Source organism: Gordionus sp. m RMFG-2023, chromosome 4, assembly GCF_954871325.1.
Source record: "Gordionus sp. m RMFG-2023 chromosome 4, tfGorSpeb1-WG-v2, whole genome shotgun sequence".
In the NCBI taxonomy this organism is placed as follows: domain Eukaryota; kingdom Metazoa; phylum Nematomorpha; class Gordioida; order Chordodea; family Parachordodidae; genus Gordionus; species Gordionus sp. m RMFG-2023.
Genome location: NC_088778.1, coordinates 22,810,556 through 22,954,734, shown reverse-complemented (window position 1 = coordinate 22,954,734; position 144,179 = coordinate 22,810,556). Strand labels below are relative to the sequence as shown.

The 144,179-nt window shown below is 26.8% G+C and overlaps 7 protein-coding genes and 1 long non-coding RNA gene across 12 annotated transcripts in view; 3 read left to right on the top strand and 5 right to left on the bottom strand.

The window, feature by feature from the left end:
* Positions 1 to 4,175: 4,175 nt before the first annotated feature.
* Positions 4,176 to 5,140, bottom strand: LOC135928300 (mpv17-like protein 2). Its single transcript, XM_065464739.1, has 5 exons — positions 4,941 to 5,140; positions 4,742 to 4,903; positions 4,622 to 4,698; positions 4,454 to 4,579; positions 4,176 to 4,408 (listed from the first exon to the last, which is right to left on the bottom strand). Exons 1-5 carry the CDS (start codon positions 5,089 to 5,091, stop codon positions 4,400 to 4,402), a joined length of 525 nt encoding a protein of 174 aa, XP_065320811.1. The 5' UTR covers positions 5,092 to 5,140; the 3' UTR covers positions 4,176 to 4,399.
* A 24,601-nt stretch (positions 5,141 to 29,741) lies between these two features.
* Positions 29,742 to 50,944, top strand: LOC135927898 (uncharacterized). Its single transcript, XM_065464143.1, has 11 exons — positions 29,742 to 30,916; positions 43,700 to 43,805; positions 44,437 to 45,420; positions 45,478 to 45,546; positions 45,597 to 45,706; positions 47,049 to 47,287; positions 47,470 to 47,608; positions 47,675 to 47,780; positions 48,955 to 49,134; positions 49,344 to 49,616; positions 49,806 to 50,944. The coding sequence occupies exons 1-11, from the start codon at positions 29,925 to 29,927 to the stop codon at positions 50,559 to 50,561; spliced, it is 3,954 nt and encodes a 1,317-aa protein (XP_065320215.1). The 5' UTR covers positions 29,742 to 29,924; the 3' UTR covers positions 50,562 to 50,944.
* Positions 50,945 to 59,813: 8,869 nt separating this feature from the next.
* LOC135928279 (uncharacterized) lies at positions 59,814 to 66,802 on the top strand. The gene is made up of 3 exons (XM_065464697.1): positions 59,814 to 61,214; positions 62,104 to 62,322; positions 66,726 to 66,802. The coding sequence occupies exons 1-3, from the start codon at positions 59,900 to 59,902 to the stop codon at positions 66,743 to 66,745; spliced, it is 1,554 nt and encodes a 517-aa protein (XP_065320769.1). The 5' UTR covers positions 59,814 to 59,899; the 3' UTR covers positions 66,746 to 66,802.
* Positions 66,803 to 74,365: 7,563 nt separating this feature from the next.
* Positions 74,366 to 76,723, bottom strand: LOC135927972 (ketohexokinase-like). 5 transcript variants are annotated; one of them, XM_065464265.1, is made up of 6 exons: positions 76,602 to 76,723; positions 76,330 to 76,446; positions 76,210 to 76,247; positions 76,025 to 76,158; positions 74,992 to 75,275; positions 74,366 to 74,836 (listed from the first exon to the last, which is right to left on the bottom strand). In XM_065464265.1, the coding sequence occupies exons 1-6, from the start codon at positions 76,685 to 76,687 to the stop codon at positions 74,410 to 74,412; spliced, it is 1,086 nt and encodes a 361-aa protein (XP_065320337.1). In that variant the 5' UTR covers positions 76,688 to 76,723; the 3' UTR covers positions 74,366 to 74,409. The 5 variants fall into 5 exon arrangements, with proteins under 5 accessions (XP_065320337.1, XP_065320336.1, XP_065320339.1 ...); XM_065464264.1 differs by having other exon boundaries at positions 76,025 to 76,247; positions 76,330 to 76,378; positions 76,418 to 76,446; XM_065464267.1 differs by having other exon boundaries at positions 76,315 to 76,446; positions 76,602 to 76,632.
* A 4,418-nt stretch (positions 76,724 to 81,141) lies between these two features.
* LOC135928481 (uncharacterized) lies at positions 81,142 to 92,309 on the bottom strand. Its single transcript, XM_065464944.1, has 7 exons — positions 92,189 to 92,309; positions 91,730 to 92,149; positions 91,542 to 91,686; positions 88,809 to 88,861; positions 88,512 to 88,733; positions 84,133 to 84,339; positions 81,142 to 81,475 (listed from the first exon to the last, which is right to left on the bottom strand). Exons 1-7 carry the CDS (start codon positions 92,285 to 92,287, stop codon positions 81,263 to 81,265), a joined length of 1,359 nt encoding a protein of 452 aa, XP_065321016.1. The 5' UTR covers positions 92,288 to 92,309; the 3' UTR covers positions 81,142 to 81,262.
* A 1,204-nt stretch (positions 92,310 to 93,513) lies between these two features.
* On the top strand, positions 93,514 to 105,176 carry LOC135928733 (uncharacterized). Its single transcript, XM_065465189.1, has 17 exons — positions 93,514 to 93,708; positions 93,750 to 93,919; positions 94,637 to 94,707; positions 94,761 to 94,875; positions 94,925 to 95,024; positions 95,490 to 95,563; positions 95,750 to 95,846; positions 96,161 to 96,294; positions 96,627 to 96,832; positions 97,094 to 97,253; positions 97,584 to 97,772; positions 99,500 to 99,654; positions 99,949 to 100,217; positions 101,449 to 101,941; positions 102,846 to 103,109; positions 103,194 to 103,646; positions 104,152 to 105,176. The coding sequence occupies exons 1-17, from the start codon at positions 93,514 to 93,516 to the stop codon at positions 104,976 to 104,978; spliced, it is 3,972 nt and encodes a 1,323-aa protein (XP_065321261.1). The 3' UTR covers positions 104,979 to 105,176.
* Positions 105,177 to 114,091: 8,915 nt separating this feature from the next.
* Positions 114,092 to 136,073, bottom strand: LOC135929114 (uncharacterized). The gene is made up of 6 exons (XM_065465623.1): positions 135,934 to 136,073; positions 131,103 to 131,889; positions 120,836 to 121,400; positions 116,395 to 116,547; positions 115,903 to 116,047; positions 114,092 to 115,685 (listed from the first exon to the last, which is right to left on the bottom strand). The coding sequence occupies exons 2-6, from the start codon at positions 131,500 to 131,502 to the stop codon at positions 115,110 to 115,112; spliced, it is 1,839 nt and encodes a 612-aa protein (XP_065321695.1). The 5' UTR covers positions 131,503 to 131,889; positions 135,934 to 136,073; the 3' UTR covers positions 114,092 to 115,109.
* A 3,130-nt stretch (positions 136,074 to 139,203) lies between these two features.
* The window catches only part of LOC135929115 (uncharacterized), a 15,636-nt gene continuing 10,660 nt past the window's right edge, over positions 139,204 to 144,179 (bottom strand). The window contains exon 3 of the long non-coding RNA XR_010572482.1: positions 139,204 to 139,425. This is a non-coding gene — a long non-coding RNA (uncharacterized LOC135929115). The remainder of the gene's footprint in view (positions 139,426 to 144,179) is intronic.

The window sequence follows — 144,179 nt, the reverse complement described above, 5'->3', positions numbered from 1 at the left end:
ATTTTTTCTTTCAAATTATTGTTTAAAATATATTCATACATTTTTGAAGGTCAGGGAGTGGGGGGAGGACTAAGTGGGATATTTTTTATTAGCTAAAAATAATATTCAGAAAAAGTGAGAAATTTCTGAAGGGGTGAGGGAATTTTCCCTTGTTTCCTCCCCTGGCTACGCCTATGGTTTTCATTAATAAAATATTATTTTTTACTTTCAAAGAAATTGCCAAAAAATTATTCACAATATAAACAGAATCTATTCGTACTTACTATGTTATATTAAAATTGTTTAAGTAATTTTATTTACGAATATACAAGAAGTTTGATAATAATTCTGAAATGACTCTTTAAGATTAACTAAATTAAATTACAAAGTTGATTAAGTTTTTGAACAATATTATTATCACAAATTTTAATATTTAATAAGATTCAAGGTAATGAATTACAAACAAGATTTATTTTAATCTTTGGTTAAGAATCCTTAAAAAATAGTCCTTTTTATTTATGATATAAAATAAAGTTAACTAACATTAATAGGTAAATCCCAACAAATTAAACTAGTTACAATGTACCTTTTCAAGATATAACTATTTAATCTTCATCAAAAAGGTAACTTGTTATTTTGACTAACTATTTTCCCCTCATATGATATTTTTTCGAGTTATATTTTTTGCCATTAATCTGAACATAGACTAAATTTGATAATATTTTAAAAATTTATTAATCTTTCCTCTTCTAAGTTAATAAAGGCCATTTTTTATAAAAATAAATTTCCTATATATTTAAAAAATCGGCCCGGACTTTATATAGCACAGCCAAGATTTTAAAATTTTAAGACTCATCAAGGCTGGAGTTTTTAAATTATACCATTATAAGGGTCATAATCTAAAAAGTAATACCTAAATATTATATTTCTATATAAATTAAAATGTGTAAATTCTTCACTAAACAAAAAAAATAGCTATTCATATTTTTATTTTAAGATAATATAATTTAATATAAAAGTTAATTGGGGGTGCCAGCCAATATCTATGGCTGCGCATGTTCTCCCCTAATGACATATCTTGACTAAGAGATTATACCCCTCCGCTTGAGATTTCTAATTGATTCGAACTCCCCGTATTAGTCCCTGATGCTTTTAGTTGCAATTTATTCATGAATTTGGGATAAATGAAGATGCTTAGCCTAGGATTAATATTTTGATCAATTTTTAGTCTCGTCCGGAATTTTGTTATCTTTGGCTGCATAAAAAAAATATAGGCAGTAAATAAATATTAAACTAAGCTTCCCATTATATGATTTTCCAGTTTATCAATGAATGTAATTTAACAGATTCAATTTTAAATTTTTTATCCCAGCCCGGATATTTTAAATGATTTTTTGGCCCATTTCGGAAGAGATCTGCCCCTGATTTATGTATAAATTCAAATTTATAGTTTATCCGTAAGCAGATATTTAGAACAACACTAAAAAGTCTTTCCACTGATGCACTGGAAGGTATTGTGGTATCATTAGCATCACTAGGAGTAGGGCCCGTAGGGGTTCAAGCTCCGTAAAAAATTTTAAATTTTTTTTTAAAATACCTAAATAGTTAGCTGAAAAATAAGTCAAAAGAATTCTGGTATTTTTTTGGTTATGAGCCCCCTGAGATTATAAAAGCTATTGACGACACTGTGTGCTATACTTTATGAAACCCTTTTAGATACGGATAATCTTCAAATATAGTAAATCCTGACAATAATCTTTTAAAAATTTTATGTTTGATCAGATCAAAAATCCCTACCCAATCTAAAGTATTTACTATTATTTTTGAAGTGGAGGTAGACATTTTGCCATTAATTGTAAGAAATAAAATTTGCCGTGTTTGTTTTAATTCTAAAGAAATTAACTTGGGGAGAATTTTAATAAATTTAATACAAAAATTAGGAGTAAACATTTTTCATAGAATATAAAAACGCAAATTTAAATTATATCTAAATACTTTAACAACTTGGGGGGTCAATTCAATAATTGTAAATGATATTAGTGTAAACAATAGAAATATCAATACGATTCCTATTTATTTTATTAAAATAATGTTATTCTTAAAAAAATTATTAAGTAACTGGCGCGTAGCCAGCGGGAGGAGGTAGAGGTTTGCAATGGCCGGGTTTTTAGCCCAGAAGCCTGCCCGTCCAATATTTTAAAAGAATTTAACCAGCCGTATTAAAATTTTTATCAGTAGAATCTTGATCTTTTTCCTGTTTGAGAAAAAATCATGACATAGGAAGACTTGATTCAAAAACAACAAACGTACATATTATTTTAAAATAATAGTTAAAAAAAATTGGATGAGGATTCTTTTGACAATGAACTAAGTTTTTTTCGTAATAAAGATTACACTTTAATTTTTAATAAATTCCTCCAATTAAAATTTTTATTTTTCCAATATAATACAACCCTCCCATCCTCTGCGCCAGTTGAACGTGTGTTTAGCACAGTGAAAGCTGTGTTGAGCACTAAGCACTCTTGTTTATCTGATTAAAATTTTAAAAATCAATTGTTGTTATAAATAAATAAAATTATTACAAAAACATCTTATCTTATAATATATTATTTTATTCATAAATTATACACAAAATAATTATTATAAAAAGATATCTTAGATAGAAAGTAAATCTGGATGTTTCCTATAAAATTTATTAATCTCGCTTAAGCGTTCCTTGGCAAAATTAAACGGATTACTTAAGATTGCAGGCCTTATTAGCCAATCCTTTTTATTTCAACGATGTTGACTCAGTGTTATTGCCAAAACAGCACACCCTTAATAAAAATTAATTACTTGTGTTTTTTAATAAAATTAGAATAAATGAAGGAATCGTTAAATTTAATCATGAAATAAGAATTAAATATAATCATAAATCAATATTATTTCACTGCTCAGAATATATATTATTTTTTGCATAATTTTATTTATATTATACATAGAGGGGGAAAATTTTTTTTTGTATATAATATTTAATTTTTTAAGTAATGAGTATCCCACTACTTTTTTAAATAACCAACAATGTGTGTTCCATATTAAACAATAACGAGCATTTGTAATGGTTCCTTATTTCAAACGTAATAAGTTTCTTTTGAAGTAACATACAGTAATACTTTAAAATGATTAACAGCTGTAACTTTTTATTGCATCAGACAATCATAAAACTGCCACCATTGCTAACCGAACTATTTTTTTGCAATAATTTTCAGAAAATGCAGCTTAAGAAGATTCAACAATGTATAAACTATCTCCTCTGCATTTTTTATTCCTGTTCAATTATATCTAGAAATTTAAAAATAGGATCATCATAAGAAGGCATTAATGCCGATGTGTAAATAGCCAACAAAGATTTATTTGATAGTGTAGTAGATTCATCTATCAGGATAGTAATTTTTAAAGAATATTATTTACAATTTTTATTTGGATTTCCTTGGAAATAAATAATCAACAAATATGATCCATATCTAAACTGTTGTACTTTTGTAAATCTATTAATGATTCAAAATCTAGAAATAGGCGATTTGATTTTGAAAAGTAAAATGTAGTATTCAATATTAACTATATTTGTTTATCAATGTGTGTAACTATTTTTAACGCATGCTCTGGTTATTAAAATAATTTGTAATATTTTAATTAGATTTTAACACATACATGACTAGTCAAAACTGATACAATGATATTGCTCTATTTCTAATGGATATTTTTTTAGGAACCATTAAGATAGGGGAGTTTTTTTGATTAAAAAAATGTACAATTACATTAATATACTATCATTTTGTTTATAAAATATTTTATAATGCTTATTTCATGCTAAAGAATATTAAAGTTTTTTTAAAAGGGGTTAAAATTCTCTAACAAATTATGCTAATTTTTTTAATTAGTAAGGGAACTGCTTGCCCCCCCCCTTGGGTACACCTCTGAGAGGATATAGGTATAATCTTAGGCATAGTAAGCATCCTTAAACATTTCTCAACCTGAAAATCAATATTTGGTGGATGTTTGAGATTCTTAATTATATCAACATGATTAATATTTAAATTTATATGGCTAAAAATTTTTAGTAATGAAATAATAAGTTTATTTTTTTAAATATAAGCTAAAAAGAATAATAAACAATAAAACAATGATAAAATTTTGGGTAATAACAATGATTTTTTATAGATTTTAAATAAGTTATTTATGAAGAGTATTATGTCTGTAATTACATGATTATTTTTCTAGCAAATAATATAAAAATAATTAAATTCATATAATAAAAATATCAAAAATAATTTCAAAATAATATATTTATATCACAAATACTATAAAACAGTTAAGTTCTATATTGCATTGAAAATTAATTTATGATCTAGTTATATTTGGAATATTAGACATGGTTGTTTCATAAAGTCTAAATTAATCAAAAGTATATAATTAAATTATCAGTTAATCTTACATGTTTTGAAAATGATAAAAATGTATCCCAAAGAAGGGTAAAAGAATTAACATACATCACCCTGTATTTTGTTGGAACATATGAAAAATTAACAACTTGTACAGGTGGCCAAAATATACAATCCATCTATATTAATATAAAAATTACTTGCATCCATATAACACTCACAAGATATATAAAGGGAAATTTCTGAACCCATTCACTATATATTGGTTCTAGTCTTTTCTTTTCTAATAAGCCCATTCCTGTTATAGAATATTAATTTTAAGTATATATAAGGATATTTACCCATAAAAAATATAAAACAAAATATAGGTGCAGCAAGGATTTGATCAGCTAATAATTTTTTTAAAATAATTTTACGACTAGTACCAGGCATCCATCTGTCTAAATTTGTGTACCATAAATGATTAAATGGACCAATACAAAATCCGACAGTAAACATTCTAGCTTATTTTAATTTAAAAAAAGATAATTAATTAATTACAAGTCCGTCTCCAATCGTGCAATTTATGAGATTTTCTCATTTCTATTCTTTGTTCAATTATATCTCCCGTTGCTAACAATATCCCGCACGACGCTGTATTAGTATAAAATAAATACTTAGAAAATAATTTAGCTTTTATATTCCGAAACATATTTTTGTCGAACTAACCGGACGATAGAATAATTGTAACCGATGTTAACGGTGTCAATCAACGTAAGTTCTGTCGTTTTCATAAATAACAATTGTACAACTGTATGCATATAAGGCTGATAATTCGAATATTATTCATTTAACATCCATATTTAATTTATTGATAAAAATTAAATTGCAACGAAATTATATATTATAACAATTCATTTAGAGTAAATCTAATTTTCGCCTTTGTAATTATAAGTACTCTAACTTTAAGGAAAGTTTGTGCTGTGATAAAAAACATATGGGCTAGCTTTTTAAAAACTAATTAGTATATTATAAATGTTTTTAAATTATTTTTATTTTTATGTGGCTAAAGAGCTTTTTACCCACTTTTGCCCGGCCATTAGGCCGAGTTTATATTAATATATTATACTTTTTTAATTGAAATTCGCAAACTCTGTACACTTATTCTGAATTTTATATTTTGTCATTTATTATGCATACAAATAATGAAAGCAAAACAATGCAAAACATTTTTAAAAATAATATCTTTTTAATATAAAATATTTTTCCGTTTATTACAATATATATTTTCGATTATGAATTTAAAAAAATTTTACATCTCAAGATTAAAAATGATAAAAAAGGTTAATTAATTCATACTATCTCAATTGATAATGAATTTTAAAACTCACAAGGCAATATAATTCTTAGCATAGGCGTGGCCTTCAGAAATTTATCACTTTGTGAATATCATTTTAAGCTAATAAAAAAATATCTCCTTTAGTCTTCAACCAACTCCATGACCCCCCAAAATGTATGTATATATCTTAAACAATAATTTGAAAGAAAGAATGTATAAACTAAAACTATATCATAATTTATACATTTTTAGAAAAAAGCAATTATATATAAAAAAAGTGAACCAAAAATGTTTTTTAAGAAATGGAATATAAGCCAAAGATAAGTCTTAAGACAAAAGTGAAATGTATTATAATAATAGATCCATAAAATTACTAAATAATATAATAAATCAATAATTTTTTTATAAAGTGAGTAATTTTAATTTATTTATCTTAATAAAAGTAAAATAAAATTATAAAACTATTGATAAAATTAAATCATAAATTTATAAAAAAAATTAAAGCACAATAAAAACAGTGGAATATTATATGTCGTAGACAGTATATAGCTAATTTTATCAATTATTATATGACAATCAAATAATTTATACCAATATAGCGAATTATATAAACTATAAAATATTGATAAGGACATCAGTAAATATCTTTTAAAGACATTGTGGGATAAATAATATGAAGATTAATTTTTAATATCATTTTTTATTTAAAATAAATAGATGGCGTTAAATAATTGAATGCAATTGTTGCTATATTTATTATCAAGAGCATTGATTAGTAAAATTTGTTAAAGTATAATGCATTATTAATAATATGTATATTTTAATAATATATAATGATTATTATTATGTTTTTATATTGGAAAAACTGTAATATATTTTCTAACTGTCAAATGTGTTTATAAAAATGGAATTTTACCTAGTATTTTTTTAACCTATTCTATATAATTGAGGAATATTAATTCCCCTCCCCCCACCCACCCTTAGTAAAATCCTGGCTACGCCTATAGCATAAAACTAACATAACGTTGTATTACTATTTTAGACAATGTTCTATAGAATGGACTAATAAATAAAAATTTGTAGGCCAAACCAAATCAATAATTCTTGAAATAGAGAATATAAACGAATAATCCAAATCATAAAACTATATTGCGGTTAGAGCTTCCTATTAGATGTCATTATGGAGGCTAGATAGGTAATTGAGAAAATTATTGTGAGATATTGAAATTCTAAAAGATTACCTTCCACTTTTAATAATATATAAATGACTAGACAGTTGACCATTATTTCTCATCTAAATTATGCAATCAAATGCTCTCAGCAGTAGAAGTAATAATCTTAAATTATAATAGCCACACAAATAATAGATGCTGGTTAATTTGCCATAACCATGACACTCATGATGGAAACTCATTTCAGATTTTATTATGGTAGATAAATTGATAAGAAGAAATAAATGCAAATATTATTGAAGCCTTGAGTTATTTACCCGGTAAGGAATCCAGGATGCTAGAATGATATGATGAAAGCAATTAAGATTTTATATATTATGACGCAGCACCTCTTGTAGATATATTATGTCTTAATAATAGTAATTTATATTAATATCAAATCAACGTATTAAAAATTTAACTCAAAAGTGTTCAAAGATGAAAGAGAAGGAAAAAAAATAACCTGCAAGGATTATATCAAATGTAGGATGATTAATAAGAAGTTTAATTTTTAATAAAATATTTTTTATACAAATAAATAGATGGCGTTAAAGAATTGATGCGAATTGTTACTTATATTTATTATCAAAATATTGATTAGTAAAGTTTATTAAAATATTAACTGTAATATATTTTATAACTTTCAAATATGTCTATAAAAGTGGCATTTTACCTAATATTTTATAACCAATCCTATATAATAGAGGATTATCAGCTATATGTTTACCTACATTTTATAAAGAAATTATTTATATAAGTTTGGACCTTGGAATTAGGAAGAGACATGGTAATTAAATTTAAAAATGGATTAGTGATTTTAAAATCGGCTAATTATAATATTAAACTTGTTAATTTTCAATTAATAAATGATTTTATATATTTAATTTGAGTTATAAAATAATTTAAATAATAAAAATTAATTAAGCTTCAACTATTAATGCTAAATTGATGTTTAGACATTATTATTGATATTCCATTTTTAACAGAATTTGATTGTGCTAGCTGACATAGCAATTTATATGTATTAATCTAATCTAATAATTAAAATAGCACACATTTAATAAAATTTTAGATAGATTTATTAATTTTTAAATAATAAAATCAAATCTATTTACAATACTTAATAGAATTTAAAAGAAATCGTCCAGGGGGCTATCAAAAAAAATTTATTTTTAGTTCAGGGGGATAGAGTCATTGACAAATTTTTTTGCTTCAGGGAGCTATTCAAATTTTCAGAGGCACAAATACCAATATTTTGAAAACCGATATAACCTTCAAGTGTTAGTGCTTACGCTTATTGTAAGATAAGAAAATTTCGATTCTTCCACAATTAGATAAAGGATAAATTCTACTCACCCGTCATTCTTGACTGGCTTTCTGCTAGTTTATATATAATTAACCTAACTAAGAGAATTTAATTTCTAAAAATCTACATCTGCTCAATTTGAATGATGTCATTATTCGATTTTCATATGGAATATTATTTTATATTTTTTCAAATTTTATTAGAGGCTGCTTGGATTTAATCAAAAAAATAAACAAAATTTAGCATTAAAAAAAATCATCAAAAAATAAAAATAGGACACCATGTGACTAAAAAAGGTATGTAAGTTTTTGAAATAAGCTGCTATTTTTTTGGAAAAAATCACTTTTTTGAATAAACATCCTGAAACAAAAGTCTATAGATACTTTTAATTATTATTTAAGATTACTACAGTTTTTGGTAATTATAATGGTTAAGTTGATAAAAAAAATAATTGAATTTATTATTAATATAGTGAAAATAGTTAGCTCAAACCGTTTTCCGAGATTTTAATTAGTATAATTATTACCAGGGACATGCAACGGAGTGTTCCGATCACTAGACGGGAACGAAACTTGGGAAAAACTATGGAACGCGAAATGAACCGAAATGGATTATCATGGCCCAATCTATATATGTTTGGTTTTCTTCTTTTAATTTCAGTTTGCTTCATTTAAAAAAATTTTTAATCAAATTTAAAATGATTTTTGTCATAAAATTAAAATTATTAAAAATGATAACTTTCAATGTATTTTCTTATTACCAATAGCCAATGTGTTGGAAGATATTTTTTTCTCAACCCTCAAATTTTTATTTCCACTAACCACACAAATATAAATGACATATTACAGAATGGAATGTCTAAATATTTAAATATAAGTTCAATCTGTATTTTAAAGAGTAATGAATAAAAAAAAACACAATAATATAAATAAAATTGGATAAAATTTTAGGAACGTATTCCGAAACATAAGGAATAGAAACGAAAAAATATCATTGTTCCATGTCCCTGATTATAATTAATATAAAATAAATAAATACATGTATTATAAAATAATATAAAAATATTTGAAATTAATTTATTTAGCTCACATTTTAATTATTAATATTCTATTAAATAGGAACAAGCCCAAATTCGATTTAACCGATTTTACGTTAATTTAGCTTGAGAATTTTTACTTTAAAATACTCTTTCACATATTTTCGAAATTCTTATATGATCTATATTTTTTGATAAACTATAATCCCCGATTGACTTATTTTATCCCTCATCAGGCGGGTAGGCTCAATCTTAAAAGTAGTTTTTTAAAACCGGGAATGTTGAAAATAATATAAACGACTAAAAAAAACTCGGAACAACGAGAAATGGTTAAAACTAGATTACAAAATTAATTTTTTTTTCACAAATTAGCCAGAGCTGAAAAAAAATCTATGTCTGGCTTGCAGGTGTCTGATATATTTCAATTATATTACTTAAATATAAATCAAATTATATAGCAGGTAAAAAAAGTTTGAATATTTGGACTCCTGATCAATCATATTGTCGGTTTGCAATTTTTCACCTTTTTTTAAAAATTTATTTTTGTATTATATAATAAATGACGGCACAAGCTCGAACCCGTCCATTGACATTTCCTGTTAGGTCCTGATGTCGTACAAGTTGTTCAACCTGGCCCATAATAATGTAATATGAAGGAAAACAGAATACATTTATCTAATTATCCGTTTTTAAAGCATTTTCAAAATTCCGGCCCGTCCTGGTCAGTGATTATATATTTAAAACAAACGTCGAATTTACCAAATTAGTTGATTTGTAAGTTTTCAAAATTATATAAAAAGAAGAAAACGTTTATAGAATTTCTTGAAGCAAGAGATGGAATAGGGATTTCTCATATATAAAATTCTGGAAATTTTACCTAATTTAAATATTTAAAAATATTAAATATTTATTTTTCAATTTAAGAGTTTAGCCGTTGATGTCGATATTCTATAATCAATGTTATTCTTTTTCTTCTTTTTTTTATTCTTAAAAATAGAGTAAAATATAAAAATCAAAAGTGATCATTACAATTTATTTTGAATGTAATAATAAGTAATAAGCTCTTTTGAAATTAATACGTCCGTTGAATAAAATTATTTAATCAAAATACATGTACATACAAAAATAATATGTAAAAATAGTTGTAAATACAGCACGCTCACCCTTAAGCGTCCTTATATTAAAAAAAATGCTACAATGAAAGTAGAGTTCTGCAAAGTTAAGCCCGGCTTGTACCCAGCCCGAGTCCGGCTCGGGCCTAATTCTATTTAAAATAATCGGGTTCGGGCCGGGCCTAACATTTTTAAAAAAAAATTGGGCCGGGTAGGGTCGGGTCGGACTTTGGAAATTTTATTAAATATATCTAAATTTATCAATTTTATATTGAATTTTTTATGTAAAATAAAAAATTTTGATTTAATTTATTGAAACTAAACTCTATATAACAAATGTCTTTTATTTTAAGTAATTATAAAAATTAATTTCTATATTTAAATAAATTCGGGCCTGGCCGAGCCGATAAATTTATTTAAAATGAATTTCGGGTTCAGGCCGGACCGGCTAAACTTTTTAAAAAAATTTAGGGTTCGGGCCAGGCTTGAAAAATTAGGCCCGATGCAGATCACTACTTGAAAGCCTAAACGAGTTTCCTTCAAATAAAGCAAATATTGAATAATTTCCTCTATGAAATTTATTTTCTTACAAAAAATATATTTGATACTATAATAATTCCAAATTTTGAATAATTTCCTCTATGAAATTTATTTTCTTACAAAAAATATATTTGATACTATAATAATTCCAAATTTTGAAATATTTATTATTTTATTTTACTTTGATGATATATTAATTCCAAATTTTGGAATTTATTTTTTAAATTTTATTTTGATATTCCCAATTTTGGGATCTTTATTATTTTATTTTACTTTGATAATATAGTAATTCCAAATATTATAGTAATAATTTTAAAATACTTATTATTTTATTTTACTTTAATAAATATCCCAATTTTAGAATATTTATTTACTTTGATAATATAGTAATTCCCAATTTTGGAATATTTTTTATTTTATTTTACCTTAAAAATATAATTCTTGGAGTATTTCTTATTTTATTTTACTATTATCCATTTTTTAATACTCATAATTTGGGTTAATAATTTATACATTTGGATATCAATACAATCTTCCTTCGATTTTGATAAGGATATCGGAAAAATAACTATTATATCTCAAAATTCTTAGATGAATTTAATTTATTCTCAATAATATCTTGTAGCAGTGATAATAAGAGGTGATGACATTGCGATATTTTCATATCACCCCAAAAAATTCAATCTTTCGTTCACGGAACCAATTTCATAATTATGCAAAAAATAAGAAGACGCTTGTAGATTTCATCGGAGAAACCAGAGTTGGATAGGAAATTCCCATATAAAAAATTATGGAAATTACATAATTTAAATTAAATATTAAAAAATATCAAATATTTTTATTATCGTCGCAGATGACGATACACTATAATTAATTTACAATGATATTATTTTTATCTTCTTTTTATTCTTTTAAAAATAAAATATATCATAAAAATTAAAAAGTGATCATTACAATATCTTTTAAATATAATAATCAATCATCTCTTCCGAAATTAATACATCTTTTAAAAAAATTATTTAATCAAAATACGAACATAAAAAAATATGTAAAAGTAAATACAACAGTAACCATAAGTTTTTAGATATTAAAATTTCAAAAATTTGAACCCTTATTCGAACTATTTCTTGTCTTTTTTTTCTTATATTTATTTTTTAAGAAAATGTTATTTGATTTATTCATCGTTATTTGAGTATTATAAAGCTATCATAATTTTTGTCTTTCCTTATTGAAAATATTTTTTTAAATTTGCCCAGAATCAAAAATTTTCTCTTCAATGTTCATAGTCGGAAAACCTCTTAAAAACAAAAAATTTCATTGGTCCCCTGAGATTCTACCTCGAATAATTTTATTGTATAAAAATTAATGATGTGTTGTATTATAATATACAACATTAAATATTACAAAATAAAATATAAGTTTTAAAATAAAATTATACATTGAAATTTTTTTTTTAAACAAGATTATCGATTGAATTTTTTTATATATTTGAGTTCGTATTAATGGTTAAAAAATAGAATTACAATTTACACAAAAAAAGGAACATAATACAAAACTTATACTATATCAATGCAAAACAAAATTTTATAATGATTAAATTTTACCTAATATGTATACTCTTTTGTAATATAAAACGAAAATAATATATATATTTTTTTCTCAATCAATAAAATTAGTGTATGTAAAGTAAAGTAACTAGTTAATTTTTTTCGAACTACAAAAGTAATTTAATATAATTATAATGATTTCCCAAATTTAAAATTAACTATTTATTAAATATAATGTTATATTTTTTCAGTGCGATTATTTCTTTAATTAAATTGTATTTTTATTTAATTTTTTTTTGATAATTTTTTAAAAAAATTGAATTACTTTTTATTTACCTAGACTTTTGTCAAAAACATGGCGCCTTCTATCCTGTTATTTAGTTTATACCAACTAAAAAGCACTATGATTTTGAAAATGGAGATATGTAACAAAAAGGATATAATAATTTATAAAATAACTTGCATAACTAAATATAACTATAAATAGATAAGTAACAATAACCAGCTTCTTTTTTAAGGATGTGGCTTGTAGCTAATGGTATCTAACAAAAAATAAAATATATAAATTTTTTTTAAAATAAACAAATAATGAATTAATGTATATTTATTTGTAGTATGCTATGACCATTCGATCAGACTTCTTAAGCATGACGCTGAGGGACCTCAGTTATAACTTATGAATGTTGATAAACAGTTACTCTCATAAGACTCACAACCACTTAAATTTTTAATGCAATTGTTTAAGAGGACCCTGGGAGAATTAGAAAACGAATTGACCATTTTCTTCACTTATTATACTTAACACTGGTTATATATTTTATTCTCATCATAAATTTTTAAGCAATAAAATGAATACAATTTTAAAACATTTCATATAATCAGTTTACTCTATCAGGAGGGGTATTCATATCATAAGGGTTGTTTGTGCATGAGAAAACTTTTTGAAGGCAATGCCCAGATTTATTTCATTATTCTTAAAAATATTTTTTGCTCCCTACACCCTAGGAACCTATCCGCTGAATGATTGCTGCTAAAAGTTACTTTTAAAAAGTTTATACTTACAAGTTGAATCCTTAGAAGTGACTAGTTGCATTTTGAAAAGGTAATTATATTTAGTTACAATTACATTTGAAAAGTAGAGAATTAAATTAAAAGTGATTTTATATACTTTTTAATATAACTCAGCCGTTAAAATATAATATTCTTACAATAAATAATAATTTTGCGTTTGGACAAATTTTAAATAAAGGATAAATAAAGTAAAATTTAAATAAAAAAAATAATTATATTGAAATTGCACCGAAAAAAATATAACACTGTCTAGCAAAACTTAATTTATTCATTTAACAAGTTCTGTAAAATCTAGAAACAAATAGCAGGGGAGTGGACGAAGCGGGCGAAGCAGCAGCATTGGACCGGCAAAATCATATTATTTTAGGAGACGCCAAATTTTACTTATTTATTTAGGACAAGTATCATAAATTATGTTGCATATTATCTAATTTAGCCATTTTACTACAAATTATTATATTATGCACAAATATCGTACTTATTAAAAAGGATGAACCGAGTTCGTTTATTTTATGATTTTTTTAAAGCTTAAGAAAATTTGGGGGTTTCACGTCGAATTTTATTTTTGCCCTGAGCTGCCAAAAGTCTAGCTGCCCTTGTATAGGGTTATTTCGTCACTGCAAATAATTTTCAAATAATATAAGAACTAATTTCAATAAAAGAATACTATTTTAAAAATTTTATTACAATAATAAATATATATACACTATTCAAGTAAAAAATATTATAAAATGCGATATGATGGAGAAAGGAATTGTAAATTAATGGATATTACAAAAATCGATAATGCTAAAATCTATATTAAAAAAATAGCACTGTGATTTTTTTTTGAAAAAATAAATAAAAATTTATATTACAAAAAAAAACCATGTTTTTTTTAGCAAAAATTTTGTAAATATAATAATTATGTTAAGTTTAAAAAAATTAAAACATTTCCAATATTATCTTATCTCAATTCTCAAATAATAACTTTTACTAAACATATGTTAATAAAATATAAAATATTAGTAAAAAGGGTTATTGTTGTATATTTGCATAAATACGAAAGAACGATGTGAAGACCCAAACAAAATTATAATACTATCATTATGAATTTTCAATATTATTATCATATAATTAGCAAATTTGTAAATAAGGTAAATTAATTTTTATTTATTAACTTTTTGAATTGATAATTTGCAATTCTTTTTCCTTTTTTTTAGGTTGGGGTCAAAACTTGTTTCAAAACTAACGCTAAGGTTATGAAAATATTACAAAATTTTAAAAAAAATGTCTTGGCCGTATTTTTTATTTTCTATTTAAAGGTTTTTAACATGTTTTTCAATATAGTTTTAAAAGTTTTCAAATTAAATAATTTTTTGTTCTTTTGGACATGGTTATATCGAAACAAAATTATTAAAAATATCGTTTTATATTTCTTGTTATGGCGAATCTCAACTTAACTAAACCATTAGTGACTTTGTAAATAGGCTTTTTTGTTTAAAAATAATTCAATATTCCGCTAGAGGAAAACTTTATATTATTTTAAAATATTTTTTAAGTTGAGCCTCATAGCCACTGGAATAGACCTCCCCTAAAAAAGGGCTCCTAAATATGGCCCCTTAATTTGTTTCTAATGGCTTATTAAAAAAAAGAACTCCAAATAAACTCATACCCCCGACCCAACACTTCTTGACTACGGGCTTATTCCGATTCTGTGAGGTGCTTACCTCGAAATAAATTTTAAATAATTTATTTTCCTAAATATTTCTAAATATATTCTTATACCAAATTTTTTTATGCGTTTCTAACCACCTTCGCTGAAATATCTTATGTTTTCAACAGTAATAAGAAAAATGGGATTAGAAACCTATTTCTAAAAATTTTGGATCAGATTCAGAAATCTTTGAAATATAAAAATACTCAAATTGGATTGACTGGACAAAAATTTTAAAATTTTTTTCTCGCATCGCGGGTAGGACCTCTTAGTAAAATTTTTTATAAAAGAAAACTTTAAATATTAGGTAAAATATCGGCTCATTGCCGTAGGTTTTATGACATACATGTTGGCATATATATCTGACTATTCAAATATTACTTAATAAAAATAAAATTAATAGTTTTTATGTGCATAATAAATGATGAAGCATTTTACCTTTCTTGGTCCATTGTTGAATGGTGATCGATCGCGGTCTAAGTCTTATCGCTTAAAAATATCTTTCAATCATTGTTACGAGGAGATTTTCATCATCCATAAACCTAATTTACCCCTATCACTCTGTCCCCATCTTATCCCCATAGTCTCCTACCAAATCAAAATAAGAAAAGGAAATATCAATCAAAACGACCTCCTTTCTTCCCCTCCATTTTTTTAAAGTGACGATATCGTCTTCATAGCTCATTCTTAACCCCCCTCCCCCCTTAATTTCGAAAACGATTTAAGTCATGACCTCCCTCCTCCCTCCCCTTGGTAAAAGTCCCTGCTGTAACTATTAAAAATATAGTTAGTGCTATATTTAAATACTGGAAAGTACATACAAGGCAAAGTATCATTTTAAATAAATCCATTCATGATTTACAATATTATTATATAAATGGATTTATTATAAAAAATAATTTGATGATGGATGGCTGTAAAGATTTAAGATAATCAAATTTTTAGTAATACAAATCTTTATTTATAAAAAGTTTGTGTGTTCAGAAAAGGAAAATAAATAACATAACCTATATGAATAGTTACCTTTGTCTGTTCTACGATAATAATATTAGACCGTTTTCTCTTTCTAAACTCAATAATATCTGATAAGATATAATAAAAATCAATTGGCATCAGAAAATACAAAAAAAAGAGGAGAAAATACTAAAAAAAATAGAGAAATCATTTAGTAATTCCAAAACATATATTCAACAACCGACGAATACTGTTGAAAATCAAGACAGAAATATAAATAACCTGTAAATTATATCATACTAAATTTTAAAATTGGCCCCTCCCATCTCCATCGAATAACATATGTGGTTAATGGATTTTCAAAATACTTAATTATAAAAATCTAACCCCTATCAATATTAAAAAATATAAAAAACAAATTTAAAAAAATACCATTTTGATATTAATAAAGCAATAGTCACAATTAATCAATATTTATTTATTTTATTTATAATTTTGTAATGGCAAAGAATATTTATTCAGCTAAATGACCTGAATAAACTAGAATAACTTCGTATAGTGGTTGACTAATCCTAATAATGCCTCTTATTAGCAAACATGGTAGATGTTTTACATCACAGCATGCTAAAATATTGGCGGCCCGGGGCAAAAATGATTCGGCCACCCTCTTTAAGGAAATCCAAACAAATTAGCCAAAAGAGAATTTAAACAAAATTAGCAACTAAAAAAAGGAGGTAACCAAATCAAAATTAGTTTTAAAAAATGTTAAATTAAAATTAGTTTAAAAAAAGGAAAATCAAATCAAAATTATCAGAAAAAGGAAATTTGATAGCAGAAAAAGGGTATCCTTAATCTACTCAATAGCCAAAATTTGTTGGCCCTTAAATAGTCTAATTTTGCTCCCCCCCCGCCACGTTTGCACTGGCCTGACTTACGGATTACATTAATTCTACCCTCCCAGACATTCTAAAAAACAATTCTTCTTTTAACATTTTTTTTCTAAAAACCCGTAATAAAATATTTTTTATTTGTTGGCAGATGCCAAATTGAGTTCCTAATTGATATAAAATTTAGCTCCTTAATTTAAAATTTATTATATTTGTAATTTAAATCAGTTTGTTGCAATTATATTTGCTCTTCAAAACATTCGTGAAGATCTTTATGATAAACTTACCTCATTCATCTTTATAATATAATTAGCGATAATCAAAGAATGACAGGTGAATTAGAAATTTCCCCTTTATTTGATGAGCTATATTTTGATGAATTATATCTAGTTATAGGTATAGAGATATCGCGTTAAACAAATTATTTAGATGAATGCATGGGCTGGTATCTTTTTTTCTTTCTTTCAACAACCAATAGCGGGCGGGTTCGGGTTAAAACCTACCCATTGCAGACCTCCAATATAGTCTCTTAATTGTAATACATCATTTGATATTTAAAAATGAGATTCATGGTAGTAGTAGATAAATTAATTAAATCAAACTATTTCAAAAGTTTATAAGGTCTTGAATTAAGACTTTTACCCCCCCCCCCCCTTAATAACTAATAATTGTAGACATTCAAAAGGGCTCATCAAAGGCGTATCTAGGATTCTCCTGTAGGTGGGGGCGAAACCCTATTAGGCGAGTTTTTTCGCAATTAATTTTTGGCTGACCTTTGGCTATATTATATTTTTATAAAAATAATTTTGGGTTATCACTTATTTTTTTAAATTTTCTATTGATTTTGAATTAAAGTCGTTATTGTAAAATATTATCAAATTTTACTAATTTTTCTTTCAAATTTTTCTTTACAGTGATATGTAAATATTTTTTGGGGAGGGGGGGGGGTGTATAGGCTGGAAATTTGTATTAAAATGATATTTAACGAGAACAGGCAAATTTGCTAGGAGGGACCCCCCCCCCCCCACCCATGGTTAGACGTCTGGCACTCATAATCTAAAATTCATTATAAAAATCAATATCATTTTTAGACAACTTTACTTTAAGATTTGTCATTTTGAACATTTTTAAGGGTGCTCTCCAAATCTTTGACGGGTGTGCTACCAATGCCCCCTCCCTAGTGACCCCCTAGTTGCTTTTCAAGAGACCATAATTTAAAAAATGGTGAGAACGGGGTAAAATAGATATTCTAAGATGGGACCTGAAAAATTCGAAAAGGGAAAATATTTACCGAAAAAACTGTTGATTTAAAAAAATTTTTTTAAAAAAAGAATAAATTATAAAATTGAAATTTCGATAGAACCGGCCCGACATTTTACAAGGTCGGGCAAATCTTATTTCTTTTTAAAAATAATTGAATAAATTTTTCCAGATGTGTCGAAAAATTGTAGAAAAATTTTATTTTGAAATTTTCTAATTTTTCAAAAGTTTGAAAAAAAATAATTTTAAAAAGTTTTTATCTCCTTAAAGAATATGAGATTTAAAATATTCTCGAACCTTTCGAATAAGTTTTAAGTTTTGGACACACTAATATAACTAGGGATGTGATATAATCAAATAATCATGATTTTTATCATATTTTATAAATATATTTTTTCCTCTGTTTCATTATCATAATTGTGTTTTGTTTTTGGTACGTTCATTTTCAATAATATAATAATAGCTCAACATAATGTTCATTGGAAAGAAATTAATTTATTGACTGAAATGTATTTAAAGTATTTAATAATAACTGAAATAGCGGATAGGATTAAAGGTTAAAGAGATATATGATAACCAACTTCGTCTTCTAATTTTAATTCCAAATATAAATATCTTAAGAAATAATTTAATGAAATATATTAATAATTTCGCAACATAATGCAACGTGTAATATGGAAGAAATTATATTTCAATCTTCAAAAACAGCATTTAAAATGCTCACAAGATATTTACTCAGTAAAAATTTGTTAAACATTGATTATGGAAGGATTAAAAATATAGTAAGTTAAAAATTTGACCTTTGTTGGGCGCACATCCCAAGTCCAATTTTCTATAAAGTAATTGAAAAGGGACCAATATTCATATGGGCGAATATATATGTATATCTAGTGAGTTTATTAAAGTAATTGAAGATATATGAAACACAAAAAGTAACATTATAAAATGCAATGAAGAAAGTCTATATATATACACTATGAGAATTAAATATCCAATTATCGAATGCATTGGGTCTGCATCTCATGGACTTAATTTGCCTTTAAAGGATTTAGCAAATAAAATAATTGCCAATTTAAATTTTAGTAGCAAAAGTTCAAATTAATAAAATTCTTTCTTTTACACATTTAAGGAAAAACAACTACTTAAAGATAAAAATACAATTGTTTCCTTAAGGTTGCCTAGCCCACCCTCTTTGACATTATAGTCATGATAATTAATAGTCTGTTAAAAAATAAAGATATTTTACGGCAATACTCCTGATTTTTATAGAGATAAAAGACTTAATCTTTTTGATAATGAAGTAAATGATCTTGTACATCAATACAATTTTATAAAGTAATTTCTACACAAATAGAGGAAGTCGAAGCGGTCAAATCAAACTTAGACGTTCCTCAAGCATTTATTCATATCAGGGATATCTTTTACGGAACGAAAAAATAAATAATTTCTAAAAAAAAATCGGAAATTTTTTTGTTTCCGGGACATACATACCCTGCTCATATATTTGAACCGAGATATTGCGGATTTAATTTTAAAGACAATGAAGCTCTTGATAAAGGATTGGATGTTATAAACCGATTCTGAATACCTAGCTTTAGATGTTGCGAGATAAATACAAATTGGTCGATTTTGGAGATCTGGAAAACGAAGATAACAAATTAAATAATTGAAATTATATCATACTTATTTAAATAACATATTAATAGTTTATATATTTTTGATAAAACATGAAAAAAATCAATATTGACTTATTAAATAATTTTTTAAAGGAAATTTTCCGGTTTTCCCTTGTTTCCCTATTTTCCCGTTTTTACTAAAATTTCCCGGTAAAGAATAAATAAACCTAAATTTTAAAATAATTTAAATGAAGGAGGAAGGAATCAATTAGACATAAGGTGATGTGTCATAATATAGTAAAATACGCTTGTAAGTGTAGAATTATTATTTTTATATCAAAATCATTATTTAGAACAGCTATTTGGAAATATCAAAAAGAAAAACCAAGAGCTAGAAACCTATAACATAGCCTTCTTTTTTCAGTCTGCCTTAAATAGATTTTTTTAAATTTCCTGAAAAGTTTCGGCGCAGGTAACTGAAATTTGTATTGTTAATAAAATGATGTATTATACATGTCGTATTGGGATATGGAGTCCATTGGATTTCGGAATCTTTCTATTATATCATTTATCAAGAACAGTTTGTAAATTTGGAAAGTTTGATTTGACCGAAAATGTATTTCCAGCATATGTGGAATATATCCTGTAAATTTTAGACAATTTATGCCATTAAAGCCTGTGTTTTATTTATATGAAAAATCTATATATAGGATAAATTTAAGGGTAGTTCAAAAATTAACGGCAAAATTCTGATATTCGCAATGTTAGCATTTCTACTTACTCGAATACATTTCCGGTCATATCAGATATTTGTAAGATAAAATTCGTCCTCAGTAATTGAATAAAAATTCAGAGATTAGGAATCCTCACGAATTCCATATCCCAATACTATATATACATCAGTATATAAAAAAATTAAGGCATTTTGAATAATTTAAAATATCATATTGTCCATCCCATTATTTTTCTTTAATGGACTTAATTATTTTTTTCAAATTCTTCACATATTGATGTGTTTATTTCAATTCCAGATATTTAAATTGTTATAAAATAATTAATTAATTTTTTTTTCATTCGAAAGAATAGATATTGAAAAAATATATTTTACCATCCTAATTTTCTTGCCATCTTGAGAAAATGCTCGTAGTGCCCATGCTTCAAACCGGCATTGGTTGATAATATTATATAATTAGAAACCTTAGATAAATCATTTTAAAAAATTTAATAAAACATAATTATGGGGATATAAAAATTTTCGCACTAATTACCCACTTAAATTATATGTCTTCTTCAAACCCTTTATATTATTAATTAAATATATATAATGATTATCGATCTTTGCTCATTTGAAATTTAATTGTAATTAGTCTTTATAAGGGAAAGTAAATTAGGAAACATTTTATTCGGTTTCATCCATAAAACTTTCAAAATGATCAGAAAGATTTCCCCTCGTTTTTTTTACCTTTGTCAGGAAAAAATTTATACTAATAAGTTCACTCTTACACATCGACAGAATTTCCATAGTCAAAATGTTATTGAATTATAAAAATATTTTAAAAAAATTTTGAAAGCATGATATGGGCTACATGTAATGTTTTTAAATGCTACTTCAAATACTAAAGTAGGTCTGTCTGACTACTTTTAAAAATAATCACGTAAATGTTATATATATTTTTGCGGGATGTGTTATTTTTTCAATTTTAAATCATTTTTTGAGCACATTTTTTTAAATTTAAAAATCTGATTTTGCCGGAAATGTATTCCATCATGTTTGGAATAGCTGCCCTATGAATTTCAGACAATTTTGACATGAATTTTTGAACTTATTATAATTTATTTTCGTTTTTCCATAGATTTTTTATATAAATTATAAATAACTCAATAGTTAAGGGCAAAATTGTGTATAATTCATAATCCTGCATTCACAGTTAGCTCGAATTCGCGGCGAAGTATACAAAAATGATTGTAAAATTATTATATTCAAATCATATTTTGTGTTGTTAAACTGCTTGATTTTTAAAAACGGCTAACCCAATATTTGCCAAAACGATCATGCAAGCCTATAGATTTTACATATAGAAGGTAGAAAGATTCGGACATCTATTAACAAAATCTTGTGGATTTCTTAATTTTTTTTTGGTTAAAATATTGGATTAGCCATTTTTAAAAATCGAGCCTAACAACATTAGGTATAGGCTTACGAGACGGCCTTACGCCATGTAGGATCTTAAGTAAGTCTTGATCAGTTTGAGCTTCGAGAAGCTGCGCCTCGCCGATGCGACGGTAATTGAAATTTTTAGAATAATCCTCAAATAATGGATAAATTTAGCACAGTACTTTATTAAGTCTTATAGTGAAAATATAGCGCAAGATTTCTAAAGGACTTTTTAATGGTATGCTTACACAATATATTTATAAAGTTTTTAGTTAATAATTCTAATACATTAATACCAACGAATTTTAATCCGATAAAAAAATATTTAATTGATTACAATATTATTTTAGCTCGGTTTCAGGCTCATCCAATGCAGGTATATTTAATAAAACCCCAAAATTATCTTTGAAAGGTTTTAACTGCTGAAAACGTTCTTCCACAAAATCTTCGCTTGATCGATACCTTAAAAAACTCATCATATCAATGTTTCATTATCAATATCGATTATTTCTCGCATTTCAGATGTGCATGATGTACCTTTTTAAGGTGTTTTAAAAGAGTCTCTTTTTGAGAATTAATAAATTCAGCTTCTCTCTTCCTTCTCTAGTTTCACCTAAATCAAATTGTTTCCTATTCCCATTTTTCAACTCTTTATAGCCTATGAAATAAAAGTCATATGGCAGTTACTAAAATAGTATATTATTTTTTATTTTTAATCTAATTTGTATATTTTTAAGGGTCTGAAACTAGTAATATAATATATATTAGATTAAACATATAAAAGTCAAATCTAAAGCTTATTTACAATAACTAAATTTAGATGAGGGCAATTTAAAATATCCCCATATAAAGTTTATATATTAAATGAAGATTCTGGTGTTAACATTTTTTTATCTTAAAGGAAAACTAATCATAATATCCAAAGTGTGACCCTGGACTATTTTAAATACCAGACTTTTAAAAATTAATAAAATATAATAGCTCTCAGAGACCTGCAGGCGCCCGTCCCGGCCCAGGTACACGGGCAGGGCTGTATTTTAATTTTTTAAATATACCTGAGCCAGATTTTAAAAAATACCCGGCTAAAAAAATTTTTTTAAAAAAATACTCATTTTAAATCGTCGTTATTAGCTATAAAAATAAAAAGTAAATGTAATATATTTTAAAAAATGGGAAATTTTTTTAAAAAAAATCCAGGAAATCCAGGTCGGGAGGGGCTATGCAAATGGTACCTCTGCAGGTCTCAGATAGTTCTATCTAAATTTTATAAATCCATTACATATAGAAACAGTAAATCAAAAATTTTGTTTTTTAACAGACAAGCCTGCTTTTTTTTTAAAAAAAAAATCGTAGGATAAACAATTTATAAATTTTTTTTCGATTTTGGTAAAGAAACTATGCAATTTTACCATTATGGGCCTCTTGTACAAAATAATTATAATTTGATTAGATCTTTAATCTGGGTTCCGCCAAATATGGCTTTTTTTACTTTGATTATTTTAGTGGTAAATGTTAATTTCTTTCAAAATAATGAATAAATTTGCATTTTTTCCATAAAATTATATAAAAAACAAAACTTTTCGGCCTTTAACATCGTCAAATTTAGGCGGCTCTGGTAGCTACCATTTCGTCCATGCCAAAAGCACGGGCCTAAAGGTTCTAAGGTATACAAATATGTCCATTATCATAATCAAACACTAACTACGATCACAATATTTAATTCCGAATATTTCGACGAGAAATTTTATTTTAACCTAGCCTCTAAAAAAAAAGAAGAAGAATCTAAGGATTCAATTAATAATTCGAATGAATACAAAACACAAACCAAATTTAGACGCTGTTTGGTTTGTATTATATTGAAACAATTGCTGGATATTCAAGCTAAAAAATGATTTCATTAATCTTCAAAGAATATCAATAAAATTCAAATGATTTTATCGAAATCGTTTATATAATTAAAATTTATAAATGCGGAAATGGAGGAAAGAAAAAATAATAACTATTAAAATTAAAAAAAAATATATAAAGCTAATATTAATTTGCCAATGATTTTTTAAAAAAAACATTATGTTTTTGTGACAAAAACAGTTTTAATTAAAGTTACATTGCATTTTAATTTTTTTGGTTTAAGTTTAAAAATCACATTTTTTACTAAGCCAATTTTACCATTTTAAAGAATTCATTTTAGTTTTTAAGATAGTAAATCGATATCGAATTATAATATATTTTTAAGTGCTAACAAAAATAATGAGATGATAAAGAAAATATATAATTCAAAATATAATTACAGAAATACGAATCAAATCAAATATTTGTATTATTCGTATTTTCAAATCGAATAATTGTAAAACATTATTGATTTGATATCGAATATTCGATTCGGTATTTAAATTCTTTTAAAAATATTTTCCAAAATAAAAAAATGGATTATTAAAGTTTAAAAAAGTTATTTATCAATAATAATTAAGAATAATTTCAAATATATCTGATTAACTGAATATTTATGAATAATTTTGAACATTTACAAGTATTTTCGAGTATTTACGAATAATTTTGAACATTTACAAATATTTTCAAATATTAACGAGTAATTTCCAATATTTACAAAAAACCGATTTGAGATAGGTTCTAAATCGTAAAACAAAAATCGCTAAAAATTGGGAATCTTGTTTATATCTCCTAGAAAATTTTTAAAGTAAATTTGAAATAAATATTAATAGATGCTAGGGAAATAAACACTTGTATTTAAATTGAGATTTTAAAAAATTGCTAAAAATGGAGGAAATATCATCCATATTCCCAATTTTATTCTTATATTTTTAGCATTTTTTTTGAAAAACTCAATTAAATAGAAGTGCGTATTTCCCTAATATCGATTAATATTAATTTTAAATTTACTTTAAAAATTTTCTAGGAGATATAAGCAAAATTTCCAATTTTTAACGAGTTTTAGCGATTTACAACGGGAACCGATATTTTACACACACTGTAATTTATTTTCGGCAAATTCAGTTTTTCAAATTTAAAAACGTGCTCACAATTATTTTACATTTTTCACCTTATAATAATTTATTTTTTGGGGGTTTTTTTTAAATGTAAAAAAATCTGATTTTTTTATATATATCAGAATCTTTTAATTTTTTTAAATAAACCAGGCCGGGCCTGAAAATTTTTTCTAAAAAAAATATCCGGGGCGGTTCGGGCATATATTTTAAAACCAAATATTTGAAATTATTCATTAATAGCTATAAAAATCAAAAAATAATTATTTTAAAAAATATCCGGGCCAGGCCTGAAAATTTTTTTTAAAAAAAAGCCGGCCCCGTGCCTGAAAATATAAAACCTGGACCGGGCCGGGCCAAAAAATATTTTTAAAAAAAATATCCGGGCAGGGCCGTACAAATGGTGCCTCTGCAGGTCTCTGATAAATATATTCTATTTCAGTAGATATAAAATACATACCCTATAAATTTCAGACATTAAAATATATTACACATGTCTGGTTATGTGCATTGCCAATAATATATATATACCTCATCTTTTGGAAATATAGAGGAGGTAAGAGTCAACGTATATATAATGTGGTAATAAAAAGGGATAAAGGATATGCCCACAAATCCAAGAAGAATCTATCGATGTTCCTTGAATAAAACTGCGGGATTAGTCTTTTCGGGGGTATATAAAAATAGTAAATGAATATCACCGGATACTATATAGCTATTAGGAGATCTTGCTGAATATGTTGTATTCTTTTTGAAAGAAAAGAGTATTGATTTACAACATTCCTTACAAAATCATTTTGTTTATTAAGGCTATATCTTTAGTTGTAATTAGTGATCTACATCGGGCCTAATTTTTCAAACCGGGCTCGGCCCTTTAAAAAAATTTGTTCAATCCGGCCCGATCTCAAACTAAATTTTTTTAATTTGTCCCGAAAAGCCCGATCTGAAATAAAAATAAAATTTAATTGTCCGCCTGGCCCGGTTCAAATTTATTTAAATATAGAAAAATTTAATTTAATTTTTTAAAATATTCTACAAATAAAAAATATTAGCGCCTTGTTTTTGTAAGAATTAAAAAATATATCAATTTATTTGACAAATGTAATGATGTCATATTTAAAAATTTAAGGCCGACCTGAATTTTTTTAAAAAAATCCGAAATTATTTTTTTTAAAATAGACATGGCTTTTTATAAAATATTTAAAATTGAATATATTAATTGGTCGATAACTATGTTATCCTCTATTCCAAGAAAATTGGAGATATAGACGCGTGTCATAAGGTTGGGAGTCCATAATTTTAAATTTTCCCAAGGTACCGTGCTAAACTAATTGAAGTATGGCGTGGGATTATTTCGATAACAGTTAATAAGATTTTTTTACTAATATCATAATGATTCTGATTCAATTTCAAGGATTCATTACTATCTACCCCCCCCCCCCTCCCCCCTCAATAAGCTCATGTCGCGGAGACCTCTTATTTCTGATGGGTGACTTGATGACATATTTTAAAAAATAGTCATTTAAAGACTTCAGTTTAAAAATAATTTTCCAATTAATATTCAAATATGATAATATATTTGTTTAATATAGAATAGTATAAATAATTTTTATAATCATAATATAACATTATCAACTGCATACGAAAGGATAGCATAATATAATATATTGCTTTAATGATATTTATAATGATATTTTATTAAATAGCATTATATCATTAAAGTTTATTTGTAAAAAATTGAATAAAAGATATAATGGTAATTAAAATCCATTCTCTTTATTGAAAATTTAACGGTTTTATAAGTCATTTATAGTAAAACAAAACGGTGGAATTTAGCTAGTTTTCTATGATAGACAATTACATGGAAATAGATATTCGCATATATTTTTTGTAAGGAAAATAAAAAAATATAACGCCTAACACATCTGGAATAACCAAAAAAAATTTAAATCGCACCCCTTACCAATTGACTTTATAAATTCCTTTTTATTGGAAAAACATTAAAGGGGATGGGTATTGAAGGAGGAAAAATTTTGCTGTTTTAAAGTCGATATTTAATAATGTATCAATTATAAGGACTGGTTTTGATTTATTATTTTTAGAGTTGAACCAGTATTTTTTTCCTATTTCAACTATTCAGACTGAACATATGATATGATCTTGAATAGTTTCTTCTGCACCTTTAAAGTTGTTGATATAGTTTCATTAGCATGGAATCATTCTAGCCTTCTTAAATGCTGAGATTTATAACTATGCGCCTTGATATTTCCTTCCCACAAACGAAGACAACCTAAATAAATTAACAAATATTTTTTATAGTTATAATCCAAATATTACAAACTATATTATTTTTAAAAAACGTTACATAATGCAACGCAAATTTTTATAACTAATTTTTAGTCATGGAAAATCGTGAAATATAAAAATCATGAAATCCCTAAAAAAAAATTTTTAATTTACTACCCGCAGAAACAATTAATTTGTTTTCGAAATTTTACGTTATCTCATTATCCGATTATTTTCTAAAATTTCTCACTATCACCACTCGGAAAGTTTATAAACAGATGCATTTCTCTAGTACAAATAAAGGCCTAAAATTTTCTAAAATAAAATATGGCCGGAACCCGGACCTTAAAAATATATGAAGAATTCTATAAAAATACAAAATAAAACGATCATTCGTATTTCACACTGATTAGGACAAATCAATTAATGATTTTTTATTTAATATAAATTTTTGAAAATACATAAAAAATTTGGGGTGGGCAGTTCGGGATTAGCAAAAAAATTATCCAGGGCTCATAAGCCTATTTCAATAAATTTTTATTCCGTTTGTATAATATAAGAAACTTTTAAAATATAATTTTATTGATTTCTTGAAACGAAAAAGAAAATGATTATAATTCAAATATTTAAAAAAAATTTTTTCTACTAATATAAAAAAATTTTCTATATCATATCAGCCCTGCCCTTTACTTAATTAATAAATTATGGATAATTTAATTTCCGGCTTTATAATTTTCTATAACGGAATCTAAAATTCAACGGATTTTTTTAAATTTATATTTTTCAATGGCGTCATGAATTTTTTTTTAAAAATATTTATTTACTCATTTATTTATTAAGAGAGGTAGGGTAGGGAGAGGGGGTGGGGAAGGGTGGTGATTTTTGTTACTTTCTAATGTTATCAGGGTTTATTATTCAACCCAAAACTAAAAATTTTAAATTTAGCATGTTAAAAGTTGATCAAGAATCTCACAAAAATAAAATTTAGGCTACATATTTCTGAAAAATACATTCTTGGTTAAAATATAGAGTTCACCATTTTTAAAAATCGGCATAAATCGAGCTGTTTACAATACTATTTATGACTAAACAAAGTTAAAGTCTTAATAATTAATTTTTTAATTGTTCTGCCTCAGAGGAGATATGAGAAATATTATTCTTTTATTATTAAATATAAACTTGATAATTTACTTATTTTTGCTATATTAAGTTTAAATAAAGTTATAATTTATAAAAAGTAAATGCCCCCATTGATAGTAAATGATTTTATAAATAATTTGATTCATAAAAATAGTCTACATAAAGCATATGTAGATTTTTCAAGGAAAGCGGAAATTCAAATTTTGGGAATATTTTTTAAAAAAAATAGTTGTAATAAACACTAGGCAAGTAAAATAATTACAACTTTGCCGAGTGTCTGGCCTAGTATGAATGAAAATGGTAAAATTAAGATCTGTCCAAATGACCTCGAGAGAATGTCTGTTCATGTCGGACAAGGGGCTCAAATTTATAATGAAATTAGATAATTAATATATTATTTTTTCTTGTTTTTATCATAAACCCATAATTTTGTATAATTATTATATTTTATCTATATTTATTTCAATCATTTACTGATAGGTGAGGCAAAAGATGAGCAATATGCATAGGATTACAACTTGACCTAAAGTTTTGCACAAAGTAAAATGTGGAAGAAATAGATACGTGCAAGCGGAATACATAAATTGTTTATTAAACTTCGCAAATAATGCTCGATTCACCCGAAAAGTTATTAATAACAATTATGTTAGTATTTTTTTTGATGGAAGACGTTTCGAATCACAAAATATATGACACATTTGTAATCACACCTAAGAACATCCTAAAGACTCAAAAATTAACCTCAACATCTCAAAATCCCGATGATTATTTTCATGTCGATAAAATAAGAATGATCAATAAAACTAAAACTCTTCGAATCAATAAAAGATTCTTCGAAATTAGAAAAAAACGCTCAATACACAGTGATACTTTTCAGAGTTTCGGCTCAGACAGAATTTTGGCACCCGATTTGCATTTAATAGAGGCCATGTTTTTATCTGGAGCCTACCTCAAAGCTATGACAATATATTCTGATTATTTAGCTCGTTCCCGGCGACAACATTCAGCAAACTGCACATCCTTATCCGTTCTTAAATATCAAAATTTAAGGAAACAGTTGAAACTATCCATCCTCGACAATATAATTATTTCTAATCGTTACGTCGATAATAAAAGATTTTATGATTTAAGCCTCTACGCCGATTTTTATCCATCTGCAAAAATTACAATAACCGCCAGTCATATCATAAGCGATTATATCCTTCAAAGCATACATGGTAATTTTTCTACACACAAATCAAATACCGGCAAGATAATTGATTTGAGATCTCGTGAAGAAAATAGACGAGTATTTAATTCCATTATCAGAGGAATAGTTGCCAGCGATGACGCCATATTCGGTTGCACATTAGCTTTTCCTGGTGGAGATCTCCCGTTGATTAATCGTATGAATAATCTAACCTCAAATATCGATAGTCTTAAACAAGTCTCGATGACAAATTGGGCTCCAGCAGCTTTTAAAAAAAGGAAAAGAGTAAATAATGGTAAACCCAATCACGCTATAATATCTCTGGATTTGGCTAAATATTACGATTTCACATCTCGAGGTATAGGCAGAGCCGAATGGTTTTGGTCTTGGTTTGGCGAGGATATACCCAGCGATAGAATATTCGAACAATCAGACTCTCTCAAAATCAAACGGGAAAATAGAGCATCTGATACCCTCAACAGACACGTTAAAAAATACAAACTTAAAAAAATTAAACACGCTAAGGGACTTAGCCTTCCACCTAAATCAAACTACAATGAGGTGATTCACACATCTCATGATAACAATCTTTATCATAATCAAAATCGCAGAAGGCATTCAATCAAATCTCACGTTGATCACATATCCCCTACACTAAAAAATGACAATATGGACATCGATTCTCACTGGGAATATCATTATAAAGGCTTCCAATCATTGGACGGAGCATTCGAACCTGATTTAGACAACGTTTCTGAAAATCATAATTACTTTGACAATCATATACAAAGTCATATCCCCGGAGATGATGAATATTCGAATATATTAGATCAAAAAAATTTGCTAGTCCCAGGTTTCAGACAGATCAACCTTGAAACCCCGAATAACCATCTAAAACGCGATCAAACTACAGCATTGCGCAAGGATAAATTTAATGATGAAACTAGGAACAAATATCATCTGGGTGAAGGTAGGTGGAGCCACCCATTTATCGATTGCAAGTTGGGAAAGATATGGCTTGTAGCTTACAGTGTTCCTATATATCTACCTGATATGCAATCGAAGTCGGAGGATAATCAATATTATGTTAGGGGTGTTTCTTCTTTTCTATCCTTTCTAAACGCGAAAAAGATCAAAGAGATGCCATATCTATGGTTGCCTAATGGTGTACAACAGACAGGAACTCTGGTGTAAGTATTTATTTGAAGTTTTTTTAGTCATATAGACTCCTTCTTTTTCAAAATCATGACATATTTTAAAGGGGCATATGTTTTTATGTTTTTAAAAAAGTCATATGATTTTCAAAAAGAACATCCTATCTATCACTTAAAAAAAGCGATATTAACAATTCAATATGATTTTTTTAATAAAAAAATCACTATTTTATGCAAAGTTATAATTAAATTTTTCAAATATATACATTTATTATATTGGTAAAAGTCACTTAAAACTTTTATATATATATATTTTTTTTTTAAAGTTCTATCCTATTTTATTTATCTCTAGCAGTTAATTTAATATAGAAGTTACCGAACTGTTTAAATTAACTCAAACTATTAAGGGCATCATGTCAATATTTTTAAACAAAACTTTAAATTGAAATGTATCAATCTTAATCAAGAAAAAAATTTAAAATTAAAATTGATAGTAGATATTCAAAAAATGGAAAAATCAAGTGTCAACAGATTGTATATTTTTAATTTTCGTTTCCATGTGTAAACTAGAAATGTTGGATTTGGTGCTCTCATATAAAATTTAAAATTCTCAGCATTTTTTGGTTTCTTCATTTTGGACATTAGTAAAAGCTGTCATTTTATCCATTGAAATTTTTAGCTTTTATCATTTAGGCATGATAAAAGTCGAATTTTAATGTATAAAATTTTTTTTTGCTAGGATAGAAAATATTTTTAGATGATACTCAAATTAGATTTAGGAACTCGTCGCCTTTGTTTCTTTGCACAGAAAAGTCAATTATATATGTTTAATTTGCTAGACACCGTCAAAAAATAATTGGAGAAGGAATTAATCTGATGATTAATGTTGATATACTAAAAATTTTATTTCATATTTTTTTAAAATTCATTATTCGGCCAAATTAATAATTTTATATTTGCAAAATCCCAGCAAATAATTATTGATTTCAAGCTTGAAAAAAGACATTAGTATTTTTGTTAAAAGTAGAATTCTCAGATTTTTTGAAATATACAAAATTGCTCTTATATTAAAAATGATCAAATAATATAGGGAAAATTCTAAGGCATCTTGTGAAACAAGCTTATAGCTAGAGAAATAAATATAAACATATATTATTTGTATAGATATGATTGTGAAATCTGGATTGACCATATAGAGAAAAAAAAATATAAGTATTATTTATAGGAAGATTACTAAATGGTTATAAATACAACCTAAAAAAAGGAGTGTCATTTCTAAATCTAAATTAACAAAAATATATTAAGGATATTATATAAAATTGATAGAAGGGTTCTATCACAAATAACCTATGTTTCTATTTTAAATAAATTTAGAGTATTTACTGATAATTTTATTTTATCTCTCTTATTAAATTTCATATAATAATATAATTAAATCTAAGTAAATACCCCAGAAGCAAAAGGGATCAGTTCATAGAAAATTTAAAGAGTATTTTTATTTTTACCCTCGCCCATTTTCTTAGGCTGTTTAAAACCCTAAGAAAAGAAATCCCAAATTATTAACGGAAAACGGATCCAAATAAAAATCAGTGTTTAAAAAAGGAAATCACAAAAAAAGTCAACGCACCAGAACCAATTGGTAGCTCCAGTCTCATTTTGGCTCCTATCCTGTTTATACTGGCCACGGCCAATCACATTTTAAAACATTTAAACTCCTGATTGGGAATCGAAATATCTTGCTACTAATAACCAGAATCTTCTTGACCCTGATTTATTTACGATTAATAAAATGTGTTTAAGGATCAACAAAATAAATATATAAACCAATCAATACAATCAAAAAATGCTTCAAAATCGTAACTTCAAAAAAATTATAAAAGTGACATTTTTTTTATATAAAATTTTGGTTTTGTGGTAAATCTTATACTGTATGTTTTAGTTATTATTAACGATTTTTTTTAATATCATTTTTGTTTTATCATTTATACAGTAAAATTTAAAAATATTTTATGGTCATCAAGGCCAAAAAACAAGTTTTTTCTTGTGGATATGTTTTTTAAAAGTATTATAATAATGAGGATTCGGTTCAACCTAAAAAAAATAGTAAAATTTTTGAAACGTATAAATTATTATTTGTTTTGTCAATCAATCACTAATAAAAGAAATCTATATTATGATATTTCATATACTTTTTTTTATATATCCTTTCAGATATTAAGGAACTTAGTAAATTATCTTAAATGCATTTTTATTTGAAATTAGTATTTATAGTAAGTTTGGAAAAAAATGTATACGAGAAAGGGAGGAGGCTTGTATTCTAACCACTAACCTTATTGTAAAAGTTGTTTTAGTGGCGTTTGGATCTAAATAATATTTAAATTCCGCATAAGTTTAAAATAACAACTACAACCATCCTACCACTTAAACTACACATAGACCAATAAAACTGTAAATAAAATTTAAAATAAATAATTAGTTTATTGAAAAATATATGAAAATTTAAATATATCTGTCTCTAGATGATCTTACTCCGGATAGGTTGATCGGAATCAGGATCCCTCATTTAAATATCCCAAAATATTTTTATTATGGAGAACTTTTTAATTTAATTTTTGAAATTGCTATTTTTATTTTTATAAAGTTATTTCATGTTTACTAAAAGAATCTAAGGAAATTTAGAATACCTACTTTTCGGGTAAAATCGTTAAATTTAAAAAACGCTTTAAAAATTAGCACAATCATTTGTTGAACGCGTTTTTCAAATTTTAAAATCTAATTTTTGCCGAAGAATGTATAAGTAGATTATACCTAATAAATTTAAGATAATTTGATCATGGATCTTTGAGTCGTTTTTAATTTATATATTAACTGGCAATGAATTTATTTAACTTTAGATATTAATCAGGCAATACGGGGATTGACTAAGATATCCTTCGGGAAAAACACTTATTACCTTTTTACCCACATTGCTATTAATAGGGTTGGGCAAGTTACTCGAAAGAATTAACGGTTACGTTACCGCTATTTTGAACATGTAAAGGTTATAAAAACACGTTATTACATAGAGAATAAATCAATCAAAAAATGTGATAAAGAATTAAATTTATTCATTTCTTGTAGCGTCTAAAATATAAAAAAAAATAGAGTATTTAAACATAAACTAGTTTAGTCATATTTGTCTAATTTAAAATTAGAAAACAAAGATAATTATTTTAAAGATCTCCAAATGTGGAAATAAAAAAATTTATTTTTACCGGTTGTTGTAAACTAATTTAATGTGTAATAAAGTCAAATTCAAAGTGACAATGATTTTAAATGAAACTTTAGATAATCTGTAGTATTAAATTTTTCTTCTTCCCCTATTAAAAATTTCCCCTAGAACTCACTACAAAATCAATAATTCTTGAAGAAGAAAATATATACGAATCTAATCTAATAATTAAAATAACACTCATTTAATAAAAATTTAGATGGTCTTATTAATTTTAAATAATAAAATTAAATCTATATATTACTTATAATAGAATTGTAAAAGAAATCGTTCAGGGGGCTATCAACTATCGAGTCTTCCTTTCTTAAATGCATTTTCAATAGTTGCTAGGGTTTAAAAAAATAAAAAACAAAATCATTTAAATACATACCACAACGAAAAGATCTGAAGATGAAGAAATTCTAGAGAAGTGAATAGACGCTTTCTAATGGATACCTTGCTTTCAGTTAACATCAGACATTCCATTTTAAATATTTAAAAAATATTTTTTTGTTCAAAATTATTATAAAAAATTATTCAAATAACGAAAAACATACGTTACATTACACAAATAAACATACACTATCAGAATGAGAGAATTACAAGAGCATTACCTTATGTAATGCTTTGTTAAGTTAAACTATCTGTAATTTTTCACCCAACCCTTGGCCTGTAGCATCCGCCGATATGTTACATTTTTGAAGAAAACATTTTTTTTAATGGCCATATGTAATAATATTGTTCTCGCTAGAATTCATTACAGCCGATCGGTATATTATGGTAAAGATCAATTGTTATAATCTTGATTTTAATTTGTTGGCCACTATATTTTTTTTAAATAGAAAGAATATATTTTTTTAAGATAAAATATAACGTTTATACATCATTAATTTTTCTTACTTTTAATTACGACGTTTATGTTTAATTATTTTTTTTCTATGTCTACTTGGTAATTGAGTTTTATATTCAAAAAACCCCTAATTATTCACTTTAACATATGTTTTTTTTGTAATAAAATAACGTTCTATCACTTTTTGGCTCAATGTTTTAAATGATAGTTTTTCCATTATGTTTTTAATTAAAAGATATTTCTGAGATGATTATTTAGAAAATTAAACAGGAAGTTTTATCGATTTAAAAGATATGAAAGCAAATTTTAAGCTGGATATCAATATAAATGTATTATGAAAACATAAAATACCTATTCATATTTACCAGAGTTATTAAAAGATAGTTAATGGATCTAGATACAGGTATATCATATAGAAACGTATCAAGATACAGATATAATTTATACTTTATACAAGGTATACTTTTGTTCTTGAACAGAAACTCTTATTATGAGAGCACAAAATATGTAAACAATATTTTTATATTTTGTTGTCATTCAAGTCGAACACCAAATAAAATAATAAGAATAAAATGTCAAAACCCCTATTTTTTTTCGTTCTTTCAAACAAATTCTCATTATAAACGAGCATTATTTAAAAAATTTTTTTTACATTAAACTTATAATTTATTTATTAAAAGTCAGGGGATTATCTATAAAATTATTTTAAGAAATTCTAAATAAATTTATTTGCTTAAAATAATCTTGTGCATCAATGGTATTGTTTTTTATCATTAATGGGCGCGATATTCCTATACATGATAAATATATCCTTCACAATTTTGAGCTGATATCTATAGATTTAAATGGGGGGAGAAGGGGGGGGATAATAATATTTAATGAATATTTATATATTTTTTAATAAGTTTTACTATTTTTTTTATATATTTAATTAAATTATATGCCTATATGAAATAAAATGAATTTTGCATTAAAATATTTTTATCTTTATATAAAAAAGCGTTAAATAAAAGTATATCATAATGTATTTTAAAAATATCTAAAACAGATTTAGATACCTCTAAAATAGTAATATATCGATATAGATATAGATACTTTTTATAAGAGTGTATCTAGATACAGATATCACATTTTTATATCTAGATATTTTAACAACTCTGATATCTACCATGTTTTAAATTCAACCCCCAACCCCATCCCCTCCCTCCATATCTAAGCCACTGATTAATTCTTTTTAAAATTACACAAATAAAATAATTTTGCAAAATTCCGTTTTGGGAACCTGAAATTTTTATAAAATCCTTTTAATAATTTATAGTATCCAAATCTCTTTAAAATTAATAGTATTATAAATGTTTTATTTTATTTTTCTCCACTAAGATACATTTATCATTTTGTATAGCCTCAAACAAAAAATTCTAACCTTAATAAATTAAATCATTTTTCCATTCAAAAAAAAATTTGTATTTCATGATGGTATAATTTTGGTTTAATATCAATTTCCAAATTTCGTTTATCATCATTTTTACATTATATGAAGAGTTATCTAATGGTCATTCATACCAATTTGTGAACTGTTTGATATTTAATAATATATTTATTTATTTGATTTATTATTCCAAAATCTACGGGGTTGCTAGCTACGTGCTAAAAAGGCGTTTTTATGAAATTTATTATTTAGGCGTTCTTAGAAGGAAAAAAACGTCTTGAATTTTAAATCTCGATTTTCCACCATCAGAATTCAAAAACATAAAAATTTTTCATTTTATTAGTTTTTTTTTATAATAGTCTCTACTAATATGAATCGGGTTGAATTGAAATATTTAGATGAATCATTTTAAAAAAATCGAAATTAATCTTGTTTTGAAATTTTTACAATATTCTAGAATTATTTATTATTTTTATATTTTAGACATGTTATTATTTTTATATTTAAAAAAGGTATTACTGCTTTTCGATAAAGTTTCAAAAGTTTGTGGATCTAATTTTCTAGTAAACATTACTTCAAAAAATAAACGCAAAAAGGAATACACTTTACTTGTTACCTTGTAAAAAAGGGTTCCACGTCTTTATAGAGAAACCATTATAGAGAATGTATTTTATAGAGAAACATTTATAGAGAAAACAATTACAGAGAATGCATTTATAGAGAATTGTTTTTTAGAGAATGTAGTTTATAGAGAATGTTTTATAGAGAATGTTTTATATAGATAATTTTTATAGAGAATTAATTTATAGAGAATGATTTTATAGAGAATGCCGTTTATAGAGAATGGTTTTATAGAGAATGTCGATTATAGAGAATGATTTTAAAGAGAATTATTTTATAGAGAAGGTCCTTAATAGAGAATGACTTCAAAGAGAATGATTTTATAGAGAATGTTGTTTATAGAGAATGATTTTAAAAAGAATTACTTTTATAGAGAATTATTTTGTAGAGAATTACATTGTAGAGAATTATTTTGTAGAGAATTACATTGTAGAGAATTATTTTATAGAAAATTATTTTCTAGATCTTGATTTTATAGAGAATATTATATATGGGCCAATTATAGAGTTCAAAAAATTTATGCGGGATTTGAAAAATATATCAAAATTAACATTTTAATAATACAATTCAGTTTATTTGTTGTATTTTTTCGATGACTTTATTTGTTTCAACAATGGTTTTTTGTAAAATCTTTTTAGATCATATCAAGGTTTATGATTATTAACTCAGCTAAACCAAACCTGAAACGATTTGTTAAATATGTATTAACCGTTATTAAAGAGAATCTAAACTGAACCAACCATTTTTAAAATTTTTATATATTGCATTATATGTCAGCTACCTAAATTAGCCTATAGAAGGGTTCTTAACTCTACCCTTATGAATATAATATGACGGACGAGAATCTTGATTTTAATTTTAATTAAGAAAAGGTTTTAACCAGTTGTTTGGGTAAAAAATATGTCAAATTCCCGTTCGTTCTGCGTTTCGGAACACGTTTCTAAATATAATTTTCTTTCTATTTTATTATACAAATTTTATTCATAAATCTTTTTAATATAGTTAACTAAGAATTCATTAATCTCTAACATTTAGATGTATGCGATGACTTTAATATATTGAGTGTCAAAAAGTGCCGATCTCTATTTGGGGTTCCACATATTTATAGAGAAACCAATATTTTTGATTTAATAGAAGCACCATAATTTTGTCCTTCCTAAAAAACCAAAACCGTAAATTGAAGATTTCTATATAAGATATTATAGCGAATGCATTACCGAATGCATTATCGCGAATGTATTATAGCAAACGCATTATCGCGAATGCATTATAGCGAGTATAATACAGCGAAAATATTATAGCGAATGCATTATCGCGAATGTTTTAGCGCGAATGCATTATCGCAAATGTATTATCGCGAATTCATTGTCGCGAATGCATTATCTCAAATGAATTACATCAGTTGCGATATCGGGAATGGAGTTTGATGAAAACTACAATTTTATATTTATCGGCCTTTAGACAGACTTAGTTGAACCTGGAAATTAAGTTAAAGTCGGGCTTGGGTCTAAAAATTTTTTTTTTAAAATAGGGTTAAGGCTTTTGATTTTTTTTGACTCAAAAAATATAAAAAAGATTCTAAGCAATAAAATAAATTTCTCTAAAGATTAGGGTAAAGGAATTAAATTTTTATATTAATTGATTGTTTAATATACGTTTAGATATATTTTTCAATTAAATTTGGGACAGGACAGGCTAAGGCCTAAAATTTAAAATTATGGCTAGGCTCCTAAAAATAAAGATTTTGGATGGAGCTTTGGCCGAAATAAATAAAATTTGCAAGGCACTAAGAAAAATTTTTTTATTTAATTAAAACGAGCCAAACAGATAATTAGACTTCGGATTTATATTATTCTTTGACAAAGCATGCTTTAATTAGTGAGGGATTTAGTATGGACTTGATAAGCATTTTTTGATAATAAATTTATATAAAGTTCTCTTATTGTTTAATCAAAAAGACAAGGTCAAAGCTTATCACAACAAGACATAAAACAATGTTCGGCATCATATGTAGATTGTCGAATTGAATTGCTATCCATCTCAGTACTTAATTCGTGTAATCTTTGATGATGAAATTGCCACTATTGTGACTTAGGAATTGGGGAAAAATAGATTATTGATTTCCTTAAATTGATTCTTGCTAAGTTCTTGCTTCCTGACGAGTCTTTTTTCTAATTATGTGATCAAAGACAAAATTATATAAAATGGATTAGAAATATTATAAATATAAGTAGAGCTAAAATTGAATGAATTGAACATGCCTCATATATTATTAAAAAATAACTTAGCTATTTTTAACACAAATTATAGTATATTTCCATTTCAGTTCAGTTGCTATATTTTATTAATCTGATGAATGTCATAAATTTTATTAGAGTGGCGATAATAGTGATTGGACGTTACTATCATCGCTGAAGATGAGAAAATTTAATGGAATAAAATATTTATTGTGAGTTGTACTTCAAGGAGTAGATACAACCCTAAAAAATCGAAAGGTGGAAAATATCTCTTTTTTACATTTTCTATGCCTTTATATTTTTTTAAATGTGTATTCTTCAAGACTAAAAGAGGTTTAGAAAGATTTAAAATAAAAGTTTTAAAAGCAAGCATTGACGGATATTAAAATTAATTAAACAAGCTGTAGCGAACTTATCATTTATGATTCCACTTTTTACAGTAGAAAGCAAGGCTCTATAAAAAATATATAAGAGAAAAGTAAGATAACTGTCTCAGAGGAAGCGTAGATAATGAAAATCCTTATGTTATGCTGGAAATAAAAATATTGTTTTAATCATGAAATTTTTTTATTAAGAAACACCCACCCCTCCTCCCAACAGAAAAGTTTGAATAAATAATTAGCCATAATGATACGAAAAAATTTAAATATTAATGATAATTATATTTGCTTATAACCAGATCCATAGACCGACTACCAATAATAAAAAGACGCTTAACCATTCAAACAATGTTAAACAGGACCTTTTACCACAGGGGAAGGGGTTATAACTCATGATTGGCATTGAAATTAAAATGGGTAGTTTGTATTTGGAATTCCGTTGTTCTAATTTTGATGTGGTATAGGAAATGAGGAGAGTGGGGGAAGAAGGGGGTAGTATTATAATATATGATGAAAAATCTTTTGGTAATTAGGTATTTGAAATAACTTCTAAGTGTAAAAGAGTTAGTAAAATATTGTGCAATCTGCTGCAAATATCAAGCTTCGATATTTTCTAAAGAAAGACATTACAATGCGATGGAAATCAGTGTATATCATGATACAAAGCTTCTTTTATAATCATATGATGAAATACAAGCTTGTCTGTGAACCAACCATATTTAAACAAATTGGTATCAATAAATATAATCCCTATATGTAAATAAAAAATTTCTTATAAATATTAAAAGTCTGATCTTCGGAATGTTTAACAAGTTCAAAAAACCTATAAAAAACATTTTAAACTTTTTGATTCACCTTTCTCTACACTTCTAAGGAGTTTAGGCTTGTAATAAGAAATTTTTATTTTACTAAAATCAATTTAGAGAAAAAAGTGTATTATTTTAAATTTAATCGATGTATAATTTTTAGGTAAGGGTTTGAACTATCATTTTGTATTTTGTAAATTCAGATACAATTATTTTCGGACCTATGACTATTTTGACAGAAATTGATCCAACCACCCCCTGGTCTTCCCTGCCTCCCTGTGAATATTAGACAGTGCTCTAATGATCTTTTAACTAAACTTAATATTGGTAAGGCGATAGTTTGATGGGTATTGTTTTATTTTTTGTTATTATTTGCATTTAAAATCATTAACTGAGTGCCTTTTATTAAATTTAAAAATCTGATTTTGCCAGAAATGCACCTGAATAAGTGTAGAATACCCACCCTAAATGTTGCGAAATCGGTTAATCTTAGGCAATTCTAAAACGGTTAGCCAAGTTTTTAGGTTAAAAAATCGGCTAAGCATAATTAGGCTTAGCATAAAAATAGGCGAAAACTAATTATTCAAAAATTAGGCATCGGCTAAGGAGCTCGATTAATCGCCCGTCATATATCGTTACATAATAAATATATAAAATAATTTTAATAAAGGCTAGGCTTAGTGTTGCATAACGCTGATGGGCGATTAGCCTAGCTCCCAGTCCCTACATTTTGTCTAATTAGTTTTAGGCGATTTTTCGGTTAAGCCAAATTATGTTTAGCTGATTTTAAGGCTACTAACACTACTTATAAATTTCAGATTAATGTAAATTAAAATTTCTTCAGAGGTTCAATATAAGATCTTCTGAAATTTATAGGGTGGCTATTCTACACATATTCTAATGCATTTTCGGCAAAATCAGATTTAAAATTTAATAAAACGCGCTCAATTTATGATTTAAAATGAAAAAATAGAACAAAATAAAATTATTAAATACAAAAATATTTTGGCGCAATCGTATGAAATTCCCAGGGTAGATTCTCTTTGGAATTGGTAAAATCAGATTTATTAGGGAAATTATAAAAGCGCACTATAAATCAGAAACCTACACGCCCGACCTTAAACTCGGGCCGTATTTTAATTTTTTTAAATACACATGCCGGGTCAAAAAAAGCTTTTTTTAAAAAACTCAAGCCGGGCCATTTATTTTAAAACCAAACATTTTAAATCACCATTATTATCTAGGCAAATTAAAAATAGATAATATATTTTTAAAAAATCGGGGCCTAACCAAGCAGATTAAAATAATGCACAAAGCAACTAAATATTGATAAAATTTTCTAAAACAATTGGGGTAAGGCTGGCTTTGTTGCTAATAGTTTTTTTTTAAAATGGCTACTCTACTAGTTAAAGCAAAGCACTAATAGAAACTGATAAAGAAGGAAATATTTTCATAATTTTAACATTACTACTTCTAATTGTTCAGCGTATTTTTAAAAAAAATAACAACAGGAAACTTAAAAATATTATCATAATTATTCATAAGCAATACAAATCAGGAACGTGAATAATTTTTTTTAAGATTATTTTTTCCCTTTTTTTATCCAAGGGTTCCGAGAATTTATATGACGGCATCTGGCTTGTTTTTTTGAGAAAATTTATTTCTAAAATAATACTTAATTCATTTTCTATAAAATCATTCTCTATAAAATTCTATAAAATTATTCTCTATAAAATCCTTCTCTATAAAATAATTCTCTCTCAAACAATTCTTTGTAAAATATTCTCTATAAAACAATTCTCTGTAAAATATTCTCTATAAAATCATTCTCTATAAACGACATTCTATATAATTGTTTTCTCTTTAAAAGTTTCTCTATAAAATTCTCTATAAAATCATTCTCTATAAACGAGATTCTCTACAAAATCATTCTCTATAAATGAGATTCTCTATAAACGACATTCTCTATAATTGTTTTCTCTTTAAAAGTTTCTCTATAAAATAAATTCTCTATAAAATCATTCTCTATAAACGAGATTCTCTACAAAATCATTTTCTATAAATGAGATTCTCTATAAACGACATTCTCTATAATTGTTTTCTCTTTAAAAGTTTCTCTATAAAATAAATTCTCTATAAAATCATTCTCTATAAACGATATTCTTTATAAACGACATTCTCTACAATTGTTTTCTCTATAAAAGTTTCTCTATATTTGCATTCTCTATAAAAGATTCTCTGTAAAGACGGGATACCGTAAAAAAGGAACTTACATAAAAAATTCTCTAAATATTATAAACAAATTTTCTTTTTATTTATTTTTATCCCATAGATAATAAAAATAAAATTATTTAAAAATGATATATTATAAGATATGATCTTTTTGTAACATTTTTTTTTATTTTTAACAACAATAATTTTCAAAATTTTGATCAGATTAAAAAGAGCGCTTAGTGCTAAACACACGTTCAACTGGCACAGAGGATGATGGGAAGGTTGCATTATATTTAATATAAAAAATTGAGGAAATTTATTAAAAATATTTAAAGGATGATCTATATGTTCAAAAACTCTTATTAGATCATTTTCACAGAATGTTTATTCAGATCCTCATCAATTTTTTAAATATTTTTATCAGAATTTAACCTGGATTAATATTTTTACCTAAATATCGTTTTAGATTTGACCTGCTGGACATCGAGGTTGAAATATTTGAATTGGCACAATCTACACTTACAAAGTGTAGACCTAGTGCCCTTAATTTTATTTATTAGTGTAAATTATGTTTCATATTGAGGCCAGGGCAAAGAAGAATAAGTACTGTTGACATATTCTTTATAAATAAATTATATTGGTAGAAAATGTAAATCAACATACCTCAATTTATTCAATATTAATTAGATTAACAATCTCGACTGTATAAAATTCTACAACAAAAATGTAATAAATAAAATAGAAATGAGGACTTTGATGGTTGATCTGAATTAAAAACTCGGTTTAAATTATTTATAAAATTTAAAAAAAATAAAATGCTTTTTTCTATACTTTCTAGGAAAACATTTAAAGTTAACGAGTAACGTTTTGCATTAACGTTACTCGAAAAAAATAAAGGCATTAGTTTTTACCTTTTGAAAAAAGTAATAAATGCCATTCCTTTAGCACTAGATTTTTTTTGATATTGGACACAATTTTTCCTGATTTGAAAATTATAATTATAAAAGTATTATTTAAACATTTCAATTTAAGAGGTGTGATTGCTGTAATGATGGACTTAAGGTATCTCGATGCTAATCAATGTGATAATGGAACTGGCTTATTTGCGAAAACCCATCTATGTGATAGTTCGACCCAGGTTTGAATTTATACTTAATTGATTATATAATATAAATATAATATAATATAATATATAATATAATATAATATAATATAATATAATATAATATAATATAATATAATATAATATAATATAATATAATATAATATAATATATAATATAATATAATATAATATAATATAATATAATATAATATAATGTAGTATAATATAATATAATATAATATAATATAATATAATATAATATAATATAATATAATATAATATAATATAATATAATATAATATAATATAATATAATTATAATATAATATAATATAATATAATGTAGTATAATAAAATAAATATAATATAAATTGGAAACTGTAGGAATGGGAACAATTATTCCGGGAAATTTCACTGAATCCAAAAAATGACCAATTTAATTTAATTTACATATTTATAAACATAATATTTATAATGGATATTTGTTTTTCTTTCTTTAACCAGTTTGATTCTCATAACAATTTGTTACTGATTTTAAGGATATTATTATGTTTAAGTCATCAAAATTATAAATATTCTTTTTTTCCTGGTCCCTGCATAAAAGTTATTATTATATAAATAATAATTTATTTTAAATATATATATATACACCAATCAAAAATATAGTGCGTTCCAATTATTAAGAAGGGCTTTACATACGGTAACTACGAATGCAAATGTAAAAACGCTTTCAATTTACATTCAGCTAAAGATTTTTCGTATGGGAGAGATATAGATAGATTCAACAATATGAATGAAAAACAAGCATTCAGGCATAAATTCAACAGATTACTAAATTACGGCCGGTCCAGTCTTAGAAAACCCCCTAAGATATTACAATCGATCGAGGAGAATGCTGATTCATATCCAGAGATTAGAAAAGGGGTACTAGAATTTATCGCTGACAATTATTCTTCTGAATTTGAGGCATTAAAGGGTTACGAAAACTTGTCATTTAATGATAGCCATGAAACATCGCCGTTTCCACAAATCAATAACTTCAAAGATATCAAATCAACAATTCGCAAAGCTAAAATGATTGATTACACGAAGGAATATTACTCCCTCATCCCTAAATCGTACTACGAGAGGGATTTCAATGGTATCGTAATAGAAAAAAGTTTTATAAGGGACTTTGAAACGATTTTACAAAACATTAACACTTTCATTAATAACCAGAGCAAGCCAGCCCTTAGTCTGTCCTCGTTACCCTCCGACAAATATTACCGTTATCTATTTAATATTACAAATCTACTCAAATATTTATATAGAGACATAGAATTCGGGCAAACTCATTTGTCGCCCGTTCAACTGTATGACCCTGTTAGAGATACCAGTATAATGGTAAATTTAACACATATCACCCAAAATTTGGAATTAGGAGGAATGTTTCCTTCTCAATCACTGACAAATAATTCATCACGACAAGAAATAAAATCCATTTACAAGTGCTTCTCCTGCGGTGATATGAAATGCCTTAGATGCCCTGGGATAGCTTGCTTTGCCAAATACAGGATTGGTTTGAGAGGGCCCCCCTTAGCTATACAAAGCTTTTGCATGACTTTGGTTTTGGCTATGATAATTCTGATATTTTGGACCCGTAAAATAAAGGTATATCCTTTCTTTCTTTCTTAAATTAAATTATATTCACTTTAAATGAATATTTAGATTATTAGTTTCGCAATGTGGACTTTGTTGGAGATCATATTGCTAGGAGCCTTTATACTGTATTCCACAGTTAATAAATTATGCCTTTAAACATACATTTATATGAAATTGATTTTTAGATTATAATTGATTATTTCAAACCAACTACAATTTTGTGCTTCATAGGACCTTGGTTTCGAGAAGTAGGTTTCGGCTTGTTATATGGTGCTATCATTTTAAAACTTTACAAGTTTATTTTATATAATTAAATATTTTATTTTACATTATCGCTCTTCAACAGTTTTAAAAAAAAATCAACTTCAAACATATTGTAAATGAATGTGCACGTCTTACACTGCATTTCTAGTCACTCGACTATTTTTTCATGAATTTTTACAAATTACGATTTTTTTTTAAAAAAAACATTTTAATTTAATTCATTACCCTTGTATCCCCTGCCAATTCAATAGGTCCTTTCTTAGATGAATATAGTTACGTCTCTCGCTCATTTTATTTAGTGGTGCTGAAAGTTATTTTTAAAAAAGTTTCAAGTGTGCTCAGTGTTTAAATTAACTTTTATCTAGTGAGCACTCTTCCCTGTATAAATAAACGTCACATTAATTTTGATTTTTTAAACTTCTATCTGGTGCAGCAAATGCAAAGTAATGCTTTCTCTCTCTATTTCTTTTCATATTTTTCTAAATGGCTCTTCATAAATTAATTATATTTTATTGTTTTCGTGATTTTCCTTTTTATGTACATTAAAAAATAAGGCGTTAAACTAAGATATAATTATATATTGTATCATGGGCGGTCATTGACCAGAAGAGCATATGCCCCCTCCCCTGAAAAACGCCTCGCGATTTTCTAATATCATTGCAATTTCATTTTAATAATTATACTAATTCATCTTTCCAATTATTAAAAGTTCATAAAATATTTGGTTTTAATTACGACATAATAAAAATATCTAGGCTTTCAACTTAAGAGTTTTACTTATTTTCATATTATATTATCAACACAGAATATGTTTTAGTAATAAACTTAAACAATGCATTTATGATAGCCTTGTTCAAAAAATATACATCCCCCCCCCCATCTCCAACCACCTCGAAAAAGTCTCTGGGCGCCTATGCTTTCTATATTGTTTTTAGAGTAAAAAAAGGGGGGGGGGGTAAAATAAAATATAATTAAAAAATATCCGATTTATAAAAGTAACAAAATGAATATAACACATCCCTGCAAAAATATATTTCAGCTATATATAATAAAGTTGGTAATTAAATGTTGGTGATCGTTATTATTTTATTCCGGGACCTAAAGGTTTAATATTTTGAATTTGGCTTAGTTGGCGTCGTTTACTTTCCAATGTGAGGAGGCCCAAAGTAGAAATTTTTATCGAAAATTGAAAAATTATCAGGAGGTTATCCAAAGTTTTTAGGAGATCGAAAAAATTGAAAAATTACCAGGAGGTTATCCAAAGTTTTTAGGATGCTTGTGTTCCCTAGCGACTATCCTGGTTTGAATCTCTATAATATATATTCAAAAATTCTGGGGTATATTAATAATCTAATACTGTATATCGTATTTAGATTATACGTAGACTTTCAATCTCGCAAAGCTCATCGCATTCATATAAGGGACAAGGATCTCTTGAAGTATCTTATGGGAATTATCATAGTTATTATAGGATATATGGCCGCCTGGACATTCGTAAATTTGGATCGAATTTCAGAAGAAGGAGGCAGTATGTTAGAAGTTGGCATAACGAAGAACAATTTGATATATTACGTCTGTAAATCTCTATGGTGGGATTACGTTATTGAAATAGGTCAGTGAAAATTGATAATGGTATGTTTAATATAGGTAAAGTAATTAATTTAAAAAATTATTTTTTAAACTTATAAAATTGACAACCTTGTGACAACTATAATCACATCATTTTAGTTAGCCTATTTTCTAATATTTAATATCTTTTTATAAAATAATATTTATTTTTAATATTGTTTATAGGAGAGTTCCTATTTCTTATCTTTGGATTATATTACAGCTGGAAAATAAGAAGCGTTAGATCACATTTAAGCGAAGTATGGGCTCTCAAAACGTCTTTGTGTATTGAAGCCTTCGTATCAGTCATCATGAATCTTTTGAAGTTTACAATAATATTTGATATATATTTTACTATTAGTATAAACTTATATTTTTGGAAATTTTTTAGACATTTAACAGTTCTCAACACACATTCCGATTATATTTTCCTCATGTTCTTTTTTCGAATCCAATGTACCGTCACAATTGTTCTTCTATTGATATTTTTCCCAAAAGTAAATATTATTATTTTATTTTGCATTATAATATATAAAGTTATGACAAGTTTGACCCGTAGTTCCCCCCCCCCCTTGTGCTTTTTATAGTTTTGTCGGAAGACTTTATTTATAATTGGATTTATAAAATCCATTCTTCGAAAATAAATAATATGTCGTCAATGTTACTAGCAATGTCCATAATTAAAGTCCTACAGATCCAGCCTATCAGCCCGGCCAACACCATCAACAAAATATTATTCTTCCTTTTTTTGCCTGATTTAATGTACTAAAATAGAATTAATTATAAAAAATCGCATGGGAGGGGGAATACTATTCATTATTAATTTCATTATAATATTTTATAAGAAATATAATAAAATAGATAAAAATTATCAACTTATTTCTGAATATTTTCATATTTAATACCTAACGTTGAAATAGAAAAATAAACATTTTGAACCTTAAGATTTCTTCCCTCTAAGCCCTTTTTAAAAATTCGGGCCACCCGCAGGGTCTGGGTCTAGAAATATTTACCACTGGGCCATGTTAAATTTATATTTTTCAGATCTCTATCCCTAATTAGGCAATGAAAAATACACCTTAATCAATTTTTTTATCGTCAGTATATAAAAAATAACTCAAAAGTTCTGGGTTAAATTGTCTGAAATTTATAGAATTGATATTATACATCTCGAATATATTTGTTGCAAAATATTTTTGGAAATGTAAAAAAAAACACGCTCAATAAAATATTATAATATTTTGTAATTTCGAAGCATTTATATAGCTCATTTTTCTTTTTATTAATTTTTTTTGACATATTTGTATTTCCAGATAATATGTATAACGTTGGCGCATTTATTTACCCTGGTTAAATAGTTATACCATAATATTTTAAATCTTTAATTGAAAATTTTGGCCCCTTTGTTTATTTATCAATTGTAGACATAGTCCGCCAAAGTTTTTATTATTTAATTATAAAACAAAATTTTTATCAAATATAAATCTCTCCCAAATATTCTTGATTTTACAGGGGTTTTAAATGAAAAAAAAAACTATATTATATTCAAAAATATAAAGATAAAGATTTGCCCAACTTCCTTCATTTGTTGCATAAATATATTTATTATAATTTGATATACTAAAATTACCATATCCTATTAATTTTCTTGGTTTTTAAAAAAAATATAAGATTTGGAGGCTTATGAATCTAAAAAGTCACGGAGACCGTAGATCAAGGGGGATCTCAGGTGCAGAAGCGTTAGACCACATAACACCTGAAGGAATTAAATTGAGAGATAATTTAACATCAAATGGAGATTTGGATTTTAATGATATCAGTTTAACAGATATGGATCCTGAAGAAATAAGAGTTTATTTTATATATATTTTTTTCAATTCCTCTATTACCCTATAACATACTAAACTTAAAATAAGTAACATAATTTAGGGGTTTTGAGCATGCTCCTCTCCCCTACTGATGCCATTGTCTAGCTAAATTTTATTATTACTTTATCAAAATTATTAGCGGAATAATCAATTAATCATCTCAAACCTTTATTTTCTAATTTAAAAAAAAAGAGTGAATTAAAGCGTGTCTACATGCAACTCCAAATGCTTAAAAACAAAAATTTACGCAAGGACAATCCTCACATATCCAAAAGACGAGGTGGGCGTAAGGCCGCTCATTCTAGGCGGTTTTCATTGCAAGCCTTCCATCATCACAATCCCTCGACGCAATTAAATACGCATAATAACGAAAATAAACCTGGTGAAAATTATATTAAATCTTCATTTACTGGCTCAAAATACGCAAAAAACAAATCGATATTAGCTTCTAACCCACAACAAGATGTAATATTATTCTATTCTTATATAATATATGAATTGGTTATACTTTGATTATCAAATTGTATATATTTGAAAGGAATTTAAAGAATATATTTCTTTTAATAGCCAAATTTCATAAATCTTTATGACCTAAAAGAATATACACCAAAATTATATATATATACTATGCATCATTTTTTATTTAAATTGAAGGCTTTATTATCTTATCATGATACTGCAACCTCTTCTTTGGCCCATTTCAACCGTAATAAATCATCGCCACCTCTCTGCTTCAACAAAATCAATGAAGAAAACGAAGATATACTAGAAGGACTAGGGGATAATGACCAACAATCGAAACAGGTATCAACTACAAAGGCTCTCCCTCACAAACCAGAAAAGTTTTCTTCGCTTTACAAGTTGGTATTACCATCTGCTTCTCAATCGAAGACCAACTCCTTAAAAATTCCGCTTTCCTCAACTTTTGACGAGCTATCATCAACCGCCATTAACGAAGACGCTAATACCACGACAACTACCACAACCAATAACACAACCACATCTAACTCCAACATTCATGCCACTTCCTCGTCCAGCCCTAATAACAACCATATATTGGAGGTTAGTAATAGCACAGACAAAAAGAAGGGTAGTGTTAAGTTCAAGTTTAAGGACAGAAATTCCGATGATAAACATTGTGGATCTATTCCACACAAGAAATCTCTCAGTATACGAGCTTACGAAAGAGCTAAAATGGGCATTTTGTCTGGTATAATTAAGAAGAACTACGGTGATAATTTTTCTTCCTTTAACAATTTGGACAATAATGCTAGGATCAAAAAGGGTTACAAGACAAAATGTAAACACAATAATAAGCGCCGTTCTAAGAACACTAGCCTATCAGAAACATTTCAGAGTAATAATAGTGATATGTCGAAAACTCCAGAATCTTCAATAAATAGCGGATAATAGTTAAAGAAGGGAGCATTATCAACACAACGCTCAGTCCTATGAGTATATTGACAATAATATAATGGATAGTATGACCGTGTGGATTATAAATTGTTATTCAGTAAATCCTCTGCGATTGTTTTCAAAACATTCATAAAACTCTTACAAACAACCAACATATTATATACTTGATATCGTATCTCTGGAAATATTCTATAAAGCGTAGGCATATACAAAATATCAATCTATTCACATCGCATTTATAATAATTTTATTTTGATAGTATATTTCAAATTTTGCCAAATAATTACCAGGTTTCAATTTTTGAATTAGCCATGTTTATTGTATACCTGAAGTAATATTATCTAAAATATTTTTATAATCAACGTGTTTAAGCTGTTTATCGAAACCTTCAAGGATGGAAAATATGCAAAAATTTTAAATATACGAATTTGTAATGGAACATGGTTACCCCTCTTGTCATTTTAATTTGTATATTTATATATTTTTTTATTTTATAACATTAATGATTACACTATCTATGTCCCCTCACAAAGCAATAAACTTCTTTTTTAAATAAAATATATTTATTGTTATTACTATTCCCATTCATTGCTTTAATTCAAAAACTAGTATTAATCGAATAGTGCATTATTCGTATTCGATTCGATTCGTTTAATATTTTTCATATAAATAACGAAATTTGCCATTAGTAATATGCGATCAAACAAAATTAAAATGCCTATTAATCCAAATGCTAAGCCAATTTTTAAGGCCAAGAATTTTTCTCATTATTTATTCTTTATAAGACATGCAATTTTTTGACAGCAAATTAATTCTAATTAAGAAAATCCTAGCAGTTGATATATACTTTGTTAATGATATATCAATAAGTATATATTAGAAATGACAAATGATTAAATTTTATTAAAAAACATATAATATTCCGATTAAGCTATGAATTAAAACAAATTATGATTAATTTATCGAAACGGATAATTTACCATCGTATACGTTACTATTCGATTTGTTTTTGATGGGCCCATATTAACTCCTGATTGTTTATTTCTAGAATTATTAATTTCTTTATTGTGAATTTATGATTATGGGGCTCAGTCTCTAATATATATACACATTTGCACATTATACCTAAAACAAATTATTCGTTATTCGATTATTTTATCCGATTTGACATATTTTAAGACGAATAACAAAGTTTTAAATGGTAATCCATTTTTCTAATTTTTGAAATTTATTTATAAAGAATTTATTTTTTGAATCGAATATTCGACGAATCAAATCTAATAATGATTTATTATTTTATTAATACGAATATGAAATTATTTGATTCATATGAACAATAATACAATTATTCGATTCGTACTTTTGCAATTATAGTGTACATAGTGAGTTTTACATCATCATTATAATATTAAAATTCTTCACAACTCCTAGTAAGTTAATTATTTCCTCCAAACTCAGTTTTTAATCATATTTCCAAGCATTGTATATGGTATTACATATTAAAAAAAAGATGGAAGGAGGCACGATATAAAACTATCAAAAAATTTTTATATCACAATTATTCATTACGTAGTTTACAGTTTCTCAAAATAATTCCAATCAATTTGTTTTAAGAAAAATTTTTATATTCACTTTTATTAAATCTAGCATTGATTTTCTAGATGATACATTGTGAATGTCAATAAATAAAAGTACAAAAGTTTTGAATAATAAATCTTTCAGATTATTTTTTTAAATATAATGGTTTCACAGCCCTCACCCCTCCCGTAAACCAGGCTTAGCAAAAATTTAAAAAAAAGGGTAGAAGTTGCTGAAACTTTATCCAGAAAATGATTAATAATATTTTTTATAAGTAGTTTCAAATTAAGATCATCCCCCTCAAAGAGAATGGGTACGAGTTAAAACCCACTTATTGCATACATCTAGCGTAACTTACTTTAACTTTATACCTCAATATTTTAGACATCTACCCCTTCCCCCATCTGTCTCGGATAATTATACCCTTTGAGCCTTCTATTTTTTTTTCAACATCATACTCCAAATAATGAATTTATTTCATAGACCTTCCCCTTTAAATTTAATATTCCTTTTATGTATTTTTCATAATATCCTCTCAATCTTTGAAATTATTATACAGTCATCCACATTGTCTTTATCTTTGAGCATTGGGATTTATTTCAATTATCGTATATTACCCCCCCCCCCCTTCCTTCACCTAGAAAGATGATTAGATGAAAGGCTCTTTACCAAAATACCATAGGTCCACCTCCATCATTTTTCATTTAGAAATATTTCAGAGTAAAAAGCCCATTGCTCTAATATATTTCCTATTTTGAAAATACCAATTGGTATCCATTCTTCTTATTCTTTTCCCCGAAGCCATAGATTTTATTTCTTGAGATTTCGCAATCATAATACAATTTTCGTTTTCTCAGTCATTCAAGCTTTTATATAGATTATCATAAAACGGCCACTCCTATTCTTGCGTTTTGCTCTATAGGGCTTAGCAACGAAGGGGGGGGGGTAGGCTATTCTAATCTGCTTATTCACCCTAAAAATGATCAAAAATAATAGAAATACTTCATTTCCGACTGATATGCAATTTCTAATCAAAATATCCAAAAATATAGTCCCCCCCCCAAAAAAAAAATATCTAATTACGGCTTTGTTGCTCCATCCTATATTCATTACCTTTACCCTTCCATTCTACTCTTCTCAACTTTCCGCACACTTTAGCTCTAATTATTCTGACGTATTCTAAAATCTTCAATACATCATACTTGGTTTTCAGTCATTCCGATTCAATCCTTTTTTGACTTTTTCCGGACTTTATCAAATCTGAGTTGGATTATCAAACGATAATTTGAGACATTGCATGAGATTATCTTCATTAAATTGTTCACTGTCGTTGTAAAAGAAAAAAAATATAGAGGTGGCTTATTCATAAAATCATAAAGCTATTTTATTGAAAAAAAACCTGCAGATGTACCATCTGCACGGTCCGGATTTCTTATTCAAAAATTTTTTTCGGCCCGGCTTTTATATTTTCAGGCCGGGCATGGAGTTAATAATGGTCATTTAAAATATTTGGTTTTATAATATAAAGTCCAGCCCGCCCGGGTATTTTTATTTAAAAAATTTTTATGCCTTTTTTATACATTGCCCGACCATATTTAAAAAAAATTAAAATACGTCCTGGCCCGTGTACTCAGGCCAGATTGGGCTTAGGCCGGGTCTGCAAGTCTCTGAAAGTAAATCAAGGTAACGTTTTTGTTTTTTTAACTCGTATTTCTTTTTAACATTTCTTACAAAGAGAAAGAGTGAAAAGAAAGATAAAATTTAATTATACTCTTATAGAAAAAAAATAATTGAATTATAATTTTTTTTTTATTATTTACCACCATGTTAAAAATAAAATATTTGTTTTTAACTTTTCGTTTAAAAAAAAAATCATTTTTATTTGTTTTATTATGTTAGTTTAAATTTTTAAAATTTATCAAAATTTACTTTTCTTCTTCTTAAAATATTATAAAAGTTATTAAACATTCCATTTTAAATAGTAGAATAAAATATCTTTGTAAAAAAATTTTTTTTATTGTTTCATTTTTCCAAAAATATAAATAGAAGTCGTTATAGAGTAGTTGTATTATTATTAAAATTATCCATTAAAAAATAAAATCTTGTAAGATGTAAAAAATTGGAAGCTTTTAATCAGAGTCCTCTAGATCTCCTTAACACTAATGACGATGAACCCCTTCCCCCACCTCCCCCTTCCCCAATGTCTAAAACAGGGCTGTGTTCAAGGTCGGGTCCAGTGAAAATGCATGAAACAGATTGGGGTTCAGATTCTGGAGTCCAGAAAAATGAGGGCATAAAATTTAGTTAAAATATAAAGAAACGTCAGTTTTTTTGAAAATTTATTTTATTATTAAATATTAATATATTTGAATTTTAATAATTTTATTGTAGCGAAATGATATCTTCCAAAATACCATCCTTGAGAGAATGAAAAAAAACAAGTCTTAATCTCTAAATTTTAAATAAGGGTTTGAGTTCGGGTTCATTAAAATCTCGAGGATTCAGGTTCTCAGCCCTGGGTCTAAATTATAAAATAATTCATTTAGAAAATGAATACGACTAAGCTAAGAGACTACCATCTTGTCGTATTCCCCCTTGATATTTCATGACGCATTTGATTCCCCCCCCCTTATCGTGCTAGAGGGACCACTTTTTTCGAAAAGAAGTATATTATTTTATTACTCATACAATTAAAAAAAAACAAAATTTTTATATTCCCAATTAGAGGTGGGCGCGGGCCTAATTTACGGTGGTAATAAAAAAATATCACGCCCATTCACGCTAAACACTAAAAAATTTTCGACCCTACCCGCCCGCTCACGACAAGCAATATTTTGATTCACGCCCGAAAATTCACGGTGTTTTTAAATTTTTCAAAACTATTGCTATAATTATACCCTTTTTTAAATTCATTCTATTTATTTCTCTAATTTCATAATCCATATTAATAACAAAAAATAAATACAATCTATAAATCGAAATTTATTTGGAAAAAGAAGAATGTCCATCTTTTTTTATTTCAATTGTGCACGCCTTTCCTCTAGTAAGAGATTGGAACCTTTCACTAGAAGCCGAACTTGCAGCTGACAAAATTTTACTCGATAATTTTCTCAAAAATGGAAATGAATATTCCTGCTTCCAAAACTTCAAAATATTGTCTTGTTATTTATCTTATATGAATCTTATAAATTCATCCTCACAGCTTTAATGGGTGACGTTGATGCTTCATCAGAATCATCTAGAAATATACGGTCTTTTATGAGTGTAGGATGAATTAGGAAAGTGATAGTTGGTATTGATCATTTAGTATATACGGTTTTTTTTATGATTAGGATAAGTTAGGAAAGTTATAAATGGTAGTTGGCATCGACTTATGCATATCATCTAATTTTATATCATTTAGCATTTTTAAGATTGTTTTATATATATCATTTTCTTCTTTTATTAAAAACTTAAGTCTTTTGAAATTCGGATCTAGAATTAAGCCTACTATAGTGGCTGCATAATAATCTTTTAAATGAAATCTTGTTCTGTATTTTAAGGTTCTGATTATTATTGTATCACGTTCAGAAGGTTAACAAAATTTTATTAATTTTTGTTTCCATAGACAAACTTTATTTATTGTGGGACGATAATCTGCTCTCAGATTATCCGAGCATTCTTTAAATATTTATAAAAATTTATCTAACTCGCGTATGATGCTGATATCAATTGTGGCTAATCTATTTAATTCTTGCTTGCTAAACAAGTACACCTGTATTTCAGAAATGATTTTAAGAAATTCTGTATCATGATATATACAGAGTTCCATCTGGTTATTCTCGCTATTACATATTGTTTAAGGGTGTGGCTTAGTTTGCTATTAGCTGTGTTTGAAATATTGTACTATTTTTTTTACACCATTTATATTTAAGGTTATTTCAGTTAAACAATTGTCAAAAATATAATGCATAATATTATTTAGTATATGGCATGTACATGCTAGCGTTTCGTCATCTTTGAATGCATTTATAAGATTTGCTCCGTTATCACTCACAACTATACATTTATTTAAGTAATTTTCTACTTCTGTATATTCTCCTAAAATTGAATTGACTACACTTTTAATTTTGACGTTTTTTTCATTCATTGCTCTTGTGGCCAAAACAAATGTTTTCAATTAAAATCCTTAATGATAAAATGTCCTATAATGGTTAAAAAACTTAGATTTTTATAGTCATCCGTCTAAATATCAGTGATTATGGACAATGATCATGCTTTTAATCTTAAATTTTATTTCATGGTATATTTTTGGACCTATAGTATTCATGAGAGTTTTCCGGTTCACAACTTTTATATTTTGTTATCCATATGTAACACCAACAATTATCTCTTGGCCTAGCTTGTAAAATCCTTCACTTTCTGTTGCATTTAAAGATTGAAGATCTTTACAAATAAAATATAACTGACTTTTCTGTAAAAAGTTTAAGCAAAATTTAGCATAAGGTTTCGCGATAAAAAACACCAAAACATAAAAAGAAAATAGAACTAACAAAATGATACCGGATGTTGTTTATAAAATGCGGAAGATTATTAGTTTTTATTCTTTTTTAAAAAAGAACTAATAAAATAAGAAAATATATAATGTAATTATAAAATTGCAAATTTAATTATAAAATTGCAATTTATAATTATAAAATTGCAAATTTATATTTATAAAAAACAATTTTAAAAATTAAGATTTCCGTGATTCACGGGAAATTTATGTTCACGCCCGATCACGCCCGGGGAAAATTTTGGGAAGGCCCGTCACGCCCAGTCACACCTTCCGCGCCCACCTCTATTCCCAATCTAGGCGACCTGTCAAATATTTTAGAATAGTTGATCTTTTATTCGTCATTTTATTCATCGACGCTTAGATCCGGGGTAGTGAATTAGCTTAAATAGCTATAGAAAATTTGGACGCAGCTTAATCTGTCCTCAGACATTGGGCACCTTGACTTATAAAAATTTAAGAAGTATTTTCCACAAGGCAAAAAAATATTTTTTTTAAAAAAAGGTTTTTTGAATATAAGGAGTTCCCATAAGAGATCTTCAAAAGGCCCGACCCGTGCCGGGCCTATTTTTCTAAAATAAATTGGGTTCGGGTTGAGTCGGGCATAATATTTTTGAAAAAATTGGGCCGGGGCGGGTTGGGCCTAGGAATTTTAAAAAAATATATCTAAATTTATCAATTTTATGCTGAATTTTTTATGTAAAATAAAAATGAATTTTTTATGTAAAATAAAAATATTTGATTTTATTTATAAAAACTAGACACCATATAACATATAACTTTTATTTTGAGTAATTTAAAAATTAATTTTTATATTTAAATAAATTCGCGCCGTAAAATATTTTAGAAAAAATTTCGGTTTCGTGCTAAACCTTTTTAAAAAAATTTCCGGCCGGGCTTGAAAAATTATGCAGATCACTAGCTCCCATTACTAAATGAACCTATGATAGATGATATGTATACAAATATAATTTTTGACCAAATTTGAAATAATTAAACTGAAAGATGAAACATAAATATAATTTTTTTATAAATTTTAAGAATTTATATTATCAATTTAGTAAATTAAAATTAACATGCTTAAAAAAATTCCCCATTTTTTTCATGGGAAGAGGGGTTAAACCTTTAAATCCCCTCCCCCTTCCCCCATGCTTACGCCATTTTATATAATTGGTGTATGTCATATATCTTTCTTTGACAAAAAAAATGCAAAAAGAAATTTGATGCTTATAATTTTTCTTGTAATTTTGTAAAAAATATATATAGATATATTTAAATAAAATATATTTAGGTTTAAAAAATAAATGATAATCTCCAAGTTTAAATATTGAAGGGCTTTTATCCGGCCTCAACAACGCTTTCCATATCAGGAAACCGCCTCTTAACAGGCGCGTTAATGAAGCGGAAAATTAAAACGGACGTCAAATTAAGGTACCTCGTAAGGGTTCTTCGGATTAGTCTAGTTTTCTCATCTTTACCCTGTATCAAGGAGTTCACCATTATCATCGATCTTTCAAATAAAAATAAAAATAAATTATTTAAAATGTTTGAAATCTAGAGTTAAATATTAAATAATCTTGGCATTTTTATATATACTAAAAATTGAAATGCAAAAATAGTTTCGAAGTGATTGACAGATTTAAAAAAAACGTTTTTATATATTATATTTTTGATATTTATTGGTATATCAAGATAATCGTCAACAAAGGATATAAATATAATGTTAAGGCTATCATGTATCCTATGCTTTTAGAAGTCGGGTGGTGTTAACTAGAGATAATAATCCTATTTTGCAAACGAATTCAGATTATAGAATTATTTTTTAAAAAAAACGATATATATGGTCGGGTCAATTGTCAAGTTAAGATGGGAAATCATGGTGTAATTATAATATTAAGATAATAAAGACAGGAATGAAGAAATAAAAAGATTTAATAAATTGTTTTATTATCCTTTTTACCCGCAATATATCTCCGATCTCCTCTAGATTATGAAATTATTCCTAAAAACTCATTTTTGATTACTTTTTGCTATTTTCAGTAATTAATTAAACATTTGTTTTATTTTAAATAATTTCATAAACCCGAGTCCAACTCGATTTAAATAAAAATAATCCTCACCCGATTTCGGGTAGATTTACAGGACTCCAATTTTATTTCCTCCGGTAGTGAATGACCAAAGAATAAACCTGCATGTTAGTTTATTATGTTGCACATTTGGATTTCACCATAAAAATAGAAAAACTAATATTAAGAACCAGAAGAATAAAAATTACAATTTAAAAAAATAATGATTAATGGAATGATTTGATTATTTGTATTTTTTTTAAAAAAAGATAAAATTAAGTACATATAATTTTTTATTTTTAAATTAGTTTATAATAAATAATATCATTTAAAAATTAAAATTTATATGGTAGCATTTGAAGGAACATTTTAATTTTTGGAGGGGGTGAGTATTTTAAAATTTAATTTAAATTATTATAAAAAAAGTATTTATCATTGTTTGATCTATCATAAAAAAACATAGTAGATTAATTTTTGTTAATTATACATTCAAGGTAAATTATGAGAATTTTTTTTCTTTTCTATCCATAACATAATCAATTAAAACCATTTATAACAAAATTCTTTTTTGGTAACATGGCATATAACATTGATTTCGATTATGATATCTCAGATTTTAAATAAATAAAACATTTGATAAGAAATTCAAAATTGTGATTTTTGTTTTAATATAATAATAGACTTAAAGACCATTAAAAAAAATTTTAAAAGTTAGAAAATATATTTCATTTATAAAAATAAGATTTTTATGGTTCATTTCCATAATAAAAAAAAATTGATATTTAATAATTATTAAATTTATTAAATACTTAATAGCTAATCCATAAAAATAAAAATTTAAGAAAAATGAAAGAAAGAAAGAATTGCGATAGAAGTTAATTTCAAAAACAATGACTAAATTCCATTATTATAAATAATTTTTACTATTATGAAAAAATAACAATTTATCATAAAAAAATTTTTAAAATTATTTCCATATCTTATCTATTAGTTAGCTATTATATCATATATTTTTTATGAAATATATAAATGTGTTAATTATCAAAACACAATTTTTATAGAAATTTCTGGTGGAAAATTTAACACTTTCTAATATATATTATTTTTTATTGCGCCATTAAAATATCGTTTTATAAGACCATGTTAAAAACTCTATGATGGCTGAGGCAAGAAAATATGACTTTAATTATGAAATAGGGGGAGATAAATTGATTAAAAAGACAATAAATAACAATGAAGGCGACATTAATTTACCGATACATTTAGCTCGAATAACCAAAGAACAGTGTAAAAAATTATATGAGCAACACCCGTTAAATAGTGCAAAGAGGACTTCTCCAATTCACGATAACAAAAAAAATTTCCAATATTTCCCTTACTCAAAATACAATAACATCAGTAGTCGTTATAGCGGCTTGAGCCCCAACGATACCTACCTGAGAAACTTTTGGAAAAAATATTATTTAGATTATCAAAGTTTTAGCAGAAATTATTTTCCCGTGTACAATTATCAAAACGTGCCCGAAATGAAAGAAGAAAATAATTTTATTAATACTATAAAATCTTCAAATTTTTTATTTTACCCGACAAAAGATGAAACTATTACCCGGAAACTAACCTCTAAAACTAACAAATATAATAAGTGCTACGTCGATAACATTTCTATCGGAAATGTTAAAGATTACTCTCCGCAAAAGAAAGTAAGAGCCCCTAAATGCGCGAGATGCAGAAATCACGGCCAAATTTCCTTGCTAAAAGGTCACAAAAGGTATTGCAAATGGAAGGACTGCGAGTGTAACAATTGTTTGTTGGTGGCTGAACGACAGAGGGTAATGGCCGCTCAAGTGGCTCACAGGAGGCAACAGCAATTGGAAGAGTCGAGGAAAAGGGATGAGAAATGCGAGTCATTTTGTAACATCAATCATATTGACGGTGATGAAAGTTCGCTTGCGTTTTTGCCATCAATGCAACAGGGAATAAATAATAAACTAGACGATAACAATGAATTATATTCTAATAATTTTAATGTTGGTTTGGCTCTGACTGATCGCATAAATGAGTACGATATATCATATAAAAAATATGACAGACATTTTATTACACAATTAGATTTCCCGAAATATTTGAGTTTAAGTAATGACAATCCTACCGAAAATATTGTTCGATGCAGTAAAAATGACAATAAATTATTTCACAGTCGTTCTCAAGCTAATTTGATATTTACTCATAATGAGGAGGACAGTAATTCGCTGATTCTATCTTCACCGATTCTTGCAAAAGATGACAAAATCATAGATGAGAACGACGAATATAATGCGATTGCGCTAAGGGATAGAACAATAGGAACCCGTAATAAAACGATTATAGTTGAAAGCAAGGACAAAGCATGCAAATCTATGAACCTATCTTTGCCAATATCTAGTTTTATTCCACGTAAGAGCTATGGGCAAAATACATCAGAAATAAAAGGTACAAATATATTTAAGGTGTTTAATATTAAACATCCCCGCAGCCAAGAACTTCCCCTCCCAAAAATAATGTTTTAATTCTAATTGCCTATTAAAATAAATAACCTCTCAATAAATATTTACCGTCAAAAATAAAATGTAGTCCGCACTCATCAATTGAAGCCTACTAATTAAACTTTAATTAAAATAATTTTGCTAGAAAAATAAGTTATAAACTTTTTTACCAACGGGGTAATAATTAAGTTTAAAACAAAATATTCATGGAGAAATAAAAATTTGTGATTTTTTCTCTTTTGTCAAAGTTAGGCCTATCGGTAAACCCTTTAATAAAATTTTGACAAACAGGTTGGGGTTTTCGATTCTTAATTGACATTATATATGTTATCGTCAGTGTTTTTTCCGGCAATGTGTTAATTTTTCAACTTTAAATCAGAGCGCAAAAATTTGATTAGTCTCATATTTGGAATACATACCATATAAATTTCAACCAATTTCGCCATGAACTTTTGGAATTAATATAATTTATTTTTTATATAAATTATAAATGGCCTAAAGGTTAACAGCAAATTATCTATAATTCATAAGTTAGGTATTCTAAACATGCTGAAATACATTTCAGGAAATATCCGACTTTTAAATTTAAAAAAAAATGCCCTCAAAAGAAGCTTTAAAATTGAAAAAGTAACACACTTCATGAAGAAACAAAAAATGATTTGACATTTATTTTACAGCTTTAAAAATGGATGCTTTTTCAAAAAAAAAATTGTTTTATTATATATTTTTTGGCAGATTAGACATTTTATTTCATTGTAGTAAATTAATCGTGCAAATCTATTTCAATACTTTTCGATCTAGTATAAGTATATATTAATTTATCAAAAATAACATAGAAAATAACTATGAAAATTATTATGTCAATCAGAACAAAATTGAAAATTTGTTAAGCAATAATAACAAAAATGGTAATGTTATTAAATCAACGAACGAAGACGAGAAATTGATCGAAATGATAGGACCTATATCGCCTGATTCCTTTCGAAGCATAGTTAAAGCTTTACTCAAATGCTGTGATCAAGATATTGACATGGCATATTCTAAATACCTTCAAGGTTTTTTTAAATATTTTATTTCTCTCATGTCTTTCAAGCATAGGAAGGTCGGGGATAAGTACATTTAAAAATTTTCTCTTTCAGGAAAACGTTTTTTTGAACCTGCTTAAAAATCAAAGAATGACTTTTAAAATAAAATGAAAGATAAGAAGTAGAGATACCACTACTCACTTATAAAGTCATTTGTTGAATGGCAAAAATGCAATTAATAAAAAATATTGCTACACAGAAGAACCCCGAGATAATAAACCGTTTTTTTAGTGGAAAGACTTTATAATTTTTTGAACCGTAGCCGAATCTTTATGCCCAATCGTTAAACGGAGGTAACTCAATCTTTATTTTTGTTCTGAACCGTTTAAAATCGTTTTGTTTTATAAGACCATAATATTTTGATAACTCACACATTACTTTTTTATGGAAAGTTTTTATTAATTTTAAAATGGTAATTTTTGGCTAATCTAATATTTTGTTACAATTATTTTATTAAAAATTTTTTTAATAAATAAATAATATAAAACTTGAAAAAACCTTTATAATTTTTTTAAGACCTTAACCGAATCGAATCTTTATAATTTTAAACTGAACAATAACCGATGCAGATCCTTTATACATAACGACTCGGGTCCATGCTTACATATGATTAGATCTATGCCTAGACATTTTGTGGCCATGGTGCACAAATTTTTATGGCGACCTTTTTCTTAATTTCTTTCTATATTAAAAAATTGATATTTGAATAATAAATTATCCTCTTTATTTAGGGATGGACTGGTGATGCTTATGCATCTTCGGTATAAATTTTGTCGTCATTTTTATGGGGGTAGTGACTAAAGCTCGGCAATCAACCTACTTAGGTTGGGTCCGGTTATTTTAATTAGTTTTATTTCGGGTTGGGTTAGGAAATTATCTTATAAGCTAAGTCGGGTTGGATACGGTTTAGAAATATTTTTGGGAATAATTTTCCGGTCAGGCTTGGAAAAAATTAGTCTCTAGTAAGAAGGATTCGCATCCATGCCCCATTTTGCCCTGCTTTGATACTCCATTTAAAAAATATATAAGGACACAGATGAGTGCAGTTAAAAATTTACTCGTTTTTTTTGTAACTGTAAATAATAGTATCTCCTAAATTTATAGTAAAGTATTGACCAGTCCTTGATCAAAGTAAATCTTTAATACTAAAAAAGGATAAATTTCTTGTAATTTGTTGATAAAAAGTGATTTTTTAATCTACGCAATATATAATCTTACTATGCCATTGCTATTTACTATGCGAAAGATATAAGATTTCTATATACTCTATTGGAATTTTTGAATTATGCCATTTTTCTTCCCCCTTCATGAAATCTTTTATACTTTCTCTTTAAGAGCATAGGGCATATGGAATAGGTTGTGATTTTTACAAATTTTTATGAGGCATCAGTTTTAATATATCTATCTATCTATTACTTTTGGGGTGCATCCTGTTTAGACCTCGGGTACTTTTTTAAAATTTCCTCATAGAATAAAGCAGCTATTATGCAAAATATTTTAATTAATATTATTCCAGGATTTCTGGAATAATACAATTTTAGGTGGGCTTGGGTCTAATTTTTTATTCGGACTATTTTAAAATTAAAACTTTTTTTTCTAAATTTTTAAAATGATCATTAATATTATTACACTTTTTTGACTTTATTCCATTTCACCTAAAATTGTCATTCATAAAATATTATAATTTCTGCCTTTCTTTATTTTTCTAATTCTACATAAATATAGCAAAAAAATTTCATATATATTTTTTTTTCATAACTAAAAATTTACGTCACACTTATAAATCAAAATGTAACCGATTATTGGTGGTAAAGTAAACGTTCACTGCAGGCCAAATGACAGGGGTTGATACCTAATTTTCTGAGGAAAAGATTTAAAATTGGCAAAATTCAAAAACTTTCGTGAAAATAATGAAATAAGCTTTTCTAAAAATAAAAACATGTTCGAACTATTTTATGAAATTTTGTTAATCAATTTTTTTTCATAAATTTCTTGTATTTTAAAATAGAAATTAACTTTATTTTAAGGAAAGAAATGGTGTCATAAAATTCAATGGGTAAAGAAATTTTCGTTTTCAAATATACTACTTTTTTCTAAAAATTTTCCGTTTACCACGAATGATTTCTATTCGCGCCCTATCATGTCCAGTCATTTTTTGGAAAAACTCGTCATCAATTACGTTTGAAATATAAAATATATCTGACGTAACCCTCAGTGACCGGATTAGTAATGGGACATTTCACGGCCCGTTCCAATCTCTAATTATGATTCAATAAATACAAAAAAAATACGTCATTTTATTTATTATTTTTATTACTACTAACAATTTATTTAATTTCGTGACCTGAAAAACGAAATTAAAGTGATTTCTGAAATGTGATAAGGATTTATTATTAAAAAAAAGAGTGCCTATTCTGTTAGTTTTCCTGAAAACCTTTCTTTAGATTTTTCATATTAATAAAAATAAAAAATTTTACTAAATTGTTTGAAATACATAAGGTAGTGCCCAATTAAATTCCGGTTAAATAAATTTAAAATTGCCATCAATAAATGATTAAACTGAGAGATACTGATCCCCATAAATTTATTACTGTAGTATTTAGTCATAAAAATCTGGATCACATACAAATAATTTAATTCTTTCACCTTAATGGGGCCCAGGCTTAGAGTGGTGCCACCACGGTTGTTAAGATTACAATAAGGGTGATAAAACTATAAGAAATAAGTTAGATGATAGCGCTTTCCGTTTTTTTTATAGAAAATACTTATAATGAAAGATAAATTTTGTTTTACTAATTGAGATTCCGTATTTATTAAGAGATCGACTATAGCCGACCTTCAAATAGAATCAAATATCTATGTTCATTTGAAAATAAAAATATGGAGTGACAAATATTATAATATATTTAAGATCTTCTGTAAATTTTATATATGGTGAATATGAACGAAATATCTTTCACATCATAACATTTTAATAAAAGAAAATCAACGAAAAAAGCTAAAAAAATGACGGCAATCACGTGATTTAAACCCCCACATTTTTGTTGTTTGCAAAAATTCTATTATTTTGAACTTGTTTATACCTGGGCTAACACTCTCGGGATTTTTATCCTATTATCATCTTATGCATGTATATTTTCATTTTAGACTTGATCTCAAAGAAACGTTTATCTTAAGTAGATAATGTTCTAGGCGTGCTCAAATTAAATATAACACATGGTTGAGTTCGTGGAATTATACAAATCTCACAACTCAACAATAAACCATTTTTCTTTTTCGATCTAATTTATTTTCCCCAGTAGAATAATAATATTGATGGAACCATAACACGAGTCCTAAAAGCAACACGCCAATAAAATTAAAACAATATTTATTAATTTTAGATAGATAACACATCTCATTTTGTTACACTCATAAAAATTGCAAATAAAGTTTATTATACTTTCAGCAATATTAATTTTTTACAATTCGGGAAATGTTGTGCCTATATAGTGTAAAAACTAAAAATTAGATTCCTTTTGCATAAAAATTTTTTAATTTCTGGTCATATTACAATATGAATTTACTTAAAGATAGTTTTGACTTTTTTATTCCTATAAAATAATATTTATTCATATAATATTTTCTTTATTTAAAAAAAAACTTCTATAGCGGTTACCATTATAAATTTTTGATGTGATCCAATATTTAAAAAAAATTTATAGCTGCATATATATATATAAAATATATTATTTTGTAAGAAGAAAAATTAAACATTAAGTTTAGTATACTCTTTAAGAAAACCTCAGGGCTCGCAGGAATCTCAGGCTCATAAAATCCCCAATTTCCTTTATTTATGCAAAATTAAATTATATTTGTTGAGATGAGTGGTATATACTTTTTGAGATATCATTGAATTTTTAATAATTCTTAGTCAGCCCAGAATTTTTTAAATATGAGCTTGAACCCAGTCTTATAACTTTGTTAATATTGGATTAAATTTTAAGATATCTGACAAATATATGAAAACATAAAAATAAATTCTTCTTAAAACATTAAATTTGAGGTAGATATTTATCCTACCTAGTCAATGCACTGGAGTCATTTTTTCCTGCGTGGTAACTTAGGGAAGCAGGCTTAGGCTTATGTCCCCAGAGACCACTCTAGCTAGATTCCTCTCCTTCACGTACCTCTCTCCGATGATTAAAATATAAAATGTACTAATTATATATTAAGAGTATTCATACGAATTACCAACCCCCCCCCCCCAACCCCCCTTCTAATAGCCCCTAAATTTAAATGCAATATTTCATTTTTTTTAAACAAACATCTTATATTTTGTAACTGTTAAATTAAGTTTATATTCTATTTTTTTATATTTTAAATATATTTAGTATCACAAGAAATCAATTAATGGCGATTCAAATGTCTCAAGTAAACATTCCTAATTAGAAATTAACTTAGAGGTGTGAAGACAATTTTATTGTTAATTTACATTGTTAATCTTATAATATGACTTTTTAAAATTATATTGTAATTTTTTTAAGAACGTAAAATCAATTTGAAACTCAAATAAAAATTAAACAGTGAGTGAATAAAATGAAATATTTATAATCAAATTAATTATATAACTGTGGTTTTAAAAGGTCAAATATCAGTCCCGGCTTTCTTTCTGCAGGACAATACGCGTCCCAAAACACTATATCTAAGATGGAACGAGTCCAATTTTAGTTGGGAGGGGATTTTTTCCTATATCAACGAATAAGAAAATTGGTATTTGAAAGCTATTACTTTTAAGGGATCAACGACCGTTGCCAATATCTTAACCCTTATAATCAATGTCGGACACCTTATCAAAATTTTAGGTCCAGCCTGGATTTTAAAATATTTCCAATTTCAAACTCCCAGGATGTTTTAAAACCTACCTTTTCTTATCCTTTTAGGCCCAGCCCACTAAAATATAGTTATTTTAAATAATTTTGACTATATTGTTAATAATTTCAAAGGGAAATGGAAAATATGAGCAGATGTTTACATGATTTTCAGCTGATTAAAATTATGATTAAAAAATATTTTTTATTTAAGCTTGGATTATATTAATCTTATGCCAGGTTCAAGTTTAAAATTTAATCGGTCCAAATTTTAAAAATTTTACTACTTTTAGTGGCGTAGCCAGGATTTATCATTATTCTTGGGGGATTGGTCCCTATATCCCCATCTGATTATTATATATGCAAAATGTCAAGCATAAATATTTGTTATTTTATCTTTATTACATTAGAGCAATATATAACGTTTCATTGTCAAATTAATAATTCTCAAACAGTTTTCATATGAAAGAGTAAGCTATTAATCCTTGTGAATAAGATATGGAAGAGTTACTAAAGCTAATTTAAATTCATTTTGGCCAATAAAATAATTTTTTTTAGCTAATATTGCTTATAAATACTATAAGAATTTGAATAAATGGTATAATTTAGTTTAAAAATTCATTTACTCTATAATTATTTGTGTTGTTTATTTTGTTTATTGAAAATAATTCGTAACAGTACTTCGTGTACTGATATAATAGATGCGGATTTAATTCGTTCTTATTATTTTAAATATCCTATTTTAAAAAATTAACTATCGACTGCTTATTTTTTAAATTTTTTATAGCTTTTTAGTTTTATTTCATTCAAATGGATAGAGATAAGACCTCTAATATCTAAACAAAGTACCCTCCAGAAAGATAAAGCCCCGTTTCTTACTGCTAAATCTAAGCAAGAAGAATAATATTAACCTGTTAAGATTCTCCAGCTCATATCTATTGAAAACATATGAGATTTACTAAAACGATAGTTTAGAAAGCAACGATGTGGCGCAAAGGATTCTTTGAAGAATAAATCATAGTTTACATGAAAATCGGTCTCAAAATATATGCCAGAATCTTATTAATTCAATGCCCAAAATATAGCCACGCAAGTATTAAGGCAAAGGTAGATGTAACACTTTTAAATATCAGGGCAGGAATAACGAAATTTTAGCATAGTAGAGCAACTGATTTGAAAAGAGTTACATAAATAATATATAATTTTAATAATTTGTATTCACTATATACTGTTTTATAATAATAAAGGTTAGAGAAATTTTTTTGGTTTATTATCAGGGATCCAAACCGAACCTGAACCGAAATGCCTCTGAACCGGTTCGAGCCTCTTTTATGCTTACAAAATAATGTACAAGCTATTACTAGTATATTGCAAAAATTTAAATTATATTCGAATTGTTTTAAAGATTATTATCAATCACATTTAATTGATAAGTGTCAGTCATAATTTTAAATATATTGCCATTTTACAACATTTTAAATTAAGCTTATAAATTATAATGCATGGGAAAAATTAAATCTAATATATAAATTATTTAAATATAGTATTATAAATGACACATCAAAATGGAATATTACTGATAATCAAATAAATATGAAAAGCCATTAGTGTTGTTAAACGGCTCTTTTTGAGCCGATTTTTAAAAACGGCTAACTCACTATTTCACCCAGAATAATATAACTTAAGCCTGAGGATTTTGCTTGTAGAAGGAACCAAGGTTAGGACATCTATTAGAGAAATCTCAAGGCTTAGGCTATATTTTTCAGGCTAAAATATCGAGTTAGCCGTTTTCAAAAATCGACTCAAAATGAGCCGTTTAACAACGCTAAAAGCCATCATGGAGCAAATCTTGAGCGTCACATAAAAAGAAACCACCTTCTAGAATTCGATAAAATTAACAAAATATCACAACAAATTAGACGTAATTAGCATAATATCTTCCAAGAGTTGTTCACTCCCGATCTGTTATGAAAGAATGGGTAATTATAGCAAATACTTTTCTCTGCAATCTTTGGCCCACTTTTAAGTATTTTCTCTTGCCTTTCTTTAAGATCAATTTCTCAAGATTATCACCTTATTCAATAGCTTCATCGAAACTAATATCATCAGATAAAATCGGCGTTGTTATGCTTTTAATCCAACTCCATAAATTGACAAGATGCCTTTTCGCACAAATCTTATCATCATAAGTAATACCAAGGATTTATACTGTTTATATTTAAATAAATGACAATTCCAAAAAATAACAATTTTAATATAAATCCAAAATAATTAATTTACTAAGCTATTAATTAACCTTGTATCGTCAGTCCAGGTATATGGCAGCTAAGAGAATTTCATTCTTTATAAATCTTTCTTCTCTGTTCTTAATACAAGAATATTGCAATTGATTGAATTTTTTTCTAGTTCAATGCAGCATCTTAACCATTCTGCATAAAAATCTATCGGTGTTAACTGTTCAGATTGGAATCGTTTGGTTGCGATTTTTAGTGGTTTTAAAATTCCAACAATCGTTATTATTTCTTTCCAATCTTCAGTCAATAAATAATCAGATTGCTCTGAAAAGAAATCTATTTTGAGTAAAATCAGCCTTTCTAACATCCTGGGTTGAATGCCATCGCTGTCAATCAAACACAGGCTTAGAGAGCTTCATATTTTTCAATAACTTATATTAAGTGGGAAGTCTTAATTTTAAATTTATGCACCTAGCATTTGCAAGAGTAGTCACAATGGGCGATAATTTTATTGCATGAAGTGCAAGCTGCACAACGTACATATGAATCTTATAGGATTGATAAAAAAGTATTCTGTATATCATCGATATCATATTTATATATACTCATATCCATATTTTCATAATCTGCTGATTCACTGCTTGTAACATAATCAATTTCAGGCTGCACTGATAAAATTTGCACTTTGTCAAATTACAGATAAAATTATCGCATTTATACAATTTTACACAGAAAACAAAATTGCTGCACTTATAAAATCAGGCACCGATCTGTAAATAGATATATAATTTTTACGTTAATAAATCTCTCATTAACTTTGAACTTTTGCGCAAATAAACAATATCTTCTAGTTTAATCTGCGCTAATAGCTCTCGTTCAACTGGCATCATTAAAAATGCTTCTAATTTTTCTTGGCCTATATTAGCTCTCCCTATTTTTTATAATTTTTAATTTACTAAATGTTCTCTCGCAATTAACCTGCTTAAATGACAAAGTTAAAATGTATTCATATGCCAAAAATATATTAGTGTATGCACTTGTGTGCATATTGTATCTTTTAAGAATTTCATACACGCATATTAAACACTTGTTACATTTATTATCACACTCTGAGTTATTATCATATTGTAATATTCCTGACTTCTCGCTGCTACATTCGATATCATAGTCCGTTTCATTTAATTCTACTTTTAAATCTTTGAATACACTGGCAAATGAACACAATTCATTACGTAATTTAACACTCAATATATTTTCCAAATCTGCCACTTTTTCAAGGCCTTTTCAGAAATACATTTACTATTTATTAAATCAAGATGCCTTGGATGCAAATATTGCACATTTAAAATAGGCTACTTTTCGCAAAAAAACAGTTCCGATAAACTATTTATTAATTGTTTTATTCTGAATCGATGTAATAGTTACCGATGATACAGAAGACTTAGTATCTTCTATCATTTTTCATGCTGATAAAATATTCAAATTTTTGAAGATATAATGACATCAACATAAATTATCGATCAATGAATGAGCTTCTTATGAGATTTTTGCCTCAAATAATTTATTATCTATTGCTGCAAATATTCGGGGTAAATTTGTTGGGTTGCATGCTCTTATTAGACTAGAGGCTCAAGGTAGTTTTTTATATTTGGTATTAGAGTCACATATTAAATCTCTGCATATGTGATTCATGCGATAATATTGGCAAAATTTTATTTGTATTATTGAATAGACTAGCAACTTCTTTGGTAAATCATATAAAAGGATGGATGCCTGGGTAAAACAAAATATTTCATCTGGCTAAAGTAAATTGAGAAGGCTGCAAAAAATAGGTGAGACAAGGTGGTGAGCACTTGAAATAGCCCTTAGATGGATATATGGTAAAGAGAGCTTGCTCGCAATAACGATAAGTGCACTTTAATCATCAAATGATTCACCTATTAGATTTCTCATTTGAATTCCATGTTTTAAAAGCATTTACTCAAGATTTCATAAAATCCTTTTCCAGAAGAATTTGTAACTTATGTAAGTGTGATAAGCCTTTCTGTTAATTTCAATAACTTTTTTAACAGTTGTTTTTGACAACAAGGTTATGAGTGAACATTTTCTCTTTAATTATGATTTGTCAGAGTTTAAGCTTTTTTTCTACGTTTGCTCTTTAAAATAGTTTTCTCTAAATGATCACTGAAATTTAATCCTTCTTTGATATAATACGAATCATTTCCAGGAAATTTCCATGATTCAAATTTTCATTTTTAAAGTGGCTAATTTTTTAAGTATCATTTGATCCTCTGTAGGTAAATTTTATCTGCCTAAAAACTTTATTATCTCCGATATTTGTTTTATTATGTGGACATTGTTTTAAATTTGTCGATTTTTTCCATTTAATATTTAAACACTAATTCAATTATCAAATGACTTGTTTCTTGATGCACTGAGGTAGGCCTCGAATTCACTAATATGAACTCTTGAATTTCATGTATTTTAATTACTAAATGCATATGTCGAAAATTTGTTGAGCTTGTTGTGAAAGTGTTTTCGCATACTGCAAATGCCAGGCAGATTGAGCAGTACATAGTTTTTACATTATTGCATATTAGTTTTATTGTAACATATAAATTAACATTAGAAAATCAAATTGATGAAAAATTTATTATATTATGATTATTATACCTGGGTTTTATTTAATTTTAATGAATTAAGAACAAGAAATACAATCATAAATGTTGACTATATTATTTCTACAATAAATCAATGTATAAAAATATAATATAATAAATTAATCAAAAGTTAACTTTCACTCTACTCAAACGTAAGCGTTTTCGCTTTGAAAAAAAATCAAAAAAAAGCACGTGGTAATGATATATAGCATCAAGCGATGTTATTGATATTTTATGCATTAAAATATAGTAAATGGCATAATTCTCAAGGAATGTGATATTCAAATAATATAGATATCATTAAAAATAAATAAATGATAAGAGAAAATAATGTAAACATAATATTTTTTTTCTAATCGGCCTCTTTTTTGATATTTTCTTCAGATCGGCCTCAAAAATTGATATTTTCTAGCGGCCTCGTGGGCAAAATGCCCACCTGGTCTTATGGCCAGTCCGCCCCTGCTCAAAATTATAATGGACTTTAATATAAATTGAATATTTACACCAAAAATTGACCTGTCTAGTAGTGCATCAACTTTTAACCTTATTAGTTTTTCTTCTACCTCTCTTGATATTTTGTTTCTAATGGATTGTGCTGTTGTAAGTTCGGGATAAATTTTCTTTGTTAATAACTAAATTGAGCCCAGATAAAAGTGGATTTATGATTTTTTGAATGTATTAACAATCATACAAATATCTTAATTTATGATTTTAAACAATGCACTGAACCCTGGCTCTGAAAATTTCCCGGGTTCGGTTCTGAATTTTGAAAATTTAAAAAGTTCAAGTTCGATTCGGGTTCAGATTTTTTTCTTCAAAAATAAGGGTTTTTTTTCTCGGGTTCGGTAAGTAAATGATTATGAAAATCAAAACATCACAAATATACACTATAATAATTGACAATGTGGCAAATTTTATTAAGATGGTAAAATTATTTATGTAGGATTGATGATGACAATCAAATGTCTGAAAATGATGAAGAACAAATACAAAATTTGAATGTTTCTACTAGTTTCAATGTACCAGATGAATTAACAATCAATCTTAAATTCTCAATATAATTTATAAATATAGTGCTTCTCATACTAAAAAATTTCTCAGTTTCTAATATTATTATTAAAGCTCGTACTGCCTGCAAGAAGCTGAGGACGAAATAGATATCAATCATACTAAAACATTAAACTTAAAAAGATTATATTGGATTGTCACAGATGTTTACCAACATATGAAATGCTAGAGATTGAATGAATTAAGATATGTGTGAGGAATTATCAGTATCTTAAAATATTATATTGTCTTATATAAATTTAATCAATAATTTTATTTTATATATTTTTCCATCTATTCATAAAAAATGATAAGATTATTCTAATGATATTTTTAATTTTTATTATATAGATAAGTGCTTCTGAATAAAGAAGAAAAAACCAAGGCTAGCGAGTATATTATTAAAATATGGCATAACACGGAATTAAACTTTGTTATAAGAGTGGAGGATTCTAGTGAAGGTGAATCAACACCAGTTAATGCATCTTCATCTGAAGAGGATTTAGTAGAAAGTCTTCTTAAAAAAAGATGGTAACAAACAAAATCTATTATAAAAATCGGAGAAATCCTTTTAGTTAATTTTTTTAAAGAACCTATGTAAAATAAAATATGAATATTTTAGACCATTAAAGAAATCAGAATAATCAATACACAGAATTATGTAAATTGTCTGATATCATACTGGCAGTGGCGGATATCCAAGTTAATGTGGAAAGATGTTTTTCCCAATTAAATTTATACTATCACCTTATAGATGTAATTTGAGTGAGACGAATCTTGAAAATAGGCTTATTAAAAAAATTTTAAATAAATAAAGTTAAATATTGTTCTTATTAAAATTAATCATTGATATTTATTTGTTAATTTTAATGATGAAATAAAAGAAATATTCTTCCCTATACAATATTCAAATATAGGTTTGAATACAATGTTCAAACCGGTTTTTAGAGGTTCAAACTGAACCGATATTTTTAATGAACGAACCTGAACCGTTATTTTTATCCAAACCTGAACCGATATTCGTTTCTTGGATTCAGGCATAATTATTTTTAAGTTAAAATATCTAAAAAAAATAAAGTAGCAATATATCAATGAAGCGAGGTAATATAAAATAATAATAACCCAATAATAAAAAAATTTTAAAAACCAAATAATAAATATATTTCTTTATATAACATTTTATTTTATAAACGTAAGAATATAGACTTATGATAAGCGTTTACATATTTAATCAATTATAAATAAACTATTCTGGAAATATATTAACTAAAAACTTTGTTTAAAAGATATAGGAATATTTAAATTGGTAAGTCCTATATGGGCACATTTCAAACCCGCTATATAGTTGGCATAATCTAAACATATTTTGACTATTTTGACCTTAGTATTATGGTTTATTTGAACAGTTGTTTTACTATCATAAGCAATCCTTTCGCTTAAATTATTGGCATCTTGAATGAACTTAAGCCATTTGGGATCATCATTTTGTTGTAATTCTTCAAAGGAGTGTAGTGAATGAATGAACGCTGCTATAAATGCATCTCCAGCACCTAGGGTGTCCAGGGGTTTGTTTACGGACAAGGCATGAATAGGAGGGCATTCAATGATGGAATAATGAGAACTTAATGTATCAGATTGTGAGGTAGACAACAAAGCACAACTGCCTAATTCTCCCCAAGTAGATATTATAATACTTATAAATAATATAACATTTGAATAAATTTTTAATTACATATTTATAAAAAAATACTATTGTTAACAACACCACAAAATAATTTAACAAAAAATATAAAGATTTATTAATCCAAATTCAATTGAGCATTGCTATAAATTTAAAAAAATAATTACGGGTCATGGTCTAGCATAGTTTTTAGACTTTTATTGAGCATTTCATGGTATAAAATAGTGACTGTTTCATTCATATTAGAAAAACCTCTATATTTTGCATAATCTTTGCCTATAAAATATAGATTGATGTTAAGCGTTGAAAAATGTGGCCATGTTAAATCACTAGGTTTCTCAACTTCCACACTGATAAAAGGTGTGAAAGGGAAAATGGTTGAAGAGGGTTTTTGATTAATAAGTGTGTAACATATCATTTTAAATATTTCATCCAGATTTTTTCGTCTACCCTTAAATAAGAAATATTTTATAAGAAATAAATAGTGAAGCAACCAAGACCAAATAAGATTACAAAAAAGTAATCATCTGCATTTCAATTAAATTTAGAAGTTAATTGTAATTAGTGAAAGTCAATGGTCTGGTCCTATTGGTCTTAACCAGATTGACAGATCAGCCTTTTTCTGAAGACCATGGTTCAGTTTTTCAATTTATCTGGTCAGGGCCATGGTCCAGTTCAATTTTTTATCAATATTTAAGTTTGCCTTACTATTCAATTTTTATTTAATTTTTTAAAAAATTTATGTGTAAATTTTATTTTATAATATTTTCCTAGAGTAGTTACTTTAATTTTTGTGATTGTTTTTCCTCTTTTTAGTTCATTTTTATTTTGAGATATACTATGAAAACAAAAAGTTTTACAAAAAAGAATTTTAGCTTTATATTAAATATTTGCATTATTTGACATTGTTAACATATACTTTTATATTTAATAAAATGATAAAACAAGAATTAAATAAGGTAAAAATGAAAATATTTTTAAATTAACAAAAAAATAAAAGACTAGTCCTAGACCAGTCTTTTCTTTAGGAACAGAGTTGGAACTAATATTTTTCTAAAGACTGTGGTCAGATAATCTTCACCAAAGTCTAATTATTTTGTTGGTCAAATCATGTTTTTAGACTGTGAAGTGGTACAACCAGTGTTATACTTCCATAATAAAAAAAATTAATAATATAATAAATATTTTGATATGATGAACTTCAAAATGTATCCAAGAATAATTTGCAATAGTTTTTTTATTTATTTTATTTTCAAAGTATGCACATGTTAATTCAGGAAATCCAGGATTATAATGCCTAATTGTCCTTGTCCCATCAGTTGTATTAATAATAACTACAGATGAAGGTGAATTATATGTCTGATCATATATAGGACAATTTTTACTATCAATATGTAATTGATCTAGATCCTTTGCAATCAGCCTTATTAAAAAAAAATAGATTTAATTAATTAACCTAAATTTTTTTGAAAATATTTATGAACTAATACATATAATATATCTACGTTCCTATCCAGTCTTGACCTAAAGATCCCAGGAATTCACAAGATTTACCTAATTGAGATAAAATTGTACAATTGTTGGAAGCATTACCTCCTCTTTGAATATATATACCCTCACATCTGTTTTTAGAAAATAATTTATTAAAATTAAATTTTTTAATATTAAAAGTCAATGTAAGGCATAAATTATGATATGATATAATACTTGGAATTAATTTACTCTTAAATAAATACTTAAATTATTTACAATATATATTAATATAGAATATTATTACTTCTCATCAGTATCTTCTTGAGGGTAGGTAGTGCAACTTGTTATGATATCTATATTTGATAATCCTATTATTAAGATTTTTCTCATTTTTATCTTATCTTATCTTGCACGTTGGTCATAGACCTGCCCAAAATGAGCGAACGTGAATTATATGAAAGGCCTATCCCCAATGATATATATAACATTGCCTATCCCTTCATATAATTATGCCGATTTTTTTCTTAGGATACCGATAAACTTTGTACCCAAATGAAACTAATTTATGAGTGGAATTAACCACCTTATAGTGAATAATTTGATTTAGCGGAAGATAGAGAATATATTATAAGGAGAAATAGAATAGATGTACAATAAAAAAATACTGCTTAAGGTATTCCAAATACAACTGTCTAATTTTAGTTTAAGATTTAATTTATTTTTATAAAGAACTTTAAAGGGGCCATTATCGTTTTACCGATAACCAATATATCTCCTGAGGTTTAAATATTTACAGATATCCAACCATTAGAATATCGCGATTGCTTAAATTTAATTTATTACTAAAAATTCACATTTGATTAAATTAAAATTATAATTTTAAAATATAGAAGTATCAAATAGATAAACATATCCTGGCAAATTAAGAAACGATTAGGATACGTTGTGCAAGGTTAGTAATAATAAATTCAAAATAAATCATAATATAAATTCCCTTTAAGGAATCTCCTATTAAAGAAAATAGCTGTCTTTATACTTGAAAGTACTTGGTAATGAATATAGTTTATTAATTTTTATCTCGCTTCAGATATTTGTCATAATAGAAATCCCTTTAAAGAACCTCCTTTTCAAGAAAATAGCTCACTGTATTAATAATTTAAAATACTTGGTAATGAATATATATAGTTTATTATTTTTTTACCTCGCTTAACAGGTATTTGTCATATGCTCATAAATAAGTCTTAGAATATATTTGAAGATTTTCCTGTCCGTTGAAGCCCTTTTTAAAAATTCTCAAGATAGATCCAGCTCCGTCAAGGACCTTATAATTCTGCCAAACCAACTGCCTTTATAAGATAAAAAAAACTTAAGAGCAGTGTCTTCCGGGGATTTGTTTATAAGTGCCTGATAGATTAAGTTGTTAGAGTGATGTCTTAATATATGACCCACCATCTCAATTTTCCTATATTCGATCGTTTTATGAAGAGGAAGAATATTGCATTTAGCCCATAACTTATAATTAGTAGTATTTAGGTTGTAAAAAGTCCTGGTAATATATCTTATATATTTATTAATAAATGTCTGCGTGGCTATTATCCAATGGTATCCTTCCAAGTTTCCACGGCATAATAGAGGGAAAACATTATTAGAACTTTAAATAATCTAATCTTCAAGGGAATAGATAGTTGTCGCGATAACCAAATTTTCATCAATGGCCTGTACCTTGCCCTGAATTTATTTAATTTAGCCTGTTGATCCTGTTTTGTACAACCTTTCATATTAAGCAATATACCTAAGTATTTTAAAATAGTCACTTCGGTAATCATTTCTCCTTCTATAGTTAATACATGTGAAGGAGTATAATAGCACGTCACCATCTTCGTTGTGTTTATATTTAATATTATACCAAAATTTCCTGCCTCTATGATGATACAATTAATGACCGATTGAATAACCAACACCGAATCACAGGCCATCGTCGGCAAAAGCTATGTTTAATTTTCCAGAAGACCACTGAGCCAAATGTATATCTCTGATTTTTATAATGATATGACTGGTAATAAAATTAAATAAATGCGATGATAAAACGCATCCTTGCTTCAAATCAATTTTTATTTCAATTTTAGGAGATTTTTTACCAGCATGGATAATTTGCATTGAATAATCTTTATAAATTAATTTCAACAAACTTATCAAAACAGAAGTACCTACCTCCTCTAAAGTCTACATAGTTTGGAAAGTATTATTGAGTCGAAAGCTTTTTTGAAATCTAGAGCAGCAATTATAAACTGTCTTTCCGTATTAAGGCTCTCTCTAACTGAATTTTTATTTCTAGAATAGCCTCTTTCTCATTTTTTTAATCATATGTATTAGAGACCACATGTGTGATCTAGGAAAACATAAATATCTATATAAATAAATAGTAATGATTTTGAAATTTCATTGTAGAACATGGATATCAAGATTTCAATAATATTTTTTCATGATTGATTATATTTTTTAAATAAATGTAGGTTCATGATGAACCTTGTAATTATATTGGATATTCCCTATAGATATAAATTAGCAATTGAAAGTTTTATTTGTCAAGATTTCAATAATAATAAATAAATGTAACATTAATTCGCTTAATGTAAGTTGGGCTAGGTCTAGATTAAGTCTCATGATACACTTTGTAATTATTTAAAAAATTATCTATAAATATAAATTAGCAATTTTAAGATTATAAACTCTGCCACATAGAATCTTAGAGGGGCTGCCAGGATTGCTACCACCTGAATTCTTTTTGTAGGGTTTGCTAGGCCTGTTGCGAAAAGAATAGGTGGATATAATAGATTACATTTTATTATCAATTTCTAATTAAACAAAGTTAGCTAAAAATGTTTTTTTATATAATTATATTTATTATTTAAGTTTCCAGCATATATTTTTCATATTTATGCAATGCATAATTTCGTTCTATTCCATGAACAGGGTTACCATTAGTACTTTTAAAAAGCTCGTTTTGAAAACGGCGCGAAACACTAGTTACCAGGTCTTCCCAATCATCACATTTTTAATTCGAATTTTTGCCCAATGTCAATTAAGTCTATTATATCTCTATCTATTTCTATAACAACTTTCTATTAAACCATTGTTTGATATCTGCATTTACAATTAAATCATATCATAAATAACGCTTTTTTTGTTATATCAGCTTATAGAATACAAATAAGAAAATTGGATTCTAATCTCATATAGTATTAATCGGAATATTGGGTTGAAATTTAAAAAATATATATAAAAAAATTTTAATTCTTGAGGCTAGCCTATTAAATTTTAAAATGGTATTAAGAAATTCAGTTATAGAAATGAGTATTAATAAGAAAGATATGCTGAAAAAGATTAAGAGGAATTTAATATAACGTATTTTTTTTAAATTTATACCTACCATGTAATATAAATAAATATATTTCAAAACAATTAAGTGACAATTTCGCTCTCGAAGATTTCTTGATATATAATAAAATGAAAAAACCTTTACAATTTGTGATATGGCTTTCAAGATTTAAAAAACAAAACTTTTTTGCGATGAAGATATGTCTGATGATAAACTATCAAAATTTTTCTAGAGAAAAGAAACCTTAAATTTCCAAACATCTGTTTATAATATAATACATCCCCTGACATCCTAGCAATCTATTGAATAACTGTTCAGTCCAGCAGAAATGATGCTGAGAATTAAACGATCCAGAAACTTTAAAAACAATCATCGCTAGGTTTTAAAAAATTAGATTACCAACAATATATTTATGGAATAATCCTAAATAAAAAAAATTCTGTCCAAATATTTACTTATTTGAATTTTAGGATTTGTGAAATAAATAATCAAAATCGATTTATGAAATAAAAGAAAAGCAATTTATTCAATTTTTTTTCATAGTAATATTTCGATACCTTTAAAAAAAATAAAGGGGTGTTACTATTTTCGAAAAAAACGTAGTGGGAAAGTAAAGCAAATCAAAATTGGTTATTATTTAAGGAGAGCAACGCGAGTTACTTTTTTAATAATGTTTGTAGCTCTAGTTATATGTTATAAATTTCAGGATGCTCGCTGCCATTTTAAAAAATATATTTTTCAAATTTGACAATTTTTCGTGAATATTGAACAATTTTATTTACATAAGGAAGCAAAACATCAAATGTATGGATATATTATTCTTCCAAAATCGTCTTAAATTTGATAATAGAACGAATTCCGGAAACTAATTGATATTATATTGGAAACTTGATTCAAACATCAAAAAATAGAATGGGAATAATTGATGACTTAATATTTTTATGATAACCTAGGCTCAACAAGATATAATAAACATGTTATTTACAATAAAATTAATTGAATTAAATATTATTTTTTATTATAAATAAATTAACATATTTAGTAGGAGCACAATTTAATTAGATATTAATAAAGCCAAGGTGTCAAACCTGCAGGACTCCTCTAGTTTTAAAACGATTTAGTTCCATTTCTGTTATATTTTAAAATTAATTTATAGTTCCTTCTGATTTATAAATATATTCGTTCCGGTTTTTAAAATTAATCATCATATATATTTTGTTGACACCTATTAGTTTCGATACCCTAGTCCAAATGCCATTTTGGTAGGCATGCTAAAGGAAGCATCATCATAACAATATCTTAGAGACTACCACACTTTAACTACCCCCTTTAAAATTTATGTTTTGCACAAATATAAAATGTATACATTTAAACGTGCTGAGCTCACTTCTGCCATTCCCTAGGTTGTTATGCTACTAATCCAATTCTATTTTTTCATTGAGCTTAGGAATAATTTATTGATTTATAGGAAGCATATCAATAATTATTATATAAATAAATATTAACAATATTGAGCATCACGAATAAAAAAAACAATTTTTATAAAAAAATCTTAAGTTATCTTATCATAAGAAGTTAAATTATTATTAACTATCGAGCTCATTATTAACGCTTTTGATATATTTAATGAAAGTATCATTAGGATCAAATATTCCTAATCTAATTAAAGACGAAAAGTCGGCATTTAAGTCATCAAAAACTGCTTCGTCTTTAATCGGTTTTTCCTCGTCATTATCTTCACTCGTGTTACCATAAAGATTTATCCGCAAAAAATTGCTCACTCTTTTGTTCAAAAGAATCTATCGCCATTTTTTTTTAAAATATAAATGTTGTATAAACAGAGAGACACGAAAATATTTTTTGACAATATTTTATGAAATGCATTCGATGAAAAGAGATTTTGTTCAATTTTAATGTATATTTTTAACCCTGAATTCATAGAGACACTATTGCGATTTAGCAGTGATAAATACAAAATACAGTAAATATCATATAGTTACCGATCGCGCGATTTGAATCGCTGCGATTTTTTAAAAACCCAAATCATTTTGTATTTATCGCGTGCTCAAAATTTTAGATTTAACGCTAATTTTAAATTTTTTTTAGAAAATAAATAAAATTGCTTTTATTCCTTCAGTTAAAGAATACTAATGCTTATATAATAAGCATAATAATTACTTTTTCAGATTCCTCTCTTAAAACTCTCTAGAAAAATTTGAGAGATTGTAAAAGAGAGATATTACTGAGTCTGGTAATTAATAATATCTAAATAAATATATATAATGAAGAATCTATAACTTCTATTGAATCTCCAACTTCATGTTATAAATATCCTAAAAGAAAGTCTACTGACATTGGTAATTTATATTTATTATTTGTTTTATAGAAAAATTTAAAATGGAAGAATTTAGAAGACTATTAAAATTAGAAAAAAGGGAATAGATGCTAACCATAGAAATTTTAAAGAATAAAAAACTTGAATTTGACATATGTATCATGTTGAGAGAAAAATTGTAAAGATGTACAGAAAAACATAGAGATGATTTAACAGATGCAACTTTACACTTTAATATTTATATTATTATTATAGATATTTATATTATTTGAAATAAAATGTATTGTAATATAAATATCTTATTTGATTTTTTTAAAATAAAATTATATAGTATTAGCCTTTTTAGTGATATATTTCTACTTATATAATTTATAATGAATTCAGACTTTATTAAAAGAAAATTTATTTTTATTAAAATATATAAAAAATACAAATAAAATATTTACAAAATATGATATACTTAATTTATAAAATATGATATAATTTAATTTCTTTTTTAAAAAAATGATATATATATATAATTTATTTTTATAATATGGATTTATAAATATAAGCATAACAAGTTTCTATTAAATTTGGAAATATAAGAGGTAAATTAATTTTTTTTAAGGTTGAAAGGAATATATTTTTCCTTATCAATAATAATGTTATGGAGTAATGTACAAGTTTGTATTATATTTTCAGTTAGCTGTAATTTGGTATCCATTGGACGATCAAAGATCATCTATTTAGCTCTATACCAAATGTGCATTCCACTTGTGCCTGAGATATTCTATAGTTATAAGCCTCTTGTTGGGGGTATAAGATTACCTTTAGATAATATTGAAAACAATTTTTCTCTCAACATGATACATATGCCAAATTCAAGTTTTTTATTCTTTAAAATTTCTATATTTTAATAGTCTTCTAAATTCTTCTATAAAACAAATAATAAATAAAAATTAAGAATGTCAGTGGAGTTTCTTTTAGGATATTTATAACATGAAATTGGAGATTCAATAGAAGTTATAGATTCTTCAATATAAATAATATATTTATTTAGATTAGTGATCTGCATCGGGCGTAATTTTTTAAACCCGGCCCGAGATTTTTTTAAAAATAGTTTTGCCGGTCTGGCCCAAACTCCAAAATTTTTTAAAACGACTTGCCGGCCTGAATTTATTTAAATATAGAAATTAATTTTTATAATTACTCAAAATAAAAGACATATGTTATATGGCGTTTAGTTTCAATAAATAAAATCAAAATTTTTTATTTTACATAAAAAATTCAATATAAAATTGATAATAAATTTAGATATATTTAAAAAAATTTGCAAATCCGACCCGACCCGAATTTTTAAAAAATATTAGACCCGGCCCGATTATTTTAAATAGAATTAGGTCCGAGCCGGGCCGGGCCTAACTTTGCAGATCTCTAATTTAGATATTATTAATAACCACACTCAATAATATTTCTCTTTTATGAAACAATCACTCCAAATTTTTCCAGAGAGATTTAAGAGAAGAATATGAAAAAGTAATAATTATGCTTATTATATAAGTATTCGTATTCTTTAATTGAAAGAATAAAAGCAATTTTATCTATTTTCTAAAAAAAATTTAAACTTAAATCATAATTTTAATTCTTTAGTTATATCATCAAAAAAGATAGCCATTTAATTCATTTCAAATAATTTAAAATTAGCGCTAAATCTAAAATTTTGACCTAATTTCACCAAAATCTGTATTTAACGAAACAATATTTCAAAATCACGCGATAAATACAAAATGATTTGTGTTTTTAAAAAAATCGCAGCGATTTGCTTTCGCGATTCAAATCCCACGATCGATAACTATGAATGCGATATGATATTTACTGTATTTTGTATTTATCACGGCCAAATCGCAATCGTGCCACTATGAATTCAGGGTTAATCTTGGATTTCCGATTATGCTTTTTGTTTATATTAGTGTTATGGAAATTAATTTTTGATGTAAATGATTTTTCTCTTGGTAACAAAAGGAATTTGCTTTAAGCGAATAAAAATTATAAAAATGTTTGGAGTATGTTTTTTATGATATTTTTAATATTCTTTTTTACATTTACATTTTTAAATATTTAGATCGTGAATGGATTTACCTTTTGGTTTGTATCCAATTTCAGGTCCTGGAAAAGTGTGATCAAAAATCTTTTATACATATCCAATTTGGTGGATTCGAATTCTTGTTCTTTAACGTGTAATTGGGTCTGAGAACGTGCTAATTTTTGAGACAAATTTATATTCTCCATAGTTTTCGCATTGAGTTCTTTTTCAAGTTCTAAAATTTTATATTCCAGACTTTGAATCTAAATTATTTTATTTAAAAAAAAAGAAATAAAATTATTTTTAAAAAAAAAAATCAACACGAAGCTAGAAAGATAAAATATTTTAAAAATGCAGGAAATTTGTGAAACTTGTATGGAATTTAAGTTTTTAGAAAATAAAATTCTTATAATTATTATATATGTATGTAAGCAAAATATTTAAATATTTGATAATTTCAATTAAACAGAAATTTTTAAAATTTTTAAGGAATTGGAAATATTTGTTCCCAGAATGTTCAAATTATTTTCTTGGGTTTATAAATAATATTATGTAAACATGAAGATTTTGTTCAGATGGTCTTGGCTATAATCTTCAGGCCATTCAAAAATCTTCTACTTAAAAAATTCAAAAAAATATTTTTCAAAAGTTAAAATTAGCAGAGTTGTTAAAGTAGCGCGCTAACTTTTTTGGTAGCTATAGCTAATAGATTTGTAATTATTTAATTTTTTAGCGCGCTACTTTTTTTGAAAGCATCTAAGTAGCCGCTACTTAGCTACTTTTGAAAATCTAATGAAGGTAAGTATATACATGAAAATTTAAATATAATATCATAATTAATTATAATTTTTATTTTATTTTGAAATTGAAATATATTTTCATTTGTATTATAAACCTAAATCACGTGTTAATAATTTAAAATGTCATCGCCTATGGATATCCAAATCGTTGAAAGTGATTCAGACAAAGATATTAATATGGAAGATAACAGGGAAGAAAATGTTCTTAATAGCTATAATACAAATTTCCCATTCCCTAGATTTGAAATTTTTTTAAAATAAATATATAATCCAAAACTGGCTTCAAATTTATTTAAATGTAAAAAAAAATATTTCCTCAAATCAATCCAGTAGTTATAACCTCAAGAAACACCTAAAGTTAAATTGTCATTTTTACATTCAAATAATATTTATTTTATAAGACTGTTCATGTGTTTTAAGAAAATGGAGAAACATCTAAATAATTTTGGTATAGGCGACTCTATATGCAAAAAGACTAATTCAATTCAAACCAAATTAATTAATAATGCAAATGACAATATTTCTCAGAAATTGGCTGATAAAGTTATTGTTGATTTTATAATTTATACAATTCAGCCAATGTCCTTGGTTAATAATCCATCATTTACCATGATGATTAAAACTCCATCCCCTGGTACAACAATTTTCTGCCGCCAGACACTAATGAATAAAATAGCAGATAACTTTAAAATGATGATAGATGCTCTAATAGTAGAGTTATCAGAGATATCATATATATGTACCACGGGAGATAGTTAAACTTATTTATATTTATAAATTGATCTGATTAAATATTTTTGAGCTTATTTGGGAATCACTTTAAAAAGAATATCTGTGGCATTAGCCCTCAAAATGATAATAGGATGCCAGACATAAGATGTACTTGCAAATAAAATTATTGATAATCTATCTTATATTAAAATAATATATACAAGATTAAATATGCCCTTACTCTCAAGTGCTAGTGTCGAGAGATTATTTAGTAGGCAAAACTTATACTTTCTGATCGTCGCTCTTGACTTGGGGATAATATTGAAATGATTTTATTATTAAAATGCAACAAATTACCATAAATATTTATTTTTATTACATAAATTTTTTATAATCAAAACTAACTATATTTTAATATTTATAGATTTTTATATATTTACTATAAAATAACATTATAAGCAAAATATAAAATATTTGTTGGTAAATTTATTTTATAAAAAGTAGCTAAAGCTATTTTTAAAAAATAGTAGCTAATAGCGAGCTACTTTTTTTGGCAAATAGCGATAGCGGTAGCGCGCTACATTTTTTAACAAATAGCGATAGCGGTAGCGAAATGCTACTTTAAAGTAGCGTTTAACAACTCTGAAGATTAGACATGTAAAAAAACAAATAAATATTATTTTTTCTAACATAAAAGACGAAAAAAAAACAAGCTTAAATATCCTTTTAACGAAATTTTTAAACAAATTATAAAATAATAGTATTAAAAAAAATTCGTAATAAAATATTGGTAGAATGTATTTTCAAAAAGGATTTTAGTAATAATTTTTTTTAAAAAACAGAAAATTTCCGTTTTTTACACTTAACTACAGTATTCTTTATAAAACACATTTTACAAAAAATGTTATTGATAAGTAACAAACAGTTATGGAAATGATGACTATAAAAATAAGATGAGGCTTTAATTGTGAATTTTGTTAAATAAAAAACTATCAATCAAAGTTGGCAAGCCGGTAATTGACTGAAAGTACATTTGACCGGTGTTTGAAAGTACATTTGACCGATGTTTAAAAGACAATACTTCAATGTCCATGAGATTACACAAATGGAATTTGACGATAGGATCACACGATTTCACAATAGTTTATAGAGCTGGAAACCGCAACATTGTACCAGATGGTTATTCGCGACTACCACAGATGAATACAGAAGATATGATACAAAAGTTGATAATGAATTATGGGACATACCAGTGAATTTTAAAATGATAATGAAAGAAATTGCTGTCGACAAAGAATTAATGGAGATTAATGATAACATTAGGAAAGCGAAAGGTGAATTAATAAAGAAAAAAATTTCAAAGATATAAAGATGGAATTAAGTTTGATAAAAAATTGTCTTTCTAAAGAAAGCAGAATTATAATACCATGTAAAATGAGAAATGAAATGTTAAAAGTATTATATAAAGGACATTTAGGAGCTGGGATAACTAAATTATTATTAAAAGATTATTTATGGTAACAGAATACCGCTACAAGCTTTTAATAAAATATTCGATCATCTATGAGACTAAGAACATAAACGATGAAAATATTGGCGAAATTGTACAAAACGTCCTTAAAAAAAATTTAGGGTCCATTTTTATTATGATAATTTAGGTGATATGATAATGGCACATCAATTAGTGCAAGGCTTGGAATGCATGAACGCCGATGGTAAAATATTCGCTATCAACGCTCGTCAATATAAAAAGAATATAGTTATCGCTGCATTATATTTTTTTTATATAATACATTGCATATAAATAAAGTTATATAGATAACATTATCATTAAATAAAATAAATGAAGATGAAACAATTGGTAAACAATGATAATAGTATAAACATTGAGTTTCCGTCATATTCAGGCAATGGAGACTTATTTTTAGAGGATATTTTTCAAAATACAAAAATTACAGATATCGTTCGCCAGGAAATTACCGGATGACGATTATATAAAGCTCCAATCGATATGCTCACCCACAGACTTCATCAATTCAACGATATTGATTGAAAAATTTAAACCCAAAAAGATCTATAAATTCGAACTTAATATTATTTAAGGCAGCTGTGCAAGGGAAAAATGAGTTATATTAATTGGGTAAGCCGCTTAAGTATTTTAAAAAACGAGTGTTCGGCTTATGATAGTGGAGTGATAGAAAAAGTTAGAATATCGTCGATCAGTAATAATATTAGGCAAAAAATAACATTAAAGGAGAACATCATGTTAGTAGAAGTTCTTAGTTTAAGAGATGCTTTTGAGGAGTTAGAATTTAAAGTATAATTGCAAAAGTTGAAAACATTTCTTTAACCAAAATACGATTAAACACTATTTTGAAAATTTTTAAGAGTTGGTATCATTTAAGTTTTGAATCCTAAATAAATAATTGATATGAATGAATTTTCCATGGATATAAAAATATTGCTATCATAGATGCTAAATTTATATAATAAATGTAAATAAGAGATCGATAAATTATAAAATCATTCTAAACTAATCGTTATTGCACTGCACCAATAGATTTTGTGGTAAATAAAACAAAACATACCATTTGGTAAATTAGATATATAAGGAAATTTCTTAGCCTTATTTATAAAACAAGGCCGAAAATTCAGTAAATAAATCTAAAAATATAAGATATTTGTGTTGTTATTTGTTCTTTAAACAAATATGATTTTAAAAAACCAATGTAATAACTAATTTTATATTGGTTTTGTTATTTAAAAACAAGAAAATATTGGTATTGATGTCCACATAACCATAAATATTATAATACCTAATTCGATGTCTAACAATCAATAAATAATAAATCGACTTTTAAAGTAATTGATATCACTAATTCAAGCCCTATTTTTATTGCTTTTATAAAAAAATTATAAATTACCTTCAACTCAGATTTGTTATCAAGGGAATCTAAACATTTACACTTTATATCCCTTCTATCAAATCGTAAACATTGATTTATATCAGGAACGGATGACCCATCAGCATCATCAATTTGATTTTTAGCCAAAGATCGCATAAACTCTTTGTATTTATGTCTTTTGTTTTTACGACCAATTTTTTCGCTCAATAATTTGATGATCACCTCGTTATCAATATATTTCTGAAATTAAATAATAGTAAATTATTTTTCTTATGATAAATACAATTTCATTTTATTTTTAAAATAAAAAGAAACCTTTTTAAAACTGCCATTAGTATCATCGTTAGAAGATTGTTGATAACCGAATTCTTAATTTTTTAAAAAATTTAAATTATAATTGTTATGTATTAAATTGTTTATTTTCCTATTTTTGTATTTTGATACTTCAATAATAATTTTAAAAGTTTGTAAAAATAAATTTTTAGTTCCATTTCATAGAATTATAAATAATTCTTTTAATACAAAAAAATATGCATGTGTTTCTTCAATTTTAACCATCGATGCATAAAAAATAAAGCCGTTTTTTCTTAGGACAATTCAATATGTTTATGTCTTTTCAATCTAGGATGATTATAAGCTCGAAACTTCAACTCGTTCTATCATTCCTGGGAAAAATAATTCATATTTGATTGCTTTTTCTGTCTTATACCTTAATTTTAAACTCGCATTTTTTTAAAAAATTTTATATATACATGGATGAAAAACGGATGGCAAACTTAAGTTATTGAAAGGACTAAAGAAACTCATTAGAAGTCCTCCTTTGCATCCCAATGGGCATACAATTGAGAAGTTAATTTTACTCTTACCCAGATGTGGGCAATAGTTCAAATACTTGTATCTTAAATATATAAGGTTCTTGTATTTTTTTGAAATTTTCAATAGGATACTTTATTTTCAAATGAATTTTGATCATGTTCATTTTTATACTTTTTTTTAGATTTTTATTCAATATTCACTTATAAACCTTTTTTTGTGTATTCTTTCATTCATTTTATTGTTTTTTCCTATCTTTTAATTTTAAAATATTTATTATTATTTTATATTTTAATACCAACTCCGTTGTTTTTTGTAAATTAGACATTCAATTTCATGATTAAGGGCTATTATTATGATAGATTTCATATTTTTGGAAAATTTGTCAAACCCTTTATTGAAGATTAGGTATTTAATTTTGCAATCAGAATGAGAGGAAATATCTTAAATAATTGATGATATTTTGCCAGAACTGTAATTAAGCAAGAAAAATTAAGATAAGGATGCACTATGAGACTCAGTAGTTAAACCTAATATAATGGTGGAAGTTGTATAGGTGTGATTTCCTGTTTATACCAATGGTCAAATATTTTATCTACTCTGGGCTCTTCTAACCCTGTGTGTTTATTTTCTGGAGGCACAAATATTATTACCAATCACATGTTTTTAAAAAAAGAAACAAATTAAGAATCCAGATCTGAATAACACAAATTTATCTTAAAAAGAGTTTTTTATTAGGGGTTTAAACCAATTTTTATTTGTGTCAAGTTTGAGTTTTAAAAAACATCTAGTTCAGGTTCAAGAAAAATGGGCTAAGCTGGAGTAAGTTCTGAGCAGGTCAAGGTAAATTATTATTAGGGCTGTGCCGATCTACATATTTTTCATCGTTCCAATATTAATTTAAAACCAGCAATACCAATATTTATATAGATTTTTAACCACCCCCCTTTGAACTAAAAGAAATTAATATTTTTTATGCAAAAAATAAATTATGCATTTAATTTAACTTTTTTATTTCTACAATTAAGACTATAATTGAAAAAAAATTAATTATAGGAGAAAAAAAAATATATATATAATAATATATCAATTTTATGTTGGTATGAATTATAAAATTGTAATATTTAATATAATATAAAATTATAATTTTTTTAATAAATAATTCCTCCCCGTGAAATTAGAATTCCGCAACACATTTTGCAAAATTATCTTTTCCATAATTCAGATACCATATTTTAAAAAATTCTTTTATTTAAAGTATAAATAACAAAATTGGCGTTATTATTTAAAAAGATTCAAAATAAATAAAACTTTGGGTGTTACTTTCTATTTCTATAAAAAAAACTTTTAAAATGCTATAAATCTATTTTAAAAAATATAAAAATATAGGAGCTGTTGTGCATTTGCATATTATTTAGAAATTTTATAATAATGTAAAATAAATATACATAACATAAAGTAACAAAAAAAAGAAAAGTAAAAAGATCAGATCGGTTTTTATAGGTATCGGCCCGATCCGATATTAATGGATAACTTTAAATATCGGTGCCGATTGGATATTTAATATAGGCACAACCTTAATAATTATTTATAAAATTAAAATATTATATTTCTCATGTCCTAACCATTTGTTGTTTAAATTTGCTATTCTATGCAGGGCTTTGAACAAATCTGGATTTTTTTTATAAAAAACATCTTAAAATATTTATATTATTCATAAGTCGATTATTGTGCCTTTAAATGTTATAAAACAATGTTTAAAAAGCTGTTAGCCTGCATCAAAATATTAAATTTTTTAGGCATATTATTTATGCTAATTTTTGATATTTGTTTGATAAGCAAATTATTCAGTAAATAATCTGTTAATAAAAAAATATTTTAAAAAATTTATATAAATTAAGATTATTAAAATCTAGTTCTAAACCTCATATTTAACATAAAATGCTTAATCTTGTTATCTCATATATATATACTATTTCATTTAGTTTTTAATTAATAATTTAAATACCCAAAAAGGTAAACATTTTTTTATGCCTTAACCCTTAATATCTGTAAAATAAAAGCCATAGTTATAACTTTCTTTCTGATCTAATTATAATATTTTTAAATTGATTATGAAAAATAAAATAGGTGGCTGAGTCGCATGCTATAATATGGAACAGCTCATATAAAATACAATAGGTATAATTATATTGGTTTAGCTATGTCAAAAATATTCCAAAATAAACTATTTACTTGAAAATTCTAAGATATCTATGGGAATTAAATATGGATCTAATTTTTGCAAAATTACAGACATTCCTATACGAGGTTTGTATTTTGAACCATCTTCTATAACATCTTTTTCATTTTGGCAATACAATAGAGGTGAAAATTGCAGCTAGGGCCAGATCATTAGATATACATCATAAATTTTAATAAACTTCAAATTCCTTTTCAATCTTTAGTAATATTCTATTTTGATTAGAGTCATATTTGTATTCCTCTGGCCAGTATTCTCTTAAACATATATCAACTTTGGCAATTTTTATTGGTGTATGACATCTCTTATTAAATCCATTTATAATTTTGGATTTTAAAGCATTAAAGTGTATTCTAATTACAAACGATTTTAAGTTAATTGGGTCTTCTTGCAAGTCAAGGTTTTCACTGGGATTAAAAATAGGGCTATTTATTAAGGTGTAGTCATCACTACATTTCAAGTTTACATATGTTCTCTCTGGTGAAAAATGAGGATTTTTTAAATCATTAAAAGTATCTGTTTGAACAAGGTTGCAGAATATTGAATTATATGTAAAATTAAAAGGCCCATTAATATTGTTAAGAGCTAGGACATCTGAAAACTAAAACTTATATTAAAAACGTATTAATCATTTGTCAACCTTATTCAAGTCTAGGGCATATGCTAATAAGGTTGTGAATATATATGTGTCATTTGATTTTAGATTCTGTCCTATAGTGTAATAATTTCGATTATTCATGTAGTTTACATTAAATTTTAAATTTTTTGAGCGCTGTAAATATTTAAACCACTAGGGTAATAAATTATATCATTTGCATATGTGAGATAAATTTACTTGATTAAAGCACCAAGCCCTCGAGTTTTTACGAATAGTGCTACGCTGGGTTTTCTTCAAATCAATTGAGTATTTAATATCTGTGAGAAAATGAGAAGCCTTCACCCTTAGGCCGTTCGTATACATGGATTGAGTAATATGAGAATGGGTAAAGAACACAGCCCATATCCTTAAATTGCATATATATTAAATTATTTATACAAGAAAAGTAAAGATTGTAATTTTTAATTACTATATGTCCATACTAAATGTAATTCTGTTGGTTAGAAATACTGAACAAATAGCTTTTGTCATATATAGTATAAATATATCAAAATATTAGGTATCTGGAAATTACATTTAATTATATAATTAATAGCTCTTATCGTGTCAAGTGTGAAAATTTTTTAAATCACCAAGCGAAATTTAGATAAATAGATTGCTTATAATGGTTAAATTTTACTATGCGAAAATTGCTCTGATAAATTGTAATATACTTCACCATCTTATATAACATGACATCTGTTTATTGCTTGTATATTTGGCGATAAAGGAGAGAGGGGGCTATGTTTTATCTGTTGATAAAACAATCTATTTTATATAAAATCAATTTTTTTATTTCAAATTTTATATAAACGTTATATGCATAAATTAAAATATACATAAATATAAATTTAAAGAAAATTCATAAATCTTTAATTTCTTCATTTTCCTTAGACTGTATTTTTTTTAAAAAAAAGATTTCAACGCCATCGATGATTACTTTAAAATATTTTTATTTATGTATCTGGATCCACACCGATATCGAAGTCCAATAATGAACAGATAAGAAATTTTTAAAATTTTTCACTAGGGGTATCTTTATCGATATTGTTTAATTGATATAACTAATATTTTAAATTACTTTTATATAATTTTCGAAAAGCTTAAAATTTGTTATCAAAACATTTTATTATCTGTTTCTCTTTTCTTTTTTAAGAACTTAAAAATAAAATTCAAATTCAAATTGACATTAACAAATTGAATGTTTTAACATTTATTTTGTACTTTAAATTTGATAATTTTATTTTTGTATATATATTAAAACAATTTTTACTTGCTGTCAAATATGTATGTCAATCTAGATGTTGATTCAATATATTTGTTAAAGCATGGATTTGGATGTACCAGCTGAGTTTAAATACCCAACCTTTACTCCAATATATCTTACAGGATTAGATATTATTTATAATGCTAATCATAAATCTATTTGGGATTATTTTTGTAATAATCGCAAACCAAATCAATTGCCTATAGACTTTGAGATTTTCCCTCTTGACCATAATTTTCCAAAACCTCATACAAAAGTTGAATACATTACAATTTTTTTGATTCTAACTATTATTAGAGAATCAATTACGAGTGGTATATACCAAAGGGATTGATAAAAAAGAATTGGATAAATAAGCATTTGCATGTCATACCAAGTGTCATAGTATTTTTTTATGAACTTGATTGGAATGATGTTTCTTGGGAGGAAAAAAAATTAGAGTGTGGTACACGTTTAAATATTTTAAGGTAATTGTAAACCTAAGGAAATTTGTTGGATTTTAAAAAATTTGAATGTTATTTAATGATATAAATTTTTCTTTTTATCTTTTCTACAATATAATTACACATTTTGATTTCTCCTATCATTTATTACACATCATATTTAACATAATCTAATCAATTTATATTTTATTATAATATGCAATCATATTCATAACATTAACAAAGTCATTAAATTAATATTAAAACATTCTTTTTAATTTTACACATTTTTCTGTAATTATTATCTGATGAATTATTTCATCACATCTAATCCTTGGATTTTGTGTAGTAATATTTTATAGTGCAATAATAATTATCTATTTCTTTACCCAATTGTTATCTAACTTTTTGTTCAAATCTAACATTAAAACAAACTATGCCTCACTTACTTTCACCCAGAGGCAGGATATCAAGGTATAACCAGGCTATTTTTTAGCCACCTCATATTTTGGGGGACCCCATATACCTCATTAGTCTGGGTCCCCTATAGCTATGACATGATTTTTCAAACTATATTGTATGAATTGTTTTATTTTTTTACCATGAGTTTTTAGGATTAATTTTTTTAGGATCGTACGCCCTAAACTTATTTAACTATCAAAGGCATTTATATATTTTATAACTTATAAATAACAAAAACTTATTTTTGGGTGATTAAAATATTAGATATGTATAATATTGATAATTTTTTCATTTATATAGGGACAGTTTACAAAATAGAGTTACCAAAATAATTGTTGTTTTGATTCAAAATAATTCTCATTTTCCTCCAGGTTCATAATATGACATTGATCTATAGGTATATTTTTAAATATTTTATTGATAGGCGAAGAAATTCTGGCTACAGAACGAGCAGCCGATTTCTGCAATACTTTTAATTTGCCTCCCAAACATCTATATATTTTACCTTTCTCGGACTTATTTTATGGCTATACATTAAAGTATAAAATTCATAAAATTCATTTTATATTCAAAATGATTTAATATTAGATTAGAAATAGCGTTTTACGAAATAGCCCAGGCCTATTACAATGAGAAGATAAAAAATGTCAAATCTCATATATCTTACCTGAACAAGAACTTACACCAGGTTATTTTCATAATTATGTTTTCTTCTAAACCAATGGCGTCTATAGACTCCGTGCCTCTACATATAATTTGAACTAGTGTTCAACTAGAATGGATTTACATAGATTACAGAGGTCGAATTTTAAGCATAATTCGGATTTAAATAATTTAATTTTTGGCCAAGATTTTTTCAAGACCCGCTCTGACCCGATTTTTTTGATCAGTTTACAGCAGCCCGTTCCGGAATTTTTAAGATTTCATTATTTATTAGTAATTTTGTAAATTAATTCAAAAGAAAATTTAAAATATGATTTTTCAACTGATTTTAAAATTAGCCTGACTCGGGTCTTGTAAAATAAATATATATATACCTGGCCCAGGCTTATTTTTTTTAAAAAAATTATTGCTTTGGTTCGGGATTGCAATATAGGATAAAAGAAGAAAAATAACAATATTAATTTTTGTAAAAACGAATTACTTTTTATAGGCTTTGATAGTGAGATACAATTTCAAAAATGCCTTCTTCAATGAAATGAAACAAGATCTTCCCTCAGCCCTAAAGTAATTGCTAAAATGAGTGAAAGTCAACTATCTGGTCTTAGACCGAAAACTGAATAAATGACCATCTTTTTAGGACTATGGTTCAATCCTTCTTTATTCATAGACAAGGGTTGGGCCACGGCCTTCACTGATTAAAAATTTTTTTTTAGAAACTTAAATTTACTATTTAAATCTTCTCTTTTTTAGATGCTACTTGCTAGCTTACGATTGCCTCTCGGAGATGAGAGTTCCGGATAGTAATTTAATCGAGATAAAAGTGGTATCCGGTTTGATAATTTATAAGGTATTATAATTTGGACATTTCCAACCAACTAGCGCATTAAAGAAAAATTTTATTATTAATATACTACATGATTATTTTTGGTATTTGGTATCGGTGGTCTTAGTATCGGGTTGATATCGGATCGGCGAAGGTGGTATTAGAGTATTTCTCATTAAGATAATAAAATGCTTTATCAACGTAAGTCCTCAAAATTAACATTTTTTAAAATAAACTCAATCCGGCCTACATAATTTTTATTTATTCTTATTATTCAATTCGAAAGGATAAAATAGCGAAAATTTAATATAATTTTTTTAAACAATTTAATTTGCTAGATTTGTAAACTCAATTTCGAGAAAAACTCACCACTTGACGCCATAGCAATATTTCGCAAACATTTAGATATATATCGTACTAAAGTTGGATCTTATGAATTATCCTTTGAGCATTGCGCTTGGCTAGAATACCAGTAATTATTAAATATTTTTTTACTTGATACAACAAATTAGCGATTTGAAAATTCTCAAATATTTTTTGGTTTGTTTATGAATTATGCTACATTATTTCTTAAGAAAACAGACACCATATTTTAACTACTAAACTTATATAATAAAGTTTTTATTATTTATTCGATATTTCCGTGAAAAATGTATCATATGTTTAAAATTATTTAAATTTATTTTTTTAAAATGTGACATAAACCTTCGATTCTAATTTAAAATTGAAAACTAAATTTTGTTTAAAATATTTTATAGCATTTGATATACTCGAAGTGGTAAATTCTTTTTATATCATTCTTAGATACAAAAATTTTGGTGATCTTTTCGAAAAAGCTACTCAAGGTAGCTTGATAGCCATACAAGCTCAGCATCCGGGATATTATTACGTCAAAGCTGCTCAGGAGGCAATATCACGCAAAAAGATTATAACGCTTATATTTTCGCAATCGAATAATATGGATACATCCTTTCATGTGCCGCCTTATCCTTCTCCTGATCCCTTGGCTGGTGATTTAGTGTTTTATAACAATAAGCATTTTAAAATAAATATTTGCTTTAGTTTTATTCTTTATAACTTTATAATTATTTATAAAATAAGAACAAAATCTAGATTTATTAAATTTTATTAAATCTTGTAATTAAATGATAATATTTAGTCTTAAATTTACCTAAATAGCTGGCACTCTTGTCACGCAATGCATAATTAATATACCTTAAAATATGAACTAAAAATATAATCGCATAATATTTTGTGTTGTTTAAAACAAGGTATTGAAAGTTTGGAATATTATGGTCAGAGACCCTGGAAGCAGGGAAATTTAAACACGGAACACCTGGATGTTAACAAAGAGAAATTTGGAATTTTAGCGTTGCAAATCAGGGAATTCAATACGGATCATTCACAGAAAATCATATCTTTGCTTAACATGTAATAACAATATTTTTTGGTGAAAAGATGGGGGGGGGGTGGTTTGCAAATTTCCCAAGGAGGGATATTTCACACTCCACTTTCCTCCCCTACTCTTATTGCAACCAACTAAACTTAGGAAAATAATATTTTATTGTAAATTTTAAAAATCATTTATAATTTTAAAATAATTTTTTTAAACTTCTTTCCTTACTGAACTCTCACTTAAAACTAAATTTATGAAACCAAATCCCTAAAAATAATATTTTCTTTTATTCTCAATCATCATTTTACTAGAAAAATTTGTTTAAAAATGTTTTTCTGAAAAAAAAATTAAAACTACACACAAAGCTCTGTTAATCAATTTCATCATCACCGTTCCCCTAGGCTCAAAAACTATCTGTTACTTAGAATAGCTGAAGAACATTTCAAATCCTGCAATATAAGCAAATGCATCGAAATTATAACCGCGATTACATCTCATTTTAGGGCTAACAAATGGTGGCTATTGTTTACCTCTTGCTTGGATCTCAGTCTTAAGTAATTTTTATTATTTTATTTTTCGATATACTATTATGAAAGAACTTTTTTTTCATTCAGATTTTGAATGTTTAGCAAAGCAGAGAACTGCAGGCCCGAAACTAGGCATGGGACAGGCTGAAAAGTGGTATTTTAAAACGGACTGTATCATGCTTAATAATTCAAAAATCATGGTCGATTTAAAAAGGAAAAAATTATATCGATTAGAAAGAAAGAAAGAAAATGCTGATCTTAATATTCTTTTACGGTTCTTATTTTCTATTTCCCTTGAAACAATAATTAGAACCAAAATTATTTAAAATAATCAAACTTTTAGAATTCAAGATGGAATTAAAAGATTTTCCAAAAAATCTCTGAACTGGCTTGAAAATAAAAAATATTGAAATTCTGGGTCTGTGTAGTATTGTAAAATCAATACCTTATTGATAATTTATGACCGAACCTCAACTTTTACTAATGAATAAAAGTTTTAAAAATTTAATGGCAGCCAATATTTTTGAAGCGATAAAACAATATATATAATGAATATTTTACAAATTTAATACCTTCATTATATTTGAAGCGATGAAAAAAATTATAATAAATAAATATTTTACAATTTTAATGGCCGCCAATATATTTAAAGCGATGAAAACATCTCTTAAAAATCAATACGATATTGTTTCTATTATCAAGATATCACTGCGATATTGAATCTACAATGATAATATCACTATGGTATGCTACAATGGGTATTGATTTCACAATCCTACACCAGGTTTGAAGGCCTAAAATTTCAACCTGAAAACATTCTGAAATTTGAGGAAAAATTACAGGTTGTTTTCAATTTTTTTTTGATAATTAAAATTTTATTTGAACTATTAAAAATCAATGAATGATACATATATGACAAAAATATAAATATATAATTTAAAAAAAAGTAATATATATATTTATGTTACGTGTGTTAAAATTTGGTAGGCATCGATCCATGAATAGAAATATTGTTGGTTCTGCATATTTCGAGCGATATTTTTTGTCTATGACTAATGATAGTTAATTTTATTAACAGTGGTAGTAAAAAAAACGCATATTATCGAAGCAGAAAAATTATTGCGCTTTGATGCCCCCGGCAGTAACGATTGATGTATATTGGCTTAGCTAGAATCCGTACCGCACATGTATCAAATATATTTCAGCCTTTTTAAAAAAAAAAATTACCCTATATAATCCTCGCGAATCAAATTAATTCAAATTTGGGTCAACATTTGAATCCTTGAGTAGCCTACTTATCTTTATAGAAAAGAGTTGGTGATCTGAGTTATCTTGAAATATAATTCTGCGCTGGCCTGATTTTTAAAACCAAGCCAAGCAAGCCTTAAATTTTTTTTTTAATCTGGATTAGGTTAGGTTATCTGTACTAGGCCAATATGGAGGTTTAGAACCTGCACTAAAAACGGTACTGGTCATGTGAAATAAAACCGTCCGGTTATTAGATTAGACGCGGTCCCGAGTGTTCTTGGTTCTATTCCAAATTCTGTTTAAAAGCAGTGAAAAAGTTTTCAAAAAATTAAATACATATGGATTAATTTTACTTTGTTAGGATCATCTCCGGTTCCTGTAATTTCCAAAATGCTTACCAGTTTCTATAAATTTTAAGAGAGAGTGTTTCCAGTTCCTAGATTTGTCCCCGTTTCCAAGTTTCCGGTTGCAAACTGTATATCTTTTAAAAATTTAAATATATTAAGGTGCGCCTATTTGACCGCGAACGTGCAACTCTACATCGAAACTTGTTTAGAGCTCTTGGGGAAAAAAGCTATGATTTCGCTCAATGATAAAAATGAAATATACTTAAATCTAATCAAAATTTTGAACAAACAAATTCCTTCACCCGAGAAAATAGGTTAATAATAAATTTTATCACTTTTTAAGGATATTAGTTTGGTTTTCCTTTAAATACCATTCTAAAATGTATAAATAGTGTAATTTCAAGAATAAATTTAATAATCATCATAAATTCGTACCACCTTTTAGGGAGAGCGAATATATCCTCGGCATAAGGTATAAGTTTAAATTGTTTTGTTTCTGAGTAAAACGACTTTTTGAGCACGCATATTTATTTTAAAAAAATGTATTCTATTGCAGCTATCAATCACATTCCTCTTAATTAAGAAATTTTTTAAAAAAAAATATATAGCTTCCACCGATAAAAATATTAATCTTTCCCATAGGAACGCGCACAATTTATGGCTAGAAAAGGGATATGATAAGAATATTAATACAAATGTAAACACTGACATGTACTCATGCGTTACAACCCAACCTATATTTATATCTATGGATCAGTTATCCACTACCAGTTTATTACAACCCATTTTATATTTAACTTCAGAGCAAGTCAAAATAAGAATTTGGATATCGTTAACGATTCCCGATTTCGTAGAAGTAACCTCCAACATGGCAGAGGTTACAAATATACAAACTATTTTCATATATGATGATTTGTATCTATATTTTTGTAGTTTCATTTAAAGTGCCTATCTCTGACCATTTTGTGTTAATAAACAAATATTATTATAATGAGAATAATATTTACTAGCTGGCTAGTCCGACACAAAAGATGGGAATCACAAATGGCGGAGAATAACAAGTGACAGTGATTCATAAATAGCCATGAAAAAATGGTGATGAATCAAAATTATAAACAACAAATTATTTACTATATCTGATCGGCAAAGGCACGTAAAAAGGAAAAAAAACCAATCGGTATAGAAAAAGGTCCGATCACCTTATTAAAAAAGAACAGGTATTCTGTTTTGCCCGAACATTTTTTGAAATTTAATCTTGGCTCGTGCCTCATAGTTGAACAAAGTGTAATGTTTTAAAAAGAGACGAAAAAAATACGTTAGTAGATTTAGTTTCCTTAAAAAATTGAAGTGTAATTGTACTAGACCTTAGATGCCCAAAGACGTAGGGAAGAGTTTTATAGTTACTTATAAAATTTCTCTCAGATTCAACAACCCTCAGAGGCTTTAAATATTTTAGCCGCCTAATTACTTTTAGGATTTTTGGATGACTTTGATTTAAAAGATCCATCCTGGTAAAGTTAATTGGAACATTTGCTTTTGATGATTCAATAGATTTTTGTTTTTAAAAAAGTATTAAATAGTGTTAACTTAAAAAGATTTTTCTCTAAAAGAATAAGATTAGGAACAAATAAAATATTTAAATATTCCTTCATATGCTTTATGAATTTATTGGTGATTTTTTATGACCTTTCATAATTTGATGGCAGCTTGTTTTATTTTATTATTTTAAAAATATTTGGACTGATTGACAGTCGGATTTTACATTCTTATGAAAAAAAATTGAAATCACCCACTTTATTACTGCCAAAAATTATAAATAATAGCAATTATTAATTGTTTTTTCATAAAAAATTAATTAAATTTAAGAAAAGAAATTATAATTGTAATTGTAATTATTAATTTCGTGCTTGAGAAATGTAAATAATTATAATTACTAATTCTGTTTTTAAAAAGTTGAAATACTTACATTTACCAAATATCAAAAAAACGGTATTTATGTAATTGCTGTCCAACCTGGTTATTCATATAGATAAAAATATGTATTTGTTATATTTTTAGATATATTTAAAATCTTAAACAAATATATACCTTACTCTTTAAATGCCTAGCCTACCCCGCCTTCCTTGTTCGATTACTTGACCAATCTTTCTATAGTATTCTCCATTTCATCTCTGGACAAGCCCCTTTCATCCAACGTAAATCAAGAATATCTGAATGAATTAGAGAATTTACAAAATTCGGGACAAGAAAATACTTTAAATGTTGCAAATGATTATTTGTGGGATTTGGGAAGCGATTCTCTCCAATTACTCGCCACTTCCCCAACCTCTGATTCTAATTATACTGCAATAAAAATTACGGATAACAATCATACGGCTAGCCATTTTATCGAGGATCAAAGTGTCTCTTTGAATTCTTTGACTATTCAAGAAGTCGAGAAAAACTTTAAAAAACATTCAGACCCTAATGGGAAAGTTAAAACCTTTTACAAAGAACGTTTTATACCATACACGCATCTTCCCGTTTATGTCAAGATTAAAGGGTTATCATTGGGGCTCGGTTCTAAATCGCCTGTCAAGCTTGAATGGAACATTGATAAAGGTTTTTTTTATTGCTACGTCAATAATTTTATTTGATGTATAAGCTTTTGATAGGCATATATTATGTGGAAAAGAATAATCTAAATGTGTATTTTTTCCCAACAAAAAATTAGCATGACAATATTATTCAGTAATGGTAATTTCCTGCACTTTGATAAGAAATATATTTAAAATAGCAATTCCTGCCAAATTTTATTGGATTTACTCTTCAATGATAAAATTAAATGCTTCATATAACTTATAATTTTTTTGATCAAATTCCTTAAAAACGAAAAAGGAGTCAATGAGAAATTACATAGTGGGAAAGTAAAGAATTTTTGCATAATTGAAGGCACAAGGCGTTTTGCGTCTAAATTAGTGGCCTGAAGTATTTGTTATTGAGAAAAAGTTTATTTTGAACATACTCTAAATAAATAAAAGGTAACTCTAGCACACCTATTATAATATGAGCTAGTGAAATCATTGAAAACAAAAGATATATTTAATAGAATAAATATTTTATTTTTTTAAAAAAAAGAAGGAGGAAATTGAGAATAAATCCTGAATATTAAATTTAAAAAAAATAGAGAAATACCAGGGGGGAGGGGTCTCTGTAGGGAGAAGATTTGTCGAACCAAATTTTAGTCTCATGGAGTAGTTAATTCGCATTTAGACCACAATTTGAAAGTTTTGGGGGAATATTTCGATACACACAAAATCATAGAATATCAATCGATTTCAGACTAATTATTTCTTCAATTTTCAATAAAATCGATTTCCGGGGTTTTCCCTCATTTTGAAATAGAGACTTCGTTTTATCTATGTATTCATAGCTTCTCCTTTGTTTTTATATTTTTTACAATCTCGATAATTGGACAAGGCTTTTTTTTATTATTTTATGGTTCAAAAAACCATTTATTATATAGGCGCATTTTTGTCCATTCAATACCTTAACAGTTCATCTCTCCCTCAAAATGACCTTAACTCTACTAGCCTCGTTATTGCTTCGTTAGATAACCGAAAATTGCCTACCATTCAAGTTGAAACAGTACCCAAATCTGAAAACATCCTAAAACAAAACTATGTTTTTTATGATGAAATCACGGAATGGGAAACACGGTTGACATATATAAGTAGTGCTGATGTGCAAGAAAGTTACGAATTTTACGATTTCAAAATCGATTTTTATAGTAATCAACTTTTTATTATTAATTATACTTATTTTTAAGGATTTTATTTTAATCACTAATTATCGTTTTTTAAAAAAAATATAGCCAACATGTCATCTTCTCCTCACTCTGAAACATTGATTTCCCATTCTATGGAATCCTTTCAAAATTTTGACGCTTCCATTTTAAAAAATCACATAGATTTAAATGACAACCAAGTTTTAGACGATGCTAATTGTGATAATATAACCTTACAAAATAATATTTTTACTTTGTGCACCCGTAATCAGCCTTTCCTCATGGGAGATATAGCTCAACCCAACAATATAAAAAATTTCATAATATCGACACGTGTTGGTTGCAAAATTAAATTAAAAAATACTGAACAAGTTATTGAAGAGAATCACGAAAAGATTTTTTGGGGAAAAACATGCGAATTTAAAGTTTTAGCACCTTTTAACCTTAATTGTCAGGTATATCCACCTATAATATATGTAAATGATAAAGTAGGAGCCAACATGATCTCAGTAGTGACTTGTTTGGAGCTTGGAACAAAAGGTAAGTTTGAATTTTATAAATATTGTTTTAAATTTATTATTTAAATGACATTATGTATGGACGTGATTATTAAATAAATTCCAGAAAAACCCATTCCTGATAAAGATAACTTTATTTTTTGAGACAATATATCGTCAGCTGAGTAGTATTCTATCAGTTAAGCATTTTTAAAAAACATTTTAGTTAAGAGATCATACCATAATAATGCGAATAAAGAATAATTCTAAATTATATTTTAGCATTTTTATTAGTGATATTGAGGAATATAGTACTGATAGATTGATATTTCGAATAAATGCATTATGCAAAAATTATGATATAGAACACTATAATACTCAGCCGACGATATAGCTGTTTTATTTAGATATGTGTCCTTCTTCAATCTAATTAGCCTCTTAAGAGGTTTATTTGTTATTGTAAAAAGGACATTATGCGCTTGAAAAGATACAGTGACTAAAAAACGATAACTAATCAAAAATGTTTCTATTAAAACCTGTTGGCCAAGGTACTCCACATTGCGACGACGACACAACTTTGTTCGAAATAGAAGATTATGAATTAAAACTGCCAGAACTTAAGGAGAATGCGATAGATTATAATATTAGCCTGGTATCTGATGTACTTAAAGGTTCAGAAACGTGCCGAAGATATGAGAGAGGCAAATTATCCGTTCGATTACATTCCTCTTTGCCGGTAAAGCTTAGAGGGAGCGAATCACTAGCTTTGGCCTTCTCGTTCGAAATAAACAAAAATACCCAATATTTACCGCCTAATCACTTCATTATTGGCACTTTATGCGTGATCTGGAGAAAGATAAGTATTTTGCACCACGGAAACTTAAAGAACCCAACGTTTAAAAGTTATTTTGATTTCGATAAAAAAGTGGAAATTGAAAATTCGATTTGTCCTTTAGATCTCAATCTAGATATATCACCCACCAGGCCTGTGTCAGAGCTCGTTAATATAGACAATTTGATTCCTCAAAATTTACAAAGTTATAACCTTCATTGGTTTAAGGTTCACGATGTATTAAGAGTTATTTACACTCTAACCAATAACTCCACTACCATGATATACCAAGGCAAAGTTGCTATGGGTGAAAGTCAATCTTTCATATTTTCAGGTATGAAAGAAATGTCTATCCCGTTTAAATTAATGCCTTTAGGTGGCAGTTCTTCATTTCATTACAACATGATGCCCTTAAATGTAGGATTGCAGACCTTGCCTAAACTTGGTATTCAAATTGAAAATTTTAATGAACTTAATGACACCACGATTTTATTCAAAAATATTCCATCATCTATATACGTGTATCCTGCTAATAAGCTATAAACGTTAATTTTATCACATTCTTGATGTTAAACCTGCTGTGTATATACTTACATTTTAATTAATTATATTAGATTGGCTAAAAAGAAAATAAATAAGAATGATAGTTATTATAATATACTAGATAGGGCAGTGGCGTAGCTACGGATGTGGTTTTCGGGTTTGGACCCCTCCCAGAGCAAATTTTTTTTTTTAGAGTATACGTTCAAAAGACTTAAAAGTGACTTTATATCAAATAAATACCATTAATATTTATATTTTTCTGGTTTTGATGTTTGTGGAAGGATATTATATTACTATTGAAATTATTCTGGGTAGTATTATTATAAAGAATAACATATTCATGCATTTAAAATATATATTTATTATATATTGTCGAAGATGTGGTTATGATTTTTAAGATAAACCCGGCCGAAGGCCTGGGAAAATGGCCGAAGGCCGTTAAAAGGGTCTGGGAGCGAAGCCCCCAGGATTTTATATGTATTGACCCCCGCTAAGAAAAATTCCTAGATAGGCCACTGAGATAAGGTAACCCGCTATGGGTGAATCAGAGATCCCAGTATATTCAAAAAAATATGGTTAGGAGATAGGGTTATTAACCCGGGCATATTCCCGGATATATTCCCTAGGAATTTATTGAAAGGGAAAAGAAATATAATAGTTTTTTTTTAAAATCATTAAAAAAGTAAATCATATTTCATACAAATAATCATTAGCTTGAATACATTCATTCAAAATATTCTCGTAGCTCACATATAATAGTTTTTGGTTCATAAGCCTAATAACAATTATATTTTATTCGAAAATATAACTTTTCTCATAATAGATTACTTATACTTAAGTATAATTATACTAAAGTTGAATACATTCATTCAGAATATTCTAGTAGCTCACATTTATAGTGTTTGTTTCCTAAGCTTAATATTAAATATATTTTTCCAAAATAGATTACATATAACCAGGTATGATTTAATTATACTAAGAATGCTCTTAAAAAGGTAAATCCTAATTTTTCTTATAAATAACCACGAATAGCTTGGGTACACTTATTCATAGCTAACATTTTAGTTTTTATCTTAGGCCTGATAACAAATGTATCTAATTTGGGATAGAGTGAGATATCTTATTTCAATAACATGTACTTTACAACCCAATAATAATCTACAATTGCCCTATTTTATCTATACCTTCTAATAGTGCTTCATCTGAACGTATATAGTCAGTTTTTGGAAACACAATAAAATTAGGAAATAAGTTAGGATATAAAAAGGTAGAATGTTAGTATTAATTCGGCATAATTTATACTTAATAAATCAGCAATTCACCTCAAATACCCAATCTAGAAACAATAGATTTTTGGAAAAATTGAAATATCCGATTCAGATAACAATAGTATTAAGGGTTGCTGATAGTACTAATGAAGTCAAGTTTTGATAATGTATTTTACTACACATTTAATGTATATTCTTATATTTATTTGCATTATAGTTTATCAGCTGTTACTTGAATATAATAAAATATATTATAAAATTAAAAATTATCGGCTACATTTTAAGCAATATCATTAAGATCCATAATTCTGTTTATCCCCATAAATTTAAGTTTATTCTTAAAATTCCAATGGGAAAGTTACCGCAATGAGAATTCCCCGGAACATTTGTTTAAACCAGGAACATGGAACGGAACGTTGAGTAAATTTATGGGACAGAACTGCAACGTTCCTAAAATTATATATAAAAATTTTTTTTAATCCATCTAACAGGTGTATATATTAAGTTCTTTTTATTTTCTAAATCCTTATAAATAGTACATCCTGGAATTTTCTTCTCCTATGAAAATTGGAAAACTAAAAATGGTGGCCTTATTAGAGCCGTTAAAGGAAGCAAGCTATGTCCGAAAAAGAGCATATGGACCATATGTAAAATTAGGCTTCAAAAAAATAATTCCCTGTTATCATAAGACTTTATTTCAGCCAGCAATAGGGACAAAATGCTAATGAATTAATTACTTTGTTCTGCCTTATATCTAGATCTTTTAAATCTCTTTTGAACGATGAGAAAAACAATATAGCTATAAATCATTAATTGGCGACATGGAAACATATTAAAAAATTTAAGAATGAATATTTAAATATAAGTAATTCGGATAAATCTTCTGAAGGACAAGAATAAGATGAATTAGAAATGTGTTTAAGCAAAGATAAAAATGAAAAACATAGCAAAACTTATAAAAAGTATGATATTCTATCAATTGTAAAAAAATTTCGAGCGAATCGTCTAGATAAATCAAAAAATTGCTTGAATACTATTAAAATAAAAAATTCTATCCTGTATGAATTGGCCCAAATCGTATTAGCAACTCCATGTAGCCAGGTATGTATTGAACGTTGTTTTTCGACACTCAAATTTATACTAACATCACAAAGAAACAATATAAATTATAATCTAGAAAATATATTATTGCTTCGATGTAATAATTGATTCATTTAAATGATTAATTAAAATGTGTAGATTTAAAAAATATATTTAGATATTTTTCTAGGAACGTGAAAGGGAACGGAACAATTTTTATGACCAGAACGGGAACACAAAAATACCCTTTCAGGTTCCTGCTTAAAACAACGTTTTCATTTTGTTTATAACGCAAGTTTCTATTTGTAGTTCTCATATTTGATTGAGGAATTAATAGTACTAGTCACTCACTAAATATTAGCTCACGGCAGTGCCATATATCCTAAATCCATATATCTAAAGTACAAATATATCCTAACATGTCATTCCAAAAAATCCTAATCTACTAGCCAAATTCACCACCACATTCACAATACAAAAACAATTTTTAATATTTACTGCAACCAATAAAAGCTATTCTGATAACCTAAATAAGTTTGCTTTACCAGGTCACTAGGAATGGGAACAACATTTTTATTTTTGTAATTATTCATAATTATGGGATATATAAATGTTTTAGAATATAGTGTGTTTGTCTTAGTTATAAGTTAGATACTCATCTAGTATATTACACCATTATTACCAGTGATATAGAACACATGGCCAACGAATGGAGGGCCTTGGCCACGACTATATAATGGTGTCCTGCAGTAGCCGATTTATAAAAATGCTAACTCAATATTTTAGCCCTAAAATATTGCCTAAGCCTCGAGATTTCGCTATGCCCAAACCTTTGTGCTATCTATGCGCAAAATCTTTAGGCTTGAGTGATAGTTTTCTGGATAAAATTTTGAGGTAGCCTTTTATAAAAAGTCGGCTCAAATCGAGCCATTTAACATCACTACTCTGCAGAGTTGTCAAAGTATCTAGATAAAAATGTGGTATCTGTATCTAGATAGATTTTTTTTAAAAATATCTGTATCTAGATATTATTTTAGAGGTATCTATATCTTTTAGATACTTTTTAAGATACATTTTGACATACCTTTATTTTGTTTTTTAATATTATAAGTAAAAATATTTGAATGCAAAATTTATTTTATTTCATATGAGCATATAATTTAAATATATTTAATATTAAAAATATTAAGACAACTGTAATAAAAATTTAATATATATAAAATATTAAAATTTGTATATAAAAAAAATATATAAATATTCATTAAATAACTACCTAGGTTTTTATCTAATGAATGTGATTTTATTCATGAATATTGTTTAGTAAGTTACAAATAAAATTTATTTATATAGCATCATTTTAAGCTAATGAAGCCAGTAGCTAGTTCTCTTGATATTTTGCAAGGAGATAAATATATATACACTACTTATTACTGTGCAACCATTTCACAGTTGATTATCTTTAAACAAATGAACATGAGATTTTGTTACCACTCCTAGATACCTTTTAAAGGGATTGAAGATAGGTAAATTAATAATAATAAATTAAACAATATTTAATAATTCTAGGTTTATTGAGAAAATATTTGAAGAAGAAAATATTATAGCAACTATGCTCCATCCTTTTTTTAAACTTGGTTGGACATGGTTACAAATGGATAAAAATTTAATAAAAAAAACAATTTATACAAAGATTAGTTGATGAAATATCAAGGTCTTCAACTGATTGCAAACAAATGACATGTGAAAAAAAAACAAATAATTTAATATCCGATTTTTTTGTACCCCACAGCAGCAAATATGATTGATAATGATTTAAATTTTGATACAAATTTTAAATAATTTTTTCAAAAATGAATGTCTAGATTTTAGTATTTTTAAAAATATCCTCATATAAAATTGTTATTCATAAAATATAACAACACCACAATCCCTTCAAGCGCCCCGGTAGAAAGACTTTTTAGTGTAGCTAAAAATGTCTTTACAGATAAACTAGGATGCCTTAAATAAAATATTTTATTACTGAAATCTAATAATTATTTATAATCATATACTCATATTTTCATATATTATATTATTTTATTATATTAAAATCTAAAAATCATTATTTTAGTTGTAATTTGATAAATGTGATATTGAATCAAATTTTGCTCATTTCATGAATTTTCACAATAGAATCCTAATTTAGGTTTATGCAAACCTTATACAAGAGTATAATAAAAATTGTATTTGTATCTAGACACATTTTAAAAATTGTATCTATATATAGATAACTTTTTAGACGATGTAACTGTATCTAGACAACTTTTTAGACGATATATCTGTATCAAGATCCATTTAAAAAGAATCTTTTAACAACTTAGCTACCCTGCAAAGTGGCGGAAATACGGGGCCGTTTGAGGGGAATTGAGAATGCTATAAACGGAACATCGATCCTAACATGTTTCGAGTGCGACGTGGCAGATTTTCCAGAGATGTAAAATTAGTTACAAGAATTATTATAAAAACCGAATATATTGCTAAATATCCTATTTAATATTACAGATATGTTTTTTTTTTCTCTCTTTTAGCTTTCACCTTTTCTGGTGGTAAGCTCCTTCAACATCTCTCTACTTTATGTTATTCATACAATCTCTTTTATCTATTTTATACTTCTTTATGTTGGCTCTAACTTTATGGCCCCATTGAAGTTTTGGCCTTCCTCTTTTACGTTTGCCCATCACTTCCAAACTTTCAACTTTATTTCCTATGTAGTTCATAGGCCTTCTCATTGTGTGCCCATACCACCTAAGTCTGTTTACCATTAACTTAGTCTTAATGGGCACTACCTTTAAACTATTTAGTATTCTTGTACTGCGCACCTTATCCTTTCTTGTTACCCCAGCAATCATCCTCAGCATTCTCATCTCCATAGTTTGTAGACTTTTCTCGTCTGATTCTTTGGTTGGCCATGTTTCCGAACTATATAGAATAGTTGGTTGTACTATGGAACTGTAAATTTTTCCCTTTAATTTGTGTGGGATTCTTTTGTCAAATAGCACTCTAGATAAAGATCTCCACTTTAACATTAATCTTACTCTTTATCTCTTTTTCTATTGTGCCGTTTGTTTGTATAGTGGAGCCCAAATATTTGCAGCTTTCAATTGCGGATATCTGCCATTCATTTATATCAATACTCTCTGTTTCATCTCCTCCTATCACCATATACTCCGTCTTTTCTCTATTTACTTTTAATCCGTGCGTTTCTAGGATATTTATCCAACTCACTAACCTTTCTTTCATTTCATCCTTGGATTCGGCAAGTATCACAATATCATCTGCAAATATCATATTCCACGGGACTGTTTGAGGTATAGACTGTGCTAATACATCTATTACTGTAATGAAGAGAAGTGCCGACCCTTGATGAACTCCTTCGGCTATTGTGAAGCCTGCTGAAGTACCTGTTGTGCTACGGACCATTGTGGTATGTCCCATATACATATCCTGTATTATTCTTATATATTTTTCGGGAACTTTTTTGTGGCGTAGCGCCCACCAGATAAGTTTTCTTGGGATTCTATCGAAGGCCTTTTCTAGATCGAGAAAGACCATGTGTAGCTTTTTGTTCTTTTCCCTGTATTTTTCACTCATTTGCCTAATTGCATGGATAGCATCGGTTGTTGATCTTCCAGGCATAAAGCCAAACTGTGTCTCTCCTATTTCGATTACATCTCTCAATCTTTTTTCTATTATTTTTTCGTATAGTTTTAGACAGTGTGACATTAGTTTTATGCCCCTGTAATTTTGACAATTGTGTGGATCCCCTTTATTTTTGAAGATAGGAACTAGATAGCTCTGCCTCCATTTTTGGGGAACCTCTTCATTTCCAAGTATTTTATTGTACAGATTTGTGAGGAGATGTATTCCATCATCTCCTAGTGCTTTAAGGCTTTCTATTGGAATATCGTCTGGACCCCTAGCTTTGTTGTTTTTCATATGCTTGAGGCATGTGATTATTTCTTGTTCTGTTATAGGTTGTACAAGGTTTTGACAAGGTGAGTGTTCGTCGAGATGCAATATGTGGGAATTAAAGTTGAGAAGCTCCTGAAAATATTCTTTCCATCTATTCATTATTTCTTTTTCCTTTATTATCAATTTCCCATCTTTATTTTTGATTACTTTCGGAGCTCCGTTTATATCCCTAGAGTTCTTTTCTCGCTGTTTGGCTAATCTGTATATTTTATTTTGCCCTTCTTTGGTATGTAGATCTTCGTACATCTCATCGTATGCCATAGATTTGGCCCTAGCCACCGCCTTTGTAGCTAATCTCTTGGATTTTTTGTATCTTGACTTGTCATCAGCATTTTTGGATTTGTACCATATTTTATAAAGGGCTTTTTTCTCCTGTATAGTGGTTTGTACCTCTTGATTCCACCACCATAGTTCTTTGTGTGATTTGTTGCCTCCTCTTGTCAAGCCTAGCGTCGATTTTGCAGTGTCTATTAATCTGGATGAAAGGTCTGTCCAGATTTTTTCACTGACTTGTGAGCAATTTATTGTTTCAATGTTTGCATTGATTGCAAAGGCATCTGTCATTGTTTTTAATTTGCCCCATTTGATGCATGGTTCCAGTTTTATCTTATTTTGAGTGGATTTATTTGAGATTTGTAAATCCATGATTAGTAGCTTGTGTTGTGCTGCTATATCTTCTCCTGGGATAGTCTATTACATCTTTTAATCTTCTGCGAGAGATTAGCATGTAATCTATCTGTGTTTTCCTAGTACCACTTTCATATGTTATTAAATGACTGTCTTTTTTCCTATAGTAGGTGTTGGTTAAGGCAAGGTCGAAGGCTTGCGCAAATTTCAGTACGTGCTTTCCTTCATCATTTCTTTCTCCGTATCCAAAACCACCATGATGCCTTTTGTAGCTATCTCTTGCTTTCCCCACATGCGCATTTAAGTCACCACCAATTATGACTAGGTCATCCTTAGGGATTTCCATTACAGCTTCATCAAGGATAGCTCTAAAGTCATCTTTTTCTTCTTCCTTGCAACCCGTTTGAGGAGCATATACTGATAGGATGTGTAGTATTGATTGACCAATGCAGAGTTTTATCTTCATTAGTCTATCAGAGATCCTGTTGACTTCTACTACTGAAGAGGTTAGGTCTTGGCTGAGGATGATGCCGACACCGTTCCTATTGCTAACAAGTCCATTATAGTACAATTTATACCCATCTCCAATCATCAAAGTCTTCTGTCCTTTCCATTTCGTCTCTTGTATGCACGCTATATCAACTTTTCTCTTGTTCAACATTGATGCCAATTCTCTCGTCTTACCTTTAAGCGTCCCAATATTCAAACTTTCCAGTCTTGTCTTCTTTGCTTTGACCTTTACTTTATTTTTCACAGGATGGAGGTCTACACCCTGCGCGTCGCATGGAGGGAACGCCCTAGCTTTCATATTCATATTTCCATTTATTTCTATCATTTTTGTTTGGACAGGTATCCTTAGCACCCGGCTGTCCAGGCCTGTCAGTGACCGGGGTGTCATCTCTAAGCTCCGAAATTCATCATACCATATGTCTTTACACATCAGTCATCGAAGAAAAACTTTGAATGTTTTAAAAATCGTTATTAAATTGCCATGGTTAATTTTATAATATACAATAATTTATATAATCCATACCATATTATACTCAACGAAGCCTTCATTAAATAGATAAAATCAGTATAAATCAAATTTTTAATCTACATTTTTATTTAAAACATCATATTAAAAAAACTAAAATCCTGTTATGGTGCCCCCGTTTTAAATTATCTAAAAAAATTCTTTAACATTAAAACTTTTTTTATTAAAAAAATACTCATTTAAAATAATTAGTCATATTCTATGATTCAATTTAATACAAAATAAATAAAAACAAAAGTTTACAATATAAAAATGACTTATATTATGGAAATTTAGTATGAGTAGTTGTTCAATTTTAACATAATTGATGGTCTATTTTAAAAAAGAAATTAAAATTTAATCGAAAATATTTTGATGTTAAAATTTATAATTTTTCTCTCTTTTTTTGGATTATATATAATTTTATAAACTCGATACAAATGGACAAATTATAATAAATATAGGCTATTGTTTAATTTATAATTCCATACACAAATATTATGTCAATCGATTTTATAAAGACTATTAAAATAAAATTTGATTAAAGACTATAAAAGAGTATCATATCTAAAATTAATATGGCGTTTCATGAATATTAATACCGAAAAATTTTCAAGATCTACCCACTCTAATGTTTTAAACTTGGCCAGAGGGCCCAGATTTTTTTATTTTGATAATTTAAGACCCGAAGTAGTTTATTTTAAAAATTTGGTCATTTTAAATATGTTAACTTTATATTTTTTAAAATAGTTTCAAAGGGTATTGAATGAAAGTTTAATGATAGATAATTTTAACTGATTAATAATATATTATGATTTTAATAAATTTATTTAAAAAAAAATCTTTTTCGGTCGGGTTTTAACATTTTTAAACCCAGACCGGGCCAGTGTGCTCCTCCAACCCTAGTTACGCTACTAATCTAATATAATTTAAATATTCTTTTTTTAACATTTTGGTATTTTCACAACTACAATTCAACGCCTAAATGATATTCAGATTCAATCAAAACCATTTATTAATTTTAAAAAAATACAACTTTTCAAATTAATGTTCATCTAATATCGATCATGATAAAAAAAAGAATCAAATATAATTAATTTACCCAAATTTTAGCCAATAAAGTTATACATATAAATTGGTTAAGGACGTTATCAAAAATTTTATAAAATTTTAATAAATATTAATCGATGCTATAATATAAAATAATTTTTTATAAATATAACATTATAAATTTTTATTTTTTTAAACGATTTTAGAAATAATTTATTTTCTCATTTATCTCAACTAATTAAATTGCTAAAAAATAAACCATTTTGAATGAATAAAAAACGACGGTTTATACATTTGGTCCTAAAATATTTTAAGGTAATAGCCACAAACGAGTTAAGATTAGTTATGATAATATAATAAACGATTTAAATAACAAAAAAAAATTATTGCAAAATAAAATACTAATATGATACATCAAGCGTCACCCATGATTATAACGATTTGCCTATCATTTTGATATGTTTCCGACAAACAAAAATAATAATACTAAATGGGAAAGAGTTGAAGAGTAATACTGATTAGGGATTTTTTAAAAAATATGCACTAATAATATTTTTGATATGAGATGAAAAGAAAATACAAAATAGTTATATTTTTTCTTATTTTTCCTAGATGTTTTAAACGCGTTATTTTTATAATTTGCATAATAATTTTAACTTTGCAATAATATAATCAATCATAATGTTAAAATAATTGATTTTATAATTAAAAAAAGACATGAAAAATTTGGCTTATTTTCTATTTTACTACCTTTTCATACATATTCAGTCATAGAATGAATATAAATGATTGCCTTATTTTTTTTAGAATTTTGATTTATATAATTAAAGCTAAGAGAACGAGTTGTATTTTTATATATAATTCCTCAATAACAAATTATTATAAACGTAAAAACACTGTTGATTTGATGATTACGTCATTGGGAGTTGTTATAAATCTCACGTGATTATTTTAGATTTAAAAAAAATATGGCTCATAAACCATACATTTGAAGTTTTCAATTTACCTTAAATTTAAGGATCTTATTGTCTAACTTCATATGATCACATTCCAATTATAAATCTCGGATAAGAACATTCATTAAAATAAAATATCGTTTCTAGAAACATCTTTATAATTTCCTTTGCCTTTTGTCGATGAATGCGAAGATGCGAGGAAGTTTGATGATAAGGATGTTTGATAATAAGGTAATCCTTTTGCCGTCCTCTTTTTATCTTTCGTTCCTTTTGTCATGTGTGGAGTTTTAAGATGATTATGATTGTCATTTACCTTTACTGAGGCACTCGTTACACCGAATAATTTTTGGACGGAATTGAGCATTTTAGGACTGGCATAAGTGCTAATAATAGCCGTAGTAGAGAGAATCGAGTTATCTTTGCTCTGACTAATACGCTTAACTTTACGGCTGACCAGCGGTTTATGGATTTTTTCGATAATGGCATTCTTGGTCCCGTTATTTGGTTTGAGTTTGTTGGTTATCGAAGGTGGCGAAGAGGTTGGATCAATTATATCTTTCGATAATCCCGGAACGTAATTGTCCCAAAAGTTTTCGTCACCCAAAACTCTCATTCGATAAAGGAAATAATCGATCATCAGAAGTTCGGTTCCGCGGATATAATGGAAGCTTATCGGGTAATATGAGCAACAGCCAATGCCCTTTGAGAGAAAAATATTTTGAAATAATTTTAAAAAATTTTCTTACTATATTATCTTAGCATCTATTTATCAAGTGCTAAACTCGGGTTAATAAGCAGTGATCTGATGAAGAGAAATATTAACTATTTGTCATAATTAAATATATGAGCAAACTCCCTACCTATTTGTAAGTTCTATTTACTCCTTTTTTCTATTAATTTTATCAAAGTTAAATTACTTTAACGCTTCCGTCCACGTCATATTTGTAATACCAGGCAGGATACGTTCCGGCCAAGTGAGATTTGGGTGGGAATACCAGGAATCTTTCTCTTCCCAAATGGTCCCTAGTGTCAACGGCTTTACATCCTGCCATTTCCAAGCATCTATCATTATAAATATTTTTTGAGTCATATTTTTAAATAATTTTTTAAAAAAATTACATAAAAATAGTTAGTTATTAAATGCAAAATTTTTTAAGAAACGGGAGAAACATCGTAAAAGATAAAATTTTCTTGGGACTCGAGTCAGCAGAATTATGTAGAATTTAATTTTATAAATAAAATATTTTAATATAAATGATGAAAATACATGATCTATAGATACGAAATTGATAACACCATGAGACTTTAATATCTACTAAATATCCATTTATGTTATATAACAAAAAATCTTTGGTTTATCCAAAATAAAAGATATTTAATTATAATAAAATTATATAAATAATCAAAACCTAGCCGTTTTCCAGTCCTCTCCAGCTCCTTTAGGTATACATGTGGGGTAACGTTTGAAGGAGTAGGTGACGAGTAGCTCTACGGCTCGTTTAGTTAAAATGAACCCACTTCCGCCACTCATGTATGTCACATTTTTGCCTCGGAGTATGAACCTTGTTTTTTATAATGCAAAAATTTGGGTATAAAGGATAAAATATATTACATACAAAATATTGTAAAATTAGGGTGTTTTACATAAATATGCAAGGGATATATGTGCCCAGCCCAACCAAAAAAATAATAGAATAAAAATGCAATATATAACATTAGCTCAAAGTAGAGAAGAATGGAATAACCAAATTTAAATACTACATCCATATAATAAATAATTTAAATGTGATTTTGTGTTGTTATAAAATTTTAAATTATTTTTAAAGAAATTATTCATACCTTTTGGCGATAACTAAATACTAAAAATGAAATAATTTAATTTTTTTTAAATTATGTATCCGATTGCAAACTGCTCTTTATCTGACTAGCAGTAATAATTTAAACACGCTTTTATCAATATATCGTTGATTACTTATTATAAAATTTTAACCAAAGTTTGTAAAAAAAATTCAAAGGGAAAAAAATCAAAATAATTTCTTAAAAAATTTGTGATATGCATAAAAATCACAAGAGATTTACTTCTAAAAGATTTTTACTGATCAGTTGGTCCGGATTAAAATAAATGACAAATCTATTCTTTCGGGAATTAGGAAAAAGCAATAGGTAATATTTTATATTAGTTTAAGAAAAAATACGTTTAAATTCATGTTCAAACTCGGAGCTAAAAATATCGGATCAAACCTAAAAGTAAATATATATATAATTCAGAGTTCGGGCTCAAATTAAATTTACAAAGACCCCTACTAACCAGATAATGTTTCCTCATTTTCAGAAACTCTAAATCGTAAAATTAAATCGACGGAAGAAAGAGTTAGAAAAGCCTAAATAATCAGGTGGCGATATGGTCAAGTTAGTCAATATTTTTTAATGAGAAAAAAAACTTAAGTCAGTCTATTTATTTATATCACTGATACTCAAACTCACATTTATATTCATTTCTTTCACCTTTAGTTCAACTTACATAGTCTTCTATCATAAATTTTCGATTTAAAATATAATTTTATTCTTCTTTCTTCTTTCTAAAAAAATATACTCCCTTTTGATCTTTAAAACCTTTTTGTAAATTTTTTATTATTATTTCTTTGATCTCATAAATCTTCTTCAATTCCAATAAAATTCATAGGATTTATTACCGCAAAAAGAATATTCTTTTTTTCCTCAAAATAAATCTTTTTTAAGTTTTTAATAGAAAATTGTAAAAAAAAATTTAAAATAGGAAAGATTAGTATGGAAGCTCGTTTACATTTAAACCAAGATATTTGAATATTCCAAAACCGAATCTATTTTTTAAAATTATCAGATTCGGTCAATAAACTATGTATACTTTAAATTGATGATTCATCAATTAAAACTGTGCATACACGTGGCCATTTTGTGATTAGCACGTCGACGAATTGTCTTATTTATTATTATATGAATTCAGATTAATGTTATTAATCGACGTGCAAACTCAAATTGGCGCTACCGCTGACTCCTATGCTTGGGCACTTTTAAATGTATTTAATGAATGAATCGCCAATCTCCAAATAGATCATTGGGTTGAGCTTAGGCTCCACAACTAGTGTTGTTAAACGGCTCGATTTTTAAAAACCGCTAACCCAATATTTTAGCCTCCGCAAACATACCTTCTATGAGCAAAATCTTCAGGCTCGCATAATATTTTTTGGCTAAAATATTGTTTTTAAAAATCGAGACATTTAACAACACTATCCACAACAAACGTTATGAATAGTTTTGAAAATTCAAAAATTGTTAAATTCATTCAAAGGACGCTAAGTAAATACATAGTTTAGAAATAAGTTAATTCGAATTTTTACAAAAATTGAATAAATATATTTTTTTTAAACGAATTCCTTTTTTATACTTTTCGTCAAAACCCATTAAAAAGATAAAAGTTTACTATGAATTGCTTTTTAATTAATGTACATGAACAGGAAAACATGATTATTTAATGCCTAACACTATATAATATCTCATTAATCGTTTACTTTTTATATTTCTGCAATTTAATTTAGGTGCGATTGAATTTATTAGGTATTTAGAAATGGAAATTATAGAGGATGATAATATTATTGAATCATCATCTTCTTGGGGTGAAAGAATAACTATTGATTTTGAAAATTTGATGGGAAGGGAATCAATATCGATTTCCAATTCTGACCAAAATAGCAATGGACTATCTCCTACAGCAGGCTACATCAGTAGAATGTGAACGGATCTTTTTTAAAGCTAGTTATAAAATAAGAAAAAAACGAATCCAAAGATGGTTCAATCTCTAATGACACTTGAAAATGGAATAATTTTTGATTTTTTAGAAGATAATTAGAATATTTATTATAAATTAGTTTTATAACCAAATATCTATTCACTTTATATATATATATCAAAAACTAATTAAATATGCAAATTAATATTATATTCAATAAATTTGGTATTGGTTTAATATTATTTTGAAATATTAGGCAGTATTAAAAATGATTTGATGGTATAATTAAAATATTGCTAATTCAACACATTTCATTTTTAATAAAATTTAATGATGAATAAAACTTTTATAGCTTAACAAAAAAACATTTTTAGTCCGGCCGGTCCGGTCTAACCTGATTTTGCGGTTCATCGGTACGGTCTCATTTTAGAAAAAAGGACCACGAGACCGTTGTAAACACTAATGCAATGCCTGTCCTGACATAACATATATATATTATTTTGAAATTTTTTTAATGTTTCTTTCTTTAAAAAATATTTATAACTTTGTAAAACCATTCTTGACGTTATGTCAAAAAACTTATTTTAAAAATTCTCAAAAAGTTTCGAAACTTTCAGAAGTTTTTAATTTTTAATAAATCATACGTTAAATTCTGTAGAAATAATATTTTGGACACAGGAATGGGAACCCTTCGGCAAAAAAAAAGTTTGTATTCAGGAATAAAATTTAAAAAAGAGTTCTTGTACAGGGTCGGGTTTAGGAGATATAAAGAAATATTGACTCAAAATACACCATTTTTTTTCATTTATTTTTATACTACATTTATATACACATACATAATTTACAGTAAAAATTAATTAATATTTTAAATGTTTTATTTAATCGTATAGCCTTAACATTTATAATGAAATATTATTATCTACACTACAAAACATAGGCATATCCAGGATTTTATTAAGAGGGAGGAGAAAATACCTATTGAGTGAGTTTTTTCTCCATAAATTTTATTGGAGATCTTTAGGTGCACTTATTGTAGGCTAGGCCTTTGGCTATATCAAGTTTTTATAAAAATAATTTTGTGTTTTCACTTTCTTTTTAGAAAAATGTTCTTTTCTAAAAAATTTTGAATTAGTCATTATTTTAAAAAGTTATTAACTTTAAATAAATTTTCTATCGAATTCTTCCTTATAGATAAATCACTTGGAGAGGGGAAGGGGTGTAGGGGATTTTTATTAACTTAAAATGATATTATTTACGAGAACATGCAAATTTGCGATGTTGGTAATAGGCTCTGCTATAAAATTCCCAATATTTCACTTTCTAAAACTGATATAAAACAAGATAAGTAACACATCCCTATTATATAAAATATTAATAAATTATCATTAATAATAATAAAATATTATTACCTACACTATAAAATTCAAAATATTTCACTTTGTAAAATTGATATAAATAAAACAAGAATACTTATGAATATTTATTTTAAAAAAATTTAAATATTTTTTTTAAGATTTTTTTACAGATATAGAACCTTTGAAACACTCCACTTTTAATAAGGATCAGGGCCCGGGTTTGGATACAGCAAAAATAAGAGGGTTCAGGATCCTGATTCATATCCCTGTATTTTTATATTTAAAAAAACTTATTCATTTTTTTTCGCTTAAAGTTTCGAAAATTTGCGAAATTATTTGATATTTTGGACACAGCTTAATGTTTCAATTTTTTAACAAAAAATATTTAAATTATCAATCATCTGAGAAATATATGTTAATGACTCTTCTTATGCTTCGTACCTGCAATCCATAATCAAAATTTGAACATCTAGCAAATTTTTAGACTGTATAACTTTATTATCAGAATATTCTATGAGATTTCTTTCTTTTTTTCCTTTTGAATATTTAAATCTATTAAGTTTCGGAGAATTCCATTTTTATTTTCATGACTACAAGCGATTTATCAAAAGCAATATAATACAATGATGCCTCAACATGGAGCCCCTAATATTTTTGGTGGAATAGATGTGGTCAATATATAGAACTTTGATAAACATTAAAATTTTTATATTCAAATACTTTTAATACCTGTGCCCATAAAACTCGGGTTGATTGGGATCTTTAGTTTCCAAGTAATCCCTCAAATTTTCGACTATAACATAAGTATCATCATCGGTCTTGTAAAAAAAATCAAAATCCTTGTAATGATTTTCGTATATGTAGGTCCATGCCATACGAGCCTTCTCTGAATTAAGTTGCTTGCTTTCGACAATTTTTCCTTTACCGCTTTTACTATTTTTGCCCTTCGTGCTCCCTGATTTCTTTCCATCCTTTTTTTTGGTATCCGCATCTATACTAGAAGTTTGGTTCCTATCTAAGAGCCCTATAGTAGGAAAGTCCGGGTCACTAAAGGTGCTGAGGTAGAGAGTCAAATCGCATCGGGGACCCCAAGAACGTTTGACGTATACAGTTCGGGTTCGTAAATTGGCTGGATTAGTCAGGACCCAACAAAGAATTTTCCATTTGTAGGTTTTGGGGCTAGGTAGGCTGGAAGAGGAGGCAGGGGATTGATTCTGCGGTTCGTAAGGAAATCTAGGATGTGGAGCAGCAGCAACTTGGCTAAGGTTGATTGAGGAAGAATATCGTTTGAAATCTAAGGGAAAAAAATGAAAATAAATTAATGAAAGATAAAGTGTTCTATTTTTTAAAAGAAAATAATATTTCTAGTTTCTCTGACTGACTAGAGTAGCCTTCGATAATTTCTATCTATAAACCATAATTTTGCTGAAAGTAAAAAAATCGCAGCGGGTTACTTAAATATTTATATATTAAAATTTGGCCTTAACATTCGGGTACGATCCGACTATTGTGATAAAACAGGCAGGACCTAATATAAAAACAGGCAACGGAAGTAATGTCTGTACATCTATAAAATAATATTTTATCAGCTAATATCATAAAAAATTAGCCTATTATTAATAATTTTTTTTTTAGCTAATTCAGTCAAAATAAAAACAAATATATCTGATTGAATGCCGAAAAAAACACTTGACAAAATCTTTCCCGATAAACTTATACCTTTTCCGGAAATAAATTGATCAGAAAATTTATTTTCTAAGTATTTTTAAAATAGGGGTATTTCTGTCCAGTGTCTTTTTGTCGGGCACATTTTGGTTCGACAGGACAAATTGTAGATTTAGTTACTTAATAATAATATATCTTTTGTCATTCATACTCGAATAATATCATGTAATACGAATTATACCAGGACTTCGAACCGAACCTAAACCCCTAGCTGTTAACCGGGGTTAGAAGACATTTTTCTTGAATCTGAATTGAACCCATTTTGAAAAATGGGTTCGGGTTCGGTTCGGGTTCATGCTAATTTTTTTTTAAAATTTATGAAATCGATTATATATTAATTTTTCTATCAACTTTCCTCTCATCTTAATGTTAATTTTATTTTTTCTATCAACTTTCCTATCATCTTAATGTTAATAAATCGAAGGAGACTATATACCTCTATTGTTAAATTATTATTAAAGAGATAAATTGAAATTTTCTTTTTTACATAAACGGGATTCGATCCGAAGATTAGACGTCACATAGGTAGACGTTCTTTCCAACTCAGCCTCCTTCTATCTTAAATTTTGTAATACAAACCTTCTTATATGTGAAACTATATTTTGATAAAGTAGTTTAATTATATCAATATTTATTTTTTTTGGAATCTCCAAGCTTGGGAAAAAAATTTCAAAATTATTATCGGTTGGCCAGGTTTGAGAATTTTTAAAATTATAATGGGTCGGACTAGGCTTGGAAAATATTTTTATAAATTATATTGGGCTGAGCTTAGAAAAAATTTTTCAAATTAATCTCAGCTTGGATCCTTAGGAATTTTTTTATCATTAACTATGGATCAGCCATTGACCTAAAACAATTTTTTTTTGCAGGTCTGGGCTTGGCCTGATCAAAAAACCAAAGCCCATATTTTATTCCAGTTCTTAACTAACAAAATTATTATGATCTTTGGTTGGGGAAATTTTTTCAAAATTATTATGGCCTTGGGCCTTGCTTTGTAATTTTTTCAATATTAAATATTGGGCATATGTGATCAGTAATATTTTAACAAATAATATTGATATAGGTATAAAGTAAAAGTTTTAAATATATTTTGACTCAAAACATAGCATTTACACTTAGTTTTAATGGATTGGGCCTAGCCTGAAGGGGGGGGAGTGTTATAAAGAATAAAAATTGGATATTATTTTCAAATAACAGGTAATAACTATCATAAGAATAAGGAGAAAATTCTCATTCCCCGTCATTTTTGACGGGCTCAGCAATGCTAACGGGAGCTCTGGTACTCTTAGTTATTTTTTCATTTTGCCTATCAAGAAAGACGGGTCATCATAGTTAAAATTAAGAATATCTTATGAGGTGTGATTCACAAATTTACCTCATTTTCTCCTAAATTTTAATATTTTTATAAAATATATTTAGTACCATATACACAAACTAATTACCCCTCAACCCCGTCATTCTTGGGGTTATTAGCTAATATTATAAATTATACAAAGATTAATTATAAAAATAATTTATAATAAATTTTTCATATTATTTTTATATCTCCATATCACACAATTCTTATAAGAGTTCTACCGGTGCTAAATAAGTATTTAAAGTAAGAATCTTTTTTAAAAAAAATAAGAAACCAATAATTTTTGCTTCAATTGTAAATTTAAATTTTTCACTAATAGTCCTGACGCCTGATTTCTATAATAGTATAAATATAATCAATATTGCTGACATTATAATGTATTATGCTTTACTATATTTGAATAGAATATAATATACCCTAAAAAAATAGTTTTTTAATTTAAATTTTCAAAATTAAATATCTTAAAATTTGATTGACATTTCTAAACTCGAACAGAGTCCATTTTTGGCAAACCCATCTTGAATTTAACAAATTTAAAATTTTAACTGGTTTTGAACTCAAAGCCGAACCCGGTTAAAAAATTTCACAGGTTCGAAGCCCCGAATGACATAATACGCCTATTAGGCGGCTACTATACATTTAATTTTAAAAATAATTTAAAAAATTTCAATTATTTTCTTATACACACAAACCATATAAAAAAATGTTCTAATTAATAATTTGATTTGAATCCCCACCCTGAGCATTTGTCAAATAAAATAAAAATCGTAAAAAACAAAAATTTTATAATGTACCTTAAAAAAAATTTTTTAAACTTTCATTTCAAAATTTAAGACAAATATAAAAAAAATCCGGTATTACGATTTTCAACTTAATAATTAATAATATATATAATTTGGTCAAATGATAGTATATGGATTAACAAGGGTGTCCGAAGCTCAGTGGCATAAATTTTTTTAGATCTAAGATCGGCCTCAGAGCGAATCTGTATAAGGCTTTAAAGAGGAAAAAATCTTTCATTTAAAATATTTATTCTCGCATAAATGTTTTTAATTAAATTTAAATATACAGCAATAACCTTGATAATTTGTTATCTATTTTATTTTTGAAATAAGGGCAAGAGGTAGCGACTGAGTCATTTATTATTTAATACTAAAATATTCCTCAACTCTTAATTTCTTTTTTTTAAACTTTCCTTATTTTGTTTTAAAATTCATCTTATTGTGTTCAGTTAAGAGTCCTATAAGGATCAAGTCAGTTGTGACATAAATCAATAAAATTTAGGGCCGGCCCGTGGCCCGAAAAATGTTAATGTTATATTTTCTTTCCTATCTTTATTTTTTGTCTGCTTGAATATCACAAATATTAGTGATCTGCATCGGGGCCTAATTTTTCAGGCCCGGGAGGAATTCTATTTTTAAAAAATAGGAATGGTTCAAAACCCGTTAATACCTTATACTTTAAGAATAAAATAGACTATAAAATAACTATTCTAAATCTCATATTTCTTCCCTATAAGATTTTTAAAGAATTTGGACCGCTAAAAAAATTTACAGGCCAAAGATGATCGATTTTCAGATCTTTAATTGAATTAGGCAAAAAAAATAATAGGAAGGAATTACAATATTAATAAATTTTTTGGACCACCGGATGACCCTGCAAAATTATAAGATGTTAGTCATGTATCTCGTAGGGATAATTATGTTCAGGAATTTTAATTATGAAGTTGAGGGAGGGGGCATGACGCAATATCGTTACAAAAAAGCTATTATCATTTGAGTAAAATTGGGTGGAGGTAGTGGGTTTCCTTGATTTTTTTGCAATTTAGATTTGAATTTGCTTTTTTAAATTTTGATTTGGTGAAGGGTAAGATGTGGTAATCGTAATTGGTTTGGGAAGGGGGTGTAAGAGTCCATGATTAAAAAGGGTTTAGTTTAAAATATAAATTGCTTTTTTAAATTGAATAAGACAAAAGTGACGTCACAGTTGGAAGGACTCTAATGTTAGGTAATTTTTTAAAAGTAACCAATCAATTGCAAGTCATCTCAGAATACCATCGAGAAACAAAGGTCATGCCATCGGGCCTTAACGGACAATGTAACTAAATCAAGGGGCTCAAGAATAATTTTGTCAATTTTAGTTATGGGTGGCGGCATTTGGAAAATTTCCGGAGTATGACCTGTAAGGTTCGATGGGAAGTTATAAAGGTGAATCAGAAAGATTTCACATCTCAAGAGGAGGCCTGAAAATGCGGAACTGCTTAAATTCTGAGTGATATTAATTTTTTCCTGTTTATATAATTTAATAGCATTTCTTCTCGCCTACTTAAATTTATATTTAATCATATATTACATATTCTCGGTTTGATATAAGTCTTTGATGTTCAAAAATAATATATATCCAGACTAACTTATCTTATATAAATCAATATAAATAATTTGATCGCTTCCATAAAAAACAATATTATTATTAAACGTCAATATTTTTTTATTTCTAAAAATTATACCTATTAAACAAATTATTCGTTATTCGATTCGAATTTTACGAATAAAGAAAATGTAATCTGTCAAATAATTTTTTTTTTATTATTCGATCGAATTATTCGAAATATTTTGTAAATATTCGTAAATATTAAAATTATTCTTAGGTATTTAACATGATTATTTTAAACCTTTTTCCAGAGCTATAAATCACTTTTTAAAATTTATTCATTCTTGAAAATATTTTGAAAGAATTTATCAAATCGAATTTTCGACGAATCAAATAAAATAGTTGTTTTTATTATTCATGCGATTACGAATAAGAAATTATTTCAATCAAATATGAATATGCAATACTACTTTTTCAGAGGACAAATTGCTATGAACATAAATCCATGTATAAATTAAAAACAGAGAACATATTGGTTTTAAATATACTTTTTTTATGAATAGTATATTTATTAAATTTTATTATTATAACATGCTCCTTGCTGTTACTATAATTATAATATAATGGAAAATCGTTTCACCTTTATCAAACTAATAAATAAAAATATAAAACCAATTAAATTTTAGGGTAAATATATCCCACAATAATTTGATCTATATTGCAAAATATTAAGATAAAAAAAATGTTATAGTTTGCTAATGTAACAAATTTTTAAAACTTTATGTATTTTTTTGAATTTGAACGTTGTCATGACATGATGTAATTAATTGAAAAAGTAAATGTGGATTCAGGGCAAGATCTACCAAATATTTAATTTAAAAACAAAGGCCTTTAGTTGGGTCACTGACTAGATATAGCAGCTGCTGTATTTAGGCAAGTAATTTTGATTAAAATCAACGTCTACAACTAAAATATTTCATGTATCCCTCATGAATCAATACAATTGAATGGCAAATATGGCTTAGAGGATCAAATACATAAACTAAGAGAGGAGGCACAGCACGCTATTTCGACAAGAATTCGATTCCCGATGGGAACCTTATTTTTTGAAATAAACATATCAAGTCAGTAGATTAGGAAATGAGATAGAGTTTATATATTAAAAAAATGGTAATGATTATTAATAAATTAAACTAGCATGCAAATCTGACAGGGCTTAAAGATATTTAGGGCATGACTAGGCTCAAAAAATAAAATAAAATGATGTTTTCTCGTGTATCTAAAATGAAAATGATAATTTTTGTGATAAGGATAAAGCAATTAGCATTTTTTCTAACGCATTTATCTTCATAAAAAAGAGTTTTAATTGATATTTTTATTTTGGGTCGGGCTAGGGCCTAAAAAGAGTAATTCAGGCTAAGGGCTTAAAAATTTTGGGCCGGGAAATGCCGAAAAAAATATAAATTTGTACACCTCTAGCTTAACAAGATACTTAATAATATAACATTAAAAAATGGAGGGAAAAATATATAATTGTTAGATGATACTGCGCTATCAAATTCATATTTTGTATTCGTGATTTTCGGAAAGCGACTGGGACCTAGTTGATAAGAGCATCTATCAGATGGTTCTGGGTTCGAATCCAGAGGATCATTTTTTTTCTGAAGCAAGCTTTGTGGTTCTGAGGGGATGATACAAAATATATCAAACTCGACCACGAGATTCCGTTAATATATAATAAAAAATAAGTGAATCTTATTGTATTTTAATAAATATAGGTTGGTGTTTAGCAAATTAGGTCGCTATTTAGAAAATTGCTCTATGTTGACTTGATAGTATCTATCATTAACTTATAAATAGCGGTACGATATAAAAAACTCCAGGTTAACTCATGGGACTTTATTTTAAATAGAACATTTATATAGTATCATTTGTGTTTTTTTAAAAATGATGTAAGAATAATAATTTTTTGTTGTGTTGTGGTAAGATATTGTTGCGGGAGGGGGATAAAATAATAAATGCCGCGTTTTTAAAATGGTACATAAAACAAACAAAAAATTATTAAAGTTTAACTACCTTCTTATTTTTCAAAAAGGTAAAAAATAAAATTTTGAAAGTAATATATAACATTAATAAATTACGTTGGGTATTGTATTACATTTATAGTGACGTTATTAAAAATAATCATAAAAATTTTATGGCTTTTTTATATCAAAATTTAATGAAGTCATTGTTTAAAGTTTAGAGAACTTTAACAGATGTTCTATCAATTTGTAAGTGTTCTAGTTATCAATAGCTAGTTACATTTTTGGTAAAATATAGCTAACTAATTACAATTGAAGATATAACTAACTAGTATATTTTGTGGAATGTAGCTGTTACTAAGTAAATAATTAGTTACCTTTTAAAATATGCTAAATAATATATTATATCTTATATTATAATAATTTCTTTCTAAAATTCCCTATATAACATAAGCTAAATATAGGAGCATAGGCAGTGCCCCACCCCCTCCCGTAGCAAATTTTTTGAAAAAATATAAGGTTTTCATGAATTGAATTGCATTGCAAAGTATTCTATTTCAAATAGGTTATATTCTATTTTAAATATTAACAAAAAGTTAAAATTAATTTAAATATTTATTCCTTTTATATTAATATTTTATTTCAAGAAAATTTAGTTTATTTTTTAAACCTTAAACACTTATAAATATAAGATTTTATCAACCAAAAAAATATTGTATTTAATTTATCTCTACTAGTAGGCAAAATTTCTTGTGTATGAAATGTTCAGATATCCAAATAGACAGAATTTGCTAGTTATAATGATTTCTAAAACTTCTTGTGCTATAGAAAGAAAGAAAATGCAAAATGCATGCCAAACAAGATGGAGCCTTCGACATTAAGCTCATCTTATTTTGAATGCCCTGGGAGAAATATGATAGCCTGATAAAGATATTTCACCAAATTTTTAAATACAATATTTCTATGTAATATTTTTCAAAAAAATAATATGGATTTGGCTGAAGTTATGAGAATCGCGAATATTGTTATATTACAACTTAAAAAACTAAGAATATCGACCAAGAATTTCACAAGATTTATGTGATTGTTGAGGCGAAAGCGAAATTATATGATTTAGAAATTCACAAGCCTTGACTTTGACCTAGACAATCTTCTCAATTGAGGATTATCCAAATTACAAATACTATTTAAGTTTTATTTGGAGGATATAAATGCATCTGAGGCCAAATACTTGAATTTAAATTTTGGTATGTAAGATTAATTTTAGTAGACAATCCTCCAAGAAACAATGTGGAACAATTGCATTATTTAAAATGTATATTGAGATTTTCCAAATATATTAAAATTACTGTATTTTGGTAATGATACCAATTAGTGCAAGATGCGCTTGAATGAATATAAATTGATATGATTATAAACTAGAAGTAGTATGGTATGATTAGTCTTAAGAGTTTTACGGAACCAATAATTTGAGCCTAACCATAAACTTTAATATAAAAAAAGAATAGAACTTTTCCCCATATGCCACCCAGAGGCCCTTCATCTAATGACTCACTGATGGCTAAAATATAAAATGGATACTGACTATGCTTAATGAATAAGAGGGTACTACCTACTTTCAATGTTGCAACATTTTTTTAAAATAAATTTATTGAAAAACGAGCAATATATCCTGGAAAGAAATGGTAATTAATAGAAGCAATATTACAATATATTTGAATGGAAGTTTATGTTTAAAAAATAATTAGGTTTGGTGGTTAACCATTATAATTAAATTATATCGAAACACACTATATAAAAACTCAATCGTAATTATACTATTACATTAATTAATATTTTTCTATTATATTCGTGTCAGTATTTCTGTTAATTTCGTAATAATATTGTATACCATGAAAAGTTTCATTTTATATAAATGAATAACTATGGATACATCTTTATTTATAAGTTCATATGAATTTGTTTCGAAATATGCCATAAAAAATTAGTTTATGATTAAATTATTGCTTTATTACTATAAAGCTGGTCAACAAAAATAATTTATTTTTTTTAGAAAATTATAAATAATATATAAGGGCTGAGATCCCGAACTCTCGAGATTTTTTTAACTAAACTAAAAATAGTGTTGTTAAACGGCTCGAGATTTTTAAAAACGGCTAACTCCATATTTTAGCGAAAGCCTATACATTGAGATTTGCTAATAGATGTCCAAATCTTTGTGTCATCTATGAGCAAAATATTCAGTTTTGGTAATATTTTTCTGAATGATATATTGAGTTAGCCGTTTTTAATATGCTCAAATTGAACCGTTTAGCAACACTAACTAAAACCTAGCCTTTTTTTCATGACCACGTTTTGTAAAATTTTATATCATCATAAATAATATAATAATGTTGTATTCAAATATGAAATCCACGGGGATTCGAGATCGCTTTGTATTAAATCATTCGCCGATGGCGATTCTTAAATTTTAAAAAAAATCTGGTTTAACCGAAAATGCATTCCATTAGCTCATTAATTTTATACATTTTAATTTACATGAAAAATCAAAATTAATAATTAAACGGCGAAACTGTTTTGAAATTCGTAGTGTGTGGTTGCTCTATATATGCTAGAATACATTTCCGGTTAGATCAGATTTTTTTCAATTTTAAAAATCGCCTTCAGGGATTCCATATCTCAATACGATTTATATTTTAGGGATTCTAATTTTTTGTTGGTTAGATTTTGTCAGTTGGAAACCCCTCGTGTTTAAAACATGATTTGATTACTTTGATAATTCATAAATGTGTCAAATCAAAGATATAACTTGTATGATGGATGATTATTTCTTCTCGGGGATTTAATTTCAATTATAAAAGAGATTTATTAAGTAGTTTGGTTATCGATTTGTTCAGAAGTTAAAATTAATTCCCTCAAATCATCATTTACCAAACACGAAATAAAACAATTGACACTCACATTATTGACTTTTAGAATGTGGTTTCTAAAGTATTATTATATTGAATTCGATAATCCTACGTCCAAAGTTGAAATTCTTTTCATTATTGGGGATATGAAATCCGTGGGGATTCGGAATCCTTGATTTTAAATCATTTACTCAGGGCGATTTTTAGATTTTGAAAATTTGATTTTACAGGAATTGTATTTCGGCATGTGTAAATAGAGTACCCAAACTGTAAATTTCAAACAATTTTGCACTAATTTATATTAATTTTTATATGGATTTTTCATATAAAATAAAAAATACCAAAATGTCTATGGCTGAAATTTATAGGGTAAATACTCTACACATGCTAGAATACACCGGTTAAATCGGATTTTAAAATTTTATGAATCGCCCTCGGTAAAGGATTTAAAATCAAGAGATTCCGAATCCCCACGGATTCGATATCCCCATACGACATAAATATAATCTATTTTTGAATTGTCCAACAAACAACTTAGGACATTTGCATCAAAAATAGCTTAAACCCATAGGAAAGTAAAAGTTAATATATAAAATTAGATAATTTCTTACCATACTGATCTATGAAATCCCCTCCTTTAACGTTTCTTCCATTGGCGATATCCGAGTTACCTGCTGAAGATTGTACGGAAGACGAAAATTTGTGCAGCAGTCTAAGCGGCGAAAATTGTCCTCCTCCTAAGAACCAGTTGTTACTGCTAGCGTGGGGGGATCTTCCCTCCCTATCTTTAATATCAGCGCCGCTCTTGAGATTATTATTAAATTCATATCGCAAAGGATTTTGCTGGGTCCAGTAGAGACTGTGAGTCACGGAAATCAAAGAGGGATATCGATTTGAAGTTGAGTAGTAAGATCCCTTGAGAATTATGAAGTAGGCAAATAGGAGGGTCCCGCAAAGGAAAGATATCGCGGTAACGTACTTATTTCTCAGTCTATTACGAGCTGACCACATAGACTGTTAACATATTTATTGATTTTTTTTAAAATTAACTTTTATTTTCCGATAATTAAAAATGTATCTATTAAGCAGCGCTCTGCAATTAGGTTCAGTAAAAACTATTCGCTCCGCTGTTTTTACAGCTAAATAGTTGATTTACGCTTCATATTTTGTTTTGTTTCGCCTATACCGTTATCGATTCTATTTAAACCTTCTATAACAATTTTATTGTTTTTTTTTGTTTAAACTTATTTTTTTTACTAAGTTGATATAAATAATAGATTTGTGCTATAGCCTAAAGGCTATAAGATATTTACGAATAGTTTAGCTTTTAGTTTTGTTGGGTGGAGAAAAATGATAATTTCGCTATGAGAATGAGATGTTTGACCATCCAGTAAGTATCTATCAATGAATATGTTTTTTTAAATAAATGAATTAGTTAAATTAAGCAATAATATATTTACGGTAAAAATTTAGCCAATAAAAAAATTTCATTGTTTATATATCACAAAAATTGAGATGACACACATTTTTTTTAAAAAAACTTTTCATAAGAAATAAAGAGAAATTATTTATATAATTCGTTATTTTACTTTTCCTCGTAAAAAATTATAGAAGAATTTATTTAAGATAATGGTCAAATTGTCCGTATTATATTACAAATAAAAATTTAATAATACATTAAAATGAAAATATAACATTCAAATACAAATAAAAGATTGATAAGAATGAGATTGTCCATCTCCGTAGAGTTCGTACATGGTTTTTAATACCTATGTAATAAAGGTAAAAAAAATCATTTTTTTACAAATTATCTGTAAAGTTTAAACAATTAAAAAGTATGTTATGCATCGTTAATTTTGAGTGTATTATTTTTTCTATCTTTCAAGATAATGTTTAAAAATAATTATAAAATAACGATTCGTCTGGTTGTTTTATATTATAATTTTTAGATTTCTAAATGGGGGACGTCGAACCTAGCACATATAGGCAAATAATTTACTAATTTATAACTTATTTTTCAAGCTCGAGCTAGACTCGCCCCGGTTTTAAAATTTTCTAGAATCAAGCCATCCCCAAATTACTTTGAATTTCTAGCCGACTTGCAGGGATCTAGTTAGGGGAAACATTTTGAGCCCGATTTAGTTCAAGATGAGATTAGCAAAAATGCGGGGGAAAAAATAGGTTTCGTTTTGTTCAAAATCCTGTCGTAATTGTTGTAGTAAATAAAGTTTATGTATTAATTATTTTTGATGAAGTGTCAATAATATATTTTCGATTAAATAAAAATGATATATATTTTATCCTTGTTCTTCATTTTGTGATTATATTTTTGTGTGCGTGAGGAACTGAAATAAAGTAAAACCTTTTAGATATTTTCTGACTTTCCTCATTTTTGGCTCAGATCTCATCAATGGTTAATACTAATATAATATTTTGTGTTCAAACCAATTGCTAATATAGTGGCCCAGAGTGAAGATTATATTCTAGAATAATAGAATATTTCAAATCACATTGAACAAATTGAAAAAGAAAAGAAGAAAAATAACTTATTTAATTTATTATTAATTCGGTAAAAAAAATATTAATAATTTTTTAAAAAGAATTGAATCATAATATGAAAAATGTGAATGGTCCAAAAATATCATAGAAAAAAAAATTAATTACATATTGGAAAAAGTTACTTATTATGTGATTAAATGATAAAACCCTGCTAATATAAAATAAGTAGGAAAAGTGTTCATAAATAAAATATAAGTGTCCTTAAAGAACAATTTATGTAAAAACTAAATAAATAGGATATTACGAGATTGGTTTAGCGAGGATAATACACGAAGGTTGTAACTTTTAAAAATTTTAATATTTTATTTTTTCCATTTTTAAAACAAAGAAATATATTTTAAATAAAAAATTCAAACTTTTCCTTGATAAATTTTTTAATTTTAAAAATGATAAATTTAAAAAATAAGTGGATTTTGGTTTTGCGTGCGTCCTTTGACAATTTTAGGAGAATCAGATAAATCATAAATAAAATTAATCATATAAGTTATTGATATCTTTCATTTTAAAAGCCGAAAGGATTTTAAATATTAATTTAATTTATTTTTGGGATTATATTTTTAGTTTTTTTGATTTTTTATAAGTTGGTGTATATACATATATACGTTGATTAAGAAATGAATATTGAAATTATTATATTTTGTTATTCTGGGTTGAATCTTTGCAATTATATCTATTTAATGGGATTTTTTGATTAAACATCTGACGGGTGTGTTCTTAAGTATTTTTCGGGCAAATGAGTGGAACGGCTTTATATTTATTAAAAGGTAAACGAATAAAGGCCAATCCAACCAATAAAATAATTTTTAAACAGTGGGCGGGTGTATTAAACAAATTTTTTAAATAGAGGGACTGGCGGATAAATCTAAAAAAAACTATGGATATGCAGGTTAAAAAATATTTATATGGCCTGGAGGGTCTTCGTTTAAAAAATCCCTCCCATTGCAGACCTTTTAGTGTTGATAGTATCATATATGTTAAGCTGTGTAGCTGAAAACCTTGGGTTAATTTTGTTTTGTCATTAAATCGAACCAAATATTTGTTTCTCTATTAAAATTAATCGCTTTCTTCGCTTTTAAGTATTATTTGTGTTTCTATGGATATCCTTATTAAAACGGAATTAAGCGATGCAATTAATGAGCCATGATTTGTTCTTTTTCCACTCGCTTGGCCAGGCCATATGGCCGCCTATGATAACGTCGTCTTCCTTGATAATCAAAATCGGATTTCGATATATAATATAATATGAAATAAATAGGCGGAATAAACAAATGAGCGAATAAAATTAATAAATTTAGCACTTTTTACACTATAAATATAATATTACAATGTGTAATCACAATCAATACTTTTAACTTTTATAATTAAACTAATTATTTAGTACTTATATTAATTATTAAGAAATTGATTAACTGCCCAAACCTGGTATCTTTCAGATTTTTCTGATTTTAATTTTATTTATGATGAACAGACAATATCTAATATAATTTATGAAATTAGTTGGGGTTGGTTAATTATTGTAAAATTGATAAATATTTTTTAGCTTATTTCTGTCAGACCCATACCTAAAAATTATATATATTAAAAATAACGAGTAATAACTACCTCAGTCATCACAAGCGCGTTCTGCATAGATAAATGTTTAAGCATAAAAAATTATGTTCTGCTTTAATTTTTTTAAAAATTAATTTAAGTCAACTTAGGATGAAAAAAAATTAATAAATATTACAGCTTCAGGATATGAAAATCATTATAAAAACGTGATTTAAATAAAAAAAATCTTTATTAACCTTATAATTTTACATACAATATTCTTATATCTAAACTTACCGTAGTATAATAATACGTGGGTATAAAATTATAAATATTTATTATTTAATTTATTTAAATTTCTGTAAAATCAAAAATAAACGAAAAACACAGTTGACTAAATAAGATAGATAAAAAATATATTTTTTTTATTAAACATTTCAAAAAATAATCGCTTACTTTAAAAGGGTTTATTATTTAGATAGCTTGGCAACTAGAGAAAAGATTTAATAAGCTGAGTCAAGCCCCCCCCCCTTTACAACAAAACCAAACCTAGGTTAAATTCTGGTTGAAACCATTTTTGGAACATTTACAGGAATGAAAATAATTTAGTAAATGTTTTGTTGGAAACGAGATTTGAAAATTAACATTTTACTTAGAAAAAAAATTAAACCCAAAATATTTTTTAGGGATAATTTTTAATCTGTAACAGAGATTTGCAAAGCCTGGCCCGTCCAAAAGTTCGGCCTAAAAAATATAAGATAGATTGGCCGGGCAAAAAATCCAATAGACTGGGATAATCTTAATTTTTTTTATCATTTTTGAAAATATTTTTAAAGAACTTAATTTTCCAATCGAATAATGTAAATATTTAATTCGTTATTGTAGGTAGAACTAGTTCTGAGTCCCCGTATAATAATAAATTAGATATAAATAGTGTTATTAACATAGGCGCCGACTTCATAGGGACAGGGTTCTCGCCTGCATTGAAATATTCCACAAAATAAATAATAGTGACCAATATTTAAAACATCTAATTTTCTTAAAAAATTTTACAGTCCCCATAGAAACTTGTATAAAAGCCTCTGGTTGTTAAACAGCTCGATTTGAGCCGATTTTTAAAAACGGCTAGCTGAATATTTAATCCAGAAAAATATTAAACAAGCCTGAAGATTTTTATAAGGTTAGGACATCTATTAGAGAAATCTTTCAGGCCTTGGGCAATATTTTTTTTGGCTGTAATATTGAATTTACCATTTTAAAAATAGACACAAATCGAGCAGTTTAACGAAACTTAAATATTGCCAAATAGTCTTATTTACTTATTTTAATTCTCAAAATATAATTATTTATTACTTTAACCGATCCTAATGCAGCGCATTCAGTAAAAGAGAAAATGGATGATTATTAGAAGTTTTATATATTAGGCCTTATAAATATGATATGCTTCTCCAGATGTGGAAAATACTCTTAATAAATTTTTTCGGAACTTAGTAAAAAAAAATATAATAAAAAAAATTTCGAAAAAAAGAAAGATACATTTGAAATTTCAATCATAATAGAGAAAACAAATGTTTAAAAGTTTTTATTTTTAGATTTCTAATTAAAAAAAAATCCAAAAAAAACAAGAACATATGTTCCCAAAGGCGAATTCAATTTATTTCTCTTTGAGAGGAAATCTGTAATAACTTATGCAATTCCAAAAAGGAATATACATCAACTTCCGTAATTTGAGAATTTTGCAAGCAGTCTGAGAAAGAAGCTCAGTTTTGAGAAATTTATTATTTTATATAGTAGAATTAGAATTACTTGCTATGATGCTGAGAGCTGATTCTATTTTTTTTTACTTTCATAATGCGGAGATATGTAAAGATGTAAGCCATAAGTTTCTTTTACAAAGGATTTGAGCAAAGATTTGTTTAAAGGTAACTGGCTAACAATAACTAGTAGTTACATTTTTGTCAAAATAACTAAACTTTTGAAAAAGTTTTTTACTAGTTAATTTTTAAAATTTGTTAATATACATTTTCCCAAATTTAAAAAACTGTTTATTAAATATAATGTTTAACATAAGCTCATGTAGAACGTTGTTTAGTCTAGGGAAGTTAATTCTTAGAGAAAAACCAACACGCCTTTTAGGCACCAATTTTGAAAATAGGTTACTGATAAAGTCAAATTAAAATTTAGCAAGAACTTTCATGAAAAGGCAAAATTATAATTATATTATTTATATATTTATTTGGTACATACAAATCTATATTACATATTTTTTTCAAAGCAAAGTATTCCTTTATTTAATGCAGAGACCTGCAGGCCCGGCCCTAAACCCGGCTCGGGCAAGGCCGGGCCGTATTTTAAAGTTTTTAAATATACCCGGGCCGGGCCGGGCCTAAAAATTTTTTTTTTTAACATATCCGGGCCGGGCCTAAAAATTTTTTTAAAATATATCCGGCTTAATATTTTTTATAAAAATTTTTACATTATGAGTTAATGGTTATAAGATTATATTATATTATAGTTATGATTAATATAATATTGGGTGATGGTTAACACTACCTAACAACCCACAGATCGATCTAATTATTAATTTCCTGCAAATTTATTCAAAGTATTAATATATTTTTTAATAATTCATATCTAAATTTTTACAACATATTTTACCAAAACAATCAAATAAAGGAATATCTTAAATAAGCCCCAATATTCAAGTATTATTAATATATTTTTTTATAATTCATATCTAAATTTTTAGAATATATTTTACCAAAACAATCAAATAAAGGATTATCACTTCTTAAAGTTTGTAATTGATTTTACTTAATATAAAGCATTTTTTAATTGAAAAATTTGTTTTACACAAGTATCATTTTATTTCTCTTTTTCTCTGTCCCAAATTCAAGCAATTACGTATGTAGTCAGGGACAGATCGCAAAATGACGGAAAACTATATAAAAGATTATATTAAATTACAAGAGGCTCAGGAAGTAAATGAAATACCATCGACCAGTCAAATTATGACTGTTGTTAAACAAACTGAATCGTTTTATGACAAATGGGGCGATGGTAATTCTGGTAATATGCCAATACCCGATGATGAATATTATAATTACATAAATAATAGATAAAACATTTAAGGTGGATAATTTGTTAGAGTGGTGGGCGGCTCATCAAAGCGAATTTCCAATTTTAGCAAAATTGGCAATTCCTGCTTTAAGTGCAAGCTGTGAGCGGAATTTTTCCACTACTGGTAGAATTGAAGAAAGAAGAAGTAATCTTCAACCTGAAAAGGTAGATATGCTTCTCTTTCTTCATGATAATTTGTGAATTTTTAATATCTTTCTTGAGTATAGGGTTTCGTCAATCATGCTGGTTTTTTACTTTGCAAACTGTCAAATATTTATTGCATTTATTATATTTACCTTGAGTCATGAAAGTTTTTAATCCAACATTTTTCATTATTTTTTTTTACAATATTATATAATACAATTATCTTCTTTTGTTAAAAATTTATATTATAAAATAAATTATATTAATATTGTGCAATTAGATTATATTTTCAAAATACTATTTATTATACATGCATTTTTTTAAATAGCGATTTATTTTTATTTTATAAATTAAATAGTAAATTATACAATATATTATATTCTCAAAATATTTTCCATTTTTATAAATTAAATATTAGTTTTATTTTTTTTAAATGTAATATAAAATAAGTATATGACAAATATTATTACCATTTTTATGAATATTAGTTTTATTTTTATAAATGCAATATAAAATATAGTATATACTCAAAATATCCATTTTAAATAATAACAGTTTTATAATTTTTATAAATTCAATATAATATTCTCAAAATATTAGTTTTTACATGTATTTTTTAAATAATAAACGATAATACTCGCTGAAAAACATGGTAAAATACCTCATAGGTGAATTTTTGTATATACCAGGTCGAATATAATTTTAAAAAATTCCGAGCCGGGCCTGAAATTTTTAAATCCGGGCCGGGCCGTGCAAATGGTACCTCTGCAGGTCTCTGATTTAATGTGTTCATTTAATTTCCTGTATTTAATTTATATAAAAAAAAATTTCTACAAAAGGATAGGTTAGATAAATTTTGATAAAGTTAAATTGCAATGTATAACTTTAATTTTGAAATGTTAATACTAAATAGTAACTTTTGAAAAAATTTAAAATAGGTATCCATCCCAATTGGAAATTTAAATGCTAATATTAGTTACTCTCCTATCTATTTAACGCTCAGTCATATCAGAACAGTTATTAGTGGCAGTTCAGAACTCTCTAAACTCCAAAGTTTTAATAACGCAATTGATTCGTACTCAGTCCCTCCAAATATAATAAAAAATAATATAATTTTAAATAAAAGAAAATAATGTTTCAGAATGAATATACGTAATGAGCCAAAGATAAGCTTTTTGAAAATGGGAGCATTTGTTTTTTTTATTAATTCATATAAAACTTATAATTGTTATACTAATTCTTTAATTATTTTTAAAAAAATACGAAAATTTTATCTTTTGTAATATTAATGTTATAATTATAACTATAATGTATAATCATAAATTATGAATTTTACAATATATTATATAGTACTTTTTTTACAATAAAAAATTTACCAAGATCATTAATCCATGATTTGATTTATGGAGAAATACAAAAATAAAAGGTATGCGAATTACAAAATAATATTATACATAGTCAATAAAAAATATTATAATAATATATAATTTATTAGTTATGTTCAACATATTCTGTAGCCAGGAAGTCAGACCGATGGCTTACTCCTATTCCCACATTTTACTACAGTGTTGTGCACGCACACTTGATTTTTATTTAATTTATTTATAAATAAAATTATTTATTGCAAAAGTTGTTAAACGACTCGATTTGAGCCGATTTTTAAAAACGGTCGAGATTTTGCTAATAAATGTCCAAATGTCACCTGCTTAATAAAAAATTAATATTTAATCATGGAATTATACCCAATGAGGGTTATGACGCAAGATCGTCAGAAATTGGGGGAGGCGGTTAGTTATGACCCTATCGTATTTGAATAAAATTCGAGTGAGATACTGATTTGGATTTCCTTTTTATGATAATTTTAATTTGGTAGGAGGAGGTGATAAATATTTGGAGGGCGGGGGGGGGGGGGTTAAATAGTTATTTTCTTAGGAAAGTATAGAGGTCCATTTATTTAATATAATATATTTTTTTCGCATCATATTTTATCAGGAATCAAACAGAGGTAAACGCGGGCCTAATTTTTTTTATTCACGACCCACCCATTTAGGCTGTAACTAAAATATCTCTAAGTTGAACAGGGCCCGAATTGTAATAAACAAATTTTGATCACGCCCGAAGCCCGAAAAACCAAGACCATTTTTTAATTAGAAATCAATTTGTCTATAAGTCAGAACATTGTATTGATATTTTTCATTTATATTGCTTTAACTCTAGGGATATAAACGGAGCTCCGAAAGTAATCAAAAATAAAGATGGGAAATTGATAATAAAGGAAAAAGAAATAATGAATAGATGGAAAGAATATTTTCAGGAGCTTCTCAACTTTAATTCCCACATATTGCATCTCGATGAACACTCCCCTTGTCAAAACCTTGTACAACCTATAACGGAACAAGAAATAATCACATGCCTCAAGCATATGAAAAACAACAAAGCTAGGGGTCCAGACGATATTCCAATAGAAAGCCTTAAAGCACTAGGAGATGATGGAATACATCTCCTCACAAATCTGTACAATAAAATACTTGGAAATGAAGAGGTCCCCCAAAAATGGAGGCAGAGCTATATAGTTCCTATCTTCAAAAATAAAGGGGATCCCCACAATTGTCAAAATTACAGGGGCATAAAACTAATGTCACACTGTCTAAAACTATACGAAAAAATAATAGAAAAAAGATTAAGAGATATAATCGAAATAGGAGAGACACAGTTTGGCTTTATGCCTGGAAGATCAACAACCGATGCTATCCATGCAATTAGGCAAATGAGTGAAAAATACAGGGAAAAGAACAAAAAGCTACACATGGTCTTTCTCGATCTAGAAAAGGCCTTCGATAGAATCCCAAGAAAACTTATCTGGTGGGCGCTACGCCACAAAAAAGTTCCCGAAAAATATATAAGAATAATAGAGGATATGTATATGGGACATACAACAATGGTCCGTAGCACAACAGGTACTTCAGCAGGCTTCACAATAGCCGAAGGAGTTCATCAAGGGTCGGCTCTCAGCCCACTTCTCTTCATTACAGTAATAGATGTATTAGCACAGTCTATACCTCAAACAGTCCCGTGGAATATGATATTTGCAGATGATATTGTGATACTTGCCGAATCCAAGGATGAAATGAAAGAAAGGTTAGTGAATTGGATAAATATCCTAGAAACGCACGGATTAAAAGTAAATAGAGAAAAGACGGAGTATATGGTGATAGGAGGAGATGAAACGGAGAGTATTGATATAAATGATTGGCAGATATCCGCAATTGAAAGCTGCAAATATTTGGGCTCCACTATACAAACAAACGGCACAATAGAAAAAGAGATAAAGAATAAGATTAATCAAGGGTGGTTAAAGTGGAGATCTTTATCTGGAGTGCTATTTGACAAAAGAATCCCACACAAATTAAAGGGAAAAATTTACAGTTCCATAGTACAACCAACTATTCTATATAGTTCGGAAACATGGCCAACCAAAGAATCAGACGAGAGAAGTCTACAAACTATGGAGATGAGAATGCTGAGGATGATTGCTGGGGTAACAAGAAAGGATAAGGTGCGCAGTACAAGAATACTAAATAGTTTAAAGGTAGTGCCCATTAAGACTAAGTTAATGGTAAACAGACTTAGGTGGTATGGGCACACAATGAGAAGGCCTATGAACTACATAGGAAATAAAGTTGAAAGATTGGAAGTGATGGGCAAACGTAAAAGAGGAAGGCCAAAACTTCAATGGGGCCATAAAGTTAGAGCCAATATAAAGAAGTATAAAATAGATAAAAGAGATTGTACGAATAACATAAAGTGGAGAGAGATGTTGAAGGAGCTTACCACCAGAAAAGGTGAAAGCTAAAGAGAAAAAAAAAAAATTGCTTTAACATTTTTAATCATCAAATATTGTAACTCTATACTTTATTTCCAGGATTTTACACAAATAACAAACAAAATAATATTTATTATTGGCTATGGAAAATAATCGTTCATGTATGGGGAACTGGCTTTGGCTAAAAAAATTTTAATGGATAATTTTATGAAAAAGAGTTAAAAATTCAAAATTGTCAAAATTTGAAAAAAGAATTTTCTAAAAATTAACATGTCCAAACTATTTTTTTGAAAAAATTCTAAAACTTCAAATTTCGTTAAATTTGTCAAAATTCTTGAATATATAAAAATTCAAGTTTTGGAGTCTTCTAATATAGTTTCTTGGAGAAAGAAAAATGATGTTTGTAAAATGTGTAAAAGAAAATGTTTAGTTTTCAAAGTTATCACTATTTCTAAATTAATTAAATTTTAAATTAAAAGAATTAATTTCTAAAAAAAAAAATTAACAAACCGGAACAATTTATTATTTTTAGTAACCGAAATTGAACCCTAAACAATCTCTATTTTTATTTAAAACCAAAACCAAACCGGTACTCTAACGGTTAAGATCCCGATATTTTATAATAAAATCAATTTTATGATAATGATTCCATATTAAATTTCAGGAGTAATTATTTTATACATTGCAAGTTACTTTATAAAAATTTATCCAGTCCATCCTTTTATATAAATTTTTTTTTCACATTTTTTAATCAAAGGAAATTAAATGAACACAATTTAAATAAAGAAATAATTGCACTGGGAAAAAAAAAGTTATGAACATTTTTTTAAATTATGATTACAAAGTATGATTATGACAGGGCAAATTTTTTTTTATTGACTAGAATAAATATCAAAATATAGAAAATTAAAATTTAATATCAGTAATGGCGACAAAATAAGTGTGTAATTATTTTTGAGATATATATAAATAAATATATCATTTAAAAATTAGAGCAAAATTGACTATACCTTTGCTTATTATGGGTTTTTGCACATTAATAAAAGTGATTCAAAATTTAATGGCAAAATTGTCTGAAATTCTTTAGGTAATTCTATTCTGTGATTAGCGTCAAAATCAGATTTTTAAAATAAAAAATACTCCCCACTAAATTTTATATATAATATAGTATAAAATGTTGTAATTTCTTTTATGGAGCAGCGATAAGAACTTACTATAAACGAGTCCTAGATAAGCTTCTTTTATTTCAATTAAGCCTTTACTCAAATTCATCTCAATATTTTTTTTCTCTGAATAATTTTCGTCACAATGTCATAATTTAATTTAAAATTACATATAAGGCGGTATTATATATATTTCTTTTACAATATAAAAATAAAATATTAAAATTTAATTGGTGCATGTCTTTTGAATTTATTATCTTTTTAAATTAATTACCTTATATAATTATAATACCTATGTTTCAGAAGATAAATGGAATTTTCTCAAGAAAGATGATCATAGATAAATTATCTCTATAAAAATTCTTTAGCTGATAAACCAGATTGTCGATTCATTTATTAAAGTGTACATATAGTGGTCAGCTGTAGTGCCCTTTTCGGTTTGCGCTTCGACTAATTGTCTTCCCCAATGGGTTAACATTTCATTTTTGCACTGATTTAGCCTTAGATCCGATATTACATTTATAACAACCCTTAATCATAAATTTTTTGGGCAGCCATTTGAAATTACATCGATGAAACTATTGATGTTTTCTCAATTTCTAATAAATTTTTTTTTCAAAAGTAGATTAACTCTACCCTGCAAGTTAATATTAAATATTTTGCGACTTTGTCCCGTGTCTTGTCATTGCTGGTTCCTACACTTCGCCCTTGCAGCAAATATATCCCCCTTTATTGCCCATGAAAGAAGCATACATTATGGAAAATTTGTTCACCTTCTCCCCTTTATTACCATCTCAAAAATAATATAAAATATAAAGTCGTCCTCTTCCTTATTGCAAAAAATAAAAGCATTAAATTTTTAAAATATAGCTAAAATTCTGACTATAAATTTTTTTGGTTGCATCCTAAATTACAGAAGTTTTTTTCGTTTGGTTGAAATTACAAACTTGCCGCAAATGTATTTGAAGAGGTGTATATAAAATATAAATTTTTTGATTTCTCTTTGTTCTTCATAATATAAACTAATTTTTACCCATATCTTTCTAACCCTCAAAAAAATTCAATATTATGTGTTTTATATTAGGTTTCTGTCACTGGTCACGTGAGTGATCAAATTTTTTTTTTTGGAATATTTTGCACTTTTATAATTAGATATATAAATAAAATATCGATAACTAAGGCCAGCAAAGCGTGTTCTTCAAATTTAAGATAACTAATTCGGCCATATTAGAACTTGAATAGCCAAATTTTTATATTAAAAAAAAATATTTATAAGCTTATATTATAAAAATAAATGAGTACTTGGCTCAACGGTCAAATTTTAATATTTAAAAAGTATTTTTTTTAGA

What these genes read in the sequence shown, in the direction of transcription:
- LOC135928300 (XM_065464739.1), bottom strand. Translation starts at nt 5,091, where the DNA reads ATGTTTCGGAATATAAAAGCTAAATTATTTTCTAAGTATTTATTTTAT. An exon ending in GCACGATTGGAGACGGACTT is followed by an intron (nt 4,904 to 4,940) that starts GTAATTAATTAA and finishes AATTAAAATAAG; the next exon opens with CTAGAATGTTTACTGTCGGA. An exon ending in TTGTTTTATATTTTTTATGG is followed by an intron (nt 4,699 to 4,741) that starts GTAAATATCCTT and finishes ATTCTATAACAG; the next exon opens with GAATGGGCTTATTAGAAAAG.
- LOC135927898 (XM_065464143.1), top strand. Translation starts at nt 29,925, where the DNA reads ATGAATAATCTAACCTCAAATATCGATAGTCTTAAACAAGTCTCGATG. An exon ending in TATGTGATAGTTCGACCCAG is followed by an intron (nt 43,806 to 44,436) that starts GTTTGAATTTAT and finishes TCAAAAATATAG; the next exon opens with TGCGTTCCAATTATTAAGAA. An exon ending in GGATTACGTTATTGAAATAG is followed by an intron (nt 47,288 to 47,469) that starts GTCAGTGAAAAT and finishes TATTGTTTATAG; the next exon opens with GAGAGTTCCTATTTCTTATC.
- LOC135928279 (XM_065464697.1), top strand. Translation starts at nt 59,900, where the DNA reads ATGATGGCTGAGGCAAGAAAATATGACTTTAATTATGAAATAGGGGGA. An exon ending in AAATACATCAGAAATAAAAG is followed by an intron (nt 61,215 to 62,103) that starts GTACAAATATAT and finishes AAAATAACATAG; the next exon opens with AAAATAACTATGAAAATTAT. An exon ending in ATATTCTAAATACCTTCAAG is followed by an intron (nt 62,323 to 66,725) that starts GTTTTTTTAAAT and finishes AAATATATTTAG; the next exon opens with TATCACAAGAAATCAATTAA.
- LOC135927972 (XM_065464263.1), bottom strand. Translation starts at nt 76,687, where the DNA reads ATGAGAAAAATCTTAATAATAGGATTATCAAATATAGATATCATAACA. An exon ending in GGTCAAGACTGGATAGGAAC is followed by an intron (nt 76,248 to 76,329) that starts GTAGATATATTA and finishes TTTTTTAATAAG; the next exon opens with GCTGATTGCAAAGGATCTAG. An exon ending in ATTCTTGGATACATTTTGAA is followed by an intron (nt 75,276 to 76,024) that starts GTTCATCATATC and finishes TTCTTATTTAAG; the next exon opens with GGTAGACGAAAAAATCTGGA.
- LOC135928481 (XM_065464944.1), bottom strand. Translation starts at nt 92,287, where the DNA reads ATGAATAATCGAAATTATTACACTATAGGACAGAATCTAAAATCAAAT. An exon ending in ATGCCCTAGACTTGAATAAG is followed by an intron (nt 92,150 to 92,188) that starts GTTGACAAATGA and finishes TATAAGTTTTAG; the next exon opens with TTTTCAGATGTCCTAGCTCT. An exon ending in AATTGGATACAAACCAAAAG is followed by an intron (nt 81,476 to 84,132) that starts GTAAATCCATTC and finishes AAATGGCGATAG; the next exon opens with ATTCTTTTGAACAAAAGAGT.
- LOC135928733 (XM_065465189.1), top strand. Translation starts at nt 93,514, where the DNA reads ATGGATTTGGATGTACCAGCTGAGTTTAAATACCCAACCTTTACTCCA. An exon ending in TAACCTCCAACATGGCAGAG is followed by an intron (nt 100,218 to 101,448) that starts GTTACAAATATA and finishes TTAAATGCCTAG; the next exon opens with CCTACCCCGCCTTCCTTGTT. An exon ending in TTTCAAAATCGATTTTTATA is followed by an intron (nt 103,110 to 103,193) that starts GTAATCAACTTT and finishes AAAAAAATATAG; the next exon opens with CCAACATGTCATCTTCTCCT.
- LOC135929114 (XM_065465623.1), bottom strand. Translation starts at nt 131,502, where the DNA reads ATGTGGTCAGCTCGTAATAGACTGAGAAATAAGTACGTTACCGCGATA. An exon ending in CCCGAGTTTTATGGGCACAG is followed by an intron (nt 116,548 to 120,835) that starts GTATTAAAAGTA and finishes ATAAAAAACAAG; the next exon opens with GTTCATACTCCGAGGCAAAA. An exon ending in GAGGACTGGAAAACGGCTAG is followed by an intron (nt 116,048 to 116,394) that starts GTTTTGATTATT and finishes TTATAATGATAG; the next exon opens with ATGCTTGGAAATGGCAGGAT.